We start from the raw sequence: 122703 nt of genomic DNA on the forward strand, positions 1-122703 counted from the left end.
TCAAACCAGAGTTCAATGTGTAGCTTCATGATCTTTTCTTAACCCAGTTGTGGTTGAGATTCTTATGATGAAATAATTTAGGGGAGGTTTTTCCCAGGCGTATTGTTTTCTTTTATAACTATAGGAGTATATATATCCGGCTGAACTGTTGCTGCATGCTTTTTTACTAGAACATTTGGGCCTTGTTTAGTTCACCCTGAAAACTAAAAAGTTTTCAAGATTCTCCGTCACATCGAATCTTATGGCACATACATAAAACATTAAATATAGACGAAAACAAAAACTAATTACACAGTTTAGCTGTAAATCATAAGACGAATCTTTTGATCCTAGTTAGTCTATTTTTGGATAATATTTGTCACAAACAAACGAAAGTGCTACAGTACCGAAAACTTTTTATTTTTCGGAACTAAACAAGGCCTTGATACATGTCCTCATACGGCGCCACAGGCAATGCACAGTTCACGTCTGCATCCAAAAAGGCAGTGCAGGTCAATTGATCAACCTGCAAGCTTTCAGACACTGCTGTAAAACAGGCCATACGACTGTCGGATTCGGTGTAATTTACTGGTTCAGATAATTACAGCAGTCTGTATTTGGGTCAGATCAACTAACGCAGGAGTATTTTATTTGGATCAGATCAGAAGAACTGTATCAGTAGTGGCGGCGACCTAAGTCCACATCACTTTCAGAAATGAAAAGAGATTGTAACTTCCCGTCAGTCAATACATGTAATGGCACAGCCGCGTGAAGGTTTTGAAATGTTCAGTTTGAATTTGAAAGGATCTGAATCTTTTATAAAAAAAAATACCTAGTTTCCTCCATTTATATAAGGTATCGCGAGCAGAACTCTCCCATATAATTTTAAGCAGTGCTCGAACCGGTTTTACTTGAACAATGGCCACCACAAGGCCTGTCACCTTGCTCTAAAATTCCGCCTGCATATAGACAATCTATTTTTTTCGCTACATTGAATCGAGCTACCCCTAGGAATGGTATGCAGCTAAAATTTAATATGCCTCATCAGAAATAAAAGGACATGAGGCAGCATTAGTGGCAGTGCTAACCGCAGCTGCCGAGCACCAGCTACAACTATGAAATGAAATGTAAGCCGATTACATTTGGCAAAACCCAGATGTTTGAACAAAACCATCTCGACTAAGGGGATACCGACCGTACCCACTCCGCTGATGCGCCGAAGCGAGCGGTTCGGCTGAAGAGGCACATGCCCTATCTGGATACCTTCCTCTATGTACAATGCCGCTAGGGTGGGCCGGCATGGAAGAGTCCGAGACGAAGCCTGTGCTCTCTGAGAAGTACCTTGTTTGTGGATTGGAAGGTGAGAACCTTGTACATGAGACGAAATTGCCAGGAGGGTGCTCCGGAGCATAACTTGGCCCAAATATAGAGGAAATTGGATCCAGGCCAGCGTTGTCTCCATAATCCACAACACTGAATGAATCTCTTGTGCTTTCAGTGGTAAATGAGGACTCGTCAGAGCTGGTAAACAACGACCACTCACTTGAGGTAGCTTCCGAGAAGTCTGTGCTAACTGAGTCTGCAAAGGCATCATCGGCATGATGGAAATCTCTGGATCTCAACTCTGCATGATGATCTTGCATGTAGCCTTCGCCATCGGGTCTAAAATCATAAACCCCATATGCTTGATCATTTGCAGAAGTCTGCTTGCGCTCATGTTTAGAGCCCTTGGAAGATTTTGAAGTGTGACGCTTTACAGAGGTAACGGGCAGCCCCTTCTCAATGTATATTCTTGGTGGTCGGGGAAAAGACCTGAATAATATTTTACAAATATGAGATTGCTGTAGAGTGCAGGTACTGATACTCCAAATGACAATTTAGGTACACCACATCACATGTTGCCTATATTTTTACCTCAAGTAGAAAAGCATATATGCACCTTCTGACATAACTTGATTCACTGATACAACCTGGACCTACATATGGAACAACATAAATCATCACAAATATCATAAACTCTCTATTTTCGGTAATCCACACAAAACACTCCTATGCAAACAGAGCAAATTACATAATGAACGATTATGTATTTATGTGCACCAAAGAAGTTTGACACCAAAACTGCATCAAGGAGACAACATTTATAATCAAAATTGCTCATGGGAATGTTCACTATCCTTACACTAGACCATAGTAATTTCTCGCAATTCATATATAGGTACGACATTCTTAGCCTACTTAACAGGAGTAGACCTTGTTGTAAAACGTACCTCTGAATCATCAATTCTCAACCATGTACCCTGCATATCTTTGACGTAAGATATATAGTGCCCAGAGAATGATGCATTTTCTGTATCCACATGTACAACCACGGCATACAAGAAATAAAGAGGGGGATTGTCACCAGATCCAGTCACGAAAGGAACCATGTCCAACATATCAGGGAAAGTAACACATTTATTGATCTTGCCATATTTTCCTGACTGAAATAAAAAAAAATTCATTTAGTTCTTCCATCAAGAAACATTCAAGTGGTACAAAACTGTCAGCTCAAACATAGAACATGAGCCATGTGATAACTGATACAAGTCAACCAACCAACGAGCTTATATGGAAACTTCGCCGAATGTGCTTCATTACCGGTGCTCAGATTTCACTTGAGACATTGATAGTATAAACTATACGCTTACAGTTTTGGACATTCATTTTTTTCTAGTTACGCATTAGTAAAAAAAAGGCAAACATGGAAGCAATACTGTTATGACTTGTGCAAATGTAATTTCAATGCACAAATTAAAGAGTTTTTTGTATAGTAGTAATCAAACTTTTGAAAGTTCAATTATAAACATTCCAAAACATAAATGTAGAACGGATTTATTTATATGCACTTAGTTACAGCTTGGGGAAAGGTGCAGAGCAAACATCGCCATCATGGCCTATAAATTAGTCATAAATGTTATTAAATCAGCCAGGCAACACTAGTTGCCACGGCACTGACCAGGCGACTAGTTGTGATTAGTCGACGACCAGGTTGACTCTAGTCATCTGTGTCCTGTATATACTAGGACCTACAGGGCATATGTACTATATACTAGATAGTATAAACAGAGGACCTAGTTAGCTTCCTGCTACTCAAAATAGACCATCAAGCTTCAAGCAAAGACAAGCTGCTGAGGTGTGAACCAGCAATGATTAACCCTCGGGCAGGAGTTGGGTTGATTTTGCGCTGGCAGCAATGATCAACTTCCTGCTGCAGCAAAATAAACAAGGGCAGCAGCAGATTATCTTACAAGAGGCAGCAGCAGTAGTGGGAAACAGGTGGCACAGCAGCAGGGAGGGCCAGAAGGGAGGAGGGATAGACTGGTGGTGTCAGGGATGGTTGGGCCGGCAGCTGCTAGTGAGCACTTTTGGCACAAGCTCCTGGTGGCTGGGGGTTGCTTCTCGCAGGTCAGGGGTGAGGGAGTAACAGTGGAAGGAGTATAAAAGAGAAACCCAATTGGGTTTGGGCCAAAACACAGCTAGGCTAGTGACCTTGACCTGATGTAGCACAGTTCACAATTGCCTCTGCATAGTCATCCAACACAGCTAATCAGACGATTGATCATGATTAGTTGACAACTAATCAGACAACCAGGTTTCTCATTTCTGGTCACCCAAATTGAGTAGAGGACCGATTAGGACAATTGATCGTGATTAATCGGACAACTTGACAATTTCAGTCATTTCAAGTTACTATTACCCTGTACAAACAAATGTGGGTCTAAAACATGCTAATGCATGCCTCAAAGAATTGGCCGAACATTGCACACAGCACAAATACTTGTCAGATCCAACCGGTATTACATCATGAAATTCAATACAAAAAAAATTACCTGAAATCTTTTAAGAACAAGTGTCAATATGTTTGGCACCTCATGCACACTCAGTTGCTTCCTAGCTTTAACATAGGCAGAACACCTGCATTAAAAGATTCAAAATTTCGATAGCTTCAATTTATTGTGGTCCAACTGAAATGACAGTTACAAGATTCTAGCCACAAGTTGCAACACTACCTTCCACATTTATACATATTATCACCATCTAAATCTTCAGGAGCAGTGAACTGTGTCAAAGCATCTTGCAAGGACTCTACCCAGCCATGAATCTCCAAAGTAAGATCCATTATATTCTCATATCTTTCAGACTCGTGATAGCATCTGAGGCACTTAACCTTGTTTCATAAACAAAACTAATTAGCATATATCATAGATCAAGATGGTGTGTAGACTGGGAGCATGATAAACCAACTAACAGTCTACAGGGTTGCCATGAATTGAAGACGAAGCATGCAATGCAAGAGACAATATTTGCTTTCAAAACAAATGAAGCAAAACATATTCATTACAAAAATGCATAGCTACAAGTACAGTATATCACTAAAGAAATTAGCAACAGTTTCTAAATATAATAAAATGTAGCCCAACAAGAAATCTGAGATTTATCAAGTTACCTTGGATTTAAGACGGCCACCAAACATCTGTTGTATCAGTGTTGTTTCCTGCAAACTTGGTTCAACGTGCTTCTCACCACCCAGCCCATCCAAGCAAGCTGCTTGCATAGACATCACAAGATGCCTGGTCGTATTCAAATTAAGGCATAGGGTCAACAAATGAACACGTATGTTCAAGACTCAAGAGGGAACGATAGCTTCGTAAAAAAAACTTAAACTTCTACGATTGTATTTTTCGCCTCTTAACAGGCTTCTAAAGTGCCAAAAACACTACAGCATGAGAACCTACGAAAAAAATACTTCGGTAAAATCCTTTTGAATGTTCATAGGATATCAGTACATCGCCATTCTAAGCATAGCGATACAGTGGTCAATTACTCACTAGGACAACATTGTATCTCATGAGGCAAGTACCAAGCTAGCTATGGATTTCCATTAGTGCAAAAGGTAGTGATGTTATATAATTATATCACCACCAGCTGCCACACATCTTATGTAACATATTAGCATGCCATGATAATTTACCTTGTGAGTTGTGATTATTTTTTTTATTTTATCAGCTATGCATATGGTAAGTTATGTCTGATTAAAACATAAAAAAACATGTGTTTAGTTTACAAAAGGAGCTAAAGAACAAGCTTGGACATAAATTTCTTTCAAGAAGGTCAAGTAATTTCATCAGCTTTTACATGACTCAACTTTAGGTGCTGCGGATACTTTTGCTCCACGAAAATTTGCTTTTCTTGAATGTTTTGAAAGAAAAAAAGTGATTAGTCAAGCAATAATATGGAGTGGAATTTTTCGTTGGGAAGAGTTAATTCTGAATCATACAGAAGCCATTTTATTATTACAGTAAGTAAAACATTAGCAAGCAACCAAAAAGCAACAGGAGCAAAAACAAGCATGTAACAGTTATACCTTAAAAACTCATGAGCATCTTCCTGAGTTCCACCACCCAAGCGACATCCAATATTCCTCAGATTAGAAAGAATTCTACTTGGAGATAAGGGTCCACCACTTTCACGTAAAGTTGAAGCATATTGCTCAAGTTCACACATAAGGCACCAATTTTTTGAAGAGCCTAAAAAATAGTAACTGAAGTCAAAAACACACACACACACACAAAGTACACATCAATATTTTGAGGAGGGGTGGGGGTAGCTATTTGAGATTATAGTATTACAATCTTTAGAATGCAATCTCAGAAGAAGGTAGATCATCAGTGGCTTTGTGCACATGAGACATTGAAGAACAGCATTAGCATAGCAGCTGCAAAAGGAAGGGAAGTTAATCAAGAGATAAGGCTGATTAAGCAGGTATAAATGTAAAATGGTAACATTGCCAAGTACCCAAGCAAGTGTTAAGTTGCACAAATGGGAACAAAGGACAACCACCCATACAAACACCAAGTAAAACTGTCTAAATAATCCCATAATATGGTTTTAGGGGGCAGTTTTGTAGACATGGCACATCACACCAACGCTGGCATGGAAATAACTTGATGATGAATAGCAGCCATCCTCCGTATTGGAAGGTTTACCTCAACATGGTGATTCCCTCAAACAAATACCTTGTGAGATCCCTTTTATTGAAGTAATATTCTATAAAACGATCAGTTGTGCAGCAAGTAGGATTTAGTTCAGCTTGCAGCATTTTAATTTTCAAATCAGCAAACCTTTTCAATAAAGAAACTAACTGTGACACATCTCTCATTTCGAAATCGAACTCATTAGATATGTTAATATTCTTGGGCAGTGTTCTTTGCCAAATGTGTAGCAGATGCTATCCTCCTATTGATCCATTGTCCTTCTCTTGGTAACCCACACTATATACTGGTATTTATACACATATGTAGAGATGAATACTGAATGAATGTCATTCTTGTTAGTTGTTACGTTACGGTATACGCTTATGTAAGGCATATCTGTTCTAGGCTTGTATTGTCCCATAAGTAGTGTGCGCGGTGTGCGCATGCACCAAGACTAATGGAGTGATATAATGTCCCACAAATCTAGTCAATTATCATGATAAACCACTGTTAAGTAAACTCTTGTTTTTAGCAGGGGCCTTCCAGCTGCTCTACTTGTTTAAGTTCCCCCATCCCTTCTGCAGTGAGTGCAAACGTCCCATTTGGCATTTTTTCTTATTTTGCAGCTCAAGTCGAGTACAAAAAGGCACCATCATCACTTATAAGTATTTATCTCGATAAAAGTACACAGTAGCAACAGAAATAATTAGGTGAGTGTGAACTCACTTTAAGCATCATTTATTACCTGTTTCCACAATTGAAAAGACCTCTAGGAGAAATACCCCGTGCTTCATACTGAAAAAACTTGACAAGATCTTCATATGGGAACAATACCTAAAGTGCCATTTACAAAGAAAACCTTAATTTAATAAACAGGGAAGCATTTAAGGACAGTTCATAGATTATTACAAACCTTGTTCCTCTTATTATCATTGATCAATCCCACAAGGCTGGTTTTGAGAAATTTTGAAGGCTTCTTTAAAACTTCAACCTTGGATGCTCCAAACTTTTGTAGATTGCTACTTGTTGGTTGACTTGATTCACATGTGGGGGTAGATCCTGAATAATGCAGTAATTATATGAGATAAAAGTAGCACTATAAGATAATAAAGCTAGCCCATCTATCAGAGAACTCTTTACTAACTTTGTTCATTTTTGTTGTAAGGATTCTTCTCATGACCATCGTTTTGATATGATGTAGACACCCTATCCTGTGACTTCTGTGCTGAGACCACCTTACTTGATGGGTGTGGGGGCCTCTTATTCACCACATTTGCTTTCCCAATAGTTCTTCCAGACGACAAGCTCCTTTGCAGTGGCTCACTGGCAGAAACATATGACCCCTCACAAGAACTGACCATGTCAGAAGTTAAATAGACACCCGTGTCAGGCTGATAAACTGTGATGCTTGCTTTTGACTGTTTTCTCATGTCAGGAGCACAACTGCTAGGTTGATGTGCATTACTTTTGGCAGGATAAGTTGCATCCCCATTACCACTTATTGCATCTGAACCAAAATAGTTGTTTGACACCTGCTCATAAGGCATATTATTGAATTATCTAATACAAACATGTAGGCTGAAGAATGACAAGTGAATTGTAAGTTTTTGCTTAAATTACCTTGTTGCCAGATAAAATCTCTGGAGAGTGGATTTCATCAGCAGCATTATAATTATTCTTTTCAAAAGATACACCAACAGCACCATTTTCGCTCATATGAATCCCTTGATTTGATCTATCCATGTTGCTTCTGTCTGCCGGAAATGGATCAGTATCTAGATTGTAGCCATCAGTTGTGGGAAAGGATGGTTCTGATAAAGTATCAAAGTTCATGTCACGCAAGTGAATGTCACCACCCGGAAGAGGTGAATTTAAGTTAGTCAAGAACGGCATCTGCTCAGTAGCCTCAGTGCTAGATCCACCAAAGCTGCTAGAACCACTACCAAGCCATTTTTGGCATGTTTCCTTATGTCCTTGTCTCCAGTGTACTATTTGACACTTCCCAGAGCTGCAGAACATTCAAAATGGCATTATGACTTTATAGGTGCCATTGACAATAGGGGCAAGATAGTGTACACAACAGTTATGACACAACGAAGACAATTAACACAGTAATGGTGCATGAACAAATTCAATCAATCAGTCCCAAAGAATATCACATTATGTCAAAGAGCTTATATCTTCAATGCTACTTCCAACCATGTGCTGGATAAACTGTGATGATGAGGTGATTAATTTTAGCATACATTTAACATCTTGACCAACTAGCCTAAGCCCTAAGGTGAATCTGATATAATTATTAAGTCATCAGTTCATGCCTACTTACTAGTCTAATAAAAATTATAGCCACGAGAGATTAATGCCACACAGTGGAGGGTTAAAGCAGTACAAAGACAAAAAAATTTCCTAGACCGTATTGCTAAATATCAACATGAGATCCACAGAAACAGGTCAGTCCCTAAGCTTAAACTTGGCACAATGAGCCCATGACTATCTAAACAACATAATGTTCTGCATGGTCTTTCGATATGGAATAGGCCACTAAATCAGGCAATCTATTTACTACGAGATGAAGGTGAAAATAAGAACCACAAGTACTGCCACTGATGTCAAGTCAACCAAAATACCAATAGTGTGCTGCAATTGTGCTTATTCCAAGACAGTTTGTTGGCTAGTTGCTCAAACCCACGAGTCAGTGGTAATGGTAAGTTGGTCACCCTATGCCAACTTGACTGGGTTGTATAAATCTTGGCGTAACAAGCATGGTCCTTTTACACAGTAAGGCACGTACAAGTATAAAACTTGGATATATAGATAAATCAAGAATTAAAACTTTTTCAATCTGAAAATGGCATTGCTATATTTAGCATTATTAGAGAATAAAGAGCCAATGAATCATATTTCATGATTTATCAACAAAGCTACCGTCTAAAACTGCTAGGACCTTAATTAGGAATCCATATCACACATGAAAATCAAGGGGTGCTCCTATTTTGATCATAAGAAGAGTGAGTTAGGAATCATGAGCTTAGATCATTACATTATCAACATGGCCAATAACTTATAACATGAATGTTAAAAAATTGGGGAAACAATCTCCTCTTCATGACACATAAAAAATTCCAGTTTGTGGTGGGGAGGAGTTAGATTGGGACACCCAGGATACTAACTAAAAAACTCTCCTTCATTACAGAAATCAGAAATTCCTTTAAAAATTGTGCTTGTTTATATCGAAATTAGTTTGCCACCTTCCAGAATATGAGACACTCTGCATTCCCACTATGTCAGTATGCCATAAGCTAATATATCAGAGCAAAAAATCAAAACTAGCTTTAGTAGAATGGTTTTATTACTATGTGGAGTAGATTAGATAAACTGGAAAAGGATGAAAGGTGGACCAGATCTTTGAATTTCAAAGAATCCTGATCAGGCATGGTTTCTTTCAATAAATAAATTGATTATAGAAATGGAAACACAAAAGAAAAGAAAAAACTTACCAGTATCTAACAGACTTGCATCTGGAGCAACGAGTCTTTGCAGGGGCATGGCAAGTTGCACATTCATGGTATTCCTGTCTTAATGAAGGTGCAGGTCTGAAATAGGGCATAGTTCTCAAGGAAGGCCCTGGCGGAATAATGTCTGGGCATGCCATTGTTTCCTCTCTATAGGCTTCTTCTGCAGCTCGATGTGCAAGCACACTTACCCTTGCCTTCTTACTTGCAGCATCATGCCATCTCCCAAGAAGAAAATAAGCTACCACGGGAAGTACAATGAAGACAAGAAAGAGTGCAGGCACATCAGCTTCCCTTGGTTGGAGCATGTCCCTAACAGAATATTGATATCCAGCTCCAGAAGTTCTCTATTTCAGCTCGGAAAAACATTCCAGAATACTTATTAACCTACAGGAAAGAGCATCTATAAGAAAAGAAAAGGAATAACACTACATTTTATTCTGCCATAAAATGGAATAAAACAACAAAAAGCTAAAGGATTTTAGGGGCAAGGCCTAGCTTAAGCTTCTCCAATAACTGTTACTTTTGCAACAGACCCCAAATAGCTTCTTGAAGAGAGCTGCCTGGGGCGTTTCAGGAGTGGTAGGAGCTTGCTTGTGCCGGATTCATAACATTTGGGCTTCTTCTACTGCTAAGTTGACCTAACCTTATATGATGATCTCAAGAAGCCCCCACCTGTTTCACCATGGCTTCAGCTCACAAGCCCACAGGGTAAAGCTAGGTCTCAGTAGGCCCTTAACTTCTTACACCAAGATCCTAAAACTAGATGAAAGAAAATAGAAAAACTAATGGACTCCAGACCTCCACTATATACTGTAATTGGCTGATTACCTGGAAAACCTAACAAAGGTCACGAATTGTTTACATCACAAGTGTAATACCCCAATATTCTCACATGAATCAAACACTAGAAACCTGAAAGGGCATACATAAAAATAGAGACATTTTTCCCTGTTGGACCAACTATCAGAAACAGCTCCTGAAATGTGACCAAGCTAGAGCAAATGAGAGGGTGGTGCACTTGTCTTATGGGTGCATAGACAAGTCTAACAGGTGGTGCATATATAGTAAAATTTTAATCAAATCACTGTTTTTGCATTTTTTGGGTGGTGCATTTGCACCACCTACACATAACCTACCTTCGCCCGTGGTGACCATGGTCTTATCCAACATACTACATCCAGATTCCCAAAATGTCCTAGCGTCCAGATATTATTATCTTTAGCACAGCAGCTCCGGAGTGTGAAACCGATACAAACACTTGTACAGCTAAACCTTGAAAAATCAACAGAGGAACTTAAAAAAAAAAACTAGCATGTACTACACGGCAGCACATTCGCAAGAGCAAAGAGTTCAAAATGAGAGATTTCTGACAAGAGTGCCCAGGCCCTAATCTCAAAATGAGAACCCTAGAAGCTCCCAGATCCCCCAGCACTGAACCGCATGCCACCACGGCCACTGAAATTCCTAACTCGACCCCACCGACACGACCACCCGCGGAAAAGAAAAGAGGGGAAAAAAACCGGCCGGATTCCATTGGTTCCCAAGCTAGAAACTTGCGCAAGAAGCGGACTAACCCCCGGCCTAAAAACTCGATTTTTCGCAGCAAGAACATGGGAAGAGAGCAGGAGAAACAGCGCCTAGGGTTTACCAAGAGCAGGAATGCCACTCCGGCCGGATGGATCTCCAGCCACAGGAGGCGCAGGGGCACGGCCAGCGGCGGGGCGGGTCCGGGAGAGATCGATGCCTGGAGACGGTGCGGCGCCCCTTCGGCGGCGGAGAAGGACGGAGGCTGGCGTGGGGTTGGGAATCGGGAGCGGTGGTGCGAGCAGAGGCACTGGGGGCGGCTCGGCTCCGGATGCTCTACTCTCCAGTGATGAGTCTCCAGTGGCTTGGCTACTGTGGTCTCTGGCTGCCGCCTCTGCGCTCCAGAGTCTCTCTCTCGATCGGGGTGTGGTGAATTTGCTACGCTCAGCGCACCTGCTGGGGCTTCCAAAGGAAAAAAGGAAACGCGGATCCGAGGGGAGCGCCAGGGATTTTCTTGGCCGTCCGATGGAACGAGCGGCGGTGGAGATAAAAAGGAGGCTTTTTGTTTTGTTTCTTCTCTATCTCTCTCTACCTGCCTGATTGATCCTGGACCTGGAGCCGTTGTAGGAGTACAAAGCAAGTCAAGGGGAGCCGTGTGAACACTAAACGCGTTACTACAGTGGCCTTGTTGAGATCCAAAAAGTTTTTTTTTTAATTTTTGATACTGTAGTATTTTTGTTTTTTTAATAAATATTATTCAATTATAGAATAATTAGACTTAAAATATTCGTCTTGTAATTTACAGACAAATTATATAATTAGTTTTTTGTTTTCATCTATATTTAATGCTCCATGTATATACCGCAAGATTCGATGTGACGGGAAATCCAAGTTTTTAGTATTTTCGTTTTGAACTAAACAAGGCCACCATCCAACCTCCATCCCTAGTTCCCTACCCTGAATTGCCCTGTTTAGTTCCGAATTTTTTTTTATTTTGAGTATTGTAGTACTTTTGTTTTTATTTGGCAATTATTGTCCAATCATGAATTAACTAGGATTAAAAGATTTATCTCATGATTTATAAACAAACTGTATAATTAGTTTTTATTTTTGTCTATATTTAATGTTTTATGCATGTGTCGCAAAATTCGAAGTGAACTGAATTAGGTCAGAGAACATGGATAGAGTCCAACTAGCAAGGCAGCTTTAAATCTATTTGGGCCTTGTTTAGTTCGCAATTTTTTTTGTTTTTTGGCTACTGTAGCATTTCGTTTTTATTTGACAAACATTGTCCAATCACGGAGTAACTAGGCTCAAAAGATTCATCTCACAATTACAGGTAAACTGTGCAGTTAGTTTTTATTTTCGTCTATATTTAATGCTCCATGCATGCGACCAAAGATTCGATATGACGGGGAATCTTGAAAATTTTTGCGAACTAAACAAGGCCTTGTTTCACCATTCAAAGATATATGTTCCAGCAGACAAGGTGCTTACTTGTCTTCTTTTGTTTTCCTCTCACGCTTGTATATATTTTTTTCGAAACATTTGTCGATCTGTGGATTACTAGGTTAGTCTCGATGGAGTTTTATTGGACCTTTATGGACATTAAATATGTTGATGTTGCGCCGTATTAATGAAAAAAGAGGTGATAAGAGTTCAATGGGAGTAGAGAGAGTTTCATGGGGATGAAACTCTTATGCACTATTTCTAAAATATGAATATGTTGAAACTTGAGTCATAAAATCTGCACTGAGGATGGCCTTACAATAGAACTAGAAGAGAGAGCATATGTCGAATATCAAGTGAGTGAATTTAGGCCCTGTTTGGTTCCCCTTACTAAATTTTAGTCAGCTAAATTATTTTAGCTACTCTAGGGTGATTAGTAGAACTAAACTATTTTAGCTCTTTTTTAGTTAGAGTGTTTGGAACTTTAGCTACTAAAATAACTAAAATTTAGCAAGGGAACCAAAACAGACCCTTAGTTTCGATTTGACCACATTTGAGTTGCCAATATACAAATATCTCACGGTGAATATAGGCCTTGTTTAGTTCGCAAATTTTTTTGTTTTTGGATACTGTAGCATTTCTTTTTTATTTGACAAACATTGTCCAATCACGGAGTAACTAGGCTCAAAAGATTCATCTCACAAATTACAGGTAAACTGTGTAGTTAGTTTGTATTTTTGTCTATATTTAATGCTCCGTGCATGCGACCAAAGATTCGATGTGACGGGGAATTTTGAAAATTTTTGCAAACTAAACAAGGCACTATTAGTTTGAGTTCATCGCATTTTAATTGCCAAGATACGAATTTAGGAACAATCAAGTGTATAATACTATTTAGACATTGCAGATGTTTAGGTTGGGCATTCCGTGCCTACTATTGAATTTAATCCTAAAAAGAAATATTATTGTACTATAAAGCAAGCCATAAAATCATGTGAATCTCACGAGCTAAAAAAGACATGACAGTGATGTTTTTATACATCTACAAAATCATGTGAATCTCTCTCTTATTCCAAATTATATATATATATATCTATAAAAGCAAGAACCACTTATAATTTGGAACGGAGCCGGTAGTATTTAAAAAGACAACAGAACACCACATGATGCTAAAAAGTGCATGATGATTTCCTGAAAAGTTCTGTATGATAACCAAAACGACCAATTGATGGACAATGTGGATATAAATAAATACATAAAGGGGATAAAAATGATTTTGCGACGCATCCATCACTGACCGGCTTCTTTGGAGAAAATTTAAGTGTGCCGTACCTGGACCTAGCGGCATGTTTTGGCTTCCTCCTCAAAAGAACAAAAAGATGCAAACAAGGGAGTAGTACTGGTACAGCCCCTTGCAATTTTGTACTGCGCCCATCCCCATGATGTTTCCCTGCTCGCTTTTTCAAGGGAAACCGTCAGTGCAGCAGGCAGCAGCAACCTTACAAAGGGGGGCTCTTAAATGCTTGTGCAGTTAGGGAGAGGTAGTAGACGACGGATGGTCCAGCCATGACCGTTGAATGCAATGAGATATGTTTAGGAACACTAGTCTTTGTGTTTAGAACATGCTCCGTACGTGTTTTCTTTTAGTTACTACCTTGTTCTCAAATCTCAAGTACTACTACTCTTTGGTCACAAATTGGTGACAAATCTTTTTTGTTTTTTAAAAACGTCCGTTGATGCTTGTTTCGGTAAGAGAGGATAAAAGCCAAAAAAAAAACTGTGTAAACGACACAGCTATAAGAGATCCCATAATGCATATTACAAAGCCACAAAAGTAGTGGTTAGAAACCTAAACGACAACATATATAAGACATAAAGGCGGAGAAAGTTATTTTCAAATACATAACACATAAAAAGGTATTTTCTAACCAAAGTTTAAAATGGTTGAGTTAAGCTAAATCCGATACACCACTTATATGTAACAGAGGAACTTCAAAGGAACCAAGAGGTGAAGGCAACCACGCAAATTCAAGGTACTCATGAAGTAAATCAGTCGTAGGTCTAAATCTTAATTGTTTTAGCTTCATATTTTGAAAAGCGGCTTGTAGATTATGGACCAAGGATCATGTAAAAGCTTTTGTGGTACTTTTCTTTTTCTCACACACATTTACATTCAGCCACAATGGTAGGTGAATACTTATGGGGGCGTTTGGTTCATTGGCTATTTTGCCTTCCCTTGCTACGCAGAACAGGCAATTTTTGCCAAGGCAAGTGAAGGCTTTTGGCTCTCCAACTAGAAGCTAAATCCTTGCTAGCACGGACATTGAGATAGACTTATCAACAATCCAAACACATGTCTCTATTCTCTCTCAACAATGCTAAAACAGACCTTAGTAAAAAGGGCACCAAACTGACCCAATGGGAGCCAATACCTAATACAAATTACATTTTAGTAGATTTGTGGTGGTTGGGTCTGAATAAGATAGATCCTAAATTCTGATATCAAGATCTCTTTCTTGTTTCATCTATGGATTATAAATGCATATGCTTGTAGTGTAGGCATGGTCTCTTGCCAAAAAAATAGAGGCTAAGGAGATTTGTCTCGTGTGGCTTTAGAGCTAGCTTATCTCTACCAACTCCATAGAAGGCGGAACCACACTAACGGTTTGCAACACATAGAGCTAGAGCTCTTTTTGCATAGACACGAAGCCACTCGGTGCAAAAGCATGTCCTATGATGTTTTACGACAACACCCCAAGATAGAACATGTCCTAAGATGTTGTATGACAATAAAAAAAAGTTGAAAGACTAAGGGTGCGTTTGTCGATCATTCCACTCTTGCTTCTAGCCAGAAAATGGTGAGAATCAATGCCAAACACAAAAAATGTGTAGTGATCCTAGAGTAAAATGTACCGTACATTTGTACTACGAAAGAGAAACATTGAAAATATGCTCTCAAGTGATTTTGATTCTTCCCTCTCACCTCATTTTTTGATTAATTATTTCTAAGTGAAATAACTTAATATGTTGTATTTAAGTTGTTTTTCGTCCAATAAATGTTTAGATTTTTTAAGTATATTTTAATTTATTTGATTTATTTATGAATCACAACCTAATCAGCCAGCCAAACGCTTTCACAAATTGACTCTAATCCATCTTCTAAAACATTTATGAGAGAATCTAGATTCCAAACATTTCCATGAGGATTCTAAGTTTAGTTCCGAAAAAATTTCGGATTTCGGCATTATAGCATTTTTGTTTTTATTTGACAAATATTATCTAATCATAGACTAACTAGGCTCAAAAGATTCATCTCGTGATTTACATGCAAACTGTGCAATTAGTTTTTATTTTCGTCTATATCTAATGCTTCATGCATGTGCTCTAAAATTTGATGTGATGGAGAATCTCCAAAAATTTTTGGTTTTCGGGGCGAGCTAAACAAGGCCTAAGTCCTACCGAATGCACAGTGATAAAATGGCCTGCAAGTTTAGGCCTTGTTTAGTTCGCAAAAATTTTCAAGATTTCCCGTCACATCGAATCTTTGGTCGCATACATGAAGCATTAAATATAGATAAAAATAAAACTAACTGCACAGTTTATCTGTAATTTGTGAGATGAATCTTTTGAGTCTAGTTACTCCGTGATTGGACAATGTTTGTCAAATAAAAACGAAATACTACAGTAGCCAAAAACAAAAATTTTTGCAAACTAAACAAGGCCTTAAAATGCCACTCCCAGTGGAAGGGGTACCGTGCGTGTGTGCCCGTAGCGAATTCCGTCAGGATGCCCTTCGGACTCGTTCGGACGAAATTAACCGTATTAAACTCTTTTGGTCCACGTGTGACGTGGATGGGGTCAACAAACAATCAAACATGGCAGGGCATATAATAATGTGGAAAAAAAGATTCCCTGCTTCATTATGCGCACCTGATTAGCCAGCCAAAAAATTAGATTAGAGCATCGGCCAATGATACTACGATAGGAGTAGGATGTAGAGTGGCCTGCGCCGTTGACCCGTGAAGAAAAGAAAAAGACGGTCCTCAAACCTCAACTAATGGTCTAGTACCAGCCACTCAGGCAGGCTGTTCAATTCATTCCAATATGCCGCCGCGCTTTTGCATCAAAGGCAGAACTAAACAAAACTATTTCAATTTTAATCAAGATTATAATAAATATATCAATTTCTATAATATTATTAAATTTATCATGAAGTATACTTTTATACTATCTCTGTCCTGTAAAGAATGCAATTCTAGGTACAATATTGAACTATTGATTTCCATATCTAAAGTTTGACAAAAAAATATAGATAAAAATATTAATATTTTTAACATAAAAATATATTAGATCTATAATTGGATCTAATGGTACTTATTTATATCATAACTATTTTATAGTTTTTACATATAATTGGTCAAATTTGACATACAAAAATATGACACTATGCTAAAATTGCATTCTTCTAGGACCGATGGAGTAATATACAAATTTAATATCATAAATATCAATACTTTTTCGTAATATTATACTTTTCATAAACTTGGTTAAATTGTAGATAATTTAACATAATTAGATCTATGTTCTTTTTTAGGATGAAGATAGTACCTGTTATTTTACTTGTGCATCCTTTTTAATTATGTTATTGATACTCCTCTGTGCAATCCATGAGAACGTAGAAACAAGTTTTTCTTTTTTAGATTTGCAGCGATAAATTCTCCCATACATAGTACATAACCCAAACATAGTGGAGAACAAACTCCTTCCTAGTGTCTCAATTAGTATGCGTACTACTACAAACCATGTAAAATAAGAGATGATTGATGTTTTTTTTAAAACAAAACATATTAATATCTTAACTTCTGCATCGACTAATATATATAGCTATATAATAACTGCTACCTTCCATCTCTAGTATAGAACAAAGATAATGAGCTCACACAAGACAAATTTTACATGGCCGTGTCGACGAGGTACCCATCAGAGCAACATAGTTACGCTTTAGCAGCGCTTTCACTCCATTGTATAGCTTTGTGTATACAAAGGATTGTTAGGTTGCACTCCAATCTATCCGCCTTCGTGTCTCTCAAGTCTTAAGTCTCAACCCGTGTAGATTGGGGTGGAATGATGTGTAACCAAATGTAGAAACCTTAAATGTTTTTTAGAACTACACAGTATACAACGCACGCACACTCACCCCCTATGAATACACGTAGGTAAACTCTACCTCTATTAGCACCTTTGAAGGACTGAACCGACAGATCACGAGATTCACGAAGTCACCATAGGCGCCTCCTATCGAGAGGACATCATCTACTACTGAAAGTATAGCGCCGTCAATTCTGGAATTAAATGTTGATGCAAAACTAAAAGGCGGTTAACTGAGATTTCTTTTTTGGCAAGGATTTACTGAGATTTTTTTGTTTGCGAGGTAGTAATATAAGGCCTTGTTTAGTCCATGAAATTTTTTTGTCTTTGGCTACTGTAATACTTTTGTTTATATTTAACAATTATTGTCTAGTTATAGACTAACTAGGCTCAAAAGATTCGTTTCGCAAATTACAGACAAACTGTACAATTAGTTTTTATTTTCATCTATATTTAACGTCTAAAGATTCGATATGACGAAAAATCTTGAAAACTTTTGAAAGCTAAACCAGGCCTAAAGGCGCCATAGGCTTCATGTTTTCTCCTACTTTGGTGCACGGATGGGATGAAGTGTCATCATCTTGGGCACACTGGTAGATTAGAAGCGTACCAGCTTTCGTGTGGGTGACAAACTTGGGACTTGTTTAGTTTAAATTTTTTTTGCATAATGGATATTATAGCATTTTCGTTTGTAGTTGACAAATATTATCCAATCAAAAATTAATTAGGCTCAAAAGATTCATCTTACAAATTACAATTAAACTATGCAATTAGTTATTTTTTTATTTATATTTAGTGCTCTATACATGTGCCACAAGATTTGATATGACAAAAAAACTAAAAAAAATTACAAATTTTTTTGAGAACTAAAAAAAAAGCCTTGGTAACGTGATGATGGTGCTACGAGCAGGGGAAACCGAGAATGGAGCCCCACGATTGGTGCACTATATTGCAATCCCAAGCAAGTGGTGTGTCCCGCTTGGATTTTGTGAAGAGCATGTCTTAACAATTTGGACTTAAATTGTTTGAGATTCTCAGCTGTGGAAGAAGAACGCAGAACTCTAAAATATCACACCAGCAGGAACTCAAAGTTAGGCCTTGTCTAGATCCAAAAACTTTTTGGATTTTGATACTGTAATATTTTCGTTTTTATTTGACAAACATTATCTAATCATAGAACAACTAGACTTAAAAGATTCGTCTCGTGATTTACAAGTAAGCTGTACAATTAGTTATCTTTTTTATCTACATTTAATATTCCATACATGTGCTGCAAGATTCGATGTGATAGGAAATCTTGTAAAGTTTTGGATTTTTGGGTGTATCTAAACAAGGCCTTATTCTGTACTCAGTCTAGGCGTTCGGGTTACCCGAAAAGTTCGGGTCGGGTTATTCGGGTTTTTGGAGAGCTCGGGTAATGAGATTCGTTACCCGATAAGCTCTCTGAAAAAAAAAATTACCCGATAGTTCGGGTACCCGCAAGTTTGGATTCGGGTTCTACAAGACTACAAGCAGTCTTATATATCTGCAATATATGAAGAGAAATTAAAAACATCGATAGTTTGTAGGATAAAATAAAGGATTTAATTAACATTTAATTTAAAATAGTATCAAAGCTGTACAATTAAATACCTTTAATGTTCATATTAGCTCTATCTCTAAGAATTTCTGTTGCTTCATCTTTCTTTTTAATAATAAACTTGTTTGTTAGTGCTAGAAATGGCTAGCTCCAAGAGATTCTTTAGAGCCATGCCAAAAAGGCAGTAAGTGGTCGTGGGAGCGGAACGATCTCCACCTGATGCTCGCATCACGTTTTCTCAAAAAATAGTTTTTTTTTTCTAATCAGTTCAGAGTTCCATACTGTGTTGACGTAATGACGTGTACCTCACGCGTGCGTGCACGCACCGGCGTTGTCCGCTTCGCAAGTCGCAACTGCAAACCCTTGCCCTGCCCACACGGCGGCTCATGGGCCGCATTCCAAGCCACAAGCCGCATTCTTTCTATCATTTCTCAGGCTTTGTTTAGTTCCAAATCTTTTTACAAAATAAATATTATACCACTTTTATTTATATTTGACAAATATTATTCAATTATAAATTAACTAGGATAAATAAATTCATCTCGCAAATTACAGACAAACTATGCAATTAGTTATTATTTTTATTTATATTAATGCTCTATGCATGCGCTACAAGATATTTGATGTAGCGAGAAATCTAAAATTTTTTACAAATTCTTTTAAGAACTAAACAAGGCCTTACCCAGAAACGCTTTAAAAGGTATGGTTTGGCCCTCGGCTCACGTTAGATCATTCTTTCTATCATTTCTCAGGCTTTGTTTAGTTCCAAATTTTTTTACAAAATAAACATTGTACCACTTTTATTTATATTTAACAAATATTATTTAATTATAAATTAACTAGGGTCAAGAGATTTATCCTACAAATTATAGACAAATTGTACAATTAATTATTATTTTTATTTATATTAATGCTCTATGCATGCGCCACAAGATTTGATGTAACGGAAAATCTAAAATTTTTTGCAAATTTTTTTAAAGAACTAAACAAGTCCTTACCCAGAAACGCTTTCGTAACAGGTATGGTTTGGCCCTCGGCTCACGTTAGATCAAGGGGGCACATCTTCGCACAAGTTTGTGTGGAAAATCAGACCAAACCGTACAAGATTCGCACCAAACTCGGAACAACCATGATTCAGTACGGTTAGCTTTGCATACCGGTGTCGGTATCCGAGGTTTCTTTGCTGCAAGAAACCTAGCGGAGGCAGCGGATGATGCTTCCTCTCCAAGAGGGAACCTCCCTCCCACTTTTGTCAACCTCACGAGGCCTTGTTTACTTCCTTAAAAATTTTATAAAAAAAATTTAAATTTCTCGTCATAATAAATCTTACGACACATACATAGAACATTAAATATAGATTAAAAAATAACTAATTGCACACTTTATCTGTAATTTGTGAGACGAATTTTTTAAGCCTAATTAATCTATAATTAAAAAATATTTATTAAATACAAACAAAAGTGCTACAATATCCATTATGCAAAAATTTTTACAACTAAGGCATTGTTTAGTTTCCAAAAAAATTTGGTTTAGGCCTTGTTTAGATGCATCCAAAATTCCAAAACTTTACAAGATTTCCCATCACATCGAATCTTGCGGCACATACATGGAATATTAAATATAGATAAAAAAGATAACTAATTGCACAGTTTGTCTGTAAATCACGAGACGAATCTTTTAAGTCTAGTTACTCCATGATTGGACAATGTTTGTCAAATAAAAACGAAAGCGTTACACTGTCAAAATCTAAAAAGTTTTTGGATCTAAACAAGACCACTATAACACTTTCGTTTGTTTGTGGTAAATACTCTCTCCGTCCCTTTTTAATTGTCGCTTGCGCTTCCCAAAAAACAACTGCCGGTAATTATATATTAAAAAATATTAATATTTATAATACATAATTAGTATCATTAGAAAGATCTTTGAATATAGTTTTTTAACAAATTTATTTGGAGATACAAATGTTGCACGTATTTTCTACAAATCGAGTCAAATTTGTGACACATACACCAACGGCGACAATTAAAAAGAGACAGAGAGAGTATTTTCCAAATATAGACTAAGGCCCTATTTAAATTGGAGATGAAAATTCTTTTGGTGTCACATCGGATATGTCGGAAGGATATCGGGAGGGGTTTTTAAAAACTAATAAAAAAACAAATTACATAGCTCGTCAGGAAACTGCAAGACAAATCTATTAAGCATAATTAATCTGTCATTAGCACATGTGGGTTACTGTAGCACTTAAGGCTAATCATGGAGTAACTAGGCTTAAAAGATTCGTCTCGCGATTTTCAACCAAACTGTGTAATTAGTTTATTTTTTTATATATATTTAATGTTCTATGCATGTGTCCAAAGATTTGATAGGATGGATGAAAAAATTTTGTGTGGGAAACTAATACCTTGTTTAGTTCGCAAAAATTTTCAAGATTCCCCGTCACATCAAATCTTTGATCGCATGTATGGAGCATTAAATAAAGATAAAAATAAAAACTAATTACACAGTTTAACTGAAATTTGTAAGATGAATCTTTTGAGCCTAGTTACTCCGTGATTGGACAATGTTTGTCAAATAAAAACGAAAGTGCTACAGTAGCCAAAAACCCAAAATTTTACGAACTAAACAAGGCCTAAACAGCGCCTAACAAGGCCTTGGAATCCGGAATCGTGTGTAACAATCTCTGTCCTCACTCTGTCCGTCGGTAATCGGTTCCAAATTCCCTCATGCAAGGCGTACCTACATGAGTTTTTTTATATAAAAAAAGTGTACTTGTGGTACGGCTGGATAATATTGTTGCTGCTGCTGTCTGCCAGACACGTGACAAGTCATACTAGCACAACCGAAAGTAGTTCTAGAAGAGATCAGAACCCATATACAAACATCTTTACACACCCCCACCTGCTGTAGGCTGCTCATACAAGGCCCTGTTTAATTCACCCAAAAACCAAAAAAAAATTTAAAATTTTCCGTTACATCGAATCTTACGACACATGCATAAAACATTAAATATAGACAAAAATAAAAACTAATTACACAGTTTGCCTATAAATCAGGCGATAAATCTTTTGGCCCTAGTTAGTTTATAATTGGACAATATTTGTCACAAACAAACGAAAGTGCTGCAGTAGCAAAATCCAAAAAAAATTCACATCTAAACAAGCCACAAGAATAGAAGATCCAAAAACATGTCAACGGAGAGAGTAGTTAGAATGCTCGTTCCAGGTTCAGGAGTACCTGCAACTTGCAAGATCTTAGAATGCTTTGCAATGCGAAAACACACTGCGCATCCCACCAGCAAAAGAACTTTGACCCATTTTCTTTCCTATTTCCACATATTCCATTTTACATACATATAAGCAATGACAATGGAGGACTATAGCAAGATCTATATCAAGCCATGAAGCAACACATGCAAAAAGAAAGAAAAGAACAAAAGAAGAGCAAAATGCCAAACAAGGTGGCAAAAAAAGAGCAGAGATGCAGGGAGGGAGGGCAAGTCGAACGGCAGCGCAACAGAAAGGGGCGGGCAGGGCACCGAGGTGTCAAAATTAGTGTTACAACTTACAACCATGCCAGCCCTTGCGCTTGCGTCCTACCATGATGAGCTTCTGCTAGTGACACGGCCATGGAGAACATCATCTGCTCCTCGATGCTCTCCGGGCGGAAGTGGCTTGGAGCCATGGTGAAATTCTCAGCGAAGGGCAGCGGTTGCATGGTCCCTGTATCCGCCATGATGTCCGATCCGGCATAGCTTGTTCCTGCCTCCGCACCCTCCGACCAGTGGTCGGTTGAGCACTCTCCCTCCTCTCTTACCACTTCTCTGCTGCAACTTGGTGCTATCCCGCTCCAGGTGTCTAGTGAACTGTTCTCGACACCGCACAGGCTTCCGCTGGACATGTTGCATGGCCGCCGGATCATGTCAAACACTGGGTATGTGCTACTGCCAGCCATGTAAGAGAAATCCATGCTTGCTGGCTGGTGCTCAGCCAAAGCCGCAACTGCACAAGAGTATCCACCTGGATGAGGCATTTCTAGAGGCGCAGCTGGAAGAAACGCCTGCCTTTCACGTGATGGTGGCTCGATTACAGGAAAGTAGCTGCCACAAACAGGATTTACTAGATGTCCTTGTTCCTGCTAAGGTAAAGAAACAAATAAGAAACAGATATAGAGTTTGATTTAACTTAGCAAAACATTAATTCAAAGCCAAGATTATTGTTTGGATTTGATCCAAGTAAAAATCAATCTCAAAAAATGTCCCCAAAGGATCTCGTCAATCTTACCATTAACTGTTTTATGAGAACATTTTCTCTATGCAAAGAAATTTTAAGTATTATAATGACAAACAGCCTAGGAGTATCTTAGACGTTTCTCATTTATTATAGCCCTGATAAGATCAGCGAAGTCCTAGAGATCATGTCAATTGATACTATGTATGGTTACACATTGGTCTTTCGTTAAGTAGCATCAGTGCCATTACCCTTGATGAGTCTTGACCCCAGCCCTCAGGTGTTCTACGTTAGCTGGATGTCAATGGTTGGTTGTAGCTTGCAATTTGCTTGCACTGAGAAACAACAAGCACACAACTGGGAATACCAAGCAATTTTTAGAGGGAACTATCGGCTTTATTATAAAAATAGGACACAACTGTGCAGAAAACTCATTAAACAAACAGAGCATTCCACTATAGTTTCAGTTTAGCTACTCGATTCAAATGAAATGAAAGAAAACATAGTTGTCAATTCATGCCCCAAAAGTGTCTGCACATATCCGGCACTTCTGTCAGAAGCAAACTCCCACAAAGAACACCCATCAGATTTAGTAACATATACTCCGTCCATAGTTTTTGCTATGTATCTAGACATATATCTAGATACGTAGAAAAGCTACGTACCTAGAAAAGCCAGAACAACTTAAATTTGGAATGGAGTATCAATAATTGATGCATAGAACAGATTTGCCCTGTTATGGTACTACTCAAAACTAATTACCTCAGAAAGATTTGTATTAGCCAGCATTATGGATATGGATATGGATATGGGAATTTTTTGTACTCTCTTTTTGCCAGTAGTGGTTGTAGCAAGAAAATTTTGTTTATCCCACAGACCTAATTACATTCATTCCACAAAACCATATTGCTGATGACTCCATTCTCTAAACTAGCACCCAAAAACAAATCAAGTTCGAAATCTACTTAATTGGATAACAATCTGGAGTTGCAAAGTTAGCTCATGCAATCACCATAACAAATTTGATCAGTTCAACTTGACATTCAGAACACAGACAGCTAAGATTTCGTAGAAAATGAAAACATGAACAGCCAAACTCTGGATCACAGAAAACGACTAGAAGTTAATATGAACTATTTGTTAAATGGATATACTGATGCTGACAAGAACTATTTACCCAAAAAAAAGAGAAGGATGATGAAAAACTCATAGACCCTACCCAGTAACATGACTATGCTTATCTGCAAATTACTTACACATATTAGCATTACAACAAACAGATGTGAGATTTGCAGGACAGTTCAAAAGTTTATCAACATGCAACATGTTATCACACAATCCTATTTTTTTTAAGAGAGAGCATATAACTATTTAACATACAAATGCTGTAACTTTCTAAGAGAGCATATAGCTTTCACCATGCTTCTTTAACTACAGATGGTGCACATTGATACTGGCAAACTTTTATTTTAGGCAATTGTTGGTCTATGTGCAGCTCTTGGAAAATCAATATAAATCAGCATTCATAGTCTTATTCAAGTCATGCACTGCGCACATCTTGTGAAATAGTTCCTGTCCACTAACCTGAATGGAACGCCAAATTGCTTCCATAACCATCATATCCTCCAGATTCACGTCAACATTATCATCACTGTAAGCAAAACAGGTGGCACAATTGTTAGATGCCGATTTCATCTCAACAGTTAAACATAATTTCTTGTCAAACTAAAGTTTCAGGAATATTTAAATCTTGCAAATTCTAAGTTACAACAAACAAAAATCGAATGGTTTCATGTGAAACATCAAAGAGAGAGCATGAACATACCGGTTGTGCCTAGAATGGAAAGGCCGCATGTTAGCCTGGCTAGAGCATGAAGGTTCAGATGAACAGCATTCATTTCCTTGCTCAGTACATTGATATGATGGCACTACAGAGGTAATGACATTATGGCTATGTAAGTGATAAGACTACAATGCAGATTGCAGAAAGATAGCATTATTAAGTGAGCATATTAGTTAAATTCCACTGCTAACCTGAAAAGGATGTGCTGCAAATATCTCGATACTCAACTTCCGTTGTTGGGGTTACTGTTCTGCTAGAAGAACACCTGCTCTGTTTTCTTTTCATTTTAGCTTCTTCATCTTGGAGTTCTTTTTGGCGCATCCTCAACTGTGCTTCTATGACTTTCTGTTCTTCCTGCAATATGTTATACATAAGTTACAGCAACTGCAGATTGTAGTCTAAAGACTGTACAGAAGTTGGCAATGCATATATGGAAGATGCAGGCATTTAAAAGATAAGACTTACAAACTGTTCTATGCTCCTTTCCTCCTTTGTTTTCACACCACGATACTCCACAGCATAATTAGGCGTTTTGCAGAATGGGCACCTTCAGTGGTCAAGTTCTTTTTCATAAGAAGACTTGTAGATCACCAAATAGTATGAAACTAAAATGAGATGAAATAAAGGATACTCACTGTGTAGGCCGGGCAGTATGGGTCGGTTTCATTTGAAGAAAACACTCTGTAAAATGTCAAATAGGATATGCAAAGGTTATTTGCAGGTGTGGGATTGGTAAATCAACAGTAGGATGGATGCATTACCTGTACATATCCCCTTTGAGCAACACTTCGAACGGTTGAGGCTTGGATAGTACTGCAACAAATGAATGAAAACAATCTTATTAGTTATTAGGAAATGACTCGAGGAGAAATAACACAGTGGTTGCACAAAGCAGCTTATTTTTCTATCCGATCAGTTAAACAGCTATAAATAACCTGAATGCCAAAAATACTTCTAAGAAATAGACCATCTTATTCTTCACTACCATTGACCAAATTCCTCAAGTACTTTTGAAGCTAGGAATTAAAATGCAACAGAATTGCAGTACATGTGCTACTATAGTAACACAAAAAACAACTGACTAAGCCATGTAGATGCAAACAAAATCAATGTCATTTCCAGTTTTTTATGAGCTACTGAAAACATCTAAGAACAAAATTTCATACAACAGAATCGGGCACAACCAAACCACTGAGTGCACTACAATAACAATGAGATTAAAATCCCAGCTAACAAGAGCATAACCACATTCACATTGAGGATGATGCAATTAGACAACCATAAGGCAAAAGGACCAAATACGTTGGTATAGAGCTAATTATTAGGTATGGAACTAGAGCAGTTTCTAGCCAGGCCTGTATGATACACCCATCCCAGGAGCATCTTGAAGTACCACTGCCCATTTCAAGCGACGTGCAAGCCTGCTACAACATTAACATCGCATAGGAGTATAGAACAGTAGAACATTCTTAGGCCATGTTGCTCCAGGAATTAAAATCAGTGAGGCATTGGCACTCAAAACCTCATATAACACAGCGGTTAGCCATCGAAAAGAAATTCAGAAAAATCTCCAAACAACAAGATCAACGCATCAAATTTGGTGTAATAACAATCTTAAGACAACATGGTAGCACATTTTGCACAACGTACATATACAGTATGATGTCCTAGCAGAGCATGAGCAGCAGATACCACCGCAGACATATATACAGATCAAAGAATGATGACACCGTTACTGCACTTTGCACTAGTTGTTGGCAACTCTGGGGGTATCAGGCAAAAACAGTCAAGGCATTGAAAACATGGAAATGTACTAAACCTCTGCTGGCCCTATGACCTTTGTGGAAACACATCCCCTAGAATATCCCTAACAACAATGCACGTACAGGAGCAGCGCAGAAGATAACAACGCATGCGCACAGAACAAAAATACGAACGCCACTGTAACTGCACTTTGCAGAACTAGTCGACAAATTGTGCTATTAGGCTAGAAGAAACGTGGCTTTAAGCGTACTGAAACCCCCTGGCCCTAGGAGGTTCCACAACAGCATCTGGAACCACGTGCACGCTCATCGACCTCCCCACCCGGTAACAGAATCGTGGCAACGGAAATCCAACAGAATCAACCGCCAATCGACCCGGTAAGTAATCCCCCGCCGAAGCTCTCAGCCGCCGCCGACGACGAAATTCAAAGCGGGAGATGGAGAAGGAGAGAGAGAAGGAGGGTGGGGGGGAGTGAATGGAGATCTCCGCGCGCGTGCTTACCAGGAAGCAGATGGGGCACTCCTCGAGGTCCCCTCCGGCGGCGGCGGCGTCGTCGGCGCCCGGGTAGCAGGGCGCGAGCTTGGCCTCGAGGATCAGCTTGCGCAGCTTCTTCTGGTCGATGTCCTTGTGCTCGTAGAGCCCCTGCGGGCGCGTGAACCGCTCCTCCACCCCGGACTTGCGCCGCCCGCCTATCCGGTTCCCCATCGCTCCCCAGATCCGCCTCCGCCTCCGCCGCTGCAGCCGCCGCCGGAGACGAAACCCTTGCTCGGTCGCTGCCCCCCACCACCCCACTGCGCGCGTGCCCCCCCCCCCCCCCCCCGAGTCACCGTAGATACATACGCTACGCTGTGTGTGTGTGTGTGTATACGCAACGGGAGGTGGTGGGAGGGCGTATGCGCTGTCGCAGCGGGCGAGGCGAGCGCGAGGTGGGAGTGATTTTTAAAAAAGGTTTTTCCTCGGTGCTGGTGGGGGAGGGAAGGAAGCGAGCAGAGCAGAGCAGAGCAGAGCAGAGCGAGGCGGGCGGGCGGGCAAAAGAGAAGCGGGCGGGCCGCACGCTGCCGCTGCAGCTGCACGCGACGGACGCAGCAGGGGCAGGGGGGCAGCAGCTTCTGCACTGCCTGCGACTGCGAGAGAAGAGAGACTGCGGCGCGGCTTCCCCTTCCCTTCCCTCTCTCTCCGCCCTGTAAACCTGCTGCTGCTACGGTTACTATAATGATGAAACGGGGACAGGCAGGGCGGGCGGCGGACCGGACCCTCCCCACCGGCAGCAGGGCCGCGGTTTGAAACGGACAACTGTGGAGCCTCTCCGGTCTCCAGTCTCCACTGATGAGGAAGGAGGAGGCAGCCACCTAGGCCTTGTTTAGTTCCCAGATAATTTTACAAAATTTTTCAGATTTCCTGTCACATCGAATCTTTAGACACATGCATGAAGTATTAAATATAGACAAAAAATAAAAACTAATTGCACAGTTTGGTCGAAATTGACGAGACGAATCTTTTGAGCCTAGTTAGTCCATAATTAGACAATATTTGTCAAATACAAACGAAAGAGCTACAGTGTCGATTTTGCAAAATATTTTGGAACTACACAAGGCCCTATAGCCGTTTGATATTTGTGACCGTAGATATTTGCCAAAAGTTTTTTATTTTAGCTTAACTTTTTATAAAATGGATCTAAACACCATTATTAAAAAAAAAATATAAGAACATGATCTTGTAAAAATTTTAGCATTTGGGACTCTTGAGGTCCAAAACTGTACAAAACTATCTTGGGCCACGAGCTACCTCTCTTCTCCTTTTAATATGGTGCTACAAAATGCTAAAACTTTTGGTGCATCTAAACACCTTAGGCCTTGTTTAGTTTTAAAAAAATTTGCAAAATAGAAATAGTAGTACTTTCGTTTGTATTTTACAAATATTGTCCTATTATGGACTAACTAGGCTCAAAAGATTCGTCTTGTCAATTCCGACCAAACTGTAAAATTAGTTTTTATTTTACCCGGATTGTCAATCGCGAGACCAAACTGTAAAATTAATTTTTATTTTACCCGGATTGTCAATCGCGAGACCAAACTATAAAAGATTCGTCTTGTCAATTCCGCCTTGTTTAGTTCCGAAAAAATTTCGGATTTCGCTACTGTAGCACTTTCGTTTTTATTTGACAAATATTGTCCAATCATGAACTAACTAGGATCAAAAGATTTGTCTCGCGATTTACAGACAAACTATATAATTAGTTTTTGTTTTCGTTTATATTTAATGCTTCATGCATGTGCCGCAAGATTCGATGTGACGGGGAATTTTGAAAACTTTTTGGATTTCGGAGTGAACTAAACAAGGCCCATATTTAATACTCCATGCATACGTCTAAAGATTCGATTTGATGAGAAATCTGAAAATTTTTGCAAAATTTTTAGGGAACTAAACAAGGCCTTATCCAAATTTCACAATGCCGAAACTTTTTTGCAAAATATTTGATGCTAAATCTTTTGGCATGGCTGGGGTGACTAAATAGGCCCAGCCGGAATGAATTGCGAACAAGGTTTTGGATCGCTTTAGTAAAAAGGAGGTGCTTCGCGGAACCAGTTTTAATGTTGGCAGTATATGGTGTGTTGTTATAGAAATTAAGATGTACAGTTCAGTTTTTTTTATTGATATGTATTTACTATACACCATCTTTTTTTCACAATGGCAGTCGTCTAGCCGTAGTGAAGCACAAAAAGCTTTGAACCGCTTTAGCAAAAAGGAGGTGCTTCGCGAAACCGATTTTAATATTGGCACTATACGACGTAGAGATATAGAACTAGAAGAGATGTAGTCTTTTTTGTCGAGTTGTATAAACACCATCATTTGTTGACGATGCATAAAGAATAACTTATCTATATATAAGAGGGAATGTATACATGTGCATATATGCTATGCATGCTACATTATATTTCTTCTCTGCTTGTCCATTCATCATACTTAGTTTTTGTTTCCTAGATTTAAGACCGATCAGATATGTTATTATTTATATCGTTTATTATGGTTCCGTAGGTTTGGCATGAGAACTTAACATGCACGTCCATGGTTGAATTGCTTGCATGCCCTTAGCAGCCAGGGTACGGGAACATGGGCCCGTTCCCTGTTCCGGGAACTTCGTCCCGAAACGTGGAACGGGAACATCATGGAACATCGTTCCCAAATGCGGTGGAACACGAATCATATATAGGAGCAATCATAGGAACGTCAGTCCCAAACGACTATGGAACTTCGTGGTGTGTGTGCATACTGCGCCGTGCCCGTCCATGAGCGGTCGGCGAAAAATCTAGATGGTGATTGACTCATTGGCCTAGACCTGCAATGAGCCTTAAGGTTGGAGTTGGACAGCCTAAATGAAACAAAAATACAATAGTAAATTATATCACACTAGGAATCAAACTCATTTGATTCAAAACAACACGTAAAACTACCTGAGCCAACCACTACGTCCCAAACACGTTCCTTTAGAAAGTGGAACGCGTTCCGCAACTTAAAGAAACGAGACGAAGCTATATACCCCCTACGTTCCATAGTTTATGAGAATATCGTACCGCGTACCACGTTCCCGTACCACGTACCCTATGTTCCGGGAACTTGGCTGCTAAGTGCATGCCCGTTAAAAGGAAGAATAATTTTGTAACTATGTTGTGAATGGTTTATCATCACCGGTTGTATGCAAATCCAAATTAAATCGTGTGCTCATTGATGACCTAAGTATGCATACAAATTGCTTTCTTTGGTAGGGTACGAAGAATGGTTTGTCTAACTAAAGAGAAGTAGACAAAATGTTGCATTGTTGATAGAAAGAGTGGATGAGACATGATAGCGGTGCTCAACCCCAGAGTTACTAGCATTTGAATTGGCTTTGACCGTTTTGTGATTTTTGCTACAACACATCCGCCACCCAGCATTGATAGCAAAGAGAAACTTGAAGCAGCACAACAGCGGCTGTGTTGCCAAAATTAGCACTTCTAATTAGAACCGTTTGTATTGCATGCATAGTAAATTATGAAAAAGGCTTATTAGGTGATACGAAAAAGAGAATTGTATCAGTTTGGTATTTATGTTTGTGTACAAGAGTGGATTGCAGACAATGTTTTTGGTGGTGGAAATTAGGAAGAAGATATCATTCTTCTCTAAACCTACTTCAATTTGTTCGACGCACAACAAGTGTTTTGTTGGAGAGATACTGTGACAAAATAGAGTTGGAGAGATACTGTGACAAAATAGAGTTAAGGATACATAAGTGTTTGGTGGTTTTGGATCTATACGCAACATACTTTTCTTGACGGTGCCATGAAGGACGGCTTATCTATCCAAATAATGGACGTATGTGCATGTTTGGGCCTTGTTTAGTTCTAAAAAAATTTGTAAAACGGACATTGTAGCACTTCATTTGTATTTGACAAATATTATCTAATCATGGATTAACTAGGCTCAAAAAATTCATCTCGCAAATTACAGATAAACTATGCAATTAGTTATTTCTTTTATCTATATTTAGTGCTCCATGCATGTGCCGCAAGATTCGATATGACAGGGAATTGCAAATTTTTTTAAAACTAAACAAGGCCAAGAGAAAGATATATGGAAATAGTTGGAATTGTATTTATTTCGCGCTTCGTAGTTCTAAATATTTAGTTTTATTTTTGCTTGAGAGGGGTCCTATATTTATGTATACATCAGATGCGAGACAAGAGAACACAAGATGCATGCATATGGATTAAATTCATGTGCTAACCAGTTAATTAACTATTGGTGGTACAGAACTCGAGAGCATGCGTGTTCTATGACGGGAGTGAACTCTGAGATGTTTTTTTTATTATTAATTATTAATTAGCTACGTACATTGTTACTTGTTCTTATTGGTACAATGTGACGAACGATTATCTATCTGAAAGATGAATATATAGGAGTATACATGTTGTTAATAGAAAAAAGGTTTGGGATACGACAACGATGCTCACCCCAAGTCACTGCTTTGTTTGAAGTTTCTATTGCATGCTTAGGCCCCTTTGGAATGAAAATAAACTTATTTATGCGAAATTGCTGTGCAAATTCTACGAAATTCCTTCAGTCCAAGGAGCCTCTGTATTGTGCAAAGGCCATTGTAAAAAGCCTAGCTTCGCCTTAGCAATTGATGGCTAGATCCGTGGATCGTCTAGAATGCACATATTCTATTGTTTATCGGGAGAATCACCATCTATATTGTGCAAAGGCCATGCTAAAAATTGTGCCTCCATCCTATTTGCCCCTTAGTTTTCCTCCCTTTTCTTTTTGTTAATCTCAGACACACACTGGTGTGCACATGACCGTGACTCTATTAAACTGTGCTGTATCTTTCTTTGCATCCAGCCCCTGACACGATATTTATTTGCCAGAATTTATGAATTACAGCCGCATTTCGTTGTGTGCTACAACAATGCACGGACGATTCGTACCTGGCATCGCAAGAAAAGCTTCCTCATGTGCAGCAGCAGCATTTAACGAGATGGTACAAGTGCGTGGGGGCACCAACACCAACCCTAAAGCGTCCACTTTGCCTCTGGGCTGCATGCAAATACGCAAATGGGGGCGACTAGCCCTACACATTGATGAGAGGAGTACGCTGCACACTTCACAGCGTCAAGGATCAAGCTTTGCCAAAGATCCTGCAGCAAATGTGGCGACTATATATGCTTTGCACTTGCTGCTTATGGCAAAGGCACAGGCCTCCTGAGTTCTGGTCAAGCGTTGCAATGAAGTATCAATTGAGTAACATGCTTCCATTGCCGTGATGAAGTGCCATACGGTGTTCTTCAGTGAACCCCTTCCACCTGTACAACATATATCAAGCATGAAACCGAAAGAAGTCGCTGGGCATACCAACCTAGGCGCCCTCGATTTCCTTATGCATGATTGGAACTGAAGTAGTAGTACTTCAAATGGTAGCTTGAGCTGTTTCCTGATCCCCATTGTCCACCTGTGACTGAAAAGCTTTCTGGAGCTGCTGCTGAAGTAGCGCTCTGAACTGGCGGGCTGAAACCAGGCTCTCGCCCAGCTTTGCCTTCTTAGCAATCAGATCAGACTTCCTAGCTTCTGCCGCAGCAATCTCCGTGTTGTTTGAGTACATCGCGCTGCTCTGCAGCTCTTGCAGTGTAGATTTCAGCTGTAGCCATTACAGGAACCATCCGTTAATCAGAAGCAGATACAAATTGACAACATCAGCAGAACGGTAATTCGGCCCTGTATGAACGCACAGCTACACAAACAATGCAAAAAATAATGTAGCTGTAAGTGCTTGGTGGGATATTGAGCAATGGCTCTCTATTCATTGGCCTCAGGGCTCAGGTCTGTAGATCTTGAACTGTGTATGCCATTTGAGATAGTTCCTCGCTACTGTGCTATATTATTGCACTGCAATGCACTGCAAACCTAACAAAATGGACCAATCAACAATTTCTTAGGAGAGCAGACTCTTTATGCAAGAACAGGTTGTCTTTTAAATTCATATTAATGTTATTTGGATGCTTGTGATTGTGAAGTTATGGTTATGTGCAGACCATGGTCCATGACTCCCCATGAATAGTTTTCTTGCATCGGGCAAGTAAAATAATAGCTACTTGATAAGATAGACTGATAGATAGAGAATCCACCAAGATGTAAACAGTATATACATATACAATATACACAACTTCCATGAACAGCTATTTCTTACTACCTAGGCCTAATAGAACAAAATCACCCAGCAACGTTCCTGTTTACAAATCTAGTATCGACAATAACTTATGATCCAAGTACAACCATAAATAACAAACCCTATCCTTCTCGATATTACCATCTCACATATACAAGAGAGACATTAGAATATATCAGCCGACCATTTGACACCATAAGTTCATAACACATTCTTGTTTTTTTAGGTACATAACACATTCTTGTTTAGTGTTCATATATAATTTAGTAAGGGATAGACCCAATAAAATACAGGTTAGCCTTCATTGATAACCATGCTCTTTTTCACTGTTTGAATAGTGAAACCACACATGGACCAACACAGGCTTGTCAATAATTCAAATCCAACTCAGGAGGCAACAACCATGGCCCAAGAATTTATCACCCGCATTGATCCGGTCCATGTCAAATGCAATGAAATGGCAAGGCAACAATTTGACTAGATGGCAAGAGTTACTAGCTTCCAGCTTCCCCTGTGGTCCATTCCATCGGGCAAGCCAACAAAACTCAATCAATATTCAATAAACTACATACAGGCTACTGGCTAGTTTTGAACCGAGAAGACGGGCTACTGGCTAGTTTTGAACCGAGAAGACGGGCTACTGGCCAGATAGATCAGACCAAAGCATATTAAACACCTCTGCACCATTATTGCCGTTTGATTTGAGCATGCCCAAGCGAACAATTTACCAGTTTCACCCAGATGCCAAGCAACCAGTTGCAATTAATTAGGATAAACAAGCTAGGAACACTCTGATGAGCTCAATAGATCATAGTTTATGGATGCAAAGTATCGGGACCATACTTGAGATACCGAATCCCTCAGCCTCTGCACTTCCTCGCGAGTCTGCGCCTCGAACCGCCGCGACTCCGCCTGGAACTCCTCCATCTCCTTCCTCTTGGCCTCGTAGAAGCGGTCCCAGTCCTGCTCCCTCCTCTCGGCCTCCTCGATCTCGCCCCTCATCGAGCTGCGCGCCCGATCAGAGCATGCAGATGTTTGAATCTTAACAACCAAAAACGAAATGCCCGGTGTTTCAGGGTGTAGGAAGAGAAAGTGAGATGGGCGGATCGGATCGGATCGGATCACGGGTGGGGTGGGCTTGCCTTTGCCTACCTGAGGTCGCGGGCGACGAGGCGGCGGCGCGCGCGTGCGGCGTCGATGCCGGCGCGGGCGGCGAGGGCGCGGGAGGCGAGGTCGGCTGCGCGGCGCTCGAGGAGAAGGCGGCGGCACTCGAGCCGGCGCGTGGCGGCGAGCTTGGCGGAGAGGATGCGGAGCTTGGCGGCCTGGATCTCCTTCTCGGCCTGCGCATCGAAGGCAAGGGGAGGAAAGAGGCGCCGCGGTGAGGGCCGGGGAGTCAGGGTTTCGGAGATGAGGGGAATTCGAGATGAGGAGGGGAGCGGCGTAGGAGACGTTGAGGAGGGCGAGGCGGTGGTTGCGGGCGTCCTCCATCTGCCGGACGCGCTCCTCGAAGGCGGCGGAGAGCTCCATCGTGGCGGCCGTCAGCGGCGGGGAGCTGTGGCCTGTGGGGGATTTGGGTTTGATTGGGCGGGAAATGTTCGCGGCGTGGCCGTCTGGACAGAAACGGAAAAATTTTGCAAAATCCACTTTCGTTTATATTTGACAAAAATTGTCCAATTATGGACTAACTAGGCTCAAAAGATTCGTCTCGTCAATTTCGACCAAACTGTGCAATTAGTTTTTATTTTCATCTATATTTAATACTTCATGCATGCGTCTAAAGATTCGATGTGACGGGGAATCTGAAAAATTTTGCAAAATTTTTTGGGAACTAAACAAGGCCTAAAAAAAAGTCTATCGCCCTGTTTAGATGCACCCAAAAACCCAAAACTTTACAAGATTCCTCATCACATCGAATCTTACGACACTTGCATAAAACATTAAATATAGTAAAAAAGATAACTAATTGCATAGTTTACCTGTAAATTACGATATGAATCTTTTAAGTCTAGTTACTTCATGATTGGATAATATTTGTCAAATAAAAACGAAAGTGCTACAATGTCAAAATCCAAAAAATTTTTGAATGTAAACTAGGCCTATGTTGATTTTTTTATTTTAACAATAGTACCGTAGAAAATTACAGAACTTAGCGTTTTTTTTTTGAATCTAGAGAACTAGTGCTGTAATAGCCTAATAGGATGCTTGCAAGTATAGAAGTTGTTGGCAAGTGGATGCGCCATAGAGGTTAATGTGCAATTCAATTGTTGAAGCGCCCCTGGTAAACCAGGAACTCAAATGTGATACAATACTAGTTCTAGGAGGCTAGTAACACATTTATTACATCAGATAAGTTTAAGCGCAGTAGTCTCGGTAAGCGTGGACAATGAAGGCATGCTATAATAATAAGACACCAAAATACAACATAGGTCCAAAGGACCCAGAAACAAAAGATATCACAACCGAAGATCTGACAAGTCCCAATGCCACAGGCTTAGTTGGGTGCAGACACGACCTTACTCGAACGCCACTTCGGGATCGAAGTCCGGATCTTCCTCTGTTTAATAAAGCAAGGGTGAGTACAAAGTACTCAGCAAATCCAACCTTACCCTACGGAAGGGGTTAACAATATATATGCATATGGATAAATCAAGGATGAGGCTTAGTTTTATTTGCATAAAGCTATCTTTTTACACATGCAAGGTTTCATTTCACAAATATTGTTGTAAAAGACCTCTTTTTCCACATATGATAGTATTTCTGAAAATGGGGAGTTTGCTCACAATTTTAAGTGTTGTTGAACTCTTGTTCCCACAACACAATGGCAGTCAACCATTTATTTCCAAAATCACACTCTCTCTCATGCTTTCACTCATCCCAACCCATCTAGTTGTTGAAACCAAACCATAACCCGTCCGAGACCGCGGACACGGCTATCCAGATAGATTTACACTCTGCAGAGGTTGTACACTTTTCCCACAAGTAGGATACCATAACTTACACCGTCGTGCAAGCACAGATCCATCAAAGTCATTACCCTCCATAGCTAAGTAATGGCGCTCACCACGGGAACACTAAGGCCACATCTCATGATACCACAATAATTTACAAAGCTCTTTTCATACATTTCCACAATTTCACATACATCACTTAGTGTCCCGTTGCACACCTGCCTCCAGGTGATTGCCATACTAACTAGAGGGATTTAAACTAAGCCTTTTCCATGCAAGACGAGTGGTTGTACGATAAATGAGTTAGGCAAGATGAATCATCAACTCAGTCCTTAATCGAGACAAGGCGGATATCTTCTCGCTTAACCCCGCAAGGTATAAGCCACAACACCAGGGCATCCCCAAAAGAGATCCCATCCGCCCCATCTCCATAGTAATCTCATCTATAACTTGTTCATTAACCCTTTCATAATACCCACAATTTATTTTCACCACTCACACCTTTTACTTTTAAAATCATTATATTTGAAAAATATAGCGATGAGTATCCAGGATGAGTAACAAGTCCTAAGCATACTAAATAATAATATTTCTGTCATAGCATATTATTTGTTCCTAGGTTTGAACAAGACAATTACCGGGTAATATCAATTCAAGGATGGCTATTCAACAGGTTTTAACTAAGCAACGAAAATACTTCGTACATATATCGTACATGCAATATTTAAAACGGCTTCTACGGGTTGTGTTTAAAAATAGGATCAATATGCATCAAAGGGAATCGGTTGGACTTGCCTCCGTCGGCGTCCTCGGCAAACTCCTGCTGACAGTCCGGGTCCTCGGCGTCAAACTCGCGGTACTCGTTTCCAACGTTCTCGTTTTCCGGCTCGTTCACTCCGTCAGCTAAAATACGCGACGAACGACACAGACAACAGGCACAGATAAATAATCATATAAATTCAAATGAGCTCCAAAAATCATGAAATTAATATGGGAGGTAGATCGTGATTTTAGATGAATTTAGGAAAAAGAATTATTAAAATCAGAGTTAGCATGTGGTATTTGTAAAATGGCCGGACTTTAATCATGCGAAAAAGGCTAACGATGATTAAGAAATACATGCTTCACGAGATGAATTTTGGCTGGTAGTGCATGCATGCATGCATGTACTATTTGGTGAAGTTAATGTTTATGGCCCACGCATGCATGGTTAGAGAGAAATTAGCAGGGGTCATTAGAGCTCTTCTGTATGTCATGGTTTTATTCGTGGAGTTCTTGGCAGTGAATCGGTACAGACAAATACAAAGAAAAATACAGAAAAATACTACAGAAAGATAGAGAAGAGCAAGGAGATGCTCATGAGCTGCTCACCTCGTCTTGCGACGACAGTCGAGCTCGGCTTGTGTGTATGGCCGTATACGGTATACGCGAAGTGAGAGCGAGTGAGCGAGTGAGTGAACGTGTTTCTCGGGTGGTGAGAGTGAACACCCGAGAGTGCCTTTTTATAGGCCAGAGTGCTCAGCTCGTTGCCATTAGAATTACTACTGTAGTGCATGGCTACACAGGACGACAGGACGGTGGACGGTGCCTGCACGGTGCGTGCAAATGGACGGTGCCTAATCACCATGTCCTTGCATGCAGGTGCATGCAAATGGACGGTGCATGCTCGTCCTGCATGCATGCATGCATGAGATATATATTCGTGTAGGTGCACTGCTATGTTTTCTTACATGTAAGCTTGCTGGTACTCGCTGTTATTTATGCGCGAAAAATATGGATGGATTAGATGGAGATACTATAGAGCTCAAATTATTTTATAGTTTTTGAAATATATTTTGAAAATAATTTTTAATGCGAGTGATTTTTGAATGTGAATTTTTGGGATGTTACAATTGTTGATGCGTATATGCATACCGATAAGATGAGCCATGTAAGGTATAATAATTGGTTTATAGCTAAATAAGTGCTAATATAGAGGAGAGAAAAAGAGAAGAGAGAGAAGAGCTTGGCTCTCATACAAGTAATAAACGGATATGAAACATATATAATTGTGGGTCTAACATCAAGTGAATGTGAGAATAATTAAACAAGGGAAGGTGAGATACGGGTAGAACTAATAATTAAAAAAGTTATAGACAAATAAAAGTGTATTACTATAGTACAACTTAGCTCTTACAACTTAACTAATAGCTAAGTACTTAGCTTTATTATTAGACTTGCTCTACATAGATGCACTTTGCATATGTGTTTTTGTTGTCGATGGACCTATTGGCTTTCTACTAGTGGATTAGCCTTTTGGTGTGTCAATCCCGTAGGGGTATAAGTGCCCCTTGCAAGTCTGCGTGTATATATGTCCAACGGGTTGTGCTGGGTCGGTCTAATGTCATTCGTGTCGTGCGTATAGATTATCGGGCCGTCGTGTCTAGCAGATCGTGTCTCTACGGGCTTCGTGTCTAAACTTCGGCCTAAGATGTGTTGTGCCAGCTCATTAAGCACCCCGTGCCGTGTCGTTCCACGGTCCATCAAACTGACAATAGCTCATTTTCATCAACATTTTTACCATATTTCAGCATTTTCACCAATTATTTATCATTTTCGCCAATATAACAATTAACAATATATATATACAAGTCATAACTATACCAATATTTCATTTTCACCGGGTCGCTAACAGGTCGTGCCCGTGCCGTGTCACGTGCCTAGGTGGCGGCCCAAGCACAACCTGGTCCCTCGGGCCGGGCCAGCGCGAGCACGGTGTCCACTGTGTCGTGCCGTGCCGTGCTCGGGCCAGGCCAAATCATTAGGCCATGGGTCGGGCCACCGGGCCGTGGGCTGCATGGCCATGTATATCTGGGTGGGTGAGAACGAGCTATGTAGGCATGTAGTCTATCTGACTCCTGAGCAATGTTTCCCTAAACGTTAAACGGTAGTCGGTTACCTGCCATTTAACCATTATTCGGACTAAACAGTCCACTAAACGGGCTAAACAATCAATTTAACGGGCTAAACAGATGATTAAACGAAAACGGTGTACTACCATGTAGCGTTTACGCGGCGTTTAAATGATCTAAACGGACGTTTAATTAGGCGAACAATGCTCTTGAGAGCTTATGGATTGCTAATAGGCATATTGGTTGCTGGATACCGGTGGGCCATTACTCTCACAGATATAGACATATTGATAGCCCAATAGCCGATAGTACTGCTACATTACAATCTTTTTACACGTGGCCAAAATAGTTTTATGAAAGTTGGCAGATATAGTCTGTCTTCAATTCCATGTAACCGTTGAGCGAGTTGCTGAGCCCGCCTGTTCCATATAGCTCCGCGACCATCACCAAAGGTGTCCTACCCATCGAGATTCGAGAGAGGCCCGGCGCCACGCGCCACCAGATGAGGCCCTACCCGTGTGCCACCGCTGGGAGAGGCCTCCCCGCGCATGCCACTGGCCACAGCGCACGCTAAGGAAAAAATCTAGATTTGGTGTAACACTTTCGTTTGTATTTAATAATTATTATCTAATTATAGGCTAAATAGATTTAAAAAATTTATCTCGTAAATTATAAATAAACTGTGCAATTAGATAATTTATCTATATTTAGTGCTCTATGCATGTATGCAAAGATTCGATATGACGTGAAATCTTGAATTTTTTTAGAACTAAACAAGACCTAATTTTATATTTTAAGCCTATTCGTCTGAGCTTATCTGTCAAATTTTTCAGCCATTTAGCAATGTTTTTTTCATAATAAATCAGCGAATAATACTTTTAACTATGACTTTTCTGCCCAGCGAACAATATGATTTTCTCTTATTAATGCATTGCTTTGTTTCATTAGAAAGATTGGTGCTAATAAAGGCTTGATTTTATGTATGATCGCGTGACAATAGTTAATGAAGCTACCTTATTATTGATCTCGATATCAAGCAAGCAAAAAGAGATGGCAAAGTGAAGTACACTAGCTCTTTTAGTAGATCAATCATTTCCCATGGAGATTAAAAGGGGATTGAAGGTGAAATCAGTTCATTCCCTCGTGGATCCACTCTATAATCTCAAGGAGTTTGGTTGGATCTAAACTAATATTAAGAGTAAATACTCCTCCGTAATCATAAAAGAAGTGGTTTTCGAAAAGGTTGAAGTCAAGCATTGGTAATATAAATCATGAATAACTTTTAAACTGATGAGTTTAGAAATATGGAAACCATATGAATATATTTGTCTTGAAAAATACTTTCATAAAAAGTATACATATATCACTTTCTGATAAATATTTTTATAAAAAGAAAGAGTCAAAGTTATATTTTGAAGACTGTGTTGTTGTCTTAAACGACTTACTTTGTGAGTATGGAGAGAGTAGGTTTTCCCAGCATGATGGAATGCTTCTCGTTGATGAGGTATCAACTAGTAGGCCTGTCTTAATGGTATTTTATCATAGTTCTATGGACATTAAATATGCTAATGTGACACTGTATTAATGAAGAGAAAGATGATAAGAATTTTATAGAAGTAGAGAGAGTTTCATAAGGATGAAACTTTTCTACACTGTTTCTAAAATATAGATATGTTGAAAACTGAGTCATAAAACTTCCACCGAGGCCTTGTTTAGTTGCCTGGCAAAAACTTTTTGAGCTACTATAGCAATTTTATTTGTATGTGGCAATTATTGTTCAATTATGGACTAACTAGACTCGAAAAAATTCATTTTGCAAATTATAGGCAAACAGTGTAATTAGTTACTTTTTATCTATATTTAATGCTCTATGCATGTGCCGTAAGATTTGACGTGACAAAGAATCTTGAAAAGTTTTTAGCTTTTGAAAAAAACTGGGTATTTGGTTTGGGGTGTTAAAATTTAACAGATACTATAGCATTTTTGTTTTATTTAACAATTAATGTTCAATCATAGACTAATTAGGCTAAAAAAAATCGTCTCACAAATTATTCTCTAGTTGTGTTTTTAGTTTTATAATACTCTATGCGGATATCCAAACATTTGATATGGTAAAATGATAAAAAAAAGAAATCAAATAGGCTCTAAACAAGGCCTGAGTATGTCCATAGTATCTCTTTCTAGTGAAGAGAACGGAACGGGCTTCTGATCCCCTGAATCCAACGCAAGCCTAGGATAATAAGAACTTAGATGTGAAAATTTTTTGGATTTTTGTTACTGTAGTATTTTCGTTTATTTGTGATAAATAGACTAACTAGGGTTAAAAGATTCATTTCGTGATTTACAGGCAAACTGTGTAATTAGTTTTTGTTTTCGCCTATATTTAATGTTTCATGCATGTGCCACAAGATTCGATATGACGGAGAATCTTGAAAACTTTTTGGTTTTCGGGTGAACTAAGGCCTTGTTTAGATACACCTAAAATTCCAAAACTTTATAAAATTTTCCATCACATCGAATCTTTAGACGCATGCATGAAGCATTAAATATAGATAAAAGGAAGAACTAATTACATAGTTTATCTGTAAATCACGAGACGAATCTTTTGAATCTAGTTAGTCCATGGTTGGACAATATTTGTCAAATACAAACGATCTATTGATTTTATTAGCTATTTAATAGTGTTTTTTTTTAAAAAAAGTTTGTTTGATGCAGCTTATAAGGGCACTCCCAATGCTAAAAACTATATGTAGTTTCTATACCTATTAATTTTTATAGACACTATATATAGAAACTATGGTCCCAATGGATAGTTTCTATACAATATTTTTTTATCCAATCACATTCATTTTCTCTCTATTCTTAGCCAATCATATCACTTCATGTCTTGGATTTTGTGTAGACATGATTTCTAACTTTGACTCAGTTTCTATGATTTTTGCTCTCTCTCTTCAATAACTCTCTTGCCACATGAGCAAAATGCTTAGGTGGCACTGCAATTAATATCTATAGAAACCACAATGGTTTCTGCATTGGGAGTTCTCTAACAGCTTCATGAGCTGTTGTGAGCTATTTTTTCTCAAACATTTATTTCTAAAATAACTTTATGGGTGAAGCTATTTTTCTTCTCCTCTTACAAAAACATGAGTTGGGAAGCTGAAAAAGTAGCTTATTGCAACTCTCTCTCATTTATACATGAAGCATTTGACGAAGCTACTTATCCAACACTTTTCCAAAACAACTCATCCACACATGGAAAGTTGCTTATGAAACTATTTTCTAAAAAAAAACCTTTATAGTGAAGTTGAGTTGTGCCAACAAACTCTTAATGAACAATACTTTCAACCGTGACTTGCTAGTATACAGGCCTTGTTTAGTTCCAAAAATATTTTACAAAATGATCAAGATTTCTCGTCACATCGAATCTTGCGTCATATGCATAGAGCATTAAATATAGATAAAAAAAACCTAATGGCTCTGAGGCGGGGGCTCGGGCGAGCCGGCGTTGGCGCCCGAGCCCAAAAGGGGTTGAGCGAGGCGGAACTTGCACCCGAGGCCAAGGGGTCGGGCGAGCCGTGGCTTGCGCCCGAGGCCAAGGGGTCGGGCGAGCCGGAGCCCGCGCTCTGAGCCTTGGTGATCATGGATGGTTTGCTTTGTCTTTTGCGATTTTTATTATTCTGATTTGGGTATCCTTTTTATGGTACCCAACAAAAATGAATACTATAGCACTTTTATTTGTATTTGTTAAATATTGTCTAATTATAAACTAATTAGATTTAAAAGATTTGTCTCGTAAATTACAAATAAACTGTATAATTAGTTTTTGTTTTCGACTATATTTAATACTATATATATATATGTCGGATGAATCGATGTGACAAAAAATCTGAAAAATTTTATAAATTTTTTTAAAACTAAACAAAACCACAAGTTTGAGGAACAGAAGCTGTTAGGCTTAGGCTAGCTAAGCCTCAAAGCCGAGCATCACGGGCATCTTTGCAGCATATAAACTACACCGTGGCATGATTTGAGATTATCTATTGAATTTATTAGCTATTTAATAGTGTTTTTTTAAAAAAGATAGAGTCTGTTTGATATAGCTCATAACAGCTTCATGAGTTGTTGTGAGCTCTTTTTTGCCAAACATTTAATTCTAAAACAACTTTATGGGTGAAGCTATTTTTCTTCTCCTTTTACAAAAACATGAGTTGAGCTGAAAAAAGTAGCTTATTGCAACTCTCTCTCATTTCTGCATGAGGCAGTTGATGAAGCTATTTATCCAACACTTTTCCAAAGCCGCTCGTCCTCACATGGAAAGTTGCTTATAAAACTATTTTCTAAAAAAACATCTTTATAGTGAAATTGAACTATGCCAATAAACCCTTAATGAACAATACTTTCAACCGTGACTTGATAGTATCCAGGCCTTGTTTAGTTCCAGAAATATTTTATAAAATAATCAAGATTTCTCGTCACATCGAATATTACGTCGTATGCATGTAGCATTAAATATAGATAAAAAATCTAATTGCACAGTTCGCCTGTAATTTGCGAGACAAATCTTTTGAGCCTAGTTAATCCATGATTGGATAACAATTATACAAATACAAACGAAAGTGCTGCATTATCATTTTAAAAAAATATTCACTAAGGCCTGTTTAGTTCCAAATTTTTTTGCAAAATGTACATGGTAGTATTTTTGTTTGTATTTAACAAATATTATTTAATTATGGATTAACTATGCTCAAAAAAATTGTCTCACAAATTATAGACAAACTGTATAATTAGTTATTATTGTTATCTATATTTAATGTTATGTATATATTGTAATATTTGATGTGACGAAAAATCTGAAATTTTTTATAAGATTTTTCGGAAACTAAACAAAAACCCAAGTTCCCATTTTATCCGAGGCTGATCCAGCGGGGACGGGTGGTGGCCGTGGGTGGTCCCCAGCAGCAGCAGACCGGGCGGCCTGGGCATCCAAGGCAAGGCCGACTATCAAGCGGGCTGCGGCCTGCGGGCCTATGCCTGCGTCGGCGCGTGCGTCGGGACTGATGCCAACTGCTCCCTGTCTCACTACAAAGCAACCAGCAGCTGCTGCCTGCTGTCTTCCAGTTCCTACTGTGTCGTGTCTCGCCATCACAGGGTCCCACACCTACGCCTTGTTTAGTTTCGAAAAGTGAAAAGTTTTCGGTACTATAGCACGTTCGTTTATTTGTGATAAATATTATTCAATCATGGACTAACTAAGATTAAAAGATTCGTCTCATGATTTACAGGTAAACTGTGTAATTAGTTTTTGTTTTCATCTATATTTAATGTTTTATGCATGTGCTATAAAATTTGATGTGACGGAAAATTTTGAAAACTTTTTGGTTTTCAGGGTGAACTAAACAAGGCCGTGTACTGAAAAAAAAAATGAAACACCCTATACTGCACTAGTAGTAGTAGGATTGCTGCCAAACGGAAACGGGTGAACTAACCTATGATGAGCAAGCGCGAGTGATGTGATATTTCAGCTTACAGCCGGATATGCTGGGCTGGTCTGGGCTCAATTTTCGCGAGGCCCATATGGAGAAACCTGTGCTCTGCCAGCCCAGCTCAACAGGACATGCAGCCATAATAACTGTATTTTAAAACTCCGTTGACTTTTGAAACCGTCCAATTAGGCTATCGAGAATTTACACAAATAACTTTTCAAATTCCAAATATATTTTGAAAAAAATGTGGTACTAATAGTGTTAGAAATGCATAGAATTTTGTTTTAGCACAGAAAAAAATATGAAACATGTTTAAGTTTTTTTAAAACCATGTTTAAAACATTCTCTGGCTAGAAAAAATTCTAGCTATAAAAATGGATATCCGACCTGAAACCGCCCCGCTGTCATCCTTACTAACAGATTTGGCTGATAAGCTCAAGCGAACAATATTTATGCTGGGCTAGTTTGGACTCAATGTTCACTATAAAAATGGAAGGAATAGCTTTAGGCCTTGTTTAGTTGAAGAAAAATTTTGGCTTTGGCTATTGTAGCACTTTTGTTCGTATTTGACAATCATTGTCCAATCATTGACTAATTAGGTTCAAAAGATCTGTCTTACAAATTACAAGTAAATTATATAATTGGTTTTTGTTTTTATTTATATTTAATGTTTCATCCATGCATATATCGTTATAAAAATGGAAGGAATATTTATATTTAATGTTTCATCCATGCATATTTATATTTATATGACTAATAAACTCAAGCGAACAATGTTTATGCTGGGCTAGTTTGGGCTCAATGTTCGCTATAAAAATGGAAGGAATAGCCTTTGGACTTGTTTAGTTCGAGAAAAGTTTTGGCTTTGCCTACTGTAGCATTTTCGTTTGTATTTGAAAATTATTGTCCAATCATGGCTAACTAGGTTCAAAAATTTATCTCACAAATTACAAGTAAACTATATAATTAATTTTTATTTTTATTTATATTTAATACTCCATGCATATATGGAAGGATTCAATGTGACCGTCTTAATTTTTTTTTGCAAACTAAACCAGGCCTTAGAGCTGCTCGTGCTGGGCCATAACAAAATTGCGAGGCCCATATGGAGAAACCTGTGCTTTGCCAGCCCAGCTCAACAGGACATGCAGCCATAATTACACCTCAATCTGAAAACTGTATTTTTAAACTTCATTGACTTTTGAAACGGTCCAATTAGGCTATCGAAAATTTATGCAAATAACTTTTCAAAAATCAAAATATATTTTGGAAAAATATAGAAATAATAGTGTTAGAAATTCATAGAATTTTGTTTCAGCATAGAAAAAAGATGAAACATGTTTAAGTTTTTTTTTCTAAAATCATGTTCTATGGTCCCCCCCCCCCCCAATTTAGGCAGCATTTGGATAGTAACTGTAAAAACCAGAATTTAGTTTGGATAGTTTGAGTAATGTTCTATGGTACCCAAATTACGTGAAATATTTCAAATCTTTGCTATTTTTATTTCTAATAATGTGAAGATGTATGCTAGCTTGATAATTGATTTGTTGTTATTAATTGATACAAGGACATGAGGTGATTTTGAAGGACTATTGTTTATTGATTTAAAATGCTACTATTGAGATTATGGCCTTGTTTAGTTCACCCAAAATCAAAACTTTTCAAGATTTCCTTTCACATCGAATCTTGCAGCAAATACATGAAGCATTAAATATAGATAAAAACAAATACTAATTGCACAGTTTGCCTGTAAATCACGAGACGGATATTTTAAGCCTAGTTACTGAACCATGTCTAGAGAGTCAAAATCTAAAAACTTTTTGGACCTATGTCAAATTTGCTGGTTTTGTCAATTTCAGATATATGTTGTGTAAAATCCAAACTCAAACTCAAACTATCGAATACACAAAATTTTGGATAATACTTTTTATTGGATATAGTGGTAATATCTAATATCCGAATCTGAATTTTCAGTTACCTGGACTAGGCCTTGTTTAGTTCCAAAATTTTTTGCAAAATCGACACTGTAGCACTTTCGTTTGTATTTGACAAAAATTGTCCAATCATGAACTAACTAGGCTCAAAAGATTCGTCTCGTCAATTTCGACCAAACTGTGTAATTAGTTTTTATTTTCATCTATATTTAATACTCCATATATGTGTCTAAAGATTCGATGTGACAGGAAATCTGAAAAATTTTGCAAAACTTTTTGGAACTAAACAATGCCCTAGTCGGATGTCCGGAAGAACAAACGATCGGTTGTCATCCATTGTTTTTCTTCTTCCTCTCTCTCTCCGATGGCTCCGCTCAGCCCGACGGCCAGCGTTCTGCTCCTCCGTCGCTGCGGGCTTGCGGCGTGCGCGTCGCTGAAACATCCAAACCTTGCCGCGCTGCACGCACCCGCCCCGCATTCTCGAGGGGCGGCGCGGTGCCGACTTCCTTAGCCAGTTAGCCGTCGGTTTCCTCCCCTCCCGGCGGACCAATCCGAAAGAAACCCCACGCGCCGCTGCTCCGGCCGACCTCGTCGCCGCTTCCATCTGTTCAGGTGACCTACTACCACGCGCGGCTCTTCCCATCCCATCCCATCCCTCGGGCTCGATTTTGCTGTGCGCCCATCTCGAATAGTTGAAATGCCGAGTGGATAACTCACGTTTGTCGATTGCTACGGTCTGTTTTTGGTAACTCATGGAGGTTTTTTTTGTTGGAAATATATCTAATGCAAACCACAACCTTCGTGAAAATCTGTGTAAACTATGGCAAAAAAGTTATCTAAATTTATCAAAAAAATCACACATGTAGATGATACGATGATACACAATTGTAAAATATCTTATCCAAACTCGAATTCGTTTGTGAGATATAAAAATAACAAATTTCTAGCACTTGAAATTTGTTATTTTTATATCTCACAAACAAAGTTGAGTTTGGACAAGATATTTTACAATGTTGTGTATCATCAAATCATCTGCATGTGTGATTTATTTATGAATTTAGACAACTTTTTTGCTATGGTTTGCAAGGGTTTTCATAGAGGTTGTGGTTTGCACTAGATATGCTTTTTTGTTTTTCCTCCTAGTAGCTGCAGTTGATTCGCATCGTATTCCGGAGAAGCAAGTCCAAGGCGGTTACGGAACGTACGTTTTGGTATTGGTCTATCAGGTCCCCCCACCCCTGAATGATCACTACTTTATGGTCTGATCAGGCAATAGGCATGGCCTGATATGCTTGCTGGTTTGTCCTGCTACGGTTGTCTTATTCTGCTCTGTCTTTGGTCCCCGTTTCACACACACTGATTTTACGGCCACCCTAGCGAATTTTCGGTATCTTAAACGTTGCTTATTATATAATGATGATTGACGAAATGTCAATGGTTGGGCACTTGGGCTTGTTGTAGCACACACTAGCCTTTTTGTATGGTGAAGAGTGGCGTCATGGGCTCATGGTTGAGTATGTAAATGTAAAGCTACAAAGCTAGTGGATACGCTTTTATCCGCTCTCTTCCCGCCAAAGGGTAGTTCCAGCCTACTAATCATTTTTTTTCATGAAGCATATGGAAAATACACTAAAAACTGGAAACTGAGGCCAGAATGATGATTTAAGTGTTTTATGTGTGAATTCTGTCTGTGGTCCCTTATATATTGACCTTCCTGTGTGACTGTATAGTGTATGTTCATGTGGTCATCCCTAAATTGTGGTGTTATTGTTGGATATTTCATATGGATTTACATTGTCCTAACAAAATGACCTGTAGTGGTATACTAGTGTGTACATACTAATGTGTAACCCCCACCCCCCTTCTGCTTAAGTCGTCAGAAGTTGTTTATTTTTTTCCCACTCATGATTGAGATAGAAATATTGGTTTTCCTTTGTAATAACTGCATGGACAAATCTTAGACCAGCTATTAGCCTATTACTAAGACACCTGTTATGCATTGCCAAAATCTTTGAAGTGCTTAGTTTGAAATTTGAAGTTCCATTGGTGCGATAAAAAGGGGAACAAGAGTAGGGCATGAGATGTCCTCCCTAACAAGACCTGTTTTAGATTTTGTTGACAATCAAACCCTGACAGAGTGTTTCTCATAGTTCCAAATCCCAAGCTTTCATTGTTATGTCATGATAATGCATTAGTGATGAATTCCCATTACTGATGTTTTTACAGTCTCACCTTTATTAAGTTCATTTTGAGGAGATTCCATTGTTTTATCTAGAACTCATTATCAAATAGAAAAAAAAAGACCAGGAAAATGCTTCTGGCATGACTTTGCATGAGACAGCAGCTTGTGCAATAATAGATATTTACATAATGTCAGAAATGACCAGAACAATTTGTAAAAAGGTCTTCCTCTTCATATCTCCACTTGCATATCCCGATTTACAATCTGCTGTTTTTGCCAGATTGGAGGACTTGAAGCCTTTATTGTTACGTTAGGTTAGATTGATGTTATTCTGGTTCTACATCTGAAGAAGGAATAGGTGGTCACCATCTCGAATAACACTAATGTCATCTATCTCAGCATAGTCTCTACTGACCAATTTTGTAGGGTGGAAACCTGGAAACTTCTGACCTGCAAATGTTAGAAAAACTATTATAAATTTCTGTGTGCATCTCCTATCTGCATACTATCAAATATGCTCCACAACCAAATCATAATTTTAAATCTTGAAATGTTTTCTTACTTCCGATTTCAAAAATCTCCTCCAGTGAACCAGGCAGATTGATAAGCTTCCCATTCTGTACTAAAGAACCTGTTGCATTATGAGGATATGCGTGAATTGTAACTCTTTTGTTGGATGATTGTATGTTACCACTATCTTGATTTTCTCTCGTAGTTATGCCATCTAATGTATTGTGGGAAGACCCCAGCTTCACTGTTTCATGACTTGTTTGCCAATAGCTTGCTGCATCACAATCTTCGGATTTTATCTGAACGCAGAACTCTTTGGTTCCTTTTTTGGTCTCGCAGTTTATGTGAACCTCATTACATTTGTCTTCTCCGCCTGCCATCCCATCTGTCGCCCCAAAATTGCCATGGTCATGACTGTTTCCTTGCTGTGGCATCCTCAATTGGATTGTTTCTGCTGCTAGTTTTGTTGGACCATGATCTCCACCAAAGGTTGGGACCTTCTTACTAATGTCTTCAAATTTGTGCTCAGTGTATTGTAGGTAAGGTTGAGGTAACAACCATGCTTCTCGAGGAGCATGGAATAGCTCATACTTGTGCATGAATCTTCGATCTAGTTGATTTAATTCTGGTAAATTTTCCTGCAGCTTTAGCTTCTGTGCATCGACATAAAAAGTTCTGAACTTCAGTTTAGCTGGAATTAGCAGCTGTATATTTTAACTACCTTAAAACAAGGAAGCTGTACCTGAAATAGATTATTCATTAGTATATTGCTGTCTTCCCTGTGTTCTTGCATAATCTCTGTTAGTCTTATCTTCCTTATTCTCAAGAGCTGTGATAGGGTAGTGGTGCGGCAAGTAAATGGCTGGGGTATGTCACAGAGAGCACCAACCTCTCCGAACATGTCTCCCTCCTCAACTTTTTCATACACCTGCTTTCAGATAACGAATCATTGTTATTAATCTGCTGAAACCTTAGTGATATCTGATAACATTGCAATGTAAGATGAGGAAACCTTTACCTGTTCATTACCATTTATTGTTGTTATCAAATTCTACAGTTAAGGCAACAAGAAAAGTGTAATTAGCTTGCTGAACAAACCTGTATAAATATGTTTTCAGAACATAGTCAGAGATAAAAATCTTACCACTACTCCTGAAACTATTACGTAGATATCTGCTGCCCCCTCATTTTGCAACATTATGTCTTCCTTTGGTGGGAAATACTCAGCCTGTACATCCATTACCTGATGCCAAAGAAGTTTAACCTGTTAATACAGTGGAGTGTATAATCAATTCTGAAACAGTAACCAAAATATAGATTACATTACCAGTTCTGCAATGAAATTATTGGATACTCCATGAAAGAGGTAGGCTTGTTGTAGGATTGTAAAAAATAAGTTGTATGCTATGCTTGACCGAATTCCTTTTGGGAGACAATTTAGCATAGCTTGCTGGTTGAGCCCCTCTGTCTTGAACTGTAGGCAGAAGTGCGACAACATTTGCTGCTTTATCTTCTCGGGCAACTGATTTCGTGCCGCAAATTCCGATGCCGATTGGATTGAGTCCCTCTACATCATTTACAAAGTTACCAATATGGAACAAGTAAGCTAACTGCTTTTGTAAAGGGTAGTCTGTTTACATTTGCTTTGACATTTTTTTACATTGCTAGCCTTGAATTTTATTTTTCTTTGTTGGTGCTGTTGCTACAACTTATAAGAATGTTTAAATGACTAAAGGATACAAAAACTTGGGGCTAACAGCACATACAAGCAATGACTATCAAGCATTGGGTTCCATTCATTGATTGCCTTGACTGATTTTCTTGATTGGAATCCTACTGCTTGGGGTTTGTGTAAGAACTTACTAGGATGGTCCAGTCAAAACTGTTTGACCTTTGAAGTATAGGATAACTGAAGCTAAATTATGTCTCTGATTTCCTCTCAGTTTAACTCATAGTGTGTAGAGTTTTGTCCCCTTGTGAATTCTTAATATTAATCCATGGTGTGGTAGAAGATAGACAATAACTGCATGAACACACTTTGAATAAGCATTATCTGTATAAAGATGCTCATTTCATTTCCCCACCAAGTCCCCATGACTAAAGAAGCTAGGTTGTTCCTATAATGGCATGGTATTTGTTGTCTCACTTAAAAGCTGTTGTCCCTTATGCATCTACTTCATATTAAAATCTGTGTCCCTGAATGATTGTTAGTAAGGTAAAAGAACCGAGTTCAGGATCAATGGATTTTGCCAATAAGTTGAGAAACATACAAAATTCTGGGTGCGGCTGGTCCCATGAACAACCAGGTTGGTCATATTACCAATAAGATAAGCTGTCAGGCCCAGATTAAACAGCATATAGCAGATATCAAACAGCATCTCTCTTGGGTTCTCAGCATGTAGGTCCCCATAACCTGTTGTTGTCAGTGTTGTGATCGACCAGTAAAGGGCAGTTACATATCTAGTCCATAAGCTCTCTGATCTGAAGGTAGGCATAACAGCACCTATCCATGTTCTCTCTGGATCAGGATATCTGTCGGCAATCATATAGTTGAAACATCCCGCACAATGCACCGCAAACAGAGTAACCTGCATTTTATTATCACAGAATTCTCACATTATTATCACAGCACCTATCACGTAGACGCTTTGCAAGCTTGACAATTTTTATGGACAACGTGGAAGTAAGTCCTATTTTTTGTTTTTGAATTTCTGAAAGACTTACAGAAATAAGTTTTGAGCACCTAGTCCAGAAATAGTTGAATCTTATATCCTTCTCCAGTCTGGTAAAAGAAAGGTGATCAAATTGGTGCTATTTGTCATTCATCATCAAGATATTGAGAAGCTGGATTGGAGTAGAACCTTGCAAACAGCGAGCTGACTCGGTGAAGACGCCATAGCCTCAACATATTGAGTATCTTAAAAGCAAGGTCATTCCCCTTGTGTGTAAAAAGAAGGCTGATTGGCTGAAATGGAGCTGTTGAACATACATCAAAGATGAACCAGGTTGATAGGTACCTGTGGAGGATCATTACTTGTAAGTTCCATAACAGAAATGCATGGCCTCTCCCACATTCAATGTGGAGTTTTGGATAAGAAAGTGGTTATGAACCAGGTGCAAACCTTACTGCAATTCTCTTTCGATCATCCACAAGAAGATGTGTTTTGCTGTCGACATAAGCTACAAAGAATGTCAAAACAATATCAATAGCGAAGAAGCTATTGACAATGTTCTCAACTAGCAGAAGCTTAGAGGACAAGTCCCTCAAAAATGCTAGTTCAAACGGGCAAATCCAGGCAGAGTAAATGACTAGGACTATAAGGAACAACTCCCAGTATCTGAGAGACACAAAGACAAAGCAGAAGAAATCATGTCAGCTCCTGCTGTTTGGTTATATTTCAACATGACAAGGTACATGCAGAGTCCAGGGAGAACCTCACCTATAACGGGGATCATAGGGAGATATGATGAACTTCTGCAACTTGTTAGATTGATTTATTGTTGCACCAAGAGATGGCAGGAGCTCAATGGTGAAGCTGCCACTGTTCCTCTTAACTTGAACTCCATCTGAAAATTGTTGGAAGCATGACTTTGAATGAGCTTGAGTCATGCTTACTTTTCTGTTCTTTGCCTCTCAACTCTGTATGCAGATGGTGTGGAGGCAGGCTCTATATATATATGCTGCAGGTGATGAACATCCAGCGCTGTGGGTCAAACTGAACGGATCTTGGAAGCAAACAAAGAGCTGGTTATATTTGTACCTTACGAGGAAAACAACAGGGCGTGTTTCCTATGGTGTTGTGGGACACTGTTAGCTGAGCCTAGTTGGCAAAGTTAGGAAGTGCTTTTGGCTAGTTGTTGATAAGTTACAGTTGGACCACTAAAGAAAATTTCCTGGTATTCTGTAATGTTGAAACTTTTGGAATGGAGCAAGCACCCCCAGATTCTTCTCAACCATTTACTCTGATGTGTACAGACCCTTCCTATGGACTGGTTTTGTCCACTTCATCCAAGAACAATCTGTGGTGTGTGTTAATTTGTTGGTTTGTTGTACATCCTGTCCTTAGATTGAAATGTTGTGATTTGTACTAGATTGCTAAAAAACTTTGTTCCTTTTTTCCTTCCTGAAAGAGTAATGATCATAGGTTTCGTAGTCAAAGCATGGAAAAAGGTGTCAATGTCATAAGGAAATAATACAGTTAGCTAGTTTAGTTTTTCCAAATTAACTCCTGAAATAGGTGTATCTTAATGCTGACCACATGTTTGTGCAAATGTGAACAGCATAGCTGGAACCATTAATGTAGCATCTGGAGGTAATCTGTGATGTAATTATCATGTCAGGGTATATTCTTTTAGTTGTTGAGTTCAAGTAAGATTTGTTGTAATGGCATGTGGAGGATCCAACATTCCAACCCCTTGGTCATCTCAGCTAATTAATGCGGATTTGATGGTCTGTAAACTCCAAGATATTTGTCAAGTTTGGATTCACTAAAATAAGTTGCTACCTGCTAAAAAAAAAGCTCTAGTTGATCCAAACAGCCAAGCTTATTGTCTAGCTTATAACTCATTTTGAACTATTCAATCACTCAGCTTATACAAAGTTATTAGCTGTCTCCTCCAGCTGTTGAAGCTTATAAAAAGTTTAGCTGATCCAAATAGGGCCTAGTCCTTCCTTGTGCTCTGATGTCTAGCATTTACATCCACCAGGCTTTATCCTTTAGCCAGTGCACTCATTGGGTTCCCTGTCTTCTTGGGACCATAGAACAGACTGTGTCTCCATTATTGTGATTTCTGTCTGAAGTTTTAGCTGTATACAATCTTATTTGAAGTTCTGTCTTGTTTTCATTTCTTGCTGAATCAGCCAGTCTTGTTCAGAGGGTACACACTTGATATCTCATGAAGGTGGGCCCAGATCTAGATTACAGGCAGAGGAAACAAACCTTTTCAGTACATTAATCGATTTTAATTTCCATTTTGTAACTAAATAATTAATCTATCATTTACTTTTCTTATGATTGTGCTGCTTGGGTAGTGCTTACTTTTTGAAAGATGCTCACTGCCCACATCACATGCCCATGCAGGTTATTATAATTGCTGCAAAAAAAGAGTATTTAAGTGTGTGACATGTGTAAGTGGTGCTTATATTGGTGGTAGGATATGCAGCTAATCTGTAACTGATAATAATGCATCTTATTTTGTTTATCTTCTGCAAGATTGATCAGTTTTTTTTAACATTTGGTTATTCAGTTTTTATTTACTACTTGTCAGTTCTGTGTTCTGAAACTTCAATCTTGATGTCCTGTACCCTTTCTCTTAAGATTTTAGTTTTGACAGAAGGTAAGGTGTATCTTTGCCTAGAGCCCTATATCATATTCTGTTCAAGTCTTCTCTCTGGAGTCTAGAACCAGAGTATACATGCGAAAATCTCCTTAACTCCTTTTCCAGAAAATAAAAGTTGTTCTGAACTTGTCTATATTTAGGAAACATTAGCAGCTAAAATTGTAAATTTAATATCCGAATTTGCCACTTTTCCATCATTAGGAAACTGCATGTGTTTTTTTCCTGAAAGAGATAGGCATTAGACATTCATTAGCTATTTGCTTGTTATTTTTCATGGGCCTGGTGATAGTCACCAGGCTAACCATAAAGTCTCTGTCTGGTTAGTTCTCCATATATTGAAATGGGTTCGATTCCATCTACCTGGGATGTCAACATTCCCCTTGCTCCTCGTTCTTTCTAGTTTCTGATATATTTCTAGTTGATTCCTTTGTATTGCTCCTTCCCTAATCTCTTTGCTTACAAACTTGTTTGAGTCTACTATACGAACTGTTGATTGATTGTGATTATTTTTTACGATTTCATATCAAGAAAGCTCAACTGCACTTTGCATCGACTTGCTCAACACTATTTTTTTTTATAAAAAAACTCTTTATAATAAACTAGTAGATTGCAATCAGGCCATGGACAGGCTTTTGCATAGGCGATTTTGTGCACACTGTAGTCTTAATAAATTTTGCACAGATGGTACTACACTTTTTCAGTACTTTGGTATCCCAAACTGGCCACTTTTCTGGACAATTGAAACCATCGCAGGACCAAAGTTTAGCTCTATCCTTGTGTTGTATTGTGTTTTCAACATCTTTCTGTTGGAATGTACCCTGCATTATCACAGGTGACCATGTGAGGGTGGGGAGCTATGAAGTGGCGGTCCTTGCATGCATGTGCATGCATGTGTCTATTATCTCCTTTCTTGTTGCATCTTTCAAATAGGTATGATGTATCTTGCTTCTTTTTTCTTGTTGGAGACCTTTAGAGGGAGCTCACTCTCATAATGAGCTAGTGGCAACGTTATTGCAATTATGCTCAAATGTCACTGGGAACTGTCTCACATGGGTAGTATCATTATGACACATAGAAGATACTGGCTAGATCCCAATGGACGCTGGGTGTAGTTTGGATTCAACTTGTTAGTTGATGAACTACCTATTTAGTGTTTAACCAACTGCTAATTCCAGGTAAAGTGAAAGTTACTTCTGAAACTTAAGATATTGAGGGTTAAATTCCTGTAGAGTGGTCGATTTCTATCTTCAAATCATAAGTGCATCAGTTCCATTCTGACTAGTTATTTTCGGTGAGCTCTTCTTTGGCTTTAGATTCTGTACTTTTGCTTGGTCTTATCTAATTCTGTTACTTATTTGTTATTTTGTGGCTTATATGATTTGCTCTCAGAGCACTGTTGTTCCATCATCAGCATTCTGGAATTGTTTGTTTGCCCATAAAAGGCACAATTTTATGTTCCCTTTATGGTATCATGATTCTATTTGTAGACCATTATATTTGATATATTATGAATATTCGCAGTGGCTTCTAGTAATTCTACCTTCTGCTATTCTGCAACCTTCTTCTGTCTAGAAATATAAGGCATATTTTGACTATCTAAAATTCGAGTTTGATGAACAAATTAATATATGAATATATGAGTTATTTGACTTGAAATTGATATCATTGGGTTCATTTTAAATAGTACTCCTTGTGACTAAAGTATTACTCCATAAGAGAAATTGTGGTCAAAGGTCACGTTTAGACAGTCAGAACTCAGAACACGCCCTATATTTCTGGGGGTATGGAGTATTTTCATGGTTTGACAGAAATTACAAGGTTTGAAGCTGCCGCATATTTGCATATCTTGCGATGCTAAAGTTCTGGCTACGAGCTGTAACTTGTATATAACTCTTCTGTCTTTGTCAACATATGAACTGTCACGCGTCAATTCACGATGAATGGGCACCCGATCATGGTTGGTCTATCAGTAACTGTGGTTCCATGCTCGACAGGTCCCATTCGCAGTACAGGTTCTTCAAGGAGATGAAGCGGAATTTGCAAAGGTGACAGCACCGCAGAAAAAACGAACCGATGTGGATGAATATGTTGGGAGCACGGTATATATAATTGAAATGGAGGGCTTAATTTCAGCGATAAGTTCCCCCACGATAAGTTCGCCCACAGGTATGTGGATTCGTTCACTATTTTTCCTGTGGCCAGGAAGGCTACATCGATGCTTAATTTTCTGTGGTTTTTAAAATGATCACATTGTGGATGGCATTTCAAACATGTTACTGTCTCAGCCTCCGCATCACTTAGCTGATGATGTGTTCAAAGGGGCCCGCGTTGGAAGTTAGAGCCAGCAAGTGGTGGACTTTGCTACCTCGAAGCCCCAATAGGCCAATAGAGATCCTTAGCTGATGATGTGCCTCAGTTTACTGCACAGTGCACACCAAATTGGAGGGTCTCGCATCCAGTCGGCATAGGTTTACTTTTTCCCGAACTCCATAAACCTGTTGTCATTTGGCCATTGACGCTATCTTTCCTCAGGATGTGGAGTTAGGAGTAGGTGCTAGATGTGTCTGAAATCATTATATATATATATACACAAGTGTTATTCTACACCCTAGGTGTAGAATACTATTCTACACCAACCTATTGTACCGAACCAAATTCAGTATTGTTCAATACTTGTGTTTTAGTATTTTTCAGTATTTCAGGGTCCTAGGTGTAGTCATGAATGATACTGAACGTTGTTCAGTACTCCTCAGTATTTTTTCAACTCAATTTTGACTTGTGGTGTAGAATAATATTCTACACCTAACGTGTAGAGTAGCGCTACCGTATATATATACGGGAGAAGGATGATCTGGAGGATGACCAATGGTAAATTTGGATGCAGTTATGCAGAACAGTGGCCGTGAGTGGGTCGGCAACTCTAGGAGTAGGAAGGGATTATGCCATATCTCCTGGTGGGGGGGAGCCCTCCCTGAAAACGACCCCCACCGGCCGTATCTCATCGTTGCAGTTGAAGTTGCAGGTGCGGCTTGGCGGTTCTTCTCCTGATTTGGATTCGCCCAAAGGCCAGAGGGGAGAAGGAAGGCAGGCGCAGCAGGCAGCAATAGACAATAGTGGAGGTGGCACTGGCGGGTGGTCGGTGTGCCTTCAGGTGGCGCCTCCATGCTTCGCCTCGCGAGGATCACGATTCACAAGTGCGGCTGTGAGAGGGTTGGCACGAAACAATGGCGCCAGCTTAGCGTAGTACTACGTACTGCCAGCGGCATATCGGGACCCATAACCTCAATGATCAATTGTCCATGTCTGGAAGTTGTTGGGTCTGGGAGTTGGATTAGTGATTTGTTTATACTTGTTTAATGCAGGGAACGCTTGCACGTGTGTTCTCCACAAAGGTTGCTGCTAATTAGTACATGTTCATACTACAGGATGGCTTTATATGGTCCACATCATGGGCTCGGCACTTGCAAAAATTTTTGCAAAATGTGAACAGTAACACTTTTGTTTGTATTTGACAAATATTGTCCAATCATAAGCTAACTAGGCTCAAAAGATCCGTCTCGCAAATTACATGCAAACTGTGTAATTAGTTATCTTTTTTACCTATATTTAATGTTCTATCTATGCATGTGTCACAAGATTGGATGTGACAGGAAATCTGAAACATTTTGCAAAATATTTGGGAAAGTAAACAAGGCCCAAATGGAACTCTATTGGTGCCAAAGGTCAGTGTTCAAAAGCTTCCCTTTGCAAGGTTAGATACAGTTGCGATTAGCTTTGGCCTTGTTTACTTCTGATAAATTTTGCAAAAATTTTTAGATCCTTATCACATCGAATTTTACGGTAAACGCATAGAACATTAAATATAAATCTTAAAAAATAACTAATTGTACAGTTTGCTTATAATTTACGAGACGATTTTTTTGAACTTAATTAGTCAATGATTGGATAATATTTATTAAATACAAATAAAAATACTATAATACTCATTTTTAATTTTTTTTGCAACTAAACAAGGCCTTTGTAAGAACTATCTCGAAAAGTGGGGGTTAGTTGTGTGTGCCCATGCATGGCCATGGTTTGCCGAGGAGGGATCACGCAACGCTGCACCGGGTACGCCCATGCCCAGATCGTTACGTTCGGCTGAGGAGCTAGCTACGCCATGGGCGGCCGGCGCGGCATTTTTCTTTTTCTTTTTCTTTTTCTTTTTTTGGGTGGAGGGAGGGGAGAAAAAGCTGGAGGATGGAATGAGGCATAAGATATGGTGAACACTACTTTTAATTGATGGGTTTCGATTTTATTTGATTCTCGAAATTAGCGGTGCTCATACAAAAACAGTAGCATCACCATGCTGCGACCAAGGACGCACGATCGAATGGACGGAAGCATGCAAGCACGGACGGAAGCCATGCTTGGAATCTCGATGCGGTGCAGCAGTCGTGTTTGCGTGCATTTGGCTACACGTCCATTCCCCTCGCTGTGCCAGCATCTGATATTTTTTTTTTTCTTTGGCCTGCCTTTTCGGATTATTATTCGTCCCATTTCCCTCCTGAAACAATGAATGAATAAATGCCAGGATTTATTTTCTGAAAGGGAGGTGAACGAAAGGGTAGTCGAGTCGGGTCGATTCGACCAAATTAGAGCAAGTAGTGGCCTTATCAAGTTGTTAGTTGTTCAGTCGTTGTACCAAAGTGGTGTAAGATGAGTGAGAGGTATTCTCCTTATAGTTTTTTTGGCCTATTTTTTCATTAAAAAAACTAGACTGACGCTTAGTCTTTTTGTTTTTCTTTCTTCGTCCAATAAAAGAAAAAACCGTCGCAAAGATTTTTTCTGTTCTTTCTAAAAGAAAAATTCGGAAAGGGAGGTGAACGCGGGGAAGCAAGGAAGGTATTCTTGAAAGACACCGTGAGGAAAGAAGGTGCCTTTTTGTTTGCATCTTCATGTCCAAGCGCCAAGCCAATCCAATCATCTCAAAGTTCGGCGGCCACCATGCATGCTGCTGCTTCTCCACTACTCATCCCGATCCTATGTTCCTTTGCGTATATGAGGATGATGACCCTACAAATTGCGAGCTGCGACTTGGAGCTTTCCTAGTCTGACCTCGCACAATGCCAATATATATATATAGTACTTTGGTTTATTATAACCACTTCAATCATTTGCGGAAAAAAAACATTTGTTAGACTTCCTTCAACCAATGCAACCTTTCTTTAGCAATCAGGGAATTGGAATGGGAATCCATTCGATTTCGTGATTGCAACAACTGTCAACTGCAATCAACACGGGACCATCTTATCTTCTCGGCAATTCGTTTTTTTTTTTTTTTTTGAGGGAAGGCAATTCGTTAAGTTGAGAGTTGGAACATCTCAACGCGAAGGATATAGGTAGTGGGCCGAGATGTAGTCCACACGGGCCAATGATCTGCCTGAGCGGCGGCCCACGAAAAGGCAATCTCACTTGCCTTTCTGGACCATGAAAGCCCATTAGTGTCTCGGCCCACGTAAAGAAATCGGTGGTCAGACATAGGCGTAGGAAGCCCAAACCCGCATCTACGTCTCCCCCTACCCCAAAGCCGGCGGCGAGCAGCGGCGGAGGAGGAAGCAGCGGCGGCAGCAGCAGCAGCCAGGCCATGGCGTCGTCGTCGACCCCGGCGGCCGTCCGCGAGATGCAGAAGGATCTCGAGGTGCAGGCCAACGCCCTCAGCAAGATCCAGAAAGGCACGCGCTCTCTGACCCCTCCCTCGCCGCCGCCTCCCAACCCTATCTATCTATCTCACCTGTCTCCTCTGACTTCCGCTGCTCCTCCTCCCTATCGCAGACATCGCCAAGAACCACCAGGTCCGCAAGCAGTACACCATCCAGGTCGGCGAGAACGAGCTCGTCCTCAAGGCACGCACCGCACCCCGCGCAGCTTCCTCGCCTCTTAATAACTCTCAAGGTTTTGCTGATTTCTTCGCCGTGAGTGCCTTACTCGATTCGTGGCTGTGCTTGCTTGCTTGCAGGAGCTGGAGCTGCTCAGCGATGGGGCTAACGTGTACAAGCTCATCGGACCGGTGCTGGTCAAGCAGGACCTCGCGGAGGCCAAGGCTAACGTTAAGAAGCGCATTGAGTACATCACGGCAGAGCTGTGAGTCGTTTTCAGCTGACCTACTTTGTGGTTCCGTTCATTAGCTCACAGTGTCTTCGTGTTGTTGTGCTGAGCTTGTGGGACTGTCTGTTTTGCAGGAAGCGGATGGATCGGGCTCTCAAAGACTTGGAGGAAAAGCAAAACAGCAAGAAGGAATCGGTATGTTATTGCCCCTTATCTTTACTGTGAATTCTACTAGGTGGTACACAAGATTTGTTATCTGCAAATAGTTTTTTGTGCAAATCTTTTGAATTTGACTCGAGTTCAGTAGCTGAGAAGCATGATTTGATATGCCATCTTTGTGATCCACTAGAGTATCTGTTTATTTAGAACATTCCAGATGTTTACCCTTTTTAGAATCATAATTGCCAATACCATTTCTGTTATATCCTTTGTATGGAAATTAAAGCATGCTCCCTAGTCCCTAAAATCCCAAATATAAATCCAGTTGGCCTTGGGCATAAGAATTAAGTTGAATGGTCCAATGACTATATTGCACTTCGATCTTTGCTAGAGTTAAGATGAGTGGAAAATGTGTTGCATAGATTAGTATGCATTTTAAGTAGGGGTAGACATGCAAGACGAAGCTAGGAGGTGCACTAGAGTTATCTTGGACCTATCTGGTGCATTTGGAAGAATGTTAGTACTTAATTTTGGGATCAGAGGGAGTATTTAATTATATGTGCAACAAATTGTGATAAACATTAACTGTGTACACAAACAAGTCTGGCAAAGAATAGTTCACCGTGGTAGGATCTGGATAACATGGCGTAGTGCTAGTGCTGTAGTATGATAAAATGCTAGTGCTAGGGCTTATTAGATCTCCATGTGCCATGCAAAACTGGTAAGTTCAATGAGTTTAGTTTGACTGCCACACAACACAGGAGGTCAAAAATCATTCTGTTTCTGTGTTAGACAATGTGCAAGTATCATTCTGTATCTGTGCAACATATGTGCAACATTGGTGTTGTCTTATAGGCGGTCCCATATAGTGCCATGTAATCTTGAGTCTACTTATCAGATAACCTGTCTTTGGGGCTGTCCTATAGGAACTTACAATTGCTTAATTTGTGCATAGAACAAAATGGAATGTATAGTTCCTTATTCTTTGCTTATTCAAATGTAGATTTTTTATGTCTTAACTTGAGATCTGTCCAATTGCAACATTGGGCTGCCAGACATAAGTCATGCGATGGCTTCATCTATCTCCTGCTCAGTCCATTCTCTTTGCAAGAAGAGGAAGCAGCAGCACCTTGACTAGACAAAACATGTGATGACTTCATCTCAGAGTACAGCTTGAAGTACCGAACTGCTGATAAGCATGTTGGTCAGATTTATTGCCTTGACTTGGGAGCAGATACTAATACTATGGCTCTGGAGAATGCTATCAGCAGTGAGAAACCACTATTGAAAGCAAAGTTAGCTTAACAGTTGCCTAAGGAGTATGCTATTGGCAACTGAGGGAGCTGCATCCAGCTAGATAATGAACTTTTGTCAAGCTGCAGCACTGAGACACTTATCCGCTATTCTGCTACATAACCAACTGAAAGATTGAATTCCATTTGACAATATGATATATGTGTTGTGATGACAAATCATCTGCAGCCAGAAAGAGTGCAGCCGATCAGGCCCACTTTTTCTAGTTTTCTTAAGAGCTTAATCTAGTATGAGTTAACATGCATGGATTGGATAATTGAATTGAAATAGGATCATTAGTTGTGGCTCCAAGAGTGAATCCTCAATAAAGTTCAATTAGGATGACAAAAGCATCTCCAGCTCATTTTAGGTTTCTGCTTTTGCTATTTCATAACTCAACTTGATGCTTTACTCTAATTTAGTTGGTAGCTGTTCAGTTTGGTTCCATTCCTGTTTGGTTGGTGATCCTTATTGAGCCAGCCAATTTTTCTGCGTCCATTTGTTTCAGGCCAAAATTTGGCCATGACCCTTAAAATATGGCTGGTCAAAATATTTCTGTGGCTAAGTTGGGCAGAAGTTGAATTGCCAAAATGGGAGCTTTAATTCTGGACAGTCAAATTTTGGCTTGTCCATGAACCAAAAACTAGTTTGCTTGCCCTGATTTTGGCACTGGTTTCCAGTGTCACAAACCACCCTGCTGAAGTTACTACTGCTTCTTTTGGAGGATGTGGCAGGATGATAGGATTGAACTGCATGCCCAAATATCTCCTTGGTGGTCCATGCTAGAAAATATCTGAAACAGCTGCAACTTATGCTCATGCAGGGTAGAAGCTTTTCAGTAGCTGTTTAGCGGAATATTTAGCATCTTGGGGACATGCAAAAAATTTAAGCTGGTTTCTTTTATGTCGATACCCCAAAAAAAAAACAATATGTAATGTGTAATTTGTATTATGGGTATGTGTTTTTTACTGGTGTTATGTCATAGAAAGTCCAAAGATTTATGGGCCATTCACTTCAATTGAAGTTTTCTGGGTGCGTATTCTTTTAGTAGGTTCAGTTACACTTTTGTGCAAGTGTTGAATGTGATTTGTTGGTTAGGTTAAATCGAGTAATATTATTTGGTATCTTTAGGGCATTTCTCTGATTCATCTTCTTATCTTTTGCTTTGCAGATATTCAAGTTGCAACAGAGGATGCAGGCTGTACAAGCTAAGGCTTAGACATCTGCTTGTTTGTTGCAACCAGTCCAAGTCCATGCTGCATTTCATCCTAATACCCTCCAGGTTTTGTCGTTGGGAGGAATCAGGTCTGATATTCTCGTGTCCACAGAAAAAGGAAAAAACGGTTCCTAGTGAATTACTACGCTATTCTGTACGCTCTAATGTAAAAGTGTGCCTCTAGTAGAACTGTAGAAGATGTAGCTATCAGTGTATCGTTGCATTTTGGCCCATGTTTACTTCTCAATATGACTTGATTTGAATTGATTTTCATTGCTTGAGGCCTTGTTTAGTTCCAAAAAATTTTCTTTTCACTCCATCACATCATATCTATCGTATCTTTGGACGCATGCATGGAGTATTAGATATAGACAAAAAAAAACTAATTACACAGTTACGAGTCATATCTTTTGAGCTCCATGGTTGGACACTAATTATCAAATAAAATGAAAATGCTACAGTAGCTAAATCTAAAAATTTCTGTGAACTAAACAAGGCGTGGGTGGACTCATGACGATCAGACAAAGGAGCAGTCGCAGTTCCGTTCCGTTTGATGGGGTGGAGACACAGAGCCGGAAGCCCAGGAGGAGATATTGTGAGAGAGGAGTGTGCTGTGCTGATTTCATTGGTCTCCAATCTCGCGCACATGTCACATGGCACCTTCTCACATCACAGAAAGACAAAGGCAATCGTCCGACAATTTTACATGGCATACATGTCACCTTCCCACATAAGATAAGTCTTAATGTATAGTTTTATGGCACAAGGTCAGTCTCAATGTATAGTTTTATGGCACAGTTATCAAGATTATAAACTAGGTAACCGAGCCACAGGAGTTTCATAGAGATGAAACTTCTCTCTCATCTGATGAAACTCCTTCATTTAATGACCCTGCCAAGTCAGTAATTATGCTTATGTGGCACCCTATTTAATGTGCATGACACTCTTATAAAACATGCATTGAGACTGGCCTAATGCACTCAGCGAGCCGGCCAGAAAGAAAGAGAGACTCTCTTGCCGCATGAATTGCAAAACCACCTGACCCCCAAAACAAATTTGTGACGTTTACTTTCTGGGTTGCAAAAGAAATGTTTTTTCTTTGCGAATAGAAAATACTTTTATCTTAGACGAGGGCCATTCATATTAAATGTATATTTCAGCCTAGATAGACCGCAAGTACTTCCTTGAGGCCCATAATAGAATGTGATTGTCGCATTTTGAGGAGTCAAACGGTTTAAATTTTAACCAAAGTTATATAAAATAGTATCAACATTCATAATATAAAATAAATATTATAAAATTAGTTATAAAATATATATTATAATGAACTTATTTGAAGATATAGGCCTTGTTTAGTTCGTGAAGAGAAAAATTCCGCGACACTGTAGCATTTTCGTTTATTTATGGTAATTATTATCCAACCATCGACTAACTAGGCTCAAAGATTCGTCTTGTCAATTTCGACCAAACTGTGCAATTAGTTTTTATTTTCATCTACATTTAATACCCTATGCATGCGTCTAAAGATTCGATGTGATGAGAAATTTTGAAAATTTTTGAGTTTTTAGGTGGAAGTAAACAAGGCCATAAATGCTAATACTATTTCATATAAACTTACGAATTTGAGCTAACTTGACTGACCCGGAACCCATAGATGGAGTGGGCACTCCCAATACTAGAAACTACACATAGTTTCTATACCTATTAATTTTTATAGACACTATCTATAGAAACTATGGTCCCAATGGATAGTTTCAATAGAATATTTTTTATCCAATCATATTTATTCTCTCTCCATTCTCAGCCAATAATATCACTTCATGTCTTGGATTTTGTGTAGACATGGTTTCTAAATTAGACCTAGTTTCTATGATTTTTGCTCTCTCTCTTCAATAACTACCTTGTCACATCAGTAAAATGCTTAGGTGGCACTACAATTAATGTCTATAGAAACCATGATAGTTTCTGCATTGGGAGTGCTCTAATAAGCTAAGATCAGTCTCAATGAGGTTTTATTAGATTTTCATGGATATTAACATGCTGATGTGGCACCATATTATTAAAGAAGAAAGAGATGATAAGAATTTTATGAGAGTAAAAAGAGTTTTATGGAAATATAACTTTTTTATACTGTTTTCAAAATATAGATATATTAAAAATTGTATCATAAAACCCCCACTGAACTACTGAAGATGACTCTCTGTCATCTAACGAAATTAGGACCGCCTTTCAAGTATTTTCCATCCTATACTATTAGCGTTGAACCAAATTTAAGGGTTGCGTTGAGTGTGGCCTTGTTTAGATTCAAAATTTTTTTAGATTTTGACACTGTAGCACTTTTGTTTTTATTTGACAAATATTATCCAATCATGGAGTAACTAAGCTTAAAATATTCGTATCGTGATTTACATATAAACTGTGTAATTAGTTATCTTTTTTATCTATATATAATGTTTCGTGCAAGTGCCATAAGATTCGATGTGATGGAGAATCTTGTAAAGTTTTGCGTGCATCTAAATAAGGCCTGTGTCGGCTGATTTAAAAGGTCAGTACTGACGCATACTGTACGTAATTAGCACCGCAAATTGGTCGGCCGGCCGGCAACTGGACAACTGCGGCAGGATTCTTTGTTCGGCCACTTGCCGCGGAGACAGGGAGGCAGTGAGAGTTTTACAAGTGGATCTTCTCCAAGAAGGCAGTTTGGACAGACTCGACGAGGCCTTGTTTAGTTCACCTCGAAAACAAAAAACTTTTCAAGATTTTTCGTCACATCAAATCTTGGAGCATATGTATGCATGAAGCATTAGATATAGACGAAAATAAAAACTAATCACACAGTTTGTCTGTAAATCACGAGATGAATCTTTTGAGCCTAGTTAGTCCACGATTGTATAATATTTGTCAAATAAAAACAAAAATGATACAGTGCCGAAATCCAAAATTTTTTCGGAACAAGAGATTGGCATTCATTGTACTTGATGCGTGCGTGTGAAGGTTTCGCATGCATGCAGCTAGGCTCCAAATGACCATGGGTGCTTTATAATTTTTGGATTTAGGCCTTGTTTAGTTCACCCTAAAAACTAAAAAAATTTCAAGATTTCTTATCACATCGAATCTTGCGGCACATGCATTAATCATTAAATATAGACGAAAACAAAAACTAATTATACAGTTTAGCTGTAAATCACGAGACAAATCTTTTGATCATAATTAGTCTATGATTGAATAATATTTACCACAAACAAATGAAAGTGCTACAGTAGCGAAATAAAAAAATTCACATCTAAACAATGCCTTATTTAAGATTAGGGTTATCTTTTTATAGAACTTTCTCGTTGATGTGGCATGGGTGCTTATAATTTCAGAATTTATTCTAAAATCTCAAGTCATTTTTTATTCTATTGATTATCATTTTTTTATTTTGTCAATCTCAGTATCTGTCCACTTAATCTTAAAAAGATGGCTCGTTGAGCTAGGGCATGCATGCATGCCTTAGCATGAGTGTACGTGTAAGGATTGTGTTTATACAATGTGATTCACAAAAACATTGTTATGGATAACCTTTTCATTTAAAATAATATATGATCTCAAAATTTAGTTTGAGTCAAACATTTAGAAATTTAAAGTTTATAAATGATCTCGAATGGAAAAATGATGAAACCTAAAGTTGTAGTACTCGATGATATCTACAAATTTCTAATTGAAACTTTTTTATTTGAATTCATTTAGAATTCCAAATATTCATCTTAAATTTCTAAAAAATGATTTCTATGGACGGATAGAATTCGAGGCATCTCTAGAAATTGGTTCATAACGGCAGCTCATGTTTCCAAACATCTCTATAAATCGATTTTTAAAGTCATATCTATTTGTGATGGAAAAGTAGAGGCGGTTGGGCCTACCACCTCTACAAAAATCCTTTAGGGAGCAATACTCGGTAGTATCTATGTCTATACCTAATACATAATGTAATATGACTAAAGTGGGAGCTTGCAAAAGAAGCCAACAGCGTCGCTGCCGCCACCGCCACTCCTACCTCCATCACTGTTGGTCCTCCTCCCTCCCCCTCTGGTAATAATCATCCGGACACGTTTGGCATGGCGCTCGAACCTTGTTCCGGGAGGCCAGAGGGAATGAGGATCTATCGTTTTTAATAAGCTTTTCCACTAGATCGAGTTTTTAGAGTTAGGATCTCTCTATGCCAAGTTTTTTGGTTTTGTGGATTTATTTCTCCTCCTCTTCTCCGGTGACGGTGAGATGGTAGGGTGAAATCGTTTTCTCTATGACGGCCCTGTTTAAGATGCGGGCAACAACTATGACGTCGGCATCCTCACTGATTCAACGACATGGAGACTTTTATTTCCGGACAGTGACATCAAGACGAAGATGGTGTCGCTGCCATGGAATAATTGTCTCTGATCTCTTTTCCGTTTTATCGTGGTTAGATCTGGCCACGGTGAAGGGCTAGGTCTTTCTTATTCTTCGGTGGCAGAAAGAAGAAGAAGAAGAAAGACACTAGAAATAAGAAGTTTCTCAACTCCGCCTACATGAATATTGGTCGTCGTTTGTTGGGCATATGTTCCAGGCCTTTTGCCGAGTATTTGCTTGTGCGGTCAATACTACAAAGCATCATACATATTTGGTTGAGATCTGGAGCTATTCACAACTTGGATATAATTTAGATAATTTTTTTCTGGATATTTGTGTATCTAGAGTGCTTGTAACGTATTCATATGCACAGCTATTATCTAATATAATTCTTCTTTCGTCGCAAAAATGCCAAAATTTGTTTTTTCATCTTTGTTACTTTCTAAAATGCTCTCGCACCCTCTATGTCCTGTATGTATGCACTCAGTGTCCCATATTAGGATGACACACAAACCGTCACTATTCATTAAAAACAACTTGCTCTAACAATTTTCGAAATCCAATTATAAAATGTACTTCTTTTATCTTAAATTATAAGTCGTTTTAATTTGTTAGTACACCAATTTTACTATGTTATCTAGATATAACATATATTTAGATACATAGTAAAATTTATGTGTACTAAAAAAATTAAAACGACTTATAATTTAGAATAAAAGAGTATTAGGTTTCGTCGTAACACAGGGGCATGGACATGTGAGAAGTTGACAACGGACCAGCAAACCGCAAAAAGATTTGATTGCCGCTGGAGTTGGAACATAGAGGGGGCTGTGGCTGTGAGAGAATAGCGTGGCTGCGTGGCATCCGATCGATCGCCTGAAGAACGTACAAAATCTGGTGCGTGGCCTTAGAGAGATCAATAGATCATAGAATAGTCATATATAGGAATTATTATATATAGGATCGCCATCACACACCATATATATACGGCAGTCCAAGTCGGCAGGGCACATCAGCGTCATCATCACACGCATATAATCCGCAATTAATCCGGTACGCACCGCACGCTGGCTGCAAGCGTCGACGCGAGCACAAGATATCAATAATGCCGGCCCTGCCGGATCTTGTCCACCGTGCGGCGGCCGCCCATGCACATGCAATAATGTAATACTCGCTCAAAAGAGTTAATTTTTAGAGTAGTCTTAAATCAGTTTTTTTTAAAAAAAATTTAACTAATTTTTTAGAAAAAAATGCTAAGATTTATGCTATTAAATTAGTATCATTAAATTCGTTATATAATATATTTATATATTATGTCATATATATTGTTATTTTTTTCTATAAAATTAGTTGAATTTTAAAAAATTTGAGCTAACACGGATTCTAGAAATTGATTCTTTGGGAGGGAGTATATGCTTGCATCCCATCCAGGCATCCATCATGCAATGCAAATGCACCGTCGCTTTCTCCCACTGCACCTCGATCAGAAACCGGCCTTTACCTGCTCGACCGGCCGGCCACCGATTTCCATATATATTCTCGCATGCTTTGCTTTAATTTGCTCTGCTTCCATTGCATTTCCCTGGAAAACTGCACGTACAGCTAGCCGCCTTCCACTTGTCCAATACTCTATTCTTCTAGCTATAAGTACGAAGATTGTTCAGCAACTAACCGATTGCTCCTAGTAGAAGCCTAATCAGCCACACCCAACAAAACAATTCCCTTTCAACTGCTGCAGCTGCCAACTGCAAATTGGAAGGAACCTGCTGGCGCCTGATCTACTATATACGCATTACTTTATTTATTGAAAAAAGTCTACATCACCCCTGAACTATGGGGTGGTGTCTACTTTATCCCTCGAACTATGAAACAGTCTACATCACCCCTGAACTATGCAGTTGTTTACTCATATACATGATCCTATGAGTATGAAATATTTACTATAGTTCAAGCATAGAATAATTAGTCCACCATAAAAATTTCACCACAATTGGACCACAGAAGCTGCAACTATGAATTATTCCAATTAATTAGAGATAAAATTTGATTTTTCTAACTAATTTAAAGCTATAGAAAAGATTTATATTAAAGTATACCATATTATATATTCATTGCGTAGATCTACTCATGTGGAGTCTAACAAAAATAGATTTTCTATTTTATGATTTACTATGATTTTTCAAATATTATATGAAAACAAATAGGAAAAAAAAGAAAAAGTCAAAACCACCTTACTGTAGCAAAACCGCCATAAAAAACCGCCCGGGGGTGATTTGAACGGTTTTGGATAGTTTAGGGGGTAAATTAGACTGTTTCATAGTTCGGGAGATAATAAAGTAGACATCACCCCATAGTTCAGAGGGTGATGTAGACTTTTTCTTTATTTATTTTCACTTCCAGAGTTCTAGAGAAAACCGGCCTCTATATATATATAAGCGTCGGCGTCCCTTCACCATTGCCCACCAAGCTAACAAGGCACACTCAGCCAGCAGCTAGCTCCACACATTATCACAAACACCACTTGCAATTGTGTGCACACACTACTGCTAGCTTAGCTGTTCCATTTCTTCCCCTGCCTCTTCTTGCATTGGTTGCCTTGCCTAGCTAGTCATATAGCATACGTATGGAGCAGCCGTGGAAGAACCAGCAGCAAAGAGACGACGGCGGCTTCGCCATGGGAGAGGGCAGCTACGACGCCGCCAACCTCGACCAGACCATGACGACGACGGACCCGTGCGAGGTCGTCGACGGGACGCTCCTGATGATGGAGCTGATGGATCAGGACGACGACGACGACATGCCCTCCTCTGATTTGCTTCTCGATGATGGCGATGTCGATCGCCAGCTGAGCCATGTCATTCGCTCCCTCGAGGCGGAGATCGGCGGCGGCGATGGTGGCGAGGCGGCGGTGGTGACGACGATGGCCGTTGGTGGTGGTGGTGGTGAGAGCCTGGAAAGGATCGAGGATGTGTTGTCGGACGACATGGATGATGGCGCCTACGACGACTACGAAGGTGCTTCATCGTCGTCGTTCTTATTAGCTGGGCATGATGAGGCAGAGGGTTGGTGTGTGTACACTAACACTAATAATGGGTACGAGGAGGGTGGTGGCGTTCTAGAGTATGACACGACGGCTGATCATCACCATTACTACTATTGTTGCGCGGAAGGTTCTGCTGACCACATGTATCTCCCCTTGTGGGAATGAGATATGGTGGTTATGGAAAAACACATGTATAGCGCGACATGTTTGTAGATAGATGCTATAGTAGTGTGTACAAATATGTAGTTAGCGGATCGGATGAGATTATATTGAATGACAAGGCGAGAGGATCCACAATGATGGCAATATTATTATATATATGGTTTCTGTAAAGCAATTTTAATTTAAAGACGGTCATCAGTTGTCCAATGATTTCCTTCTCTAGCTAGGGAAGACGATGCACATCAGTTTTATGTCGTGACCATGATTTGGTTATGATTATTTCCCTTTCTGATTATCATACGTAGCTACTGGACACGCCCTCTTTGACGAGGGCCCGAAGGCACAAAAACTTGGCAAAGGCTTTGCCGAGTGAATAAGGTTTTATCCTCGGTAAAGCCTTAAGCCCTCGGCAAAAGACGCGTTTCCAGTAGTGTGTATACGTATGCTATGTGAACTCTAACATTGGTTTCGTTTCAATACTTCTATCTGTTGATGCAAAAGCTGATCTGCAAACACAAAGGGCTAATACCCGATTTAAACGTTAAGGCGTGCCAGCCGATTTGACCTTACTATCGGCAAAGATGATAACTCGAATACTTTGGTCCCGACAACAGCGATGCGCCCGGATGCCACGGCCAAGAGGTATTCACGCGGAACTTGAGAATACGCCGAGCTTAAGTCGACGAACTCCTAAGAACTCGTAATAAAAAGAAAAATATGACGAAGTCGTCGAAAAAGTAGATGCTAGAATATGAGTAGAAACTTGTGTTTGATTGATTGATAGATGTCTCGATTACAAGGCCCTAGGGTCTACATTTATACCCTGCTCAAAAGAGCTACAACCAGACACGGCTAGAATTCGAATTCCAAATTTAACAGAATCTGTGTACAAAACAATTTAAATAACTAAGGAAAACATAAAACTATCCTGCCATGACAATCTGCGACACTACCACGGATCAATTGGCAACCTCCAAGTCTTCCTTCCACGTCACCGGCAGACTCCCCATCGGCAACGATCAAAACTGGTCATCGGCAGACTCCCCATCGGCAACGATCAAAACTGGTCATCGGCATAAACACATCACTACCCATGGACTTAGCCACATCCAACAATCTTTTCATCGGCAACCACCCTTATCGGCAACTCTCTCGCAGACCAGCCACTATTGCCCCTTCTTGCCGATCTACACTCTACCGATCCTGGGTACGTGTCTAAAAACGGTGTCAACACATGCCCCCCAGTTTCGGAGTATGAAATCATTAATGCTCCGAAATTCTCTGCAGTAATGATGCCTTTCCGCAATTAATTCTCCCAATTTGGTAACCAACAACCTTAATCTGAACAACCCTGGTTTGATTCCTCCGCAGATTCCTCGAAATCCTCAACTTCCTAAACAGACATCTCCACTTTAGTCGCCCGTCAGCAATGTTACCGTTACAGAGACCTACCGATGGACTGACCAGGACGTCCTGTTCAATAAAGCATCTTATCCTCCCAAACGGATATTCCCACTCTATCCGCCCATCGGCAATATTGCCGTTACAAGGTCTGCCGATGGACCGACCAGGAAATCCCGCACAGTAAAATATCTCCAGATCACGACCGCTTCCTGTCAAATCACCTGCACAATCCCTTGATTACCGTGCGAACAGTTACCATATCTTCCTAAGCATCCTCAGATTTCACGGATACGGCGAAGTGATAAGTCAGATTTACCCTTGCCCATTTGGTCCTATAAATAGCTCCTTCTCGGGTACTCCTTCCCCATCGCATCATTCCACCGTCCCAACTCCACCTTCAGCGGCGGCGCTGTTCGGGATCTCCAAGAACTCCAACAAAGCCTCTTCTTCACCAACCTCGAAGCCTTCGATCAACCTTTTTGTGAGGAGATGGCCATCAACTTCACCGTTCCTGAGGTTAGTTCTTCATTCCACCTCTTGTGCTTTCACTACATCCCTGTTCATCCGCAATTTATTTTACTGAACATCTCCCTTTTTTTCTTTGTTCTTCTTTTACCTTCAAACCATTAGGATTTGTCCAATAAAATTGTCATTCCTACCGATCAGCCACACCTCCAATGTCTTGGCCCCTTAGGGAATCCAGATCCCACCGATCTCATTAACGCAGAAACAAACAGAATCCCCTTTAGAGCCGAGAACTTTTCTCTGGATCTGTGGAAAGACACCTTCCGTTCTTGGCCCAGCCCTACCGTGGGATGAAAGGATTGGTTCTTGAGAGTTAGCAACTCAAACAAAGTCCAATGGGGTGAGAGAAAATTAGACCAATGCATCAGGCTATCCATTGTCGATATGCATAGGAATGAGTCATTGCTGATAGCTGCATCTTATTTCTGGTCAGACACCCTTAATGCTTTTGTCTTTGGTCACGACCCTGCTTCCCCTACACTTGCCGATGTGGTTATGCTCACCGGCCTAGATGTATCTTCTGCCGATAGCACCCACTTTTTTGATACCAAACCCAGTGCTAAGGTAGAAACTCGCTCCATCGGCGGTTGGTCAGGGTACATCCAAAAATACAAACGAACAAGTCCTGTTAACATAAAGGAACAGACCAGCTTCTTGAACATGTGGTTGGACAAGTTTGTATTTTGTGGTCGATCGGCAGGACCAACTTCTGTCTATCTAGCAGCAGCAGAAAGATTAGCCGATGGTGGCCGATTTCCCCTCGGCCGATACTTGCTTGGCGCAGCCTACCACCTCCTCCACCAAGTAACCAGGAAACTCCTGCTTGGTCAGCCCATCGGCAACTTGGGGGGTCCCTGGTGGTTCATTAATATGTGGCTCAGTCTCCACATGCACAAGCGTCTCGAGTTTGACCTCTTCGCACAGCGTTTCCCCAGGGACATAACTAAGGATTTATGAACTGGATGAGGAAGAATCGGCAACTCGCCCTCCCCTAAACTTTGGCGAGGCTGTCATAGTTCTGCCCGGTACAGGGGGCAATGCAGACCAGGTCAACCGATTTTTCCAAACTTTATATGAAGGTCTGACCAGAGAACAGCGAGCATGGTTGCCCTATGACGATCCAGACACCATGTTTCCTTTGGTCTTTCATCCGTTCAACGATGCTCTCAACAAGGATCACGAAGTGATGATGGCACTGATCACTCCAAGAGCTATACCAGCAAACTTCTTTAGCAGTGGAAAAACATCCAATCAAACCTATGAGTTTTATAACCCATCGGCATTGGCTCGCCAATTAGCTTTCGGCCAGCTACCGATTGCGCTCTGTTATGCCGATGTGATAAAACCCAGGGAAGCCATTACTAACCTCCTCGAGTGGATTCGAGTAGCCTAACTGCCATCAAGTGCCGATACAGATGCAGATTTATCAGAGTGGATTCTGGCCGCCTTCATCACTCAGGCGTACAAACAATGGTGGGAAGAATGGAAGGAGCATCTGTTCTGCAAATCGGCTCTCTCGTACCGCGGCATGATCGACCCCCAGTACAAGGTTCCTGATAACACTGTAAGTATTTCCAAACCGATGCCTCGATTCGTTCAATTCTATTTCCATCGGTAACTTACTTTTTGTATTGCATTACAGGTTGACAACGATCGCCCATCGGTCAGCAGGAGTGGCAAGCCGATTGACCTCTTTCCATCAGGTCCGATCTCTTCAATCGGCAACAACGCTCCCACTCTGGCCGCCATCATGCATTGAGGCGTACGCCTCGAGAAAGTCACCACTAAGAGAACTCAGATATCTCCATCGATAGCTGCCTCTGCTTTGGCACAAGCGTTCAAGGTATATTCTCAAACTCTTTCATACTGATCTTACTCTCACATCTGTTGTACTTGCACTCACAAATTTCCCTTTCTGTGTTAGAACACCGGTGCATCGGCAAGGATGAGAGGCAAAAGTGCCGATGCCCCCCAGTCTAGTCAACCGAAGGGAAAGGGTGCCAAGAGTACCAGGGCACAAGCAAAGCGCCAAAGAGTAGCAACACCTCCTCCTCCCCCGGTATCTCCAATCCAGGTAGAATCTTCTCCCTCTTCTCCAGAAACACAGACACAGCAAGTACCATCTCCCTCTCATCCGCAAGAAACACCTCAAGTGGAAGAATTACGATCAGAAGAACTCCAGCCAGAAATACCTCAGCCAGAAGACACATCGGTTGATATGGGCGAGCAGACTACCGATCCAGCAGGATCAATCATATCATCGGTAGTTTCCTCGATCCAAACAAGCAGTGTACCCCCCCAAGGTAACACACTTCCTATGAAATCATTGCCGATGAACTCATTTCTTCTGTCTTACAATTATTTCCGTTATTCTTTCAGCTGACATAGTTCCATCGGCACCTCTAGCCGATCAACCTGTGGTTCCATCGACATCTTCCAGTCAGAGGCAAGAAATCGCCCTGAAACAAGTGAGTTATCCAATTCTTGTCTGTATCATTTATCAATACTTGACCGTAGAATAACTCATTTTCTTTCCTTTTTAGGAGCAGGACTCTCCCGATAGTTTGTTCTCTTTCGCCATCGACATCTCTGAAGATGAAGGCGAAGAAGCAAGCTCTTCCCGGGCAGTTGGCATCACATCGGTAGAGGTCAGGGCAAAGCTGGAAGAACTATCGGCTCTCTTCCATCAAGACACAACCCAACTAGTTGATGACTCTGATCCGGCCAAGGCTTTATTCAAGACCCTGAGAGGCCAAATCCCCGTCGATGCCGAAGAAGTTCTCTTCCAAGCAGCACATCTGGAGAGCCGTCAACTGCAGTACCAGAGGGCTGCCTAGCGCCTTGCCGATAGAGCGGCTCAGACTCAGCTTTCTGAGGAGATGATGAAGGCAAAGCTTCTTACCGATGAGAAGCATAAGTGCATTGGCGCCTTGAAGTCCTCAGGAGATGCACCGAAGCACAAGATCTCTGATCTGTCAGCAAGAAGAGAAGCCCTGTTGGCAGAGCTTAAGCAAGTGGAAGAAGCCTTGTCCCAGGCTCGGCAAGAGGAAAACCAACTGCCTGAGGCAATCAAACTCCTTGAGCAAGAGCGAAACGTCCACGGCCGTAAAGCGCTGCAGTTGAAGAAGAAATTAAAGCCGGTGGAAGGTTCTGCCGATGAAGACATCAAAGAGATAGAAGCAGCCAACCAGATCAGTTTGCGTGCTATATCAGCGATCCAGGCGTTGCTGAACATGTGAATTCTTCATCGGCATCATACTTGCTTCTTCCTTTTGAACACTCTTAACATGTTGGTCTGGCCAATAGGACTGTTATCGGCACTTTTCTCAAAATATTAAGTCAGGTCCCAGACACATTTTGATCCAGCCGATAGGAATGTTATCGACACTTAAACTTTCATGCATCGACGCATATGCTTGGGTAGTACTTCTTTAGATACTTGCCATTTAATGCTCTGGGAAATTCAACTCCTTCGAGAGTTTCTAAAATATAAGCATTACCAGGAGCCGATCGACTTATCCAATAGGGACCCTCCCAATTGGGAGACCACTTCCCAAATTTTGAACTTTTAGTCCCGATCGGTAAGATTAACTTCCACACTAAGTCTCCATCGGCAAATTCCTTAGCCTTTACTTTCTTATCATACCATCTGGCAACCCTCCTCTTATTCTCTTCTATACTCATCAAGGCTCTTAGCCGATGCCCCGCCAAGTCATCTAACTCGTCTGTCATCAAAGTAGCATAATCATCGGCAGCCAATTGATCTTGAAAAGATAGTCGCCTAGATCCAGCCTTAATCTCCCAAGGTAACACAACATCATGCCCATAAACCAATTGATAAGATGAAACCTTAGTCGATCCATGACAAGCCATCCGGTACGACCATAAAGCTTCGTTCAACAATGTATGCCACTTCCTAGGATTTTCTTCAATCTTTCGTTTGATAAGCTTGATGATCCCTTTGTTAGACGCCTCGGCCTGCCCATTAGCTTGAGCATAGTAAGGAGAAGAATTTAATACTTTAATTCCCATACCGATTGCAAATTCATCAAACTCCCCTGATGTGAACATAGTGCCCTGATCGGTAGTAATCGTCTGAGCAATTCCAAATCGGTAAATGATGTGCTCTTTCACAAAATCAATCATATTGGCCGATGTAACTTTCTTCAAGGGAATAGCTTCAACCCACTTAGTAAAATAATCGGTGGCCGATGAATTTATGCCCCTTGCTGGATGGTGGATAAATTTGACCGATTAAATCAATAGCCCATCCTCGGAACGGCCAAGGTTTAATAATGGGATTCATGGTCGATGCGGGTGCTCTTTGAACATTGCCAAATTTCTGACATCCTTGACATCCCTTGAAATATTTAAAGCGATCTTCAAGTATAGTCGGCCAATAATACCCATTCCTCCTAATCATCCACTTCATTTTAAAAGCCGACTAATGTGCTCCACATACCCCTTCATGGATTTCTCCCATCAAACCTTTAGCCTCATCACCACCTAAGCATCTGAGAAGAACCCCATCAATAGTTCTGTAATACAATTCATCTTCGAGGAGCACATACTTGGTGGCCTGAAACCGAACACGCCTTTCAACTTTCTTAGATGGATCCTTTAGATAATCAACAATTTCCTTTCTCCAATCATCGGCACCAATTGCCGATACTGCATTAATTATAGGTTGATATCCTAAGGCATGCTGAGCCAATCGATTGGCCTCTTCGTTATGCAATCGAGGAACATGCTCTAACCGGAAATCCTTGAATTCCTTTAACAGTTGCATACTCTTTTCATAATAAGTTATCAAGACCTCACTTCAGCATTCATAGTTTCCAACAAATTGATTTATAACTAGTATAGAATCCCCGAAGATCTCCACGACGTCAGCATGAACTTCCCTCAGTAATTCCAGACCCTTTATCAAAGCTCGATACTCAGCTTGATTATTTGTGGACGTGGCAACAATCGGCAAGGAGAACTCATACTTCCTCCCTCGAGGGGAAATTAATACTATGCCGATTCCTGCCCCCCGGTCACATGTGGATCCATCAAAGAAGAGCGTCCAAGGTACAATTTCCAAAGCCCCCACTGTACCGCAATGTTGAGTTACAAAATCGGCCATAATCTGTCCCTTAACCGCTTTAGCCGATTCGTAACGCAAATCGAATTCTGACAGCGCCAAAATCCACTGATCCTGCCACTCATGATCGGCATAGACAACATGTATCGGACCACATCATCTTTGCAAATAACCGTGCATTCGGCCGATAGCAAATAATGCCTTAATTTAATACAGGAGAAGTACAAGCATAAGCACAGTTTCTCAATAGCCGAATACCTGGTCTCAGCATCAATCGACCTCCTGCTTAAATAGTAAATCACACGTTCCTTCCCTTCAAATTCTTGAATTAAAGCCGAACCGATGACCATCCCATCGGTAGATAAATACAATCTGAAGGGTTTCCCTTGCTGAGGTGGAATCAGAACTGGAGGATTTACCAAATAATTCTTGATTTCATCTAGGGCCAACTGTTGTTCTTTTCCCCAAACAAACTCTTGATCGGCCTTCAACTTAAGCAAAGGACTGAAAGCACGAATTTTACCAGACAAATTAGATATAAACCTTCTGATAAAATTTACCTTGCCGATCAAGGATTGGAGCTCAGTCTTATTGGTGGGGGCAACTATTTTGTTGATAGCATCAATGGATCTTCGACTAATTTCAATCCCCCTTTGATGCACCATGAAACCAAGAAATTGTTCTGCCGATACACCAAATGCACACTTATTGGGATTCATTTTCAAACCATGCTTCCTTGTGCATTCTAACACTTTTCGCAAATCGGCAAGATGCTTTGCGAAATCTCCAGACTTAACCACCACATCATCAATATAAATTTCCACCAGCTTGCCGATGAACTCATGAAATATAAAATTTATGGCTCTCTGATAAGTAGCACCAACATTCTTCAAGCCAAAGGTCATGACTATCCATTCAAACAACCCAACATGACCAGGACATCTGAATACAGTCTTTGGAATATCCTCTTCAGCCATGAATATTTGATTATATCCTGCATTACCATCCATGAAGCTGATGATCCGATGCCCAGCTGCAGCATCAACTAGTAGATCAGCAACCGGCATTGGGTAACCATCCATCGGCGTAGCTTTATTGAGATTCCTGAAATCAATGCAAACCCGAAGCTTTCCATTTTTCTTGTAGACTGGAACAACATTGGAAATCCACTCGGCATACCGACACTGCCGAATAAACTTGGCTTCAATAAGCTTGGTTATTTGGGCCTTAATATCAGGAAGAATATTAGGATTACATCGGCGAGCTGGCTGTTGATGCGGCCGAAACCCAGACTTGATAGGCAACCGATGTTCAACAATAGATCGGTCCAAACCAGGCATCTCAGTATAATCCCAAGCAAAGCAGTCTTTATATTCCTTTAATAAATCGGTCAACTGTTGCTTACACTTAGAATCTAACTTAGCACTAATAAAAGTAGGTCTAGGCTTATCACCACTACCTATATCTACTTCTACCAAATCATCGGCCAATGTGAACCTCTGGCCTAACTTTCCATCATCGGCGAACCTATCCATTAAAAACCTTCATCAGAACCGACTGCTTGGATCGGTGGAATTTCATAATCGGCAACCTTGAGAAAATCTTTTTCCCAGACTTCTCCTGAAATACACCTAGTTCTTTCGTAGGTGTCTGCTTCTGCCGATGCAATAACATAAGAAGAATCCCCCGGGACAATTTCAATCTTGTCACCTACCCACTGAACCAAGCATTGGTGCATTGTAGATGGGATGCAACAATTGGCATGAATCCAATCTCTTCCCAACAGTAAGTTATAAGCACCCTTTCCACTGATCATGAAGAAGGTTGTCGGCAAGGTTTTGCTGCCGATGGTCAACTCAACGCATATTGCCCCCTTAACTGGAGACACGTTCCCTTTAAAATCTTTGAGCATCATATCGGTCTTGGTGAAATCCTGATCTCCTTTCCTAAGCTTCCGATACACTGCATAAGGCATGATGTTAATAGCCGCTCCACCATCAATCAGAATCTTAGTCATCGGCTGACCATCCACTCTTCGTTTGACAAACAAAGCCTTAAGATGTTGCCTTTCATCATCGGCAGGCTTCTCGAAGATGGCTGTCATCGGATCTAGAGCCAACTGAGCTATCTGGTCAGAAAACTCTAACTCATCATCACTGGATGGCGCAAGGAACTCTTTTGGTAACATAAAGACCATGTTGACATCTGCCGATGGACCTTTCCCCTTGGGATCTGATTGCTGTTGATTCCCAGACTGGCTAGAGTTCTCACCCTTGCTTAACTCTTCTCGCCTTTCGCGCTGCAGCCTTCTCTTTTGTGTCCTGGTCAACCCTTTTGGACACCATAGAGGGAGTTGTTGTTGCCTTACCGATGGGCGATGATATTCTCTTGACTCCATCCGATAAGTATTGGCGTCCCGACAGAAAACGAACTTATCGGGAACCCGCGCATTAGCCATCTCTTCGAGTTCCTCCTGGTTCCTGGGAAAATACTGAACACGATCGCCAAGCCTGTCGTGCACACTGAGCTTGCCCCCCAGCCGATCATGAACGGACGCTCTCCCCCTAATCGGCCCATCAAATCGCCGATTATCATCGTGATAGCGCCGATCCGATCTGTCATACCGATCATAACCGTTGCACTCAGGACAATCTCTGATAGTTGGAAGCTTGATATTCTCCTCCCAGCAATGGATGAAGAACGGACAATTCTAGTGATCCCTATGCCGATTTCACTCTTGTCGGCGTCTTTCTTCTTCCCAACGATAATCTTCCTGTTGGCACCGATACCGATCCTCACGTTGTTGCCAAGTTTCCCGAGGCCTTCTGTGAGTTATCACGATACCAGATCGGGGAGGCCTTCCTGAATTAGTTCCTTCCTGGATTAAGCCTTTTCCTTTTGCATCGGCAGTAGTGACCTAATGCTGGGGATCTACCGATGCACCTCTTTCAGCTGCTTCTGACGTCAAGACTTTGGCCTTTCCCTTAGCATCCAGCATGTTTGTTGGGAAGAGATGTTGATCAATTTTCATCGGCTTCTGAGTTTTGGAGCTGTCAAATTTGATCCTTCCAGATTCTATAGCCGATTGCAGCTGCTGTCTAAAAACTTTACACTCATTAGTGTCGTGAGAAGTTGCATTGTGCCACTTACAATATTTCATCCTTTTCAATTCCTCAGCCGATGGGATCACATGATTGGGTGACAATTTGATTTGACCCTCTTGAAGTAGAAAGTCAAATATCCTATCGGCCTTAGTGATGTCAAACGCGAACTTCTCTGACTCTTTATGTCCAAAAAGACAAGACATCGGCTTTTTATTTTTCACCCATTCTGCCAAGCCGATGACTAGTTCTTCATCAGAGTCCGAGCTTGCAGCTTCATCCACAAATGATACCTTTTTATTCCATGCTCTTTTGGGCTCGAAAGGCTTGATATCTTGATCAGAAATTCTCTGCACCAAATGACTTAAGCTTTCAAACTCCTGAGACGCATACTTGTCCCTTATGTGCGGTAATAAACCCTGGAAAGCCAAATCGGCTAGCTGCCGATCGTCCAGAACCAGGCTATAGCATTTGTTCTTGACCTCCCGTATCCTTTGCACAAAACTTTCAACCGATTCATCATTGCGTTGCCTCAATTTGACCAAATCGGTGATCTTCTTCTCATGGACACCAGAAAAGAAATATTTGTGGAACTGCTTCTCTAGATCGGCCCAAGTAACCACTGAGTTGGGAGGTAATGATATAAACCAAGTAAAAGCCGATTCAGATAATGATGACGAGAATAAGCGAACCCTTAACTCGTCCCTGTTAGCAGCTTCTCCGCACTGGATAATGAACCTGTTGACGTGTTCCATGGTTGACGTGTCATCCTGCCCAGAAAACTTGGTAAAATCTGGTACCTTGTACCGATTTGGAAGTGGGATCAAATCATATGCGGGAGGATACGGTGTCCGATAAGAGTAAGTGTTGAGTTTGGGTTTTATCCCAAACCCTAAACCCTAAACTCTTATCGGCCCAATAAGCATCGGCATCTTGCCGATGAGGCGGTTGCGGATCCGGCACCTGCTGGTAAGCTTCCACGTGTCTGTGCGGCGTACGATCTGTATGGAACATTGGGTTAATCGTTTGGCCACCCACCTGTTGACCACCAAAGTGTTGTGCGCTGATCTGTTGTCCGATTTGCTGTCCAAGATTCATTGGCTGGTTAGGTAGTCCTTGATTATGGAACCCAGGGTAGATCTAGCCTTGCTCGTGATGATTCTGTTGGGGTGTTTGCGGAAAGACTTGCTGTCCAAGTCATCCACTATTAGCGTTCATCGGCATAGCTCCTGCGATGACTGGTAATTGGGCATCATCATTGAATTAACGTTTGTGTTTGATTGATTGATAGATGTCTCGATTACAAGGCCCTAGGGTCTACATTTATACCCTGCTCAAAAGAGCTACAACCAGACACGACTAGAATTCGAATTCTAAATTTAACAGAAGCCGTGTACAAAACAATTTAAATAACTAAGGAAAACATAAAACTATCCTGCCGTGACAATCTGGGACACTACCACGGATCAATTGGCAACCTCCAAGTCTTCCTTCCACGTCACCGACAGACTCCCCATCGGCAACGATCAGAACTGGTCATCGGCAGACTCCCCATCGGCAACGATCAAAACTGGTCATCGGCATAAACACATCACTACCCATGGACTTAGCCACATCCAGCTATCTCTTCATCGGCAACCACCCTTATCGGCAACTCTCTCGCAGACCAGCCACTATTGCCCCTTCTCGCCGATCTACACTCTACCGATCCTAGGTACGTGTCCAAAAACGGTGTCAACACTATCTAAGAAAATGGACAAACAACTACAAACATATGTCTCGTCTATCGACTCTGATGGCTTACGATATGTTCAGTTCATCTTCTAGAAAGTGTTTCCGCAACCAACGAAATACAACACCAACAAAAAAAAAGGTGAAATTTAAGGCTACTTTTTAAAATAGTATATTTTTCGCAGCACCCTGGATCATGCTATTGGCTTTTAGTAGTTTTCTTTTCCAAATGAGTGGAAATAGAGACCTTTGCTTTTAGAGTTGTTTCAAGTAGTGATACGGGGAGAGAGAGAGAGATTCAAATAGGTTATAACTTTTTCAAAACACATAAATATAGGTCACAACAGCTTTTTCTAAGCTCACGGCTGAACAAATAGAACCCAAAATCATCGTTAAGTTCATTTCAAAGCCCGTTATGCTAGCTGTTGAGCAAAGCCCGTTCTCGTATATATATGCTAGCTGTTGAGCAAACCATGCATCATTATCGGAGACACGCTCCTTGTCGACTGTCGTACGTTTTGCCAAGTGCAATTTATCGGATACTCAGCAAAGGGGCAATTTACCGAGTATCGCCCTCGGCAAAGAGAAGCACACGGCAAATCGATAGTTTGGCTAATGCCAGACACTAGTGAAAGGTCCAAAAGGCTAGAGGGGGAGTGTGAATAGCCTATTTAAAATTTCTACAAACTTCAACTAGACAAGTTGATTAGTAAAACAAAAGGCGAAGCTATTCTAGCATTAGCACAACTAAGCTATGCAAGCCACCTACACAAGTCTAGCAAGGAAGCTAAACACTAGTTACAACAAGAAAGCATAACTAGAAGCTTGCTACACTCTAAACAAGAAAGCTAAGCTAAACAAGCTACACAACTAGCAAGGTATGCACATAAGTAAAGGAGAGGGGAGTGATTGTTATACCAGCGTTGTATAGTAGAAATATAGCCAATCAATCAATCACAATTACAAGAGAATCCTCGGCAAGAGATGACACAAGATTTTTTTACTGAGGTTCACTTGCTTCCCGGCAAGCTAGTCCTCATTGTGGCGATACACCCACTTGATGGATCACGACCTAATTGGCAATCCAAAGGCAAACCCTCAGCAATCCCACGGGCAATCCACTCACAAGATGGGGATCCTCCAAGCCACGAGCACTCCACTAGAGTAGCCAACTGCGATCTCCCACGGGGAAGGCTCAAGAACCCCTCACAAAACACTTGATGAGGCTCGAAACAATCTCCAATCATGAGCTCAACACCACCGCTGCTCCAAACCGTCTAGGATGTCAGGAAACACCCAAGAGTAACACGGAATCCACAGCAAACTCAAGAATCAAGTGCCACTAGATGCAACTCTCAATGCAATGCACTTGAATCTCACTCGATCTCACTAGGATTAGCAATCAAGCAAGGAGAAGAGTGGAGGGAGTGTTCTCTAGCTCAATGTATGCCTCAAGTAATCAAATGTGCAAGAGTCAGCCTCCCAAAGCCGGCGACCTTCTATTTAGAAGCCCCCTCAACAAAAGAGCCATTGGCCACTTTCATTGGGATGAAAATCGGGGGCACCGAACGCTACCAAGGTACCACCGGACGCTCGACCCCCTACGTCCGATGCTCTGAGGTTGGCCACATGTCCTCCTTTGAATCTCGCGCGTCAAACTCTAATGGTCACCTGCGGACCACCGTACGCGACCAAGTGAGCACCGGACGCGTCCGATACTCAACGGTCCCGTGCACAGAGAGTTCTGCAAACAAGCGATGTCACCGGACTCGAAGCACTGGACGGTCCGGTGCTCACCGGACTCGTGCGCAGAGAGGGTTGCAAAACACCCTCACACCGGACGCACACCACCGGACGCACCCAGAGCGTCCAGTGCTCTCAGTCAGACACCCTCTGCTTAAGTCATGCCACACCGGATGCATGAACAGGAAACACCCTGCGTCCGGTGTAGTGCGTCCGTTGCTGAACCCTAACAGGGTCAAGCACTGACAGCACACCGGACACTATGGACAGCGTCCGGTGCCTCCGCGCTCTGTGTCCGGTGAGTGTTTCTTAAAGAGAAAACACTCCCGCGACTTCTCCAAATTTTCCACTGGCGCAATAGAAAATATACACTTATTTTTCTCAAAAGCGTCGAATCCCGCCGAGAGGAACTCAAACCTCTCTCAACCCTAGGAACCACCTCCTTTGCAAAAGTGCTAACACCAACAAGTGTCCACCACCAAAGTGCATGTATGTTAGCTTTTCACAAACATTTTCACCAAAAGGAGTTAAGTTAGCACTTTACTAGATCTTAATGCATATGCTCAATATATGGACCTAGTAGCACTTGATTCGAGAGATTACCGTGATTTCCCCTCTTGATAGTCGGCTATCTATCCTAAATCTAGCTAATCACTTCTCTACTCAACTAAGAATGGCAAAAGTAAAATTCTATGTTTATACCTTTGCCTTGATAACTTTGCTCCTCGTCTATCACCATGATCTTCACTTCATGCTTCATCCCTTTGTGATCATATGGCCACCTTTCTATGCCACCATGCACCTTCATCACATGTGTTGCTATGCCTAACTCAAATCACTTAAAACACAAGGCATTAGCAACTTGGTGTCATTAATTACCAAAACCAAACTTGAGCTTTCAACTAGGCAAACCTGGTCACTCGACAAATCAGTTGTTTGCCTAGTGTGCGGTACTAGGCAAAGCAAGGTACTCGGCAAAACTACTGTTAAGATGTGTATGTGATGTTAGTGATATATATATGTTGTTGATGGTATATATGAGATGTTTGTAATGTCTGTTACATATATATTCTGTTTGTTTGGATGGAATGTAAAAAATAAATAAATAAAGATATTTCTGGTGGAGCTCAAAATTATGACTTCGTCTGCTTCACCCTTCTCTCGCGGTTCATTTTCCACCTCGAAACCTGGAACAACTCCACTCTCGAAACCTAGAACAACTCCACTCTCAACTTCACTGTACAATTCCAAACAATAGTGTTGTAGTGTTTGTGACAAGGATTTGAAGCTATCGAAAATTGTATAAAAACTGCCTTATTATCTCTTTTCTTCCTTCCTTCCTTCTTCTTCTTCTAGTTCCCAAGCATTCACTGCAACACACTAGTTCAAAGAGCAAATTAATTTGAGCGACTCAAAAACACATTTGTACCATGGTACTACACTTCCTCCGTTTTAAATTATGAGACATTTTATTTTTTCTAGGCGTATAAGTTTTAATATGTATCTAAATATACAGTATTTCTATGCACATAGTAAAATTTATAAAAAAAGTCAAAGTATCTTATAATTTGAAATGGAGATAGTACTAATGAATAATGCATACTTCTCCTTACAAAAGCGTTAGCTAACCTTTTTATTTGATGCAGAATCAGCGAATCAAAGATGCATGATTGCTAAGAATCGGTGAATGATTTCTAAGAAAGCAAACCCATGTTATTTTAGGGAAAGAAGAAGGTCGATGAGTGCCGTATTGGCCGACATGAGCTGACGTGTTTGGGCCAAAGAGAGGCAAAAGGCAAAAGGCCACAGCTAGCTGTTTCTTCCTGATCAGCCCGGTCGTGGTACATTCACAATAGCTGCTGGCCCTGGAAGCCCAATTTTCTACACGGTGTCGTGGGCTAAAACATACTACGGTCCAGTTTGCTTGGGTTTCCACGGGCTTCTGCACTATTATTTTGATGAAGCAGTGGAAATCAATAAAAAAAAGGATTGCTTTTAGTAAGTAAATTTTAAAATCTGTCCATTTATCATTTGAAAAACAAACTGATTTACAAATTGGTTTCTCATAAGCAAACAATTGCGAATGCTCTGATGAGAAATAAGTCCTTGCAATCAGCGGCAAAGCCTGACGTAAAACAAAAGAGGGGCAAAACAACAACAATGAATGTACTAATGCCTCAGCTTGGTGCTAAGGCCTTGTTTAGTTGACAAATTTTTTGGTTTCGGGTACTGTAGCATTTTGTTTGTATTTGGTAATTATTGTCCAACCATGAATTAATTAAGCTCAAAAGATATGTCTCGTAAATTACAGATAAACTGAACAATTAACTATTTTTTATCTATATTTAATGTCTTATGTATGTGCCGCAAGATTCGATGTGACGGGAAATCTTAAAAAAATTTAGAAACTAAATCAAGCCTAAATGAACTAACTGTAGCCTAGCTTTAGGCCTTGTTTAGCCCAGCTTCACGGTTCGCCGCTTCGCCTCCAAGAGGCTCTGCCAGTGTTTAGGCCTTATTTAGTTATCAAAATTTTTTAAGATCTTCTGCCACATCGGATCTTTAGACGCATACATAGAACATTAAATATAGATAAAAGAAATAACTAGTTAGATAGTTTGACTGTAATTTATGAGACAAATTTTTTAAGTCTAGTTAATCTATGATTGGACAATAATTGTCAAATACAAACAAAAATGCTACAGTAATCAAAGCCAAAAATTTTCTCCAACTAAACAAGGCCTTACAGTCCCTCGAACGTGGGTTTATCAAGCGCTGTCACACTCCCAACCCTATCCGTCGTCGCCTCCCATCACCACCCAGGCGACACGCCACCTTCCTCACCCACCACCAACCCTGCCGGCCCAATCTGTTGCAAGGGGTTTAGAGTTCGGGGAGGCAGCAAACCCCCTAACCCGCTTTAAGGATGAGAACGGTATCCACGGTTCTTCTCTAGTGTAACCAAATAAAAAAAATAAGAAAAAAAATTATATATTTAATTTATTAAATTACACTAGAAAAAAACTGCGGGTCTACGGTCTCCATTTAGAGGGTCATGTCCATCCTTAACCCGCCTCCAGCGAAGGTGACACCGGTGTGCGGTCTTGCGACTCGCGAGTGTGCGAGACTGTCACCTATTAGAGTTTGCACTTAATTAAACTAGCGTCCAGCACAAAGTAAGTACGAGCAATAACGCTCTCTAGCTTATCTTTCAGAGTGGATGATGACCTATACTTGTGCAAGTGAAATCCTTGGACGTTGCTGTTCCACAAAGCAATCGGCCAACGTAAACACGACTAGGATCTATTTAGATTCTTATTAATAATGCTATAATAGCTAATAGAATTAGTAAGGAGTGAAACCAAACAGGGGGCAGGAGCACTAATAGCTAATAGAATTAGTAAGGATGAAACCAAACAGGCCAATGCGTTCTCCACGGTTTTACTTTACCGTACGTTCTCCACGGAAGCAAGCTGAAAAGCCTATCGATCGGTTGCATTGCAGCGCACAACACAAGTGGCGCGCGTCTCATCATCAACCGGCTTTTTTCTGCCCTTTTCTTTGCAATGCAGCCGGTGGATCGTCAGTTACGCTGTCTGCAGAGCCACCGCCCAGTCTATAAAAGCAAAGCAGATCACCCCTCCAGTCCTGATGCCTCAGCCGTGCGTTGTGTTGCTTCCGTGATCTGTTCAGTTTTTTTTTTTAATAAAGCAAAGCAGACTCATCAGAATGTTATAGTACTCCGTCGCTTTTTGCCCCTCTCCTGAGACGTGTGCTAATCTCATTCTGTTTCACTCTGCGATACGCATGCAAAGATCTGTTCTGATTCAAGCGACTCGAGTTAATTTTCTCACTTACTTTTTTTCGGACACTTTTAGTAAGGGACATGGTGCTACTATATTCTGATGAAATTTAGTCTTTTTATGTTCCACCTATGTCAGATGTTGTATTACTGCAAATCCAAGCCTTCTATCTCGGTCTTATGCCCTTCTCCACTTTTTTTTAAAAAAAAGAAAACTCTTTGGAGACACTTTACTACACGTACACATTTTATAGTTTGGCTGGAAGCTTCATGTTGTAATATAAATCGTGGAACTTCTGTTCAGCCTCCGCCCCCCTCGTGGGGGCGAGCAATGGTGCGGGGTGACCAACTCAATTAATATGATTACTATTCCAAAACATAAGATACTCATAACACATGCTCATCAATCACCAAATTGTGGCCTAGATGGGTAGTGAACAAAGAGAGAGAGAGAGAGATCGAGGGAAGGGAGAGGGAATGAGAGTGAGAGCTAGAGATAAAGATAGAGGAGTGTGGAGATATAGAAGTGGAACGGCTGAATGGGGGAAAATATAGAGTTGACCAAATTTAAGTGTATCCGATTAAAATTTCTGGTCTAGTGGCTTTTTCATCGTTGCTAAAGGTAAAAACCTACAATGGTACTAATATCATTCGTTTTCAATACATAGAGGCGATGGTTATCATTGCCTTTATGTGAAAGCACGATGTTAGTACCATCACACACAATGATACGTCTTTTCTTTTTTCCAAACTAACATGGATAACTTAATCATGCCGGTTTTAAAACAACTGATATATTTTCTGTTTATGTAGCTTTTATCCATTGTGGCGAGCCAATTCGGCTCACTTAATCTAGCGAGGAAAAGAAGTTAGAGGTTGATCTAGGAGTCTACCACTTTTGTTTACGACTCGTGGAGAAATTAAAGAAAAGTTAGAGGTTGGTCGACGACCTTGGGGCCTCGGATATGCTGATATGCATATGACTAGACACGCAATACTTGGGCACTAAGTAATATGCCACATACATGCAACGAAGAGGCGATGATTGTTTGATTGATGCACAGTAGTACTGCTCCTCTGCTCGACTGGTGGTCAACGATAATGATTTGTCTGGTACTTAAGTGGCTTTACGAGGATTGAGCTCCTTTTATTTTTTTTCCCCTTCTTTCCACGATGATGATCTTTTAAAGGTAAAACTAAAACTCACTCGTGTAACTCGATGGCCATCGGCCAGCATGACATGTACAGTACATATAGCCCATGGGGAATGGAATGATCACACAATCATCGCGGGATTTCCCCATATCATCCGTTTACAGGTGCGCCTCTCGCAAATCGCAAGAGTTGGAAGTGAAAACGCTGTGAAAAAAGAGAAAAAGTAGCCCCACAGACAGTGACAAACACAACTTTGGTCGGATGGATGATGATGGACAAACAAAGGAACATGCCATTATTCATTTATACTCCTCGTCAATCATAATAAGCTAGGGAACTTTAGCTTTAACAAGGAGCATGCATGTATAGACGATAAAATTCTCCTTCTGATTATGTTTAAAATATAGACCTGCATTTTGAAACAGAGGAAGGGTAACGTAAATACAGAAGGTGACTGCATATGTAAACTTTTCTGAATCCCTATTCTTGCTGATAAAATTCTCCTTCTGATTAAACAATCACCAAACCAAAAGTGTCACCATCATCATCACTCTGAACTAATCAAAGGAAAAGTGAGCCAGCGATCGAGGTCAAAGCAAATTGTTCGTAAATGGGAATTGTGGGCCGCTATTTGTTTTTTCCCTATCACTTATCTTTGTTTCAATAAACAATGCATCTAATATGTATAACATCTGTTTCAAATTGTAGGCTGTTTTTACCTTTTTACGTGTATGATATATTTTTTTTGCTATATGTGCCTAGACATACAATATGTATGATGCATATAGTAAAACCTATAAGCTTATTCGCTCGTCTGAAAAGCCACGGTTAAAAATACCGTTTGCTGATTTGTTCCGAGAAAAAGACATTGATAAATGACTAACAGATTCGACAGATCATAAACTCAATGAACAAGGTCTATATATCTAAAAAAAAATCAAAATGATGAAAGCCTAAAGTTAACCATGACTCTAGACTATTCCTCCAAAGTGATGATCACTCACTTTTCTACACCCGTCTAGCTAGTGACAAAGCAGATGGGTAATTAGGCCAGCCAAATGCAGCATTGCTTAGTGGTCTATAAAAAAGCACTCTACCCACCTAAAGACACCCCACACACCCAGATCAAGCAAAGCAAGCAGAGATAAAGAAAAGCACGAAGAAAAGACGGCCATGCCGTTGCCGTGTGTAAAGAGTTCAGGATCAAATCCCACGCACTTGCCAGTCACCACTGCTCTACAGTGTACACCACATAGCAGTAAACCAAGCAAAGGGGCCGTTGCCATGCCAACCCCACCTCCGAACGTTCAAAAAGCCGTCCCCGTTCCCTCCCTCCACCACCACCTTTTCCCGCACTCGCCCTGGCTTCGCCTCCTCCGCGCTTCCCGTCTTCCTCCGCCCCACCCACCAAATCCCCAAGCGCAGGCGATCGATCGCCAAAAGGCAAAAGCCGCCCGCGGCCCGCCTCGATCTGCGCCCGCCGCAGAAAAGCGGTAAAGCTTAGCGGCGAAGGCGATCGCCATACCCAAAGCCAAAGCCAAAGCCAAAGCGGGAGAGGCGATAAAAGCCCGCGCGATCGCGATGGCGCTGCTGACTGCTGCTGGCCCTGCCGCCGCCGCAGTGGCCTCGTCCTCGTCCTCGTCCTCGTCCTACTCTCCTCCTCCGTGCCGCGCGGAGGAACGATGGAGCTGGAGATCGTCGAGGTGGGCCCGTCCAGCCGCCCGCTGCGCTACGTCTCTCGCCCGCTCCCTCCACCTCCGCCGCCGCCACCTCCACCGCCGCCGCCGCAGCATCATCAGCAGCAGCATGGGGAAGCAGGGGACGCCCATGCGGCGGTGCCCCCTGTGCCGCAGTTCGACAGCGAGAAGATCCCGCAGACGCTCGTCTCCGAGATCCGACCCTTCCTGCGCGCCGCCAACCAGATCGAGGCCGAGAACCCGCGCGTCGCGTACCTGTGTAAGTTCTCTTCACGTGCGGCCACGCACTGCTCGTGCTTCCTCTGCCTTCGTTTTCTTCTTCCCTTCTCACCGTCACCATGAGGAGGAGGAGGAGACCAGCTGCTGTGCCGCGCCTGGCGCGCGCGACACACCTGTTCGTGGAAATGCCCGGCAAGGCAGCTTCCGGCGGCCTCATCCAGTCATCCTGGTGCGCGCCGCGGTGCGCTATGGCCTTCCAAGTTCCAACGTCTGCCCTGCATACGTCTACTCTTCATGGTTTTCTTTTGGATGTTTGGGGTTGGTGACACGTCGGAAAGCATGCACGTCCGTCTGGCTCTGATTCTGATTCCATTCCGTCCATTCAGAACTAGTGATCTTTCAGCTATTGGACCAGACGCAAGATTCCGCGGTTGGTTTTGTTACCATCTGTCTCCGTCTCAGAATATTCTGCCTCCTCCTTGATCCTCTCCCTCTGCAAGGTGGTAGTTGGTCACGATGAGTTTGTCTTTACTGATTTAATTTCAACAACCACAGATGCTTCGTGCTTCCTGTGCACCTTGGCTTCGGTGACAGAGACACTATTTCAGTTATGCGTGTTACCTTGGAGATTCTGCAAGGGGAAAGTTGGCGCTTGGCTGATTTAGAGCACATCATCACCTGGAATATTCTGGGATTCCACCTTTTGTGGTGCCGAATTGGGTTTTAACTGCTATATTCTAAAGTAGATATTTTCTGAGGAGAATCACTTGCCGATTGTTTACTGTTAGTGGGTCAACTTCAAGTTTCTCCTGCAGAGGACATTCTTCTGCCACCTCTACTCCATGTAATTTCTATTGCTCGACTGAGCGGCTGATTTGTCGGAAGCCTTGATGTAGAGTTTGTTAGATCTGCACGCAAGCCATAACACCTCAAATTTTCTGCTGCGGTTGATCAGTTACTTCCATCTGGTGGTATATGCCTCATGCTGTTATATCACCTTGAGAGATTACTGAGAACTCTTAGCTCATGAAGCGCCACAGTTAACACTTGCTTCTCTCTGTTGGAACACATCACTACAATGATTCAGTGGATGCTATAGCTGAGGCAGCAAGAGTATTGCAGAGAAGAACTTCTTCCACAATAGTTTGAATCTTTAAATCAGCTTTTCTTTTGCCAGGTCGGTTCCATGCATTTGAAAAGGCTCATACAATGGACAAACTTTCAGCAGGGAGGGGTGTTCGGCAATTTAAAACAGCACTTCTTCAGAGACTTGAGCAGGTGAACTCACTATGGGGATAAGTTAACATGAGCATATAGTATATTTACATTTTACTAGGTCTTCGATGATGAAAATTAAAAGCATCACACAATCACATACTCATAATTTTCTACATATATAAGAACTTTGAAAACTTGTCATGGATCATCTTTTTTGCACTCATAATTTCAGGTATATTCCCTCGGTTCCAAATTATAGTTCACTTTGGCATTGTCCTAAGTCAAGCCCTTTTAACTTTGACCATTTTTTAAGAATATATTAACATGTACAAGTTCAAAAAACTGCATTATCAAAACATATTTCATATAGAATTTAATGAGCCTAATTTGATGCTGTAGATGTTGGTATATTTTCTATAAAACTTGCTCAGAGGTAGAGAAATTTGACTTAGGACAAAGCCAAAGTGAACTATAATTGGAACAGAGGGAATATGTCTTTAGTCAAAAGACTCAAAAAGTTCTGTTGATGATTAATGCGCCTCATATTGGATGTGGTTGTAAAACAGGATGAGAGCAGCACCAAATCAAAGATGACACAAAGAGGTGATGCCCGAGAGATGAAGTTATTCTTTGAGAAGTAAGATTATTTCTCATATACATATTGGTTCTGTAGAGAACTTCTTATGCAGCATTGTCACTGCCCCTGATCCCACTAAAAAAAATGTAACTTTTATTCATTTTTTTGGTAGGAAAAAGCAAGCCAATGCACATGAACTCTTGCCTGTCCTGGCAGAAGTGCTGAAGGCTCTTCTCAGCGGAACTGGCTTGGAGGTTGTGAGATTTTTGACACAATGATATCATCGGTGATATTGTTCTCTATATTTAACATTTTTTAACAAACTGCAGGGCCTTGTTGCTAGTGAAGATTTTGCAGACTTATTTCGATATAATATTCTTCCACTCCATCCTAGGTTAAGTCAAAAACCAATCATGGTTCTCCCAGAGGTTTGCCTGCTTTTCTACTCAAAACTATCAAAAGTACCCTTTTGTCCTGCACTCTACTATTTATTCACTTTTCAGTATGGCATAATGGGCTAATGGCCCTGATTCTTTTACACAATGGGGAGGACTTGTACTGGGTAGATCTGGTTGGTATTTACCGATAAAAAGACCAATACATATCACAGGATATGCTTGCTGTACAATAATAGTGACAACTAGGTTTTTCCTTGATTATAACAGCTCATGTGTTTCTAACAAAGAGTAATATACATCACTAATCCTTTGAAATAAGTTCCCTTTACTTTGATAGTGAGTTAGTGAGATTGCATTATGTGCTATTAGCAGTAGTTTCATTTTAATTATACTCCCTCTGTTCCAAATTGTTAGACGTTTTGGCTTTTCTAGATACATTGCTTTTGTTATGTATCTAGACAATGTATATGTAAGTTCATAGCAAAAGTCGCAGTCTTATAAATTTGTAATGGAGTATTAATTATAAGTCGACTTGTATAAAGTTGGTACAATATTCTCCTATACAGATCAAAGTCGCAGTCTCTGCGGTGTTTAGTGTTCGCAGTCTTCCACCAGCCAACATGAAGGATGAAAAAAATCATACAGATGTTCTTCGGTGGCTGCAAAGTTGGTTTGGATTCCAGGTAAACAAGCTATTTGGTTTCATGCGAAATGCTTAGATTAATATGGATGTTTTTTTTGTACTACAGCTAGATAATGCCTTTCATTTTTTTATTAGAAAGGAAATGTCGCCAACCAAAGAGAGCATCTAATTCTATTGCTTGCAAATGCACATGCTAGATTGAATCCCAAGTCATCCTCTGCTCAAATGGTACCCACACATGACTAGTTTTCTTTGTCTATCTTTAATGAGAATGCCATTTTCATATATCTCCTTTCAGCTTGATGACAGAGCAGTAGATGAATTGTTGGCAAAAACATTTGAGAACTATCTGACCTGGTGCAAATTTTTGGGGCGAAGAAGCAACATATGGTAAAATGATGCAGTTTTTCAATTTCCTAGACTTGGCTTCAAATAATTGGATATATGTACTGTCTTGTTTGCACTGCAACTGCTTGTGTCGCACCTTCAGGTTGCCCTCTGTGAAGCAAGAAATTCAGCAACATAAACTTCTATACATAGCTCTTTATCTTCTTATATGGGGAGAAGCGTCAAACTTACGACTAATGCCAGAATGCTTATGCTATATTTTTCACCATGTAAGCAAAAAAGTTATGCCTCTGATACTTTTATAGTGCTTCTGTGGTTTATGTTGCTCTATTTCTCTTGTTACCATTTCTGGAATTTGTATATTACTGTAGTTTTTCTGGTCACATAACTTACATTGCTGGTATTTAAAAGATGTCCTGTAAATGCTCCTACCAGAATAATCTATTGATATGAAATTACTTCTTTTTTACCAGTATCCTTTTACATTAATTGTTTGATTTCCTTTTTAGGAATAAAAAATTGTTTCACTACAAGCAGTTTGCTGGTAGGTCTGCATAAACTGTAGATTCTTTTGCTCAAATCCTTACTATATACTTATACTATTTAAACTGTTATAAAGCAATGATACCTGTAATTTCTGCTTGCTCTGTTTTCAATACTACATTATGATCAACGTTTCACGCGCACTTCCTCTTTTGTATTTTTGCCCTCTTTTGGAATAAGTGACATGGGACATTCTTTAGTATATACTTGATTCTGAAATGACTAGAGACATTTCATGATAATTCTCCATAGTTAGCTGCTTTAGTTAGCAGTGAATAAAAGGATTCTGAAGTGATTTGACATAAATTCTAAACCAAGACAAAATAATAGGTCAATGGGAGATATCAAAATCATTAGTGAGTACATGCATATAGTTTTTTTCTCGAACACAGTACATGCATATAGTCACAGATGAGAACACCACTGGAGTGAGTCACACACTGTCAGTTCAGAGGTTAAACTACATCACTGCTAGTTCTTGCTGATCCATAGTAAAAGTTCGCAATTCATTTTTTTTGAGTAAAACATATAGCACCCCATTATATTGAAATATTGGAATAAAGACCGTAACTCAGTGCCTGAAATTTCCTTACAGAACTGGCAGATGTTCATACAAGCCATTAATATGAATGGTATTGGGATCAGTTTTTTATGTAAGAATCAAATTTAAGTGAAACCTACTGAAATCTGAATGTTTGCTAAGGTCTTTGTGTTTCTAATGGTATAATCGAAACAGGATGTTGATTAACATGTTTATATGTTTCTCAAAATAGCATATCTGGTTACTCCTTTTTATAATAACTTACTTTAAGTGGAACTCACGTTGAGAAAACAATAATGACAATTTTTGTTTCAGATGTCATATGAGCTATATGGAGTGCTCTCTGGGGCTGTAAGCTTAATTACTGGGGAAAAAGTCCGACCTGCATATGGAGGAGATGATGAATCATTTCTTAACAATGTAGTCAAGCCAATATACAATGTCATATTTCAGGTCCACATTACCTTCTTTTCAATCTTTAATCCATATAGCTTTAAAGCTTGTATTTACAAATGACTGCCTATCTCTATTTATTTAATGAAGGAAGCACAAAAGAACAAGAACGGAGCATCTGATCACTCAACATGGAGAAACTATGATGACCTCAATGAATTCTTCTGGTTAGATACTATGCTTGTTGTATATCTTTTGATTAAATGATATTTTTTTGAACAATTAAAAGATATCCTAAATGTTTTATAATGCAGGTCTGCTGATTGCTTTAAGCTTGGTTGGCCCATGCGCCTCAACAATGATTTCTTTTTCACATCAAGTGCAACTAAGGACTCTCAGGTTTTCCTTTGACAAACCATAGCTTTATTTGTGTGTTCATGCATGCTCTTGTTTCCTATTTTATCTTTTTGTTGCTAGCTTATATTTTCTATTTCTTTCTTGAAGTGTTCATTTATATTTAAGATATTTTTTGGCTAGCAAATGAAGTTTGTTAGTGGTGGCTATATAGCTATCTGATCATCTCTATTGGAATTAAGCAAAGATTAGAGCCAAACACTCGAGATCTCGGGGGCTGCTACAGTCCGGCTATTGGGATCGAAAACTTCGTCCGATGAATTCTCGCGTCTCGTTTTCCGCCCACCTGCCAACCCACACATGGTCCGCATCACGCCTCGTTTCGCGCCCACCTGCCAGCCCATACAGGTCTGCATGGAGTCAGCGCGTCTAGGAGGAGATGACTTTGTTTGTTTTTATTCTATTAATTGATTTGCGTGCGTGTTATTTTCTACAAACTAAAAAAAGTTATAACTATTCATCCGATTATACCATTATATTTCTTATAATAAATCATTCAAAACAAGACCCCACATGAATATATTTAGATAAAATTATATTAATGAACATTTGTTCTGTAATTATATTAATGAACATTTGTTCTATAAAGGTCAATGTTTTCCTAAACGCTAAACGGTAAACAGTTAGTCACCTACCATTTAGCCATTATTTGGGCTAAACAGTCAATTAAATGGGCTAAACGGATGATTAAACAGAAACAGTGTACCACTGTGTAGCGTTTACATGGCGTTTAAACGGTCTAAACGGCCGTTTAGGCGAATAGCGATAAAGATAGAATATTCTTTTAATATTGAATAGAGGTGATGTTCTAGGTTAAAAAAAAGTTTCGTCTTCATAATAAAAATATTCAAGATTCTAGTTTTAATTTCATGAAATTATTATTATAATATATATAAAATAAATATATAACATAAATAGAAAATAATTAAATCTGGAGGAAAGCATAAGAAAAAATAAAACACGTAATAGAGAAAAATTTCAAAAAACATCACAGGTATACTTTTCAAATATCATAAAATATACTTAGAACATTACATTTGTACTAAGTGAACATAACTAAATACACCATAAAACATCACTAAATAGATTATAGAACATCATATATATATATATATATATATATATATATATATATATATATATATATATATATATATATTACAGAACATCACTAAATACATCATAAACATCACATGTGTACTAAGTGACATCACTAAGGCCTTGTTTAGATCCAATTTTTTTTTGATTTTGATACTGTAGCATTTGCGTTTTTATTTAACAAACATTGTCCAATCATGAAGTAACTAGGCTTAAAAGATTCGTCTTGCGATTTACAGGCAAACTGTGTAATTAGTTTTTGTTTTCATCTATATATAATGCTCCATGCATATGCCGTAAAATTCGATGTGACGGAGAATCTTGAAATTTTTTTGTTTTTTGGGTGAACTAAACAAGCCCTAAATACATTATAGAACATCGCATATATATTATGTGAACATCACTAAATGCATCATAAAACACCACATGTGTACTAAGTGAACATCACTGATTGCAACATAGAACATCACTAAATACATTATAGTACATCACATATATATTACATGAACATCACTAAATACATCATAGAGCATCACATATGTGTTACGCGAACATCGCAAAAAAACACCATGAACATAAAAAAACAACATATAACATCATAAAAAAGTCATTATAGAACACATCTATGCTATATGAACATATGGAAACCAAGGTTCAGCTAGGCGCTAGGCGTAATCGGGGCGCTGACCCATTGCCTAGCGCCTAGTCGGGAGTACTCGGTCCTAGGCGCTCCTAGGCGTTTTCCTAGACGTTTTGGCAATATAGCCATAAATTATATATATATATATATATTATATATTATATATGACTATATATATATGTATATAACATTATAACTACTATATATGAGTCACAGAACTCACAGTATTTGTAGTATTTGTGCCAGTAGACATACCTGAGTCCTACTCCTAGCTGTCTTAATCCTGCCTGTTCCTAGCTCCTGTATGGCTGCAACTGCAACACATTTTTACAGCTAGTATTAGTCAATAACTCAATACTCAATAGACAGCTAGATAGGACACTAAATTGTGACTTATCTGGATGATTTCAGCAGCCTCTCATCCATGAGCACACCATACCTCCAGCTGATAGTTACAATACAAGTGGATAGGACAATAATAGAAGTGCACAACACAATTTATAAATAAAGCACAACACAAACACATAGTTCTTAGTTCAGATCCCACAAATAATAAAAAGAAGGCACACAGACACGTAAACAAGGTGACACAGCTGCAGTCCAAGGCATCACAAAAGGCTTCACTACTAGATGGAGATGGTCCAGCAGCCCATATCATATTTCTTCTTCACTGTAGTCCCTATTCTCATCTTCATACTCTTCTTCTTCAGACTCAAATTCTTCTTCTTCATAGAGCTCCCTCACTCTTGCACTTCTACGCCTCTCAAGCTGTTCATCTGCTCCCACTGCCTCTCCAATGACAGACCAAAAGGTATCCCTGTACCTTCCATCTCATCTTCCTCCCCATCTCTAAATTCAACCAATGCACAATCATCCCCACCTTCTTGGAGAAAACCTTGAGCTTCACATGTATCACTAGATAAAAGAACATCAATGATTTTCTTTGACTTTCTTTTCTCTCTTACTAAGCAGTTTGGAGTTGAATTGGATATACACCAGCTTGTTGAGGCGGGCTGTAGTAAGCCTATTCCTCTTCTTAGTGTGTATCTATAATTGAAAAAGACGATTCTTAGTTCTACTTCTACTTCTATAATTTAATTGTAATGCTGCTGAAAATGAAATGTTCATAATAGATAGGTACTAACCCCTTCAAACCCACTCCAATTTCTTTCACAACCAGAAGAGCTTGATGTCAAAGATAGGATCCTTGTAGCCATCTTCTGTAAAGCTGGTGTTTCATATCCATACAATCTCCACCATGATGCTGAGATAAAAAAAAGAACACCTCTATTAGTTGCTGTAACAGCAGCAAACAACCTAATTTGTGGGGCTCTGAACTTCCAACGCAGGTGACTTCATCAGAATCTGTTCCAACCCTAGAGACATGAACTTCCTCTCTAATTTCTAGCTCATGAACAGTCTTCTCCTCCCTCTTTCTTTTTGCATCAGCTAGTGCCTTCTTGCACTTCTCTTTAGCCTCCATAGCCTGTTGTGTTCTTGCTGGGCATTTCTTCACATTCTTTCCTTCATGAGCCAAATGCTCCTTCAGCCTATAAATCCCTCCTTTCATCTCCTTGTCACAGAGCTTGCACTTCACCTTGTCCTTGTTGCTAGCATCAACAAGAACACCATATTCCCATCCAACATCATCTGAGTTCATTTTGAGGAGATTATTTGCCACTGCTGGTTCAGGATGTTCTGTCGACATCCTACTGATTGCAGCAGCATGCACATAGCACACCCTATTAGTCTATTACACACTAACAAATGAAACAACTGAGAAGAGCAGCAGCTAATGTGCATGCTACTGAACAAAGAGCAAAGAGCAAAGAGGGGAGATGAGCAGGGGAGGAGCTGGGAGGGAAGGGAGCTCACCACCTTGGGGACTTGGGGTGGCCGGCGGGGAGGTGTTCCAGTCGAGGACGAGCAGGGCAGCGGCGACAAGTCGGGGAAGAGCAGGGGACGAACTTGGAGGAGCAGGACCGGCGGGAGGAGGAGCAGGACCAGCGGGGGGCGCCTCGGGGATGAGCAGGGGAAGAGATTGGAGGAGCAGGGGACGAGAAGATGAGCAGAGGAGGAGCAGGACCTGCAGGGAGGTTGCCCGGCGACGAGGACCGGCGGCACGGACGACCAAATCCGACTTGGGGACGAGTGAATGGCGCCACGCTCCCTTCTATTCCTCCCGCGCCTCCGTTTTGTGGTCGCGCGCGCCTGGCCGCGCGGGAAATCCTCCCGCTCTCCGATTTGGCGCGCTAAATTGGCCGCGCTCGCGCTCGCGCCCGCCTCCGCGCTGCCTCCGCGCCTCGAAGCGCGACTATGGCCATAGTCAAGGCGACGGGCTTCGCCTAGCGCCTAATCGCCGCCTAGTCGACGCCTAACCGAACCTTGATAGAAACATAATTAACAAATGATAAAGAAAGAAGAAAAGGACATGAAATAAAAGAAATGAAAAAAGAAATAAAAGAAACATGAAAAATAATAAAGTAATAAAAATCACATAAAAAAGAAATATAAATAAAAGTTGGAGCACAGAAAAATAAAAATAGAAAATAAAAAGAAAAGAAAAGAAAAGAAAAAAAGAAGAATAAGGAAAAAAGAAAACTAACATAAAAATCACATAAAACAAAAAGGAAATATAAATAAAAAATAAATCACGAAATAGAAAAAGGAAAGAAATAGAAAAGAAAAGAAAAAAGGAAAAGAAAAGAAAAGAAAAAAAACATACCACATAATAAAATACACGTACCATAAAATAGAGAAAGAAAGAAATAGAAAAGGAAAAAAGAAAAGAAAAAGGAAAAGAAAAAGAAAAGAAAAGAAAAAACATATCATATAATAAAATATAGACGTACCTACGTCGTAGTCATAAATTCGCTGTGATAGCTCATGCACTAGGCCGCACATGGGTCTCCCTGCAGCGGCAGCAGCGCGCAAGACTAGCGCGGGAAATTCGCGTGGGCTCCCGTTCGGCGCACGGTTCGGTCCGGCCGTTCGGACCGGATGAATTCCCAGAGATCTCACCCTGTGTGTGTCTGTGTTCTTTACGCTCACATCTCACTCTGTTTCTCTCTGGCAAAGGCTCTTTGACTCTCCTTTTCTCTGATCCCATCTGCAGAAATTTAAACACATTTTTCAACTTCAATCAAGGCCAAACAAAAAGTCTACAGCTAACCTCTCTTGATGCTATGACATGCAGATCTCCTATGTGTTAGAGTGAAGATAATCTACAGCTGACCAGATCATATGAAAGAACGCAATGTATAGGCAAATGAAAACTGAAATTCTGAAGTAATTTTCAAATAGCTGATGCTTAGCTTAGCTGGCTATTCAACTAAAACTATGCACATAGTTTATACTCCCTCCGTACTCGAAAAGAAAGTCGTTTTGGACAGAGACACGGTTTCCAAAGCATAACTTTGACTCCTTATTCTCATAAAAATATTTATCAAAAAGTGATATATGTATATTATTATGAAAGTATTTTTCAAGACAAATGTATTCATATATTTTTCACATTTTCAAACTCAACAACTTAAAAGTTATTCATGATTTATATTCCCAATGTTTGGCCCAAACCTTGTCCAAAACGACTTCCTTTCCGAGTAGGATGGAGTATCCCTTAAGGGCTTATTTGGCCCATGTCGTGGACGCGAAAATGGACCATTTGTGCTGGTGGGACAAATTGTGATATAAGTTGAGACTGAGACTGAGTATTATATAAATCTACTGGAGCCAAATAGCAACTTCTGTTTTTTTAAAGCAACTGGCAGCCTTTCAATTAAGATAGAAAAGAGTTGGCCCAGTTTATATAAGGAAAACCGGGCCCAATGGTTAAAAGCAAAATCAGCAAAGACCCTAGCATCAGCAGCATGTCTGAAACGACCATCCCAAAATGATACCGTCCACCACAAGTCATCATTGCCGAGCTCGAAAATGCAGCCGAGCAGCTCCAATTTCTTGCAAAGGATCAAAGCCCAAGCCTCAAAGTCAGAACACACACCATCAAGGAAAACTAACACCATCCTAAAGAGGTTGTTGAATGTCATTGTTGCGAAGCTATGCCGAACCCCACAACTTGACAAGCACACTCTTCCAAACAAGTCAAGCATTCCTGTGTGGTACGGTGCAAAACCAAAAGGTAGAGCTTTGTTAAAATTAGCAAAAGCGTCCGTTGCCTTGAGCCATTCCTCCACGTTCGCATGTGAAGTTGTGGTACTCCAAGAGGACATCATCCATGACGCCTCCCATGAGCACAACCCGCCAACATCGCGACGCAAGCGCCAAACCGTGAGCCTTGTCGACCTTCTCATGCAGGTGGAGAAACCCCCTGCCCCACCCATACATAGCCCATGTGAGAACGACCACGACCGGGGCCGGACCTTAGGCCTATGTTTTGGCGTGGGACAGAAGAGGGTTTTTTTTAATCCCAACCTAAAATTCGCTCCCATGGGGAGTCGAACCCAGGACCTGAGGAGTGCTGCTAGAGTCACCTAACCAACTCAGCTAGAGGCTTGTTCGCTTACTTACCACTCATATAGCTATAATCATGCAGGATTTTAGACATATCGCAATCAACATTTCCTTTTGTGATGGAGTTCTTTTCTTATCCTTACTATCGTTAACGTCTCATACTGTTTAGGTTCTTTGTGGATCAAGGTTATCAAGTGTGCCACATGGCTTTGAAAACTGTGCTAGCTGTGTTCCGCTAGTGTCACAACACGCATCTCAGCACAATGAGCAGCTAAATCCCCAACTGCCTCATGAGTCATCATCAACAGAAAACTATCTTAATGCAGAAGCAGCTGAACAAAGACAACAGGTAAATTTTATTTAAAAAAGATGGGAACCCTAAAAAATATGCAATATTAGAATTGTATAGCTAGTCTTATGTACTTATTTATGCACAGATCTATTTTGTTGACTTGAATTGACCCAACAGGCTTATGTATGCACCACTCTGATGCTGTGATTGCTTCATAAGTCCACTGTATTGCTTGAATATTATCACACTGTATACAGCACTTATTAGAATTTCCTCATGGTATAAAAAGTCTGAACAACAACTTTCTATGTGCTCTGATATAATTTGCCATGCTGTAATCTCTGTGATGCATGTTTTTCCATGTACGTGCATGACTCAAAGGATGCTCATGTTTGGTACATTGGTTTGATTTTTTTTATTGTTTACTTGTTGCTCTGCATTTTTTGTGGTACTGCACAGCAAGCTACGAGTTCCAGTTCTCAACAGAGATGGTTGGGAAAGACGAATTTTGTTGAGGTCCGTTCTTTTTGGCATCTCTTCAGAAGCTTTGATAGGATGTGGACTCTCCTTGTTCTTGGGCTTCAGGTTTACTTTCTGTCTTTAATGAATGGGTCGATGCATTTAGGATTAGTTTCATAATTCTGTCAGACCTTTTGGCACATTTCCTTATTCATTTTATTTCCAGGTTCTGATAATAATGGCATGGCATGGATTAGGAAGCCCTACTCAGTTACTTGATCCAATAATTTTTGAGGATATTCTGAGTATTTTCATCACCAATGCAGTACTTCGAGTTATTCAAGGTTGTCATGAGTCTTGTATTGTGTGTATATATTATCAGTTATTATGTTATCTATTGCTTAGTAAACTGAAATACCTAATTCCTTTTTTCATCATCTTCATTAATGGTTGATGTACCTACTTTGTCTTGCAGTCATCCTTGACATTGCTTTCTCATGGAGAACCAAGGGAACAATGAGAGTTGATCAGATACTAAGATTTACTATAAAACTTTCTCTTGCGGTGGCATGGGCGATTATTCTTCCTATATTTTATGCCAATTCTCAAAATTATAAGGCTTGTTCAACTAAACGGTCTAAAGCCTTTTTGGGAATGTTCTGCTTGTCAAAATATATGGTGGTTGTCGCATTGTACCTTGCAAGCAATGTGGTTGGGATGGCATTATTTTTTGTCCCAGCTGTCACCAATTACATAGAGACATCTACATGGAGAATTTGTAATGTGTTGTCATGGTGGTGTCAAGTATGTCCTTTCTCTCCCCATTTGTTTAATCTTGTAATTTAGTATCACAAATTATATTTTTTGTAAAATTATTCAGATGTGTCCTCGTGATATTTTATATCAGATAACTTCAGTACATTTAAAGTTTAAAAGATTATACTGTTTTCACGTAGGTTATACCTCTTTGTACTTCACCTGATAGCTTTCATATCTTGTTATTAAGCCCTAGTTATCATTACCTGTGCAGCCACAATTATACGTTGGACGAGGAATGCAAGAAGGACTAGTATCTATACTGAAGTACAGTATTTGTTTACATTTGTATTACTTTATGTCAGCCATTTAGTATGAGCTTAATCATTCTACTTATACCTCACAGGTACACAACCTTTTGGATGATTCTGTTGTCATGTAAATTTTTATTCAGCTACTATTTTGAGGTAATACTCTCACACATGCACTGAACATGATCCTAGTTACAACTAGAAAAGTCATGTTTGTTGTTGTTAGTTTCTTACTCTGCTTCCTGATGCATTGTTTCTTAAACAAAATATATACAGATTAAGCCACTTGTGGGACCAACGAAAGAAATTATGAAGATCAATGTGAACAAATATGAGTGGCATGAATTCTTTCCACAAGGTCCTCCATATGCGATCTTGATTTTTGTGCTTTTTTCCTTACTTTTTGTAATACTATTATATTTTCGCACTGTCAAATTACAGTCAAACAAAAATAATGATACCATACGTCTCTTGCACCAGTCAAGAGTAATGCTGGCGCTATTCTTGCTGTGTGGTCCCCTATAATTCTTGTGAGGACTCTATTCTTGCAGTACTTAGTGTTTTAATTGTGCATATGCCTCTGTAACTAGGATTATCTATTTTTTTTCTCCCAACAGGTCTATTTCATGGACACACAAATATGGTATTCTGTATTCTGTACTATTTTCGGTGGTATGTGTGGTATTATCCATCATCTTGGTGAGGTGAGATGAGGCATCACTTAACATGGGTACTCATTTCAGATGCCTATAGTGTACCAAATTGTTAACTCCGATACTCATCTAGATTCGCACAATGGGAATGGTGAGAAGCCGGTTTTGTTCCTTACCAGAAGCCTTCAACATGTCTCTTGATCCTCCAACAATGCCAATAGAGAGAAAGGGGATGCCTTTTAGTTTCTTGGAGAAGAAAATATTCAAGGTGAAAAATGTTCATGTCATTTTTTGAACTACCTGAAGGCGCCTTTTTCCTTATGTGCATTTTTCTTTCAAATGATTCCTCTTTTCAGAAATTAGGTAAAGCTGAAAGACATGACCCAACAAAGTTTGCACTGGTTTGGAGCCAGATAATAAGTAGCTTCCGTTCAGAGGACTTAATAAGTAATAGGTACACTTTGATTACTCTTCTGCAACTCATGTCTCACCAGATTTGTAAAGAAAAAAAAATGTTGTTTTTTCCAGAGAGATGGATTTGATGACAATGCCCGTGTCACTAGTGCATAGTTCTGGTTCTATCCGTTGGCCATTGTTTTTACTTGCTAAAAAGGTATGCTGATCTATTCTCCGATACATGACATCAGTTTGGGTGGCATGTGTTCTTTTGCTACACCTTCATAGTGATGAAGTTCACATAACCTATTTATTTTGATATGTTAATTTTCTTGTTTCGACAATCCTTTGACAGATTATATGGTGCATCTCACAGTAAGCACATTATCATGCAAAAGCAAATTTCTCAAATATAGTATTATTTGGGATTATTCAGAATAAAGCTTAGCTACCATAGAATTTGTGTCACTTAAGTTCTTAAATTTAGAATACATTACTTTATGAGAAGTTTTCAGTTAGGCTAGCTGTATACTCCCTCTGTTCCAAAATGTAGGTTGTTTTAGTTGATTTTAAACAAATGTGATTCCAAAGCTTGCACGCCACTAGATGTTCTGCATTTAGAAACAACTTGCAGTGTTTGGTCGCTTGTGCAGTCTAGCATATATTGAGTACTTCTATCTCTGCCAACAAATATTTATCTACACTCTTATATCTGTTTTGATTACATTGTAGTTTTCAGAAGCAGTGGATATGGCAGCAAATTTTACTGGAAAAAGTGCTCAACTCTTCCGGAAAATTAAGAAGGATCACTACATGTTTTGCTCTATAAATGATTTCTATGAACTGACAAAAAATATTTTCAGATTTCTCATTATTGGGGAGACAGAGAGGAGGTAATTCAATTTGATCCTAGATTATCTCCACTAGTTCTTTTTCCCAAGCTTGCAATTTGGTAGTATATGTTCCTGTGTATATTATTATGATGTTTACAGATTGTATTCAGGGTGGTAGCTGCCATATTTGATGAAATAAATAAGAGTATTCAAAATTCAAGCCTGGTGACTGATTTTCGGTTGGATCAATTGCCTTCACTGTTCTGCAAATTTGACCGGTTGGCTGAACTTCTGGTAATAACTGAACTAGAACTACTGTGGTTTATACTTCTCTGTTGTTACTGTATTTCATATGCATTGTGAGTCTAGAAATCTGGACCTTACTTTTTTAGAGCAATGCTAGACTCTGCTTTGACGATCTTTTGAACAAAAGATTACTTTCACAATCTACCTGCCCAGCTATCTATCCCGTTTTTTTTTACTGCAACCTTGGCAATGATTCCAGGTTTTGCAATCAGTGTGTTAAGTTGAATTTCCAACATATAATAAGAAGTTAGAGGGCACAGCAGCCAAGCCAGCCATGGGAACTGCTCGCGTCAGCCAGTCCTAAGAAGCTGAGTTGTTGAGGGACTTGATAGCACCCGCACCCACCTTCTCCATCTACTACAGGCGCACCCTGCCGTTGGCTGTGCCATCACTTTGTTTGCCGAGGAACCCACCTTCCAACTGAAACCCAAACCATAACCGTTGGGTTGCTGCTTACTCAGCACTCTCACATGTCACACCAGTCACTATCCAGGACTGAGGCAAAAATGTAAATCAGAGGGTGTATATGTAACTAGAAACCTAGCATTAGCCAACACTCTTGGTAACCTCCCCAGTTGAGGGAGACGCTAGCCAGGGTTCAAATCCTGGTGGCACAAAAAGAAAATATCCCCTCACCAAAAAATAGTGGTAGGGTGCTGGCCTGTGGCACCTGTGGTTGGTTTAGGCCCTCCTACCAGGGGGGCAGTTGTAGTGGTCACCAGCCCAGAGGTTGTGATCAGTCCAGGTTACAGTGTGGCACAATAGGGTAAACCAGGGGTTCGAGGATTTTCTCGGTTGGTTTGACTGAGAGCTTCTTCTTAGTGCAATACTATGGGGTGATCTTTCCCCACTAGCTGAGTTTTTAGAAACACAACATCACATTTGGAAAACTTGTGATAAATTAGTTATACTTGTTGAAACTTGTGTTCATTCACTATTGGGCTCACCCTATAGGGGTAGCTACAAGGTGTTTCATATATGGGCCTCATGGGCCTAGCCTCATGGGCCTAATACTCATACTCCACCCCCCCCCCCCCCCGCAGTCTGGACAACCGGCGTAGCGGAGTTCAAGACTGGACAAGAAGGAAAACAAGAAAAACACACAGGATCCTCCCGCAGCCACAACTAGCCACCGGTGACGTTGAGACTGGAACGGAACTCGGCGAAGGTCGAGGAAGGGAGGCCCTTGGTGAAGATGTCCGCAAACTGTGAGGTGGTCAGAACGTGGAGGACCCGGACGTCGCCGATGGCCACATGGTCGCGGACGAAGTGCAGGTCGATCTCCACATGCTTGGTCCGCTGGTGTTGCACAGGGTTGGTGGAGAGGTAGACGGCGCTGACATTGTCGCAGTAGACAAGCGAGCTCCTAGCGAGGGGGCGGTGAAGCTCAGCCAGGAGCTGGCGGAGCCAATTGGCCTTGGCCACGCCGTTGGCAACGGCGCAGTACTCCGCCTCGACACTCGAGCGTGAGACCACCGGCTGTCGCTTGGATGACCAAGAGACAAGGTTGCCGCCCAGGAAGACAGCGTAGCTGGAGGTGGACCTGCGGGTGTCCAGGCAGCCAGCCCAGTCAGCATCGGTGTAGACAACTAGCTCGGCAGAGGAGGACCGGCCAAGGAGCAGCCCGTAGCCGAGAGTGCCACGGAGGTACCAGAGGAGCCACTTCATAGCAGCAAGGTGGGGCTCCCGCGGAGCATGCATGTAGAGGCATACCTGCTGCACGGTGTAGGTGATGTCAGGCCATGTGAAGGTGAGGTACTGGAGCGCGCCAGCAAGACTCCGGTAGGCGGTAGAGTCCTCTGGCCCAAGCATCGGACCCTCTGCCTCTGACAGCTTGCCCTGGGTATCGTCCGGGGTAGAACAGGACTTGCAGTTAGTCATCCCTGCTCGCTCCAGAATGTCATAAGTGAACTGCCGCTGGTGGAGGAACAAGCCCAAAGGTCGAGGCTCAACAGTGACGTCGAGGAAGTGATGGAGCACACCAAGATCCTTCATAGCAAATTCCTTCTGGAGAGTGGCAATGATGCGCTGGAGCAGAGACTCGCTGCAGGCGGTGAGAACAATGTCATCCACATAGAGGAGCAGGTAAGCAGTTTCACCCCCATGGTGGTATATGAATAGTGAGGTGTCGGACTTGGCCTCCGTGAACCCAAGAGTCTACAGGAAGGTAGCAAACCGAGAGTACCAAGCCCGAGGTGCCTGCTTGAGACTGTAGAGAGACTTGTTGAGCCGGTAGACCAAGTCAGGACGAGAAGAATCCACGAAACCAGCCGGCTGACTGCAGTAGACTGTCTCAGTCAAAGTGCCATGGAGGAAGGCATTCTTGACATCCAGCTGATGCACAGGCTAGGAGCGCTCGAGAGCCAGTGAGAGTACGGTGCGGACGGTAGCTGGCTTCACCACTGGACTAAAGTTCTCATCATAGTCAATGTTGGGCCGCTGAGTGAAGCCCCGGAGGACCCAGCGAGCCTTGTAGCGCTCCAAGGATCCATCAACACGGTGCTTGTGCGTCCAAATCCACTTGCCGATGACGACGCTGGAGGCCGGCGGACGGGGCACCAGATCCCACGTCTGGTTAGCGAGGAGGGCCGCGTACTCCTCTTCCATCACGTGATGCCAGTGAGGATCTGACAAGGCCTCGCGGACGGAAGAGGGTACCGGTGAGATCTACATCGTGCAGACAGCGGCGGTGAGGGCCCGCGGCTGGGACGCCTGCCTCGTCACCATGGGGTGAGTGTGGCGAGGATCCCGGTGAAGTAGAGGCGGATGGTACACCGGCGGCTCGGCGCGAAAGCACTTCGGGGCCAGAGCTGGGGGCAACATGGACGGGTGCTCCGCCAGAGGTGGCAGGGTTGACGGCAGAGCCCGCATCAGCGACGACGGCGCTGGTGGCGAGGGCGGCGACGGAGCCAGCGACACCGGCTGCAGTGGCGGAGCCGGCTCCCGCCACCGCTGGTAGATGAGGCCGAAGCGCCGGGGAGGAGGTGGGGGCAGGGCGCTCGGTCCCGCGATCGGGACGACGACTTTGGGCACAACGGGAGGCAGCGAAGCCACAGGTAGCGGTGGTGGAAGCTCCGAGGCTGCCTCTGTCGTGCCAGGTACTAGAGGAGGGTCCTGGCTCGAAGTTGGCAGGGGCGAGGTGGGACCACCAGGAGAGCGTGCCGGAGCAAGACCTGCAGGGTAGAGTGGAAACGGTGGCGGAACCACCAGGTCAGTGGGAAAAAAGGAAGCCTCCGCAGGGTCAGCAGGAGGTAGCCCTTATGCTCAGGGGGTAGCCAAGGAAGATACAGAGAGTGGAACGGAGGGCCAGCTTATGAGAAGAAGTGGCGGCTGTGTTAGGGTAACAAGCGCACCCAAACACACAGAGGTGATCGTAGCTGGGAGGGGTACCGAAAAGAGCGTGGTGTGGTGTGGGGGTAGGGGAAGCCGTGGAGGGCAAGCGTTTAAGGAGATAGGTGGCGGTGTGGAGGCTCAGCCTAGAAGCAAGCGGGAAGCGAGGCCTGTAACAGAAGGGTGCGCATGACATCGTTTGTGGTGCGAATCATGCGCTCAGCCTTGCCATTCTGAGGGGAGGTGTAGGTGCAAGACATGCGCACCTGGACACCACAGGAGAGGAAGAAGGAGCGAGCGGTGGTGTTGTCAAACTCACGCCCGTTGTCACACTGCACGACCTTGATTGTGAGGCCGAACTGGGTGGACACCCATGCAAAGAAGTGGCGAAGAGTGGTGAATGTATCAGACTTGGCATGCAAGGGAAAAGTCCAAGAGTAATGGGAGAAGTCATCAACCACCACCAAGTAGTACTTGTAGCCAGACATGCTAAGTACATGAGATGTCTACAGGTCGCAATGGATAAGATCAAAGATGCGAGCCGCATGTGGGGAGGAGGTAGGGAAAGGAAGTCTAACATGACGGCCTAACTCACATGCATGACACAAATACTCATCAGGAGTGCGGGGGCAAGGCACAGCGGAACTACGATTGAGCTGTGTCAAAGAAGCACGGCTGGGATGTCCAAGGCGACGGTGCCACGTAGTGGAGGTGGTGGTGGTGAAGGCAGATGCCGAAGGGGGTGAATAAGAAGGCAAAGGAGGTGCAACGGAAACAGGGAAACAAAGGGTGTAGAGAGGCCCAGTGCTGTTACAACGGAGAAGAGGACGCCGGGAGGCCAAATCCCGCACGGTGAGGCCAGAGGGGTCAAACTCAACCGAACAAGCTGTAAAGCGACGAATAGAGAGGAGGTTGTGAACCATACCGGGAGCCACAAGAATATCAGGATATGAAAAGAGCCATGGGAACTTGCAGTGCCTACGGAGGAGACAGGAATGCAGGTGCCATTGGCGACCATGATGGAAGAGGGACAGAAAGGGTGGGGAGGACTGATAGAAGAGTAGACTCGCATCGGGCGTGGTGTGGAGGTTGTACCCGAGTCAGCGATCCAGTCAGGACTGACTGGTCACAGCCCCGCGGTAGGAGCCGCAGGCGCTGGGTTGGCGGTGGTGCTGAAGGAGTAGGCCGGCGGGGGAGGAGGCGCAGCTCCTCTAGGCACGGCGGCCAGGGGACGCATGTGCGGAGCGGCGGGGACCATGGCCCGTGGGAGTAGAGCCGCTGCGTCCGACGACAGAGGCGCCGATGACGTTGAAGTGAAGCGGGGCGGCCTACCGTGGATGGCAGCCCAGGCGGCGACGGCTGAGGCAGGGTCGAGTGAGGCCGCTGCGGAGGTAGGGTGCAGGCCCACAGGGCGTGGAGCGGCGGCGGCGCCCACAGGGGCGGCTCCCAGGCCCGCGCCTGCCAGGAGGGCAACAGCCACAGCGGCGGCGCGTGTGGTGGCAGCGGGGGGAAGGGACCCACCACCTGCGCCCAGGAGGAAGAGGATAGAGCGGGGAGCCAGGAGGGCCGACAATGGCCGGCAACGGCGACGCGCCGGCGTGCCTGGCCGCTGGTCCTGGAAGCCCATTCCTGGTGGGTCTTCTGCGTCCGTGGCCCCTCCGCTCGCGACCAGAGCAGTGGCGGCGCGCTGGGCCGTGGTAGCGCCCGCGCCGGCCCCCACACTCGCGGCCAGAGCAGCGGCGGCGCTCGCGCCCGCGCTGGGGAAGGCCGCGCCCGCACCGGGGAAGGCCGCGCTCGCGGCCGGAGAGGCGGCGGCGGCTGCGCCAGGAGCGCGCGGAGGGGCTGGAGAACCCGCGATCTGCGCCCAGCTGAAGTTTGGAATGGGTGGGAAGGAGGTGACGTAGTGGGGAGGAGTCCGGCCGGCCATGGCTGCCAGCGGTGGCGGCGCCTGGATTGGGAGGGGAGAGAAGAAACCCTAGCCTCATGGGCCTAATACTCATACTCCAACAATACTTCTGCTCTTTATATTAATGGATAGCCAATACAGTTTTTTTCTTTATCTTGAACTCTGTTAACATGGTACAGGCAGCTCTTTCCATGTCTTTTCAATCCTCTTTATGTGCCAACCAATATAATTGAATTTGTTTGCATGTGTTGCCTAGTTTATAAACAAACAAGAACATCGATATGAGGTGACAATTCTGCTCCAAGATATTGTTGATATTCTACTCCAGGATATGATTGTGGATCCTCAAAGGTAAGAATTTTTTAATAATGTTTTGATATTTTAATGTATATACCATTACAATAACTTCCTCTTTGTACAGTATACTGGATGTGGTTAATTCTTCAGAGAGACTGATCTCTGATGATTATGGAGCATTCAACTACTATGAACCAGAGCTCTTTGCATCAGTCAGCTCAATAACAAGCATCCGATATCCATATCCTGATCAGCAAAAAGAACAGGTCTGAGCAAACCTTTGATTATCTGAGGACAAAGCAACATATTATAACTCTTTGAATGATGAAATGGCCTTGCATATTCAGGTTAAACGCCTCTATCTTTTGCTTAGTACAAAAGAAAAGGCTGCGGAAATACCATCAAATTTAGAGGCTCGGCGACGCATTTCATTTTTCGCCACATCTCTGTTTATGGATATGCCTGCTGCTCCCAAAGTTCGCAGTATGTTGTCGTTTAGGTAATACTTTTGCTTTCAAAGGACACTTGAACTTACACCCAGTTACCGTAAATATTCCCAAGTATTGAACCAATGAGGGCTCTCTTTTTTGTTTCATGTCTGACAAATGTGGCCTTCATCGATTTGCTTTTATAATCAACTCATATTATCTGAATATTGATGGCATACACTGCCAAATAAAAGTAGCATGACTTCAACATGGGATCTACTCAGAGATGAACCAGATGCAAAGTATCTGATAATGCTAGAAGTCTAAATAGTTCGCATTGTATCCCTTAACGATCTCCATTCAGTATCTCCTAGATGTAGCTCAGGCACACCCTATGGTTGCCTGTATATATACACATGTATCTTGTACTTGGCAATCAATCAATCTAATCACACAGAATTGACTTTGCTTACTCTCTCTCTCTTTCTCTCTCTCTCTCTCTCTCTCTCTCTCTCTCTCTCTCTCTCTCTCTCTCTCTCTTATCAATTAGAGTTGGTACCTGTTCATAACATACTGTCTCCTTTTAAGTCAATCGCATAGTTCAGTTTTAGGAGTCCCATCAGTAATATGGACCACGATAAACCTCAAATGCAACCACAATCAACCAGTTTTTATGATTTTGGCATTCATCACTTCTGGTTAATCATCGCACTGAAATAATAACCAATAAGAATCACTATACATATAAAGCAAGCTGTACTGTTAATAGTTCTATGTTTGATAATTTTGATACCTGCATCCATCTCAATGGAAAACAGTTGCAATTTACATGTCACTAAAAATAGTTTTGATTTACATGTCATTAAATCCTGAGATAACATACTTTATGCAGTGTAATAACTCCATATTTCATGGAAGAAGTGAAGTTTTCAGATGAAGAACTTCATTCAAATCAAGATGAAGCATCCATTCTTTCCTACATGCAAAAGATATATCCAGGTCACCTATATAATGAATCTTTTTTTTGACTGCTACGACAACTGCTTGCATGGTTTATATCAAGGCATACTGGATTTCCATATGTTACTAAGATATACTCATTCCGTCCCAAAATAACTGCACATCTCGTTTTTTGAGGAGTTAACTTTTTTAAGTTTAACCAAGTTTAGGCCTTGTTTAGTTCCGAAAACTGTAGCACTTTCGTTTTTATTTGACAAACATTATCTAATCATAGAGTAACTAGGCTTAAAAGATTCATCTCGTGATTTACAAGTAAACTATACAATTAGTTTTTATTTTCGTCTATATTTAATACTCCATGCATGGCGTAAGATTCGATGTGATGGGAAATCTTGAAAAGATTTTGGTTTTTGGGGTGAACTAAACAAGGCCTTATACAAAAGTATACTAATATATATGATGCGTAATAAGTATCATTAGATTAATAGTGGTAATATTTTCTACAAATCTACTCAAACTTCTTAAAAAAGTTTAACTCCTAAAAAAGCAAGATGTGCAGTTATTTTGGGACGTAGGGAGTGTCAAAATGAGGCATCCATCTTAACCTTACTGAGATTTCGTACTCTCGTGATTTTAGATCAATGGAAAAACTTTTTGGAACGCCTTGGTTCAAAGGTAACAAATGATGAAATTAGATGCTGGGCTTCCTTCCGTGGCCAAACACTAAGCCGAACTGGTAATCCAGAGCACATTCTCATCTGTTGTATTACCATTTAAGCCTATGGCCACCTCATCTCACACCTGTTTTTATTACAAACTTTAAAGTTCGGGGAATGATGTACTACAGAAAAGCATTGAAAGTACAAGCTTTGTTAGACAGGACAAATGATCAAGGTGCGTATGGAAATCTTGTCTTAACAAATAACTTCTCATTTCTTCAATGGTGGAAATTTATAGCCAACTAGAAAGTTAATACATGTAAAGTTCTGGTAACATTTTTTTATTTCATAAGCTTAATCTCTATTTCTTTGGAAACAGTTTCCACTAATTCAGTTTTGTAAAACTTATGCAGATTTATTTGAGGCACTCATGGCAACTGAACAAGGAAAAAATAAAAGAAATATCCAAACATTATCAGCTGAACTAGAAGCGCTTGCAGATATGAAATTTTCATATGTCATTTCATGTCAGAAATTTGGGGAACAAAAAATCAAAGGTGATCCCCATGCTCAAGACATCATAGATCTGATGATGAGGTATGAAATGACATATATATATATCTTTGGAACATAAATAACTTTAGAAAAATGATGGTTACTAGAGCCATCCTGATCTTTTTCACTTGTGCCGCATGAAGGTACCCTGCTCTGAGGGTTGCTTATATCGAAGAGAAGGAAGTCATAGTAAATAACTGTTCTCATACGATTGAAGGGAAGGAAGTCATAGTAAATAACTGTCCTCATAAGGTTTATTCCTCTGTGTTAATAAAAGCAGAGAATAATTTGGACCAGGTAATGATCTCAGATTAAGACTAAAAGTAGAAAATCTTGTAACATCTTTTTTTTTTGAAACAAAATCTTGTAACATCTAAGATCTCTTGAAAGCACCTCTCTTCTTTTATTTTATCATCACAACTATCTCTCATTAGTTATTCAGCACAATTATCACCCCCATTAAAAAATCTTGCTTGTAAAGCGTATGATTTTCTTTTTTGAATCCCTCTAATCACTTGGCCTTTACTGACTTGTTGGTTATGTCCATAGGAGATTTACCGTATAAAGCTGCCTGGTCCACCTATCATTGGAGAAGGGAAGCCTGAAAATCAGAACCATGCCATTATCTTCACTCGTGGAGAAGCTCTACAAACAATTGATATGAATCAAGTAATAAATTGTACATGCTTCTATAGTCGTGTTATCTGATATGAATCAAGTAATGAATTGTACATGCTTCTATAGTCGTGTTATCTTCTGTTTAAAGATTCTATGTTCATGTATGTAAGTTGATATCAGGACAATTATCTGGAAGAAGCTTACAAAATGAGGAATGTCCTTCAAGAGTTTGTAAGGCGTCCTAGGGACCAATCTCCAACTATCCTTGGATTAAGAGAGCATATCTTCACTGGAAGGTCTGTAATCTTACAACACATGTCTTTGAGACGTGTTTTATCTCGTGGGATAATTATGATACTATTATTTGTGCAGTGTTTCATCTCTTGCCGGATTCATGTCATATCAAGAAACAAGTTTTGTTACAATTGGACAAAGATTTCTTGCTGAACCCCTCAGGTGAAAACATGCTTCTTATTCTATCTTATAATGTAGGCACATTCTTTTATTTTAAGTTCTTATTTCTGATAGAATTAGTGAAAGGGCCTCTAGCTGAGTTGGTTAGGTGGCTTGAGTAGCACTCCTCAGGTCCTGGGTTCGACTCCCCTTGGTAGTGAATTTTCAGGCTGGTGTTAAAAAAAATCCCCTCGTCTATCCCACGCCAAAGCACAGGTCTAAGTCCCGGCCCTGGTCATGTGGTCGTTCTCCTAGGTTCGATCGACTCCCCTTGGTAGTGAATTTTCAGGCTGGTATTAAAAAAATCTCCTCGTCTATCCCACGCCAAAGCACAGGTCTAAGTCCCGGCCCTAGTCATGTGGTCGTTCTCACATGGGCTACGGTGCCGCTGTGTATGGGTGGGGCAAGGGTTCAGGGGTTTTCTCGACCTATGTAAGAAGGTCTTCTTCTTAATGCAATGCCCAAGGACTGTCTTACCCCCTGCACGTTGAGTTATTTTTTTTATTTGGTAGAATTATGTTCTGTTTTAGACAGAAATTTGACTATGTTACTGCAGAACCGCAGGATATCACTTGAAGGTAGATGAGTGGAAAACTGTACAGCACCAGACCCAACCAACGCACCATGGACTTAAGAAACAACCCAACTGGGAAAAAGGCTAAGGAAAACAAACACCTAGCCTATCCCCATAAATAGACATGGAGCTCCTTAGCTTCAGCGTCAGCAGCCATATGATGACATTGAATGATGGCTGGCGAGATTGTTATAACTCTTGTTTTCAAAGTTTCTTATCAATTTGTCACTTCGTCAAAGTTGAATAGGAGTGGCATGTTTAGAATGTTAATATTTGGTGGTGAGCCACTACTTGAATTTGGGTTTCTATTTTCTTATTTACAATGGCACCTAGTTCCTTATAGGTTGGTTGAGTTTTTTTTTTTTTTTTTTTTGCAAAGTGGTAATTTTCTCTTCCTTTGTTTGAACTTCATTAGGTGATTTTATAGTCATTCATAGGCTGTGACAAATCAATTGGACGAAGCGTTTGCGTTTACTAGTGGAACTTTTCTTTCTGAATGCTACAGTGCTTAGTTAAGGCTAATCAGATGTCCCCTTCTTTAGTTAAGTTGCCTAAATATTATATAGTTCTGCTGGTTGTTTAAACTTCACAAACCCCTTTTCATTTGATTGCTTGGGTCACTGACACATGGCCGTGGATGACAAGGTAGCGAGATATTATTTGGTTCTGTAGAGTCCTGTATACATAGTTCAGTCAGTAAGTAGTGGCCCAGGTGAGGTAGCATCAGTAACACAGGTATGGGATGACACAAATATTGACGGATAATACTGGCTATGGTGGCTGCAAGAAGGGAACGCTACATAAAGAGGGAGGATAAGGCAGTAGGAGCAATATTGTAGATGCAGAGAAGAAATTACTAAGATATATAATCCCATTCAGAGAAAGCTTTGAAATGGGTGTGATACATTCCCTTTCATAGTTGTAAGTGGAGTTTTCAGCAGTTTATAAGAGTGCACAGTGACATATGAAACATTTTTACCTTTAGATAATACCTATACGTTTTGATTTCTCACAGATTGATAGTGATGGAAACTTAGTATCAGTGTCAGGAGTCCCACCTTCATTAAACTCCAGCTATAATCCAATACATATAAATAACGGGGGTGAGGATATTGAGGACAGCACACTGTTTTTTATAAATATTTCTACATATAATATCTGCAGGGTACGGTTTCTACATATAATATGAAGAAGCCCATTCTGAAGTCAATTTTATTATTCAAATGACTATTTTCCTTGACTGTAGGGTACGGTTTCACTATGGTCATCCAGATATTTTTGATCGGATATTTCATTTAACAAGAGGCGGAATAAGTAAAGCATCTAAAACTATAAACTTAAGTGAGGATGTCTTTGCTGGTAAGTTAAAATCTTACTTCTGTTTTTTCGAGAAAAAAAAATCTTCCTTCTGTTCAAACTGAAATTGATAATCATGTCATTTTCAAAAACAAGTGCTGCTTTGGAATTCTGTTTACAGGGTATAATTCCATATTGCGTCGTGGGAATATAATTTACAACGAATACATTCAAGTTGGCAAAGGGCGTGATGTTGGTCTTAACCAGATATCAAAATTTGAAGCTAAAGTGGCAAATGGCAATAGTGAGCAAACAATCAGTCGTGATATTCACCGGCTAGGTCGGCGATTTGATTTCTTCAGGATGCTTTCATGCTATTTTACAACAGTGGGATTTTACTTTAATAGCCTAGTATGCTCTCTCTCTCTCTCTCATATCAAAAGTTTCAGAGTTGAGTTATTCATCAAAATGGACCATAGCAATCAATCAGCTCTTCTTATATTTCCTATGTTTGGACTTAATAATGACCATAGCACTGAGTATTAGTCTAATTGTTCAGTTGATCCCTATGTTGTGCAGATATCAGTTGTTGGTGTTTATGTTTTCCTCTATGGCCAGTTGTACTTGGTTCTCAGTGGCCTGCAGAGGGCTCTGTTACTTGAAGCTCAGACTCAGAATATAAAGTCCTTAGAAACAGCCCTTGCATCTCAGTCTTTTCTCCAGCTGGGACTGCTTACAGGATTGCCTATGGTGATGGAACTAGGTTTGGAAAAGGGTTTTCGTGCAGCTCTGAGTGATTTTATCCTCATGCAATTGCAGTTGGCATCAGTTTTCTTCACATTCTCTCTTGGAACAAAAGCACACTACTACGGCCGTACTATTCTCCATGGGGGTGCTAAATACCGGCCTACAGGGCGTAAATTTGTAGTTTTCCATGCAAGCTTTACTGAGAACTATCAGTTGTATTCTAGAAGTCATTTCGTCAAAGGATTTGAGTTGATCTTCCTTTTGATAGTCTATCACATCTTTAGGAGATCTCATGTGAGCAATGTGGTGCATGTGATGATCACATACTCAACATGGTTTATGGCAGTGGCTTGGCTGTTTACTCCTTTTCTTTTTAACCCGGCTGGTTTTGCTTGGCAAAAAATTGTTGACGACTGGGCTGACTGGAATAGGTGGATGAAGAATCAAGGGGGCATAGGAGTGCAACCAGAAAAGAGCTGGGAGTCATGGTGGAATGGTGAGAATGCACATCTACGTCACTCAGTATTGAGTTCTAGAATTCTTGAAGTGCTGCTCTCGCTACGCTTCTTCATATATCAATATGGCCTTGTCTACCACCTGAATATCTCTCAAGACAACAAGAATTTCCTTGTCTACCTGCTTTCATGGGTCGTAATTATTGCCATTATTGGTTTTGTTAAGGTATCTACATCTCCAAAATTCTATATTGTTTCATACAATTGAGATTCTTTTTCTTATGCTGATTTTTTTTCCATGTCCAATATTCATTTGTTAAATTGCTGCAGCTTGTCAATTGTGCTAGCCGCCGTTTGAGCACAAAGCACCAACTCATCTTCAGGTTCATAAAACTTTTGACATTCCTCTCAGTGGTTACTTCCTTGATCCTTCTCTATTGTCTCTGCCAATTATCTATCATGGATCTGATCATCTGTTGTCTGGCATTCATACCAACTGGCTGGGGTCTCCTCCTTGTAAGTTTCAACTGGAAGCTCACCATTTTTGCCAAATTTAGTTCTTTTTGCTGCATTACACCCTAACTTCTTCCCATTGTCTTACAGATTGTTCAAGTTTTGAGACCCAAAATAGAGTACTATGCAATATGGGAGCCTATTCAGGTCATAGCTCACGCTTACGACTATGGAATGGGGTCTCTGCTCTTCTTCCCGATCGCTGTACTTGCATGGATGCCTGTTATCTCGGCCATTCAAACTCGGGTTCTTTTCAACAGAGCATTTTCCCGGCAACTACAGATCCAGCCTTTCATTGATGTAGGCAAAACTAAACGGAGATAGCATAACAGATGGTTTTACATGGATGCATATTGGGGATTTGTGGATATGATTTATTGGTTGGTCAGCAAGGCAATAAGTTTCTATACTCGTAGCGTAAATGTCGTGTGCAGTGTGACCCATAATTCTTTGGTGTAAGCCTGTGCCAGATCTAACATAGTAATAACTCGGTTTTGGTTTTTGTTCACGTGTTACATACCGTTCTGTAAAAGGAAACAGCTCTAGCATTGCTCTTAGATGAGAATATCATGATACCTATACTATACAGTTACAAAGGTACTATCTTATTTCCATGTGAAATACGACCACTCATTGTAGTAGTCCATTATTATGCTTAACGTGTGGTGTTTTAAAAAAAAAATGCTTAACGTGTGGTATAGTGTGCGATACCAAATCATTTGTCACCATGTGCAAACCTTGGAGTAAGAGTTCCCGGAATATATTGGTAGTTCTCATTGCCCTTTTTTTCCCCATATATGTTCACTGCTGTGGACGTACTGTGAGCAAGTTTTTGCCCAGACCATATATGGACATATTTACCTGAAGGTTCCTTGGCACATGATGATGTTATTTGCAATGTCTTTTATGATAACGTTAGGGAATATATTGCGATCAACTTCAAGTACACTTGACTGCTGAGATGCAGAAGAAGTTGAGCGCGGGTCTGCCATTTTGGCATGCAGACACCTGCAGAACCAATAGGAAAAATTCAAAATGTTGAGCCCGGGTGTGCCAACGCAACTGAATCGTGTTTGGTTGCTTTTTAATTTAATAATGTCCCAAGCATTGCAATACACAGAAGGTATAATGTCATGCCACAGTTGATTACAGAATGGCCGGAGCCGGTCCCAGTCAGATTTTAAGGGTCCACAGGAGCGGCTAGCTGATTTTGGGCCTGATGGCTTGTGCGGATGTGTTTAGGAGGACTCCTCGCTTATTTGGAGGAGCCTGATTTATGTCTCCTTCAAAACAAAGATCCTCCTTATTCTATTTAAAAACGGCTCCTCCTACTAATAAATTGTTTGGGCAAATTTAAACATATGTACACTGCTCAAGGATTCATTGGCTCGGGGGGTGCTGCAGCGTGGGCAACACCTGCTCTAGCTTGGCCTGGCCCTAGCATTGTTTTATATAGTAATCATGCTTTTGGTTTTTTTTTTCTAAGTCAACATTTAATTTATTAACTTTGATCAGACGCACCAATATCTACGACATCAAATAATCAGAATATATGTTTTGAGTAAGCATTTACCTGGTATGTTTTAATATGTTAATTTATTTTCCTGCAAACTCAATTAAAAGTAGAGAAGTTGACTTCAAGAGAAAGACTAAAACGACCTACTATATACGTTTCGCAGCAGGCGGAGCAACCTTACAATTTTTTGTTGGTGTCATATCAAGGGGCATAAAAAAAGAGAGATGAATGAATGGAAAGAAAAACCTGTCGCCCATAACAAATAAAATAAAATAAAGGAGACAGGAGGTAGCAGCGCATAAAGAAGAGATGGAAGTGTGGTCCATGCCTTAGTTCACCCCTAACCCACAGCATATAATCCGCAAGCTAAGGCACTGAACACTGATGGGTGATTTAACGTCACCGTGCATGTGCTGCTGGCTGTCAAAAAGGAACAACATCGCTCGCTCACGAGTACCCCTGCTGGTGCATCATCGTCTCTCTACCTTTCTACTACTTGTTGGGTTGGGAAAACGCAGCAAGGAAGGAAGGAACCCTGCATGCAGCTAGCTAGCGACAGCCGTAGGACAGCCTCCATAGATCGACGCGCATTGGCGCACACAGCATGCAATGGCGACCTGATCGTGATCGAGCACACACGGCGGCGGAACTGGCTGGTGGTAGAAAGGAAATTGTTTTTATATGGTTACACACAAAGACAGACACAGTGCGATGCAAGGAAGGCACCAGCAGCATATATATATATATATATATATATATATATTCCTTTCTACCACCAGCTAGTTTCTTTTTAATTACTCCCGGTACTCTTGTTTATATATCTCTAGATTTAAGACGTATATGGTCCGATGAAGTATATATAGATGAAGTATATGATCATACTTATAGACAACCTGATGTATACACACACGTTAGGTTTGGAGGCTGCTTGGATTGGAGGAGGTTGGAGCAAGAGCAATGGAATGGATTGGGTGGAGCATGCAAAGCGGACGCCGGCCGGTGCATGTGAGGCGCATGTGGAAGCGATCGGCCCCTGTTCGTGGGAATGTCCTACGCCCAGCGGGCACATGGCCATGGGGATCGGGGGGGCAACGCATTATTTGAGCCTGCCCTTCCCTGCCCCTGCGCCACTTGTTGCTTACGACGCCTGGCTCTTGCTTAGGTTAGGGTCGTTCCCCCGGCCCTCTCTTCTCTATCTAACCATCACTAGTAGCAGTGATTTCTCATCAACTGGTAGTATGAACTACACTACACTACAGTAAGTAAAGAATTGCTATATATATA

General features: G+C 40.8%; 7 protein-coding genes and 2 long non-coding RNA genes across 18 annotated transcripts; 4 read left to right on the plus strand and 5 right to left on the minus strand.

The window, feature by feature from the left end:
• Positions 860 to 11468, minus strand: LOC8085583 (ubiquitin carboxyl-terminal hydrolase 15). Its single transcript, XM_002453552.2, has 14 exons — positions 11160 to 11468; positions 9494 to 9895; positions 7617 to 8004; positions 7141 to 7528; positions 6910 to 7055; positions 6742 to 6830; positions 5652 to 5737; positions 5387 to 5549; positions 4469 to 4592; positions 4032 to 4189; positions 3852 to 3936; positions 2250 to 2462; positions 1894 to 1955; positions 860 to 1791 (listed from the first exon to the last, which is right to left on the minus strand). The coding sequence occupies exons 2-14, from the start codon at positions 9814 to 9816 to the stop codon at positions 1116 to 1118; spliced, it is 2901 nt and encodes a 966-aa protein (XP_002453597.1). The 5' UTR covers positions 9817 to 9895; positions 11160 to 11468; the 3' UTR covers positions 860 to 1115.
• LOC8085584 lies at positions 22416 to 27844 on the minus strand. 2 transcript variants are annotated; one of them, XM_002453553.2, is made up of 8 exons: positions 27549 to 27844; positions 26045 to 26096; positions 25919 to 25964; positions 25749 to 25830; positions 25475 to 25637; positions 25266 to 25368; positions 25025 to 25091; positions 22416 to 23345 (listed from the first exon to the last, which is right to left on the minus strand). In XM_002453553.2, the coding sequence occupies exons 1-8, from the start codon at positions 27750 to 27752 to the stop codon at positions 22776 to 22778; spliced, it is 1287 nt and encodes a 428-aa protein (XP_002453598.2). In that variant the 5' UTR covers positions 27753 to 27844; the 3' UTR covers positions 22416 to 22775. The 2 variants fall into 2 exon arrangements, with proteins under 2 accessions (XP_002453598.2, XP_021315956.1); XM_021460281.1 differs by having other exon boundaries at positions 22416 to 23348.
• Positions 32372 to 34942, minus strand: LOC8085585. 3 transcript variants are annotated; one of them, XM_021458786.1, is made up of 4 exons: positions 34897 to 34942; positions 34588 to 34785; positions 32988 to 33216; positions 32372 to 32884 (listed from the first exon to the last, which is right to left on the minus strand). In XM_021458786.1, the coding sequence occupies exons 2-3, from the start codon at positions 34744 to 34746 to the stop codon at positions 32989 to 32991; spliced, it is 387 nt and encodes a 128-aa protein (XP_021314461.1). In that variant the 5' UTR covers positions 34747 to 34785; positions 34897 to 34942; the 3' UTR covers positions 32372 to 32884; position 32988. The 3 variants fall into 3 exon arrangements, with proteins under 3 accessions (XP_021314461.1, XP_021314459.1, XP_021314460.1); XM_021458784.1 differs by having other exon boundaries at positions 32372 to 33216; XM_021458785.1 differs by having other exon boundaries at positions 32372 to 33216; positions 34588 to 34750; positions 34897 to 34931.
• Positions 49302 to 53383, minus strand: LOC8085586 (potassium channel KAT1). 2 transcript variants are annotated; one of them, XM_002453555.2, is made up of 11 exons: positions 53133 to 53337; positions 52815 to 53030; positions 52554 to 52709; positions 52417 to 52474; positions 51963 to 52280; positions 51020 to 51259; positions 50837 to 50935; positions 50711 to 50743; positions 50435 to 50620; positions 49745 to 50345; positions 49302 to 49632 (listed from the first exon to the last, which is right to left on the minus strand). In XM_002453555.2, the coding sequence occupies exons 1-11, from the start codon at positions 53300 to 53302 to the stop codon at positions 49520 to 49522; spliced, it is 2190 nt and encodes a 729-aa protein (XP_002453600.1). In that variant the 5' UTR covers positions 53303 to 53337; the 3' UTR covers positions 49302 to 49519. The 2 variants fall into 2 exon arrangements, 1 of the variants encoding a protein (XP_002453600.1); XR_002452445.1 differs by having other exon boundaries at positions 49596 to 49632; positions 49745 to 50367; positions 53133 to 53383.
• On the plus strand, positions 51173 to 58502 carry LOC110434903. 4 transcript variants are annotated; one of them, XR_002452449.1, is made up of 4 exons: positions 51206 to 51293; positions 53343 to 56207; positions 57027 to 57198; positions 58055 to 58502. It is a non-coding gene; the product is annotated as an uncharacterized LOC110434903 (long non-coding RNA). The 4 variants fall into 4 exon arrangements; XR_002452448.1 differs by lacking the exon at positions 53343 to 56207 and having other exon boundaries at positions 51173 to 51293; XR_002452447.1 differs by having other exon boundaries at positions 53343 to 57198; positions 57318 to 58502.
• On the plus strand, positions 60364 to 64083 carry LOC8085587 (prefoldin subunit 6). 2 transcript variants are annotated; one of them, XM_002451811.2, is made up of 5 exons: positions 60537 to 60746; positions 60847 to 60917; positions 61031 to 61155; positions 61254 to 61314; positions 63743 to 64083. In XM_002451811.2, the coding sequence occupies exons 1-5, from the start codon at positions 60659 to 60661 to the stop codon at positions 63788 to 63790; spliced, it is 393 nt and encodes a 130-aa protein (XP_002451856.1). In that variant the 5' UTR covers positions 60537 to 60658; the 3' UTR covers positions 63791 to 64083. The 2 variants fall into 2 exon arrangements, 1 of the variants encoding a protein (XP_002451856.1); XR_002452786.1 differs by having other exon boundaries at positions 60364 to 60746; positions 60847 to 61155.
• LOC8078315 lies at positions 70501 to 71549 on the plus strand. Its single transcript, XM_002451812.2, has one exon. It carries the CDS (start codon positions 70779 to 70781, stop codon positions 71361 to 71363), a length of 585 nt encoding a protein of 194 aa, XP_002451857.2. The 5' UTR covers positions 70501 to 70778; the 3' UTR covers positions 71364 to 71549.
• On the plus strand, positions 91319 to 120562 carry LOC8078316 (putative callose synthase 8). 2 transcript variants are annotated; one of them, XM_021458523.1, is made up of 42 exons: positions 91320 to 91863; positions 93001 to 93101; positions 93608 to 93678; positions 93791 to 93872; positions 93948 to 94046; positions 94583 to 94699; positions 94795 to 94887; positions 94958 to 95049; positions 95150 to 95276; positions 96407 to 96544; positions 96635 to 96711; positions 96799 to 96883; positions 103276 to 103455; positions 103858 to 103983; positions 104084 to 104201; positions 104333 to 104661; positions 104888 to 104940; positions 105020 to 105080; positions 105201 to 105282; positions 105405 to 105454; positions 105542 to 105628; positions 105711 to 105845; positions 105934 to 106031; positions 106106 to 106190; positions 106706 to 106866; positions 106977 to 107100; positions 112605 to 112699; positions 112770 to 112911; positions 112993 to 113144; positions 113966 to 114072; positions 114671 to 114769; positions 114859 to 114927; positions 115106 to 115289; positions 115391 to 115544; positions 115797 to 115916; positions 116046 to 116161; positions 116238 to 116321; positions 118139 to 118251; positions 118370 to 118599; positions 118768 to 119616; positions 119721 to 119906; positions 119994 to 120562. In XM_021458523.1, the coding sequence occupies exons 1-42, from the start codon at positions 91590 to 91592 to the stop codon at positions 120225 to 120227; spliced, it is 5979 nt and encodes a 1992-aa protein (XP_021314198.1). In that variant the 5' UTR covers positions 91320 to 91589; the 3' UTR covers positions 120228 to 120562. The 2 variants fall into 2 exon arrangements, with proteins under 2 accessions (XP_021314199.1, XP_021314198.1); XM_021458524.1 differs by lacking the exon at positions 103276 to 103455 and having other exon boundaries at positions 91319 to 91863.
• LOC110434451 lies at positions 95073 to 101626 on the minus strand. The gene is made up of 3 exons (XR_002451955.1): positions 101489 to 101626; positions 95636 to 95772; positions 95073 to 95157 (listed from the first exon to the last, which is right to left on the minus strand). It is a non-coding gene; the product is annotated as an uncharacterized LOC110434451 (long non-coding RNA).

This window comes from Sorghum bicolor, chromosome 4, assembly GCF_000003195.3.
Source record: "Sorghum bicolor cultivar BTx623 chromosome 4, Sorghum_bicolor_NCBIv3, whole genome shotgun sequence".
NCBI lineage: Eukaryota > Viridiplantae > Streptophyta > Magnoliopsida > Poales > Poaceae > Sorghum > Sorghum bicolor.

Bases quoted from the DNA above. Each gene is read 5' to 3' on its own strand.
- LOC8085583 (XM_002453552.2), bottom strand. From the start codon at position 9,816: ATGCTCCAACCAAGGGAAGCTGATGTGCCTGCACTCTTTCTTGTCTTC. The intron at 5,738-6,741 runs GTAATAAATGAT...TTCCTTTTGCAG, and splicing joins CTTTTCAATTGTGGAAACAG to CTGCTATGCTAATGCTGTTC. The intron at 3,937-4,031 runs GTAGTGTTGCAA...CTTTTAATGCAG, and splicing joins AATATGTATAAATGTGGAAG to GTGTTCTGCCTATGTTAAAG.
- LOC8085584 (XM_021460281.1), bottom strand. From the start codon at position 27,752: ATGGGGAACCGGATAGGCGGGCGGCGCAAGTCCGGGGTGGAGGAGCGG. The intron at 25,965-26,044 runs GTAATGCATCCA...GACATTTTACAG, and splicing joins CTCAAAGGGGATATGTACAG to AGTGTTTTCTTCAAATGAAA. The intron at 25,831-25,918 runs GTGAGTATCCTT...TGACCACTGAAG, and splicing joins CATACTGCCCGGCCTACACA to GTGCCCATTCTGCAAAACGC.
- LOC8085585 (XM_021458786.1), bottom strand. From the start codon at position 34,746: ATGAGGGGCGAGATCGAGGAGGCCGAGAGGAGGGAGCAGGACTGGGAC. The intron at 33,217-34,587 runs GTATGGTCCCGA...TAATGGCTACAG, and splicing joins TGAGGGATTCGGTATCTCAA to CTGAAATCTACACTGCAAGA.
- LOC8085586 (XM_002453555.2), bottom strand. From the start codon at position 53,302: ATGACTCAAGCTCATTCAAAGTCATGCTTCCAACAATTTTCAGATGGA. The intron at 53,031-53,132 runs GTGAGGTTCTCC...TGTGTCTCTCAG, and splicing joins CCCTATGATCCCCGTTATAG to ATACTGGGAGTTGTTCCTTA. The intron at 52,475-52,553 runs GTTCTACTCCAA...TTCTTTTACCAG, and splicing joins GTCAGCTCGCTGTTTGCAAG to ACTGGAGAAGGATATAAGAT.
- LOC8085587 (XM_002451811.2), top strand. From the start codon at position 60,659: ATGGCGTCGTCGTCGACCCCGGCGGCCGTCCGCGAGATGCAGAAGGAT. The intron at 60,918-61,030 runs GCACGCACCGCA...GCTTGCTTGCAG, and splicing joins AGAACGAGCTCGTCCTCAAG to GAGCTGGAGCTGCTCAGCGA. The intron at 61,156-61,253 runs GTGAGTCGTTTT...TCTGTTTTGCAG, and splicing joins GAGTACATCACGGCAGAGCT to GAAGCGGATGGATCGGGCTC.
- LOC8078315 (XM_002451812.2), top strand. From the start codon at position 70,779: ATGGAGCAGCCGTGGAAGAACCAGCAGCAAAGAGACGACGGCGGCTTC.
- LOC8078316 (XM_021458523.1), top strand. From the start codon at position 91,590: ATGGAGCTGGAGATCGTCGAGGTGGGCCCGTCCAGCCGCCCGCTGCGC. The intron at 94,047-94,582 runs GTTTGCCTGCTT...TCTCCTATACAG, and splicing joins CAATCATGGTTCTCCCAGAG to ATCAAAGTCGCAGTCTCTGC. The intron at 106,867-106,976 runs GTAATTCAATTT...GATTGTATTCAG, and splicing joins ATTGGGGAGACAGAGAGGAG to GGTGGTAGCTGCCATATTTG.